Source organism: Ananas comosus, linkage group 22 (assembly GCF_001540865.1).
Source record: "Ananas comosus cultivar F153 linkage group 22, ASM154086v1, whole genome shotgun sequence".
NCBI lineage: Eukaryota > Viridiplantae > Streptophyta > Magnoliopsida > Poales > Bromeliaceae > Ananas > Ananas comosus.
In genome coordinates this window covers 2166690-2288585 of record NC_033642.1, presented here as the reverse complement: position 1 = coordinate 2288585, position 121896 = coordinate 2166690, and the positions used below count along the sequence as shown (strand labels likewise).

The following is a 121896-nucleotide window of genomic DNA, read 5'->3' as shown; positions in this document are numbered from 1 at the left end:
GGCACACGACATGGCCTCGGCCAGCTACAGCATGACACGGTATTGTAGCACCCCCGCCGGGCCCGCCCGAGCCTCTGGGCCGTACTGGGCCGCTCCTCTGTGGCTGACGGTCCGGGCTGAGGAGAGGTGGGTGGCCTGACACGCGCACGACGGGCTGAGGAGAGGTGGTGACCTGACACGGCACGACGGGCTGAGGAGAGGTGGGTGGCCCGGCACGGCAATGCCGCTTGGGCCGTGCCACAGCCACACGGCCCGCCCCCAAGGCATGGGCTTGCCCTCCTGCTCCTCCAAGGTTAGACCTTGAAGACCTTGGGAGAAAGGCGCTCATGCCGCCTCCCGTGGCGCCCCGCCTGCGGCCCGGCGCCGCCCGCGAGACCCCCGCGCGCCCCTGCCTCCTCCGGCACCAAGGTCTTGGCTCCAGCCCCCATCCTGTCGACAGTCCTCTCACCTCCCCGACCTCCTCCCCCGGCACCCACTACTCCTCCTCGGCCTCTCCTCCCCAAAAATCCCACCTCGCTCGGAAACCCTGGGCCCTTTGAAATTCTTTTTTTCAAAAATACAAATTTATTTAATTTTTAAAATTAAATATTTACTTTATTATAATTATTTTTATAAATTTTAATGATTTAATCAAATTTAAATAATTTTTTTAAAAAAATTTTAAAATAAATATTTTAAAAGGCCAGTCTAAAGCACAGTCCGGCCCGGCACGGCCGTGCTTCCAGGCCAAAGGGCCGTGCGGGTCGGAGGCTGGAACTCGGGCCGGCCCGGCAGGCATGGCTCGAAATTGAAGCCGGCCGGGCGGGCGGGCACTATCCGGTTTGGCCTAAAAAATGTGGGCCGTGCTCGCCCGGCACGATCCACTTACATCCTAGTTGTATCTGGCTTTGTATTTTTAATTAATTTAATTTAATTTAATTTTTTTTGTCTATCAAAAAAAAAAAAAAAAAAAAGAAAAAAAAAAAGAAGAAGAATAAGAAACCCCTTCGGATAGAAATCGGACCAAGCGGGCGCATCCAACCACCTATCCCCCCTTTCTTCCTTCCCGCTCTTGCCTTATCCCACCGTTCTCGCCGCCCGCACTCCCCCCTTAACCCCACAGAAAATGTCTCTGTTTCTCTCCTCCGCCTCCGCTCTCCCCGCCATTACCAACTCCCGCCCTGTCTTCCCCTCGAAACCCATCCCCGCTCGCCCCTCCAAGCCCCCGTCTGCGCGTGGCTTCTCCGTGCTCGCCTCCGCCGGCAACGACGCCTCGACCTCCTCCTCCTCCTCCTTTGCTGTCGCCTCTTCCGCTCCTCTGCCCGAGCCGAAGCTTCCAGAAGACGGCAGAAAGGCTTCTTCCATTCTGACATTCCAGCAGGCCATTCAGCGCCTTCAGGTTCCACTCCGCCTCTTCCTTTGATTTCAGCTTTTCTGACAGAATGAAGCTTCACTGGCTGTCGCCACAAAATCCGAAACGAGTTTCTGAGTCTCAAAATTGCCGACGAAAGCTGGAGAAGAAACATTAACATAGTATTCCTAAAAGCACTTACTTGTGACAGCATTAAACTACACCATTACAACCTTGTTTGGATTTGCGCGCTGCCCAAACGAACCTGCTTTGATACTTTAGAAGGTCCAGAAATCTGGAGAGCAATTTAGAGTTTTCCTACCAACGGTATAAGACGGTAGTGGAACCACTTATAATGATTCGACCAGTTAGTGTTTGTCGCTTTTTTGAATGCGTCTTTTTGATTTATTGAAGAAGCTTATAGTATTGGGTATTTGGTAGATGAGTTATATGATCAGATGTCTAGAAGAGCATACCTTATTCAGCCTTTTAAGTCCTTTTTTTTTTTGGAATGAGAGAAACCACCCAGTAGGTGAAATACACTGTTCTACCAAATCATCGATGCCAAGATCTTTGAATGGGTTAAAGTAAAACTCCTAGCTTGCAATCACATGAGAAAATCCTCGTAGTGCATGAATTATCACTGGATAACTTACTCTGACATCTGAATAGGGCCACAAGGCCCTCATACTCCCGCATTGAAGAATGTGGGAGAGTTTGAGCGCTATAACTACTATGCTGGTACTAGTCAGTTGGGCTTAAGCATTTTGGGCTGGTGGTTTGAGTTTGGTTGGTTGTTTTTTCTAGTGGGCTGGTCGGGCCATTACATATGGTGTTAGAGTAGCTAGAAAAGTTGGTAATTATTGTGCATAACTATCTCATATACATGATATACTGTTAAGTTTGACTTCATTATGGTGAATTTTGTGGTTTCTTGTGAAATTCTTGATAAGTCATTCATGTTTAACTTCATAAGCTAGTATCTTTTGCAGCAATATCATCTTTGAATTTTTTTTTTTTTTTTTTCAGTTGCTATTTTTTGACTTATCATGCTTCTTATTTTGATATCCTCTTTAAAATTCCATACTGCAGGAGTATTGGGCTTCTGTGGGTTGTTCTATAATGCAATGTAGCAATACAGAGGTAATGGCTTGTGCTCTGTTAGCTTCTAATATTTTTTTTGTTGCTCTTAAGCTTAGGGCATGTGCAAATGTGGCTTTTTTGAGACAGAAGCCCTAATCATGGTTTGCATAGAAAAAAGAAGAGCATAGGCTTTAGTTACTTTATCGGGCTCGGAAATATTGAAAATGTTTTACATATTTAGAGATATTTACTTTTGAAAATGAATTACTAATGCTGCTTCCTGAAATAAGTCTTGTAAATATGAGGATTTCTTTTGGTTTAGAATTATTGATTCTCGATGGTAATTTTGTTGGTTTTGTTGTATCAACAGGTTGGAGCTGGGACGATGAATCCCTTGACATTCTTGAGAGTATTAGGACCGGAACCTTGGAATGTTGCGTAAGTATGCTTTCGTATGGTGATTTCTAATATTTATGATTGCCATGGAATCATTGTTATTATGCATGAACAGATAAACCATAATAAAGAACGAAGAAATAATTTGTTGCCATGGTTCTTATTAGAATAACTTCCGATGCACACCACCTTACTCTTTACATCCCTCTTCTTTCTTAGAGGGCCAAAACATAGATCTACTGACTAGAAATCTACCAAAAGATGCATCATATTTGGCTAAATCCTAATGCTCAACAATTCTAATTGATTGAATATTATTCAAGCTAATAAGTATGACATGAAAAAAATCATGTGTTCATATGTATAATAATTTTGACTTTAAATTGCAGTTCAATACAAACTATTCTGTGTTTCCTTCCCCACTATTATCGTGCATTTCGCTCTTTATATAAGTTCTATTATTGTAAACTACAGTTCATCTGACTGATATCAACTCTATGATTGGGTTAATTTGATTCTCAGAGATGATGGTTTCAACAAGAAATTTATCAGTGGCACACAAGATGATGTGATAATAGGCTGTTATTTCAGGAGAGATAAAACTATTTCACAATGACGGCTCAAAAAGACATTGTTGGTAAATAACAAGAAAAGACAAAACAAGAAGCTAATGAAAACTAGTAACCACCTTACAAACTCTATCAATAAATAGTGTCACTCTAACCATGCTTCTGGGCTAACATTGTGGCTTCCTGAACTATTGCAACACTTTTTACTTTATAAGAAGAAAAAGGGCGAATGAAGATTCCGATTAAATTTATCCAGATTTTCTAAGGTATTGTTTGGTTCAGGGATAAGCAAAAAGCGGCTATTCCAGGGATAGGTATAAATTGAGAAATAAGCGGGGAGTAGATCAATTTTGCGTTTGGATGAAATTTGGGTTATTCCTGGGAATAAAAAAATAGCGTTTGGTTAGGTAAGATGAAATAAGAATTAAAGTGGGTAGTTATAAATAAAAAATAATGATATTATCCCTTTCTTTATATTAGAATTTGAATTTTTATATTTTATATTTATATTTTAGAATAAAATATAAACTTTTAAAATTTAAAATTTAAAATTTACAATTTTAAAAAATTAAAATTTTAAATTTTAAACTTTAAATTTAAGATGAAATTTTAATTTAAAAATACAAAATATCAAATTCTAAATATAAAAAAATTAAAATATCAAAATTTAAAATTTAAAATTAAATAATTTAAAATTTAAATTTTTAATTTTGTAATTTTAAAAATTATAAAATTTAATTTTTTAACTTACGAAATTTAAATTTATAATAAATTAAAAATTCTCTCTCTCTCTCTCTCTCTCTCTCCACGGGTGGAACAAGCTGGGCCCACCTTGGGGTGGGTACACTAGTTCCCACCCCTTAACGGGCTAGCCCGTTAAGGGGTGGGAACTAGTGTACCCACCAATTTTTTTTTTTGTTTGGGAGATAAGGGTGGAATAAACCCTTTATTCCACCCTTAAACCCCCAAAGCAAAGATGACCTAAGGATGTTATAGGGAGGAGTTGACGCTTGAAGCATGTCATCTTTATTTATCTTATGAATAGCTTCTCCAACACTTTTGTTCATTGATTTAATGCTTAGTCAATCCCATGCCACCGGTTGGATCAAAATTCTAATGTCGTTTGATGTTTGATTCCCAGCTTAAAATCTAATTAAATTAAACCAAGCATTTGTACAGGGAAACATCATTCAGTGTTCTCATAGTTTTTGAACACGTTACTGATATTTCTATGTCTAATGAAACAATTCTAACTAATCCAAGTTGTGAAGTTGTCACACATACATTACATGAACTACTTTAATTTGCAAGATAAATTTTCCAAAAAAAGTTCTGCTTGCAGTTCCACCGAACTAGGAAAGTGGAGAGGGTGTATGTTCATATGGTTTGAATATGATGCTTTTAGAGTGACTTTTTTTATCTATGAATTAGGGACATGGATAAATATCAAGGATTGCGTAGATGTTGTGCTGTTGTTTAATTGCTCTTGCTAATAGTAATGTTCTTTAGATGGGGTAAATATTGATTGATCTTATTATTATAGGTCTTTATATTGAATTGTAAAAAGAGAATTGGATAAAACATTTGTGTTTTGTGTACCATGTGTAGTTAATTATGAAAATTTTCATGGAAGGTATGTGGAGCCAAGTATACGACCTGATGACAGCCGTTATGGAGACAATCCCAATAGGCTTCAACGTCACACTCAATTTCAGGTTTTTTTGATTAATAACATGCTCTATATTCAAGAACTGCATGTTACTTCCCTGCAGTTCAATGTTTTGTAGCTTTTTTGGTTTAAATATATATGTTTTGTCCTACCATACCTGCAGGTCATCTTGAAACCTGATCCTGGAAATTCACAAGATCTCTTCCTCGGTAGCCTTTCAGCATTAGGTATTATCTTTTCAATATTATTTCTATCACTTTCATTTGTTGAAGTTGAATTCAATGAGACATTTCAAGTGAAATAAATGTTTTATAGATCAAGTATCATTGTAAGTTGTTTTCAATAGTCATAGATTTGCAGAATATAATATAGTTTTTTTTCAGTTTTTTTTTGCAGACTACTTAACGGAGTGTTTGGTTCCTCGGAAATGTGTGGAAAACTGTTTTCTGGGAAAAAAGTTTTCCATGGAAAGCTTCCTTTTCACAGTTTTCGTTTTCAGGATAAAAAATTCGGAAAACAAAAAACATTACTTTTCCACGAAATCCGCAAAAAACTTTTCCTAGAAAACTACTCTTCTTGGGAACCAAACAGATGGAAAATACTTTTTCAGCCAGAGAACTATTTTCTGGGATATTTTTCAAGGAACCAAACATCCCCTAGTATCCTTATTATTGCAACTTTGACGAGTACGACTAGAAAATTGGTTTGTTGTCCATGGTTCAAATTGGATGTGGCACTTAGAAAAATGATTCTGGGAGGCTTTTATTTTATGGATTATTGAGATTTCTTGAGCTGAACTTAACAAGCTTGTATGATAACCGTTTGACCTACTACTGATTTAGGTACAGTTTCATTTTTCTCCTCCTTGATTATGGCAAGGCTTATCCCTTGTCTTCATCCATTTCTCCCAAGAAAGAATAAGCCCACAACACACTTTTTGTATATTCTCCTGTACTGTCCAAGAAAGTCTTATGGGCATATATTTTGTTGAGTTGTGAACTCAGCCGCGCTTTAACAAGGCATAAATTCTGTGTATTGGATTTTATTGACATATGGGCTTCTTCGTTCTTATTATTGTTAGTTATCTTCTCATCTTTTTTTTTTTTTTCATAAAAACAAAGAAGCAGAAAGACTACTAAGTTTTTGTTTTTTTGTTGCCAAAACCAAACCCCAGAATGTATAGATTGCAATAATTCCTTCTTCCACCAGCACACTTGCGTTAATAGTAGTAGTAATAACAATAATAATAACAACAGCAACAACAACAACAAGAACAATAATAATAATAAACCCGGAACCCTAATAATGATAATAAACGAAAAAAAGCCTGAAGTGTGACCAAATGATGTCTTATTTGTTAACTCAGTTTAAATGTCGAGGTAAGATGTACTTTATTGAATGTCTGTTTCAATATAATTAATTCAGTTGAAGAATGTCAGTTAACTTGCAGCCTGCAGTGCGCTTTATGTTTAGCAAAAATTGCCAACTTGAATAATGACAAGGACTTTGCTGCATCTTTTTAATAGCGAGATCTTATGATCAACTAACGAATTTATAAATTTTCTTAAATTTCGATATGAAGTCAGTAATCCTTTTATGAGGTTACATGCCTTTTTTTGGTATCTCAGGTATCAATGTCAATGAACACGACATTCGTTTTGTGGAGGATAACTGGGAAAGTCCGGTAAAGAGCTCTTTCCAATTTGATCTGCTTGTCTATTTTTTTCTTGACTAGCATAAATGCTTTGGAGAACAATATCTAACAAGATGTACTCATTTCGTCCTTTTAAGTCGATCATTCTTTGGGTTTATCTAAAGCTTGAACATATTCAAAATTTCACTTGATGAGAAACCATATTTATTTTTTCAATTGTTCATATTTGCTCAGATTATACTGCAAAATGTGGGCAGGTTCTCGGTGCTTGGGGATTGGGCTGGGAGGTATGGATGGATGGGATGGAAATTACACAGTTTACGTATTTTCAGCAGGTAAGCATGTCTATGGAAGCAGGGTATTCTCATTGCTTCTTGTTATATAACTGCCATGGTTAACAATTTTTTGTTCTTCTAGTTTTCTTTCTCTGAGGTTATAAATGGTTAAGACAAAGAAATTATCATCACACTACATTTTCAATGCTTCCATGTGACTAGAATCTGTTGTAGTGCGCTTGGCATTGCCTTAAAATCTAAATACGACCGCATGTAGATGTCATGTATGTGAGTTTTCTTCCTAATGAACTTCACGTTTTGGAATAAAATGTACTGACAGCCTCTGAATTTTCAATGAATTGTAATATGATCCCTATTCTTTCACTTAAACAGATCAGTTGCTAAATGCACCTAACTCTTGCGATGTTATCCAGGGGTCTGATTGTCGTCCAAAATTTTCTCTTTAGTTAGGTTGTATGCATATCATATAGCTGGCATTAAAGAAAGTACGTACAAAGTGGGATTAATCTGTTTAAGTGGAAGATTGGATGTTTAGGGCTAATCTATATTTTATCCATTGCTATAACTTCTAATTTCAGTATTTTTTTTCTTTTTCTTTTTTCCCCCTTTGCTTGAAACATAGTGTGAGATCTTACTGATGTGCAATGTGGCTTGCAAGTCAAGTGGTAACAATTAATTTTTTTTCATATCTTCAGGCTGGAAGTCTTCAATTGCTTCCAATTTCTGTTGAAATAACTTATGGTCTTGAAAGGATTCTAATGTCACTTCAGGTAAGTTGGCCAACTGTACTTTTCTACTTAGGTATTACAAAAATGTTGAAAACAATTGCTTAAGCACTTTACAGCTGTCTGACAAGCTATACGATGATTTTCAATCTGAATCAGATTAAAATTAATATCTACTTAATTTTTCAAATGCATTTAATCTGTTCAACTATTTTGGAACATTATTAGCACTTACTCTACAACCTTGCATGTTTTTATCATTTCTGTGAAGTTTCTGTGAGGAAGATATTGAGCATTCACTTCACTTGTATTCAAACATTGGAATTCATTCTTGTGGAAAATGAATCATGGAGTAAATTTTTCCCCCCAATCCCTATGTTCTCTCTCCTGTCTCTTTCACATTTTATTAGATGTATAATTTTTATTTATACCCTTAAATTTTCAACCAACACAAAAATCTGTTTGTGGGATGAATATTTCTTCTTGCATTTGTGGCTGCTTTGATATATTTGTGACTTGTGAGCAACTTTGACCTCATCAGGTAGATAAAAGTTTGGGTAAACTTCAAATACCACCCCTGTGGTTTCGCACTTTCTCACTTTAATACCCTGTGGTTTAAAGTGTATTAAGTTAGTGTCATGTGGTTTCATTTTTATCTTTTCGTCAGCTTTTTCGTTAATATTTCGTTAAATTATATACAAAAAACTTCAGATACCCCACCTAGGTTTATCGAATATTCACTTTAGTACCCTTTAGTTTTAACTCTGTCACTGATTTAACGAAAAAAATTAGTGGAATTGATAATAAAAAGATAAAAATGAAACCACAGGGCATTAAATTGATACACTTTAAACCACAAGGTACTAAAGTGAGAAATTGTGAAACCACAGGGGTGGTATTTAAAGTTTTCCCTAAAAGTTTTATTGGCTGTTCTGTTCAATGCATTTTCTGCTAAACTTTAATGTGATTGTTGCTTGTTTGATTTATTCAATTTATTTAATTGATTAGACATTCATTATACATATTGGGTGCATTCCAAAAATGTATACATATTGGTTGCATTCCAAAATTGGTTTCCTTATAATGCAACTACCCATTCCAGAGACCTTTCTCACCATAGGTTTGTTAGTTTTTAGTAAGAGCTGACCTTACTTCCATTTAGACATGGTTGGCAGGGGGTAGATCATTTCAAGAAGATACAATATGCTGACGGAATCACATATGGGGAGCTATTTTTGGAGAATGAGTTAGTTGCTTCTCAAATATCTTTAAAAGTGCATTGCTGCTTTTCTCAATCATGGTTGAGATGGATATGTGTGCTATTTATTGCTTTTTTCGTTTGTTTATTTTGGTCTTCTTGCTACAAACTATGTTGAAGTCAGTAACTTTTATAGTTAATATTTTTGTCAATTGAACACAAGTTCTTTTGTGCTGCATGTTATGGTGATATTGCATTTGTATAATATTTTGGAAGGTTTGGTGATTGAATGTGTGAAATCTCAATGTTAGCAACTTATTCTTTGTTTTTTCAATCAATGGACGCATACATTCATCAATACATTTAAAAAATAAATGAGCAATCATAATGAAACTATTGTATCTAGTTCAGGTGGGTAGGTGGTTATTCATTTAGTAGATTGTAAGTCAGATAATTGTTATGGGTAGTTTGCCATACACTCCACTGTCTGGCTGTTAATCGGTTGTAGTCATAAAGAAAAGAAAGCATCGGAAGAAAATAGGGAGCAATGAGAACTTGAGGGTGTAGGTGATGTTAGATGGAATGAAAGTAATAGTTGAATGAACAGTATATGTGATTTCTGGGAGTAGCTTATGTTGCATTTGTCATTTAGTTGGCCACTTGATTTTTTTAGTTCTTAAACAGATAACTGTTATAGGTTTCCTGAAGAATTTCTCTGATGATTGTGCAGTTTTTTCATGTTTTCTAGGCTTTCGTCAACAATTCAACATTATATATGTTGTTGCAGATGTCAATCTGTGTTGAAATACAATGCACTACTTTTTTGAATGCTTTTACTTGTAGCTCTTATGTTATTTTGTAAATTTACAGCCATCTTTAACATTGAAGACATGGTTTAGTTTACTTATGTAAATTGCTATAGATACTATGAACAATTGTCTTCTTCAAGTAAGTGATAGATTGTCATGTTTTTAGACATGCAATCATGCAAATATTTCGGCCTTCTGTTGATTCAGGAAGGAGATGAGCTTTTATTATTTGGAACATGCCAACGTTGAGCATATCCAGAAGCACTTTGAGAATTTTGAAGAAGAAGCTTGTTCATTGCTGTCACTCGGACTCCCCATTCCTGCGTACACTTATAAAACCGAATTTTCTATTTGTAACAATTTACTTGTCCTAAAGCAGTCCAATAGTTGACCTTTATCGTAGTGGACCTTTTCTTTGCAATTTGTTAGGTATGATCAGCTTTTAAAGGCTTCTCATGCTTTCAACATTTTGGACTCTAGAGGATTTGTTGGTGTCACTGAGCGTGCTAGATATTTTGGCCGCATGCGCAGGTGAAATTTTCTATTTCCCTATTGTAAATTCTAAAAGCCAACCATTATGTCATCTTGGGGATGAAATTATTGATAAATGTATCAACTGTCCTTGATTTCAATTGAGTGCATATCATATTTGTTTTGATATGTTTGTTTTGCCTTTGAGTCAATTTATTTACGTCCTAATATGAATTTTCTTCAATCTAGATGCGATTAAATGTGAGAGTTCAATTTCATTTTAGTAGATGTTGTATATGAATATGATGGCTTCTAAAGCATCAAGGTAAGACAGATAGCAGGAAAATTACCTTGCTATTTTCAGATTAAGGTTATAAACCAATTTCAATTGCCCTACTATTGTGGTTTTGTGCTATTAATATGTTGAGGATTTTATGACCAACTAATCTGAAAATAACAGTCAATGCCATCGGATACTAATCATACTGGGTATGTGAACATGATGACACTATTGCCCCTATTGTTGTAGTATTGTGCTTATGCTTATGCATGTGTGCTTGAAAATATGTCTACTCCTTATAACAAGGGTAGCTAAAACTTGTAAGGCTTATGCTAGTGTACATGTTATTATTCATTTTTGAGTCATTCACTTTTTGATTTTTGTGGGCTCCATGTGGCTACAAATATGATAAACGCACTATTGTTTGAATATGCAACTTAAGAATTTTAGAACTAGAATAATTAATAATATTTCCATATGAAGTGATTCTTGTGGTGTTGCAATTCTTTATATGAAGTAATGACAAATATATTCCATATCTTCATAACTGTATCATTTTATTGTGCAGCCTTGCTCGCCAATGTGCTCAGTTATGGGTAAAGACACGTGAGAGTCTTGGTCATCCTTTAGGCATTTCGTATGATGCAAATAGTCTCATCCATCCTAGCATTGTTGAATTTGATTTGAAAAAGGTTTGTTTGTTAGAAGCTTTAAATAGATATAATTTAATCTTGCTTCATTGAAGTTATGACTTATAGCGAAAGTTTTTCTTGCCTAAAAGAGCGATTTGCTCCTTTGCATGCTTTAAAAGATGGAGAATGCATACAACATGTTTGGCTACCAGAGTCGCAATGTTATTATAATTTATGTAGTGTATATAAAGCTACACATTATTGCTAATTGACGTGGAAGTAAGGATTTAAGTGTCATGGTATGGAGGTCGTGCCAAGAAGGTGTGTGCCAGTCACAAATATGCCTGTGCCAACGTATTATGATATGAAACATTTATTTTCTATGGTCCCAATATATTTTAATTGCTTATTATGTATGTTAATCATTTTTTTTGCACTTTACTGAAATAACTTAATTTCAAAGAAAAGATGATGTCGAGTCATGCATCAACAGGGGGGTCGTATCATGCTGATATCTTGTCGGTATGGTATGGTACGGTGGGCACGACCCATGCCAATGGGCACTTAGTATAAGTTTAAACAACCTTAGGAATAATGTTAACTAAATATTTCCCGTTCGTCCAATAATGTGCAGTCCATTGGGCTCCATGTCCATAAAGCTTGGCACCTACTGTGCAAGCATTGGTCAGTACTTAGTATAGTCTAGTATTTCTCAAGATAGTGGTCTTAGCCAAGATGTTAGTTATCAGTTACCATTGCATAAGTTCTCTATGCAGCAAGATACATCATAATTTGGTAAAAATCACTGATTAGATTGATTAGTTTTTTCCATGTTCCTTTCTTACCCAAGAAGTTGTATTTGTTTTTCCTAGAGAAGTTGTTATGTTTTGGAAATGAGAAACTTTCCGCTATGCAAATGTTTACCTTGACTATAAGCTATTTTTCCGTCTGAGTGTTCTAAAGTTGGATTTGTTTTTACATCCTAATATCCTTAGTGAGAAAAGAAAAAGAAAACGCAAAAAAATTGCAATACATCATATTTAGCATACGAAAAAAGATATAGCTTCTGAATGCCTGATTTCAATACTACAATTTAGCCTTTTTGAAATAACTTTCTGAAGAGATTATTGAATTTTATGCAGAAAAGAGCAGCCATCAAGAGTGATTTAGCAACTACAAAATGAGAGGAATTTGCACTTCCAAGCTGTTTTACATTTTTCTTTTTCATTTCCTTTGCAACTAATAGGTAGATAATGATGCAATGGCATTAATGAGGATTCATTTACTTGGGTGATATGTTTGCAGTTGTAGATATGCATTTGAAATTACAGCTCATTATATATTGTAGGATGATTTCTATGCAAGCTCTTAAAATTGAAAGTAGTGGCAAAGTGCAGGGAAGACCATGGAATTAGAGAAATTCACTAAAAATTACTACAATCTCTAGATCTTTCAACTTCATTCCAGTTATAGCAGTACATACCATAAAGAATATATTAGAGGGAAAGTTTGGATAAAATTATTAGATTTGGTGCATATATACCTTGCAGATGGTGTCATTCTCTTGATCTCTTTGATATCTGCTTACATTCACCATTCTTTAATGGATTTAACAGGAAATGGAGCAACCTCGATTATTTGTTCTTGAAATTGGGACGGAAGAGCTGCCACCTCAGGATGTAGTAGAAGCAAGCGGGCAAGTAAGTTTGTTTCGCATTGGCATGATACGATACCTAGTTTCTCACCATTTTCTTGTTCCTCTCTATGATAATGCGCATTGCATGAGAACTTGTCATCTTGTCTCTTCTCTGCTATCCTCAGGGACATTTTTTTTTTAACACTCAGAAAACTTGTATGTGTTGTTCCGATAAAGATACTTATTATCAATTTCCGAAATGCCTTTTTCGGGAAATTGGAAATTTTTTGTTTGCTTCACTATTAAGAAATGCTTTGTATCTGTTGCAGCTCAAAGCATTAGTAGAGCAAACATTAGAGAAACGAAGATTGAGTCGTGGGAAAGTGTTGACTTATGGTACGCCGCGCAGAATAGTGGTATCTACTTCTTATACCTATAAGTATCAACCTTCATATTAGACTTTGCTATAGAAATGTTTTCCTTGAAGTTATGCAAAGCTCATGTTGTTGTACATTTGTTAGGCTGTTGATATTAATATTTGAGCATGCTGTTGTTATTTCTGTCTAGAAGACTTTCTTCGATCAGCTAATCTAAATTTGCATCATTATGTTTCATTTTGTGATTCCTCGAAGTTTGTGTTGCTGATATTAGTATCCTCAGTTGATATGCCAATAGTTTAGTATGGAAATTTAGAATGAATTTTTATGTTTTAAGTGCTGACGATAGTTGTCATATCCAATCGCGTTGAATTTGAGTTCAAAAAAGAAAAAGTTAAGTGGTAACAAATAAGGGTATGTGGTTTTTTTTCCATAGAAAACCTAAAAGAAGGTGGCACTGTGCGGCTAGTATACAAATTTGTTGTGCGGTACATGCTTGGGGCAACAATAAGCAACACTGCCATGCCACAAGGATTATTGAAAATTAAGGATGTCAATGTTTTGGATTCGGGGCAGATTAAAACCCGAACCCAAACCCGACTCCAAACCCGAAACCCAAACCAGAACCCGAACCTGAACCCAAACCGGAACCCGGCCTCGACGGATTTGAAAAATCCATATTCAAACCCGAACCCGACCAAAAACGCAAAACCCGAACCCGAACCCGAAAAACCGAACCCGAAACAATTATTTCTCTTTTCAATATTTCAAAATATATTATATTAAATTTAAAATTTTAAATACAAATAATATCAAATTTTCATATACATATTATATATAATGTAAAATAAATTCGGGTTCGGGTCGGGTTTGGGTTCGGGTCGGGTACAGTCAAAATCCATATCTGTATCCATATCCGTCGGGTTTTTGTTTTTGATAACCATATCCAAAACCATATCCATTTAGCATCGGATAAATTCGCTCCGTTCGGGTTCGGGTTCGGATAAATTTTCGGGTATCCGTACCCATTGACATCCCTACTGAAAATGCTGCCTTCACTTAAAAGAATGCTATGAAGTTAATTTTGTATGCAAAACCCCCTGAAATGTATGAGCTGCTGAGCAGTCCGAGTCATCTTTTCGGAAGGTGAGCAGACTGACATATCAATAAAGTGAAAAAACTTACATGATACTCCATCGCTTTTCTTAAAAAAGTGATTTTGACACTAGACCCGTGGCCTTATTTGATTTTCTTCTAGAATCTGGGCTTGCGATATGAATCTTTGTCTCCTATATTAGTATGAATGCCCTGTTAAGCATAACACGTCAAATCGATAACTTGTCCATTTGCAGATTTGTGTTGAAAATCTTAGTATCAATCAAGAAGAGGAGGAGACTGAACTACGTGGCCCCCCAGTAGCAAAGGCATTTGATCAAGAAGGAAAGCCTACTAAGGTCCTAGTTTCTTACTTATTTAGTTGTTTCCACTGCCATATTTCTTTTTTCCTGTTCTTGCCAAAGCAAGTGTTGTAAAGTGATTTAGCCATACCTTATTTAGTTGCCTGAATCTTATGTTTTAACTGGTCAACAGTAATTTGATTATTAATTTCCAGGTAATGGTTTTCTTTTTTTGTCTTTTTTCTGTTAACTTTCTCTTTCCCTTTGATTCTTTATTCTTAAATCTGTTATTAACTCAAATATAGTATGCACAACGTTTATATTGCACAACGTTTCTTATTAAAAATGTTTTGATGATAGTATAGTAGCATCAATCACTTTCTGATTGTTTTCTAATTTGTACTATGATTAATTTTTTTTTTAGAAAATTAAAATGAAAATCATATGGTAAGTCAACTGAATGCTTGCTGTCGGTACTCATATTCAATGGTACCTGTATATGCACTTAAATAGTTATCTCTTTGCATCAGGCTGCTGAGGGTTTTTGCCGTAAGAATAGTGTATCTGTGGACCAGCTATATAAGAAAATAGAAGGTTAGTAGCAGCATGCTTGGTGTTAACTTATTCTGTTCGTTGTTTGTCTTTTTGCTATTTTATTTCTCTGTTGTTGTATCTTTCATACTTTATTTTCGCTTCTTTTTAAATTATTGGGAGTACTGCCACAGAGTATGTGCTGAACAATTGTGTGAAATGAAAATTGAAATACTTCTTTCATGCCCTTTTTAGATGCTTCTCTTCTGCTTACCTTTATTATGAGTCTAACTTGTAAAGCTGTTCGGTAATTAAATGAAGACCTGATAGGCTAATATGCTATAGGATCATTTAACCATTGAATAAGCCAAGGATGAAATTATGGACTCATATTCGTGAGGTGTTGGGGGTGGTATAGTACCATATAGGATATAGATGTTGAATCAATATCCTTGCGCAGGTCATAAATCTTGCTAATGTTTGACCTATAATAGGGATTCAAGAGAAGTCCATTTTTGAAGAAAATCAAAACAGCCCTGTTAACCAGAAAACTTAAGATCGAGCAGAAGCTTGAAACTAGTAGACATTTGAAATTTGTTAGAATCGTGACAATCGTCTGTCAGATTTGTCTTTGATTTAGTATTATAATTTCTCTTTGATAGTTGACTTTATTGGACCAATTTGGAACGAGTCACCTATCAGAAAATAATATTGTCTTTCATATATGCAACATATGCCTTTCACTTCTTAGGAACTTGTGAAATTGTAACCGAGATATGCCTTGTATGTTAAGTAGTTTTTTATAGTTCTGTAACTGCTCCCATCTAGAACTACGACACTGAGGTGGAGTTGTATGGAATAGTTTTCCTTCTTCAACCTCGTTCAAGATATTCTGCGAGGAACTAGTGATCTTTGGAATCCAACCAGAGTTGCTAATGCTAGCCTCTTTAGAGTGTGGGAGAATAAGTCCTTTTCTCCTATATGTATTTCAGTGTCCTCATTGTTTAATGCAAAAAAACATTCTTATGTTGGAAGCATCAATCATTGTTATGGTGATATAAATATAACACAAGCGCATCTACAAATTTCATATCAATGAAACTGTTAATTATGTCTCGAATTCTAGTACCGCAAGGTTTTCTAACCCTATTCTGTTTTGATTATTCCATTAAGTTAAGTTTAGATTATGCCTAATTTTATTGAGATATTCCTAATCTTAGTGGGTTTGTATTCCTAGTTGTATTAGGATTTAGCCACTATTATAAATATATCCTTTATTCCATTGGTTTAGTGCGGAAGATGAGAGAGAGAATATGGGTGTATTTTTGGGATTAGGGTTTTGTGAGAGAGGCATATTTTGTACACCACTTTGATTATAATGAAGATCTTCACTCCGTCTTTGCCCGTGGATGTAGGCCGATGGCCGAACCACGTAAATATTGTGTGCTTTATTTTTCTTCTCTCGTTCTCGATTCTCTTTCGGTATTTTCGCACCCGACGAACTAGATCTTTTCGGTTTAAGTTCTAACAGAAACCTTTCCTTTTACCATGATATTTGGCTTCTTTTTTGTAATTGGTTGTTCTCTCCCTGTGCATTTTACTGCTATGGTAATATTATTTCTTGCTATTGTGGTATGTCTACAGTACAATTGTAGGTAGTATGATATGCACTTGCATCCCTTATCCAATACCATTTGTGTTCTACGTCTAGATAAGAATAATATCCTTTTATTTTGCTGATGTTCTACCCATTTCTCTAAACTAGAAGAAGAATAAATAATGACAAATTGCAAAAGTGTGATAGCATGCCTATATTAGTAAAACTTTCATATGAAGTGTCCACTTCAGTAAATATTAGGCACTAAACTTTCTTGCCTTGTGGGAACATGAATGTTATAACCAACTAACATTAATTTGTCGCAATATCTTATTCACTAAATCTAATAGTATGTATTACAAAGATTTTCTTACTTTTAACCTTTTCTACTGACTATAGGTGGATCTCTGCTACTAGTAGTATATGAAACTTTTGGTCTACATAAAAGTTAAATTGTGTTGATATGGGACTGTTATTTGATTGTTGCATGTTCATCATACCATCTGCTACTGCTGCTGACAGTATTTTGAAAATTTCTGTTCATCTCAGCAGATTGTCGAATGAATATTTGCTAGTTGAAATGATGTATTACTACTACCCAGTTATTTAACAAGATACATTCTACAATTGATTTTTACTTGGTGTTTTAAGTTTTGACCCTAGGCCTTTGCTCTTTGTCAACTTATTTGAGTCAATTGCTGTCACTTACATCTATACTGTCAGAATTTGTATCTCTGGCATTGTACTGCTTTGATGAGTTTGCTTATTTAATGATTCTTTTGCACGAACATGTGTTTCTAAAATGTTTGATTCTTTGCGGAATCATTTTGTAAATAGTAGATTCATACACTAACTTACCTGTTTCTTATTTAATCATTTCAGGTAAAACAGAATATGTCTTTGTTCGTGTGAAAGAGTCTGCACGGTCTGCTATAGAGGTTCGTATATCGTCTTTTTACTGTTATAGTTGGATATTTTAGAGAATGTTTTGTTGATTTATGGACTAATGTTGGTTAATTTTCTGCTAAAGTAAATGCACTCTATGTCTTGTCAATAATATCTATAGCTTATTTGAATGTAAAGAAGGAATTTAGGTGGCCAAGAATAAGGAAACTCACTAAGATAGCAAGAACTTCTAGAATGGTCAATTTAAGGAAGTATTCAATTTTCCTAATATTTGGTTTCTCATTTTTGTATATTGAGAATGGAAGGCAATTACGTTAATAACGAGAGAAAATATGTAGCTGGCATGGAAGAGCCAGGATTTTCCCTTTGGTTGTTGTGGTGGAGGGGGGCTGTTGGGGTGAAGACGGGCAAGAGGCAACATTGAATGCATGACCTTCTCTATTTTATTATTTCCTATTTTTATTGGCTTTGGACTTAGAGTTGAAGTTCACAAGGAGTCTGTCTGCCGCCATGAACGAACCGGCTCCGCCGCAGGCTTTTCTCCAACGAGTGGTTCATGAGAAGCCCATTTTACTTTATGAAATTGGTTCATGAAAGGCCCATGAAATTATTTGGCTAAATTTGGTTTGGTTTGGAGGCATTTGGATAATATAGGTTTGGTAGTTTTGAGCTTTATGCTCTTAGACTTTGGCGGTTTTATTTATGAAATAGATTGGGTTTTGGGTTTTATTTGCGGACTTTGGGCCTTGGGTTTTATTTGTGGACTTTGGGTTTTGTGAGTTTTATTTGTGGACTTTGGGTTTTGGATTTTATTTGTAGACTCTGGGTTTTGTGGGTTTTGTTTGTGGACTTTGGGCTTCATCGGTTTTATTTGTGGACTTTGGGTCTTGGGTTTTATTTGTGGATTTTGTGTTTTGTGGGTTTTATTTTGTATGTGCACTGAATTTGAAGCCTATATGTGGATTGGGCTTTCATACTACACGCGCTGGATTCAGGGTTCGTCAATGGACTGGGCTGCATTGTGTACGGGTTGGATTCAGGGCCCATGAGTAGACTGGGCCTGCATTGTATACGGGCTGGATTCAGGGTCCACGAGTAGACTGGGCTACATCTGCATATGGGTAGGATTCAGGGCCTGTGAGTAGACTGAGCCTGCATTATATGCGGGCTGGATTTAGGACCCGTATGTAAATTGGGCTGCATCTGCATACGGGCTGGATTCAGGGCCCGTGAGCAGACTTGGGCCTACATTATATATGGGTTGGATTCAGGGCCTGTATGTAAACTAGGCCTGCACTATCATATGGGCTGGAATGGATTTGGCTTTTTTTTTTTTTTTTTTTTTTGTGAACTGCATATGAGATTTCTTCATTGGGTCCATAAATAAATTATAGATCCCACTCTTTTCAATTAAATAACTCCAAACCATTCCCTTTCTTCTTTTTTTTTGTCGGGTTTGATTCGAACCAAATTAATTTGGTCCGATTTTAAAAATCAATCCCAAATTCATGAATCATCAAATTTTTTTTGCACTCATAGGGTGTTGCTAAGACAACCTGTCTCAAACACAAGGTTCGAAAATGGCAATTTGATCAAATATGTGTCTATCACAAAGATGGCGAGTTGATCAAGTCGAATCGTGCCTATCACGAAGATGGCGAATAATTTGAACAATGTGTATCAGGAAGATGGCAAGTCAAAATATGTTCATCATTTTTCTTTATTATTATTTTTTGTCCAAATATGTGGGTTTGATCGTGTTGAGCCTATCACAAAGATCGCCGCTCGATCAACCCTTTGACCGTGTCGAGCCTATCGCGAAGATGGCCGCTCGGTATAGGGATTAGTGATGCATATGGTTCGATCGTGTCGAGCCTATCGCAAAGATGGCCGCTCGATCAACCCAATGAAAAGGGCGTCCATATGAAACGCCGATTTTAACCGTGTCGAACCTACCACGAAGATGGCCGCTCGGAATATGGATTAGTGATATATACGCACGATAAAAGTGGCGATTTAATGTCGAATTTGATTGATTCGAGCCTATCGCGAAGATGGTCGTGTTGATCAAACTGACAAAACAAATCACACTTACACTGTTTGTATGCATGCATTACCCTTTGTTGCCGTGGAAGTCGCCGCGATCGTCGTCATTGCTGTCGTCAGATGAAAGAGCCAAAGCTCCTTTCTTTTTCTTTTCTTTTTTTTTTTAATTGTACGGGCTGAGGAGAGGGAGGTGTGCATGGCACCTCTGCTAGTGCGCAGGAGAAGAAAGNCACCAGAAAGAGAGAGAAAGAGTATATATACAAAAAACTTCTTTTTCCCTTTTTTTTTGAGTTCTTTTTCTTTCTTCTTTTTTTTTTTTTTCTTCTTCTCTTTCAGATTCTCTTTTTTTGTTTTTTCTAACCTTCTCCTTTTTACAAGAATCTAACTTATAAAAAGGCTCCAACAACTTCCCTTCTTTTTGGAAATTATTCAAAATTTTTTAAAAAAGGTAACTTGATCATCTATACAAATTATTGGATTCTTTCCCCTTTTTTTTTGAAATTTTCCTCTCTGTATTTCCTTCCTTCTATATTTCAATTTAAATTTTAAATTCTTTTTTGATCCCAACAGAGTCAAGGACTGAAACTTGGTAAATAAAAGTAGTGCCACTTGTCCTTATGATGCTCCTAGTACAAACTTCTATTTTATTTGTCAAGTGTAGTGTTTCTTGTTCTTTTACTAACTCCTTGTAAGTGTTAATCTTTTCTATTTCCAAATCCGCTTGAACATGGAGAGGGTTTCTAGGTCCTATTTTCGCAGCTTTTTTAGCAAAATAAATTTCAATCCTTCCACTTCGAAATTATATTAATTGTTTATTGCCTTATCCTTAGCACCTTGAAAACCCTAACTCTTTTACTTCCACGGCGTGTTAATTTCTTATTCAGACTACTCAACTGCATAGTGCATAGTGGTTCTTAGCATGTTAGTATTTGGTTTTATTTTTTGTAGATTGTAGTATTATGCATATGCATTGAAGGTTTGTTTTCACCTAGATTTTGATTTTTGTTCAACCATGATGACAGTTGCCTGGATTAAATTTGTTAATTTTTGCAGGTGTTAGCTGAAGATCTGCCGAGCATAATAAGTAATATCACATTTCCCAAGTCAATGCGCTGGAACTCCAATGTAACAACTGGCTTCTTAATCTTTTTTTTCATTCTTAATTATTTTATATTTTTCGTTGTTTAATTCCTGTCAGAGTATCATTGTTATGCTGGACATTCCACAAAAGTTAAAGTGGCTAGATTGAAGTTCTTATATGTGAATTTATGTGTTCAGTACAAGTTCTCTTCTTGCAGCTGCTTGTTTTTCGTTTGGCATTTCTTCTTGTAGCTTGTACAAGTTCTCAAGTTATAGACCTGCAACTGTTTTGATCCAGAACCCAAAATATTTCCATCAAACCAAGAAATGGTCCATGAGGAATAGGTAGGGTGTACAGGGTTTGGTCCCAATCCATAAACCAGATCGAACCAAACCAAATAAGACTATTTGGTTCGGTTTATATAGTTTTCGGTTTGTTACTATTTTCAAATTTAGTTAAATTCGGTTTTCGGTTTTGGTTTGGTTTGAACACATTTCTTAACTGAACCGAACCAAACCGAAAACCGAATAGTAATATTTTTCTTTTTTTTACACTTTTTATCTAAATTACATATTAAAATTTTACATTTATGATCAAATCATTATCATACATCAACATGTTTTTCAAAATTCTATCTTTATAATTAATTCTTTTGTGTGTGATTTCATAATGATTCAATTTTAAATCTTAAATTATAAAATTATTCATAAGAAAAATAAAAAATATAAAATTTAATTGCAAAATTGAACCAAACCTAACCAAACCGAATTAATTCGGTTTGATTTGAATCGGTTCTGAGTATAAATTCTGTTCGGTTGGAAAATTTTTCAAACTGAAAAATTTGATTCGGTTTGAGATTTGCCTAAAAAGTGGACCAAAGCGAACTAATTAACGCCCCATGGAACAGGCATGTTAAGAAAGGCGACCAAACGTTTAACTCTTAGCCTGCTAAAATTAGTGGTTCCAGCTTCCAACGTAGATCACAATTTTCAACCTGTTGCCAATTACAAGTTTCCCTTGCTTTTCCATCTTTCTTGTGCACTTACACAACAATGCTCTTGCGGGATGTATCAATTATCTCTTGAGCAAACTTATTGTACTTGCCAACTGAAATGGTATATTCTGAATCTTCTTACCCCTACAAGTTCGGAGTGCCCTGATACTGCTGTTTGTGTTTTCTGCTACAGTTTACTGTAAATGCTGTTAAAATTGAGCACGTGGTAATCACTCAGCTCACTAAAACACTTAGATAAGGGTCTAATTGCTTGATCTTGTTGGTCTTCCCTATTTACAATAGTTAAATAAGTCGAATGATTACCATTTGTTTAACTTCTAGTCAATGGCAAACCTTAATTATTAGCAACCTCTGGGAAGTAAAAAAAAAAAAAAAAGCTTGTCTGATTCACTGGCTATAGAAGTGAAACAAGGCCATAGAGGTATCTAATTTTGCCCTTTGCCTTTTGATTTAGAAGTGTCTTTAGATTTAGGTGTCTCTATCTTTAAGATGATTTTATCACTGCTAATGTTATGTAGCCTAGAAAATTTTGTTAGAATCAAATTCATTTCCAAAGGAACTTATAAATTTCCTGTTGTCTAATCCGTAACTACCATATATGTTCTTTCTTTTGCTGATCCAGCTTAGTTTTCGTGTTACTAAAGTAACTAAACTGTAATCCATCTGCAGGTCGTGTTTAGTCGACCAATTCGCTGGATATTAGCACTTCATGGAGATCTCGTTGTACCATTTATATTTGCTGAAGTTTCAAGGTTATCTCCTCAATAGCAGTATGAGCAAACTATGGGGCAGTATATCAGATAATTTTTCCTTAGTTTTTCATTTTTCACCTTCGTATAAGCCACTGTAACTATGATCTAGTGCCTAACCTTTCTGGAATATTTATTTCCGTACCTTGATTCTATCCCCAATATGTCGAGAAATTATTGCCTCCACTTGGTGCATTGGTTCATTCGTGCACCATTCTGCAATCCACTCTCCATTTCATCTCATACATCAAATCTAATCATCCAAATTAAAATAGAGAAAAGGCTACAATCCACATATGGTGGAGATAAGCATTAGATAAATTAAGGGCATAATGGTGTCAATACGGTGCACAGGTAGATGGATGGCGCGGGGTTTAAGTGATGATTTTTCGAGATGTTTGGATAGGGGTGAGAAATTAAAATCAGTTAGGTACAGAATTCGGACCTTTTAGGGACTGTTTGGATGTTGGAATTAATGATGGCTTATTGCATGGGAATTTTCTTTTGTGATTGCTACCTAGTAGTTTGATTGTAGTCCATTTCAAGGTCCTTATGATCATGATTTTCTATGTATTCCACCTATGAAGTGATTTATCTTACTTCGATAAAAGAGACTTACAGGAGAGGCAGCATAATTATGCATTGTAGACATACTTTCGTGCTCCTATGAAGCCAATTACTACTTGTTCCTTGACAGTAAATAAAATTGGTATGCTAAAAAAGATGTCCATGCATCTACAGTCCCTTATCATTCAGCTATCTGTTTGGAAACGTGTCATACCCCAATAATCCCATATTGGATAGGAATGGGGATGTGATTGGGTATATATGAGACTTAGACTAGTAATAATAACTGAGTTTAAGCATTTTGGGCTGGTGGTTGGGCCCAACAAATTATTGTTGCTAGTGGGCTGGGTCGTTATATTTGGTATCAGAGCCAATTACCAGCTGAAAATATGTGGCGAGTCTCGGCTGAGTCAGGGTCTGAAAGACAAGGTGATAGGCTATGCCGGAGTCTATATGACAAGGTGATCGGCTATGCCAGGGTCTGGATGACAAGGCTAGCAAGACGAGTCTCACATCGCCCGGTGATCTTGGGCTGTGTGTGTGACTGGACTGACGAGGACGTCAGGGCCTTAACGGGGGGAGTCTGTCACACCCCAATAATCCCACATTGGATAGGAATGGGGATGTGTTGGGTATATATGAGACTTAGACACTAGTAATAATAACTGGGCTTAAGCATTTTGGGTTGGTGGTTGGGCCCAACGAGTTATTGTTGCTAGTGGGCTGGGTCGTTATAAAACGACCAATAGTTTAGCCGTTCAGGCATCTATATGCATTTCTATCTCAAAGTTGGTTTTCTTTTTGTTTCTCTTTAATTGAATAAATATCAAGAGATATTGATATCAAAGGATCTATTTGACCAGTATCTTCAACTTGGAGGAACATATAATATCCTAAAATGATATCTTTGAGTGTTTTCAGAAAATTATTGCCAAATGTGATGATGATTGACTAATGAGAAGTATGCTTTAAGAAAAGCACTCAAAAACTCTTGATATTGATATTAGTCTTTTGATAGTAGTTTAGTACTTTACTAGGCCTGCACACCCCCAAATAGCTTCTGAAGTGAGGTTTATGTAATATTAAAGGCAGTTCTTGGTTTATTTTGCAGTAATCATAGGATGTGCAACTATCTTTAGTTACTGTATCTTTGTGGGCAGTTCTTTGTTATGATTTTTCTAAATATTGCTTATTATCTTGATAGTGGGAGACAATCTTGCGGCCTTCGTAATTCGTCTTCAGCTATTCTCAAGGTACTTGAATGGACTCTCTTGTTTTATATCTTTCGATTCTCTTGTTTCTTGTTACTTTTTATTTTTTACGATTTATCTGTAATATTGCTATTGAGTATTTGTATCATATTTATTTTCTTAAATTTCAAATAAATAGCTGACAGAGTAGGAAATGACGAACCGACCTGTGCTATGATGGCTTCTATATGCTATATGGTTTCTTTGCTTTTGAAAATCAAAGGTTGACTTAACCAATGAAACTTTGTCAAAAATACATGGAACACCAAGTTAAGAATGCTCTGAAGAATGATTATGTAACAACCTGAGTAGAGTGGAAATTAAGTAGATAGCAGTAAAGTAGTTTTGAAGAATAAAGAGACTCAAGGAGGAGACTTAGCCTTCTTCTATGGCGGAGCGAGGGCTTTTGAAGGAAAGGCGCATCTAGACTCAAGGAGGAGACTTAGCCTTCTCCCATGGCAGAGCAAGGGCTTTCAAAGGAAGGACACATCTATGGAGATCACTTCTTTGAGAGCCGAAGACTAGGTAGGAGTAGCGATCTAGGGTGGCATTCGATAGGATCTAGAGCAACAGGGAGCTTAGAAGTATTTAAACCTTTAAGCTAGCGGATCAAGCACTCGAGAGAGAGATCCACTCTGATAAGCCACAAAGAGATTCGGATGCAAAGAACCCAAAATCAGAGCCCATACTCCACCGAACTAGGTCCAGATGGCCCATTTACCTTTTTATTACTTTTTACACTTTAATCTACTATTTTCTGTAATTTGCATTGTAGTACAATATAGAGGAGAATATAAGAAGCAAGATGTAACTATGAAGCCATGAATGAAATGAATTAACCAAGGTTTAAAGTGCCGTGGCACAGGAGCGTGCCGCTGTTTGCCTGACATGATATGGCACCGGCACGCTTTTGTGTCGACACATAATACGCTTGTGTGCCGACGGATACGCATGACCTCCTATCGTGACATGGACTTTTTTCAATTTTTTTGTTCCAATAAGTTCTTATAATGTTCTTTTAAAAGATTTAATCAACTAATTATGAATATTTGCTATGTATAGTTTACTATACTCATCAATTAACATACTTGTAAACTCTATTTGTATATAAAGTATAACTATATCTGATGCAGAATAAAAATTTTTACATGTTAGAATTTTTAAAATGCAAAGATATCTTTCTTTATTTTTTTTGACTATATTATAGTCTTTCTTTTATAAAATACAAAAACATAATTTTTAAAATTATTTTAAAAATTATTTGAAAAAAATTATTTTAAAAAGTATTTGAAAAATTATTTTTTTAATTAATTTTTTTCAAAAAATTATTAGATCTATTAAAAAAATTAAGCAATAAATTATATGACAAATAAATTAAATAAATTTAAGTATTAATTGATTTAATTTAGCTTTTAATTTTATCAGTATTTTCAATCTTCTAGCGAAAAAATAAAATTTTATGTTTGATATGCCTCAATTTATTTATTGAGTTCGATTTTGTTCCCTTAATTCGCCAAAAGTTTCGTGGTGTGGCAAATTTTAATAAAGCAATTTATGAAGAAAAAATGGATATTTTTGGTGGATTATATATGTAAATTAAAAATTTACTTGTATATTGATAAAAAAAAAAATATTAATTTTTTGACTTACCTAACAAGTAGATTTTCGAATTGCAATGTCTTTGGGAGGGGTGTGGGGTACCCAGGATGCTTCGGGTACCCCAAAGAGCAAAACAAAAAGAAAAAAACAAAAAAAAAGCAAAAAAGAAAAAAAAAAGTGCCGAAACGACCGGGGGGGGGGTGTCCGAGACCCTCTCTGTACCGTGCCCGGGCACGATACCTGCTGCCCTGTGCTGTATGGCACGTGGCGGCACTTTATACAGTCCTCTTCTCTCTCTCTCTAATCTTCTTCTTCCTCATTTCTTTCCCCAATTTCCTCTTTTCTCTTCTATCCCCCTACTCTACTCTTTGATCTAACTCTTTTTCCTTACTATATTTACTATACTATCTATAGATACAATGAATCTTGAGTTTTACTGTGGCCTACGTGGCCGCTTCTCAGCGCCCCCCCTCCTGTCGTTTCTTCTCGAGCGGGCGCGGGTGCGGGTGCGGGCGCGAAAGGGGTGCGAGCGAGTGCCGGGAGCTGGTCGCTTGCACGTGGGGGAGAGAGAGAGAGAGAGCCAAGGGGTAAGGAGAAAGAGAGAGAGAGAGGCGAGGGGCCTACTATGTGCGGGCGACCCGCACCCCCTCGCGCACGCGCGCGTGAGAAGGAGAGAGATCTCTCTCTCCCCCCCTCTCCCCCCCTTCCCGGCTCTCTCCCTCTCTCTTCCTCTCTCCCCAGCGCGAGCGGGCGGGGGCGCAGAGGGGGCAAGCGCGGGCACAAGCGTGCAGACGAGAGCAGGCGCGGGCGAGCGTGCGGCGCGTGAGGGCACGAGTCGACACGGACGCAGCCCGCGCGGGCGTGGGCGTGGGCGTGGGCGTGGGCGTGGGCGTAGGCGCGCGCAAGGGGTGCGAGCAGCGTAGGCGGCCCACGCCGCGCGGGTTGGGTCCCGACGCGGGCGCGNGGCCTGCCATGTCCGCGCGACCCGCACCCTGCGCGCGTGCGAGAGAGAGAGAGTCTCTCTCCCCCTCTCTCCCTCTTTTCCTCTTCCTCCCTCCCTGGCTCTCTCCCTCTCCCCCCCACCCTCTTTCTCTTTTCCTCTCCTCTCCCCGGCTCTCTCTTTCTCTCTCTCTCCCCCTCTCCCCAGTGCCAGCGGGCGGTGCGAGCGGGCGTGGGCGCGACGTCGCTGAACATTTATATACACTGCACTTTACTCCCTGATGAAGTGATTTTTAAAATAAAATACAACATTTTATTGTTTGTAAACCAAAGAAAGTGATCCTTTTTATAAGATAAATTATACAATCTCTTTTTATGGCAAGTATTGTATTGCAATATATGTGATTCAGAGACAAAATGTTCGAAGAGGAAAAAGGAGGCACCTTTTGTTCTCACCTGTAATTGGAGACGAAATCGGGAGCATGTGGTGGTCGAAGTAGTCCCTCCAATCGAGAACCCTGTCGTCCTTGGCGAGCATGCAGCTCCCATACCCCTCCGATGCAAAAAAAACTAAACTATGTAAAATAGAATAAATCTAAAGAATAAAAAGTAATAGTCGGAAAAAAAATTAGAAGGCAACATGGAAAAGAAAGTTAGATTCAACATTAATTTACATACTAAAATAGTTCCTACTCTTCTCTTCAAGTGTAAATCAAGCTCTTCCAAAGGATTGGAAGCTACAGTGGTTGCCATGTGGCCATCCATACTGCCCCGCCATCCAAACCTTGTAATATGAATTCGAAAAACACTTAAAAGAGAAGATAGAGACCTTATGAAACTTCATCATCAATGTATGAAACCTATAATCAAGCGTTGAACCTCTGAATACATTCTGATGTTTCAACTCATCATCATCGCCTATTATCAGAATTCTTTTTCAAATAAGAGTTCTTTACTTTTTTTTGATAAAATAAGCAGTAAGAAAGAATATATAAGAATCATACAAAATATAAAATTTCAATTAACCAATAGATTGCAAGAGCAAGCATAGTAAAATCAGAAAAATTTGATAGTGGACAGAGAATCGGATAAAAGACTCTAGTGAGCATTTCATCAAACATATGAGGGGCGCCGCAAAACGAACAATTTTTGGAGCTCCTATTGCTCCACCTGGTAGAGAAGAAGATCCTCGCAGATCTGAAAGAGACAGGGGAAGGAGGCAGGGAGAGGGGCGCGGGAGGCCGAGCATTTCATCAAACATATGAGGGGCACAGCAAAACGAACAATTTTTGGAGCTCCCATTGCTCCACCTGGTAGAGAAGAAGATCCTCGCAGATCGGAAAGAGACAGGGGAAGGAGGCTGGGAAAGGAGCGCGGGAGGCATAGTGCCACAATCGTCCGCACCTTGCAGCCTTTGCGATTCCAGAGAGGGCAAGAATCGGGGGTGAGTGAGAGAGAGAGCCAGGGGGTGGAGAGAGAGGGGGGAGAGAGAGAGAGAGAGAGAGAGAGCCGCCCGGCGCACGTGGCAGGGTGGGCCGCGTGCCCTCGCCTGCCCGTGCTACCATGTGCGCGCGACCCGTGCCTGTGCCCGCCCCGCCTGCCCTGCGCCCGCCCGCGCCGAGGAAAAAAGAAAAAGAGTCGAGAGCGGGGGGGCGAAGGAACCGCGGGAGAGAAGGAGGGAGCGACACGTTGGCCACAGTAGAAATCATTTCGACGATTTCGGTAAACTTCAACCCATCTCGAAAAGCTCGTCCAACCACGGCGAGAAGTCGAAAGGAGAGGAAATTACGCGCTCGTCTGGCCTCCAACGGCGCAACTGCGACGCCCACGCGCTCGAACGACCCTCCGGCGCAACGACGATAAACTCTCGAGCTCGAGTCGTGACCTCCACCTCGAACATGATCAAGAACTAGAGAGAGAGAGAGTAGCAATCCAAAAACCTCCTCTGTCTCTCTACACATACAAAGAGGTAGGGATAAGGTTGATATTAACGATGCCTTAAATGACCAAAAGGCCTTTCACCAACTCAAAATTACAGTTGGAGTACCGGTACCCGATTTGGTTACCGGTACTCAGCCTCTCAGCCTGCAAGCTCGCACACAGGGTATCGGTACCAGTTCGATGCCGTACCGGTACTTAGCATCAAATTGACGCAATTCGAGAGCATGTTGTTCTGGAATTACACTGGGGTATCGGTACCAGCCCGATACCGTACCGGTACTCAACACTGAAATCCTGCACTTTGCGGATTTCAGCGTCAGAACTCCATTCTCGTCTCGCGTCGAGTTCGTTTTGCGTCCATTTCGCACCAAAATGACTCCGACTTGTCCCGACGCTCTCCAGATGTGTCGACAAACCCTAGATGCTGAAATCTCATGGGCAACCAAACACCAGGGATACTACAGCAACACTTTTTATAAGTGTCGATAATTTACCTAGCAGTACTTTTTTTTACCTATATCGACATTTAAAAGTGGCGCTATATACCGTTTTTGTTGTAGTGTAGTCTTACCTTTACGATCTTTGCCATATCAGAGCCCCCATCGTCACCATGGGAGTTGGCAAAGGTGCGGATGAGGTAGAAGAGAGGCGCAGCATTAACTTAGGGTTGGAGATTCAGTTTAATAATTTTTTAATCAAAAAAATGGCCCATTTTTGCAAAAGCGCAAAACTAGTAGATTTTTTATGCAAATTGGCCAAGAAATAAATTCATGGCTTAAACTAAAATATTAATTTTAATTTGAAATTTTAAAATTAAAATTAAAATTATATAATTCAATTTCACCTCTAAATTTTGGATAAATAAAAATTTAAAATAAAAATATATTAAAATTTAAATATGTATTTAAAATTTTAACTTAAATTTGATTATTGATTCCAACCAATAAAAGTTAATATAATAAAACATATTAGTAGATAGAATAGAGATAATCTATAATTATTCACCTTAAAAAGAAAAGATATTAAATGATTAAAATACTTAATAAAAAAATATGAACAGTTAGATAAAAAAGAGAAATTAAAAGTTTATTTCATTACATTATTTAAAAAAAAATATTAAGAGGTAGTGAAAAAAGAGTCTTACGTACAAACAAGAGAAATTTTGAAATAGTTCTATCTATGTCAGATTGAAATTTGAAATACACTTTTTATATATAATATAAATAGTATTATATCTAACTACATATAATATATATATCTATACTATCTATATCTATATCTATACTATTATATTATAATATATCTATTTTTTATATATAAAAGCATGCATTTCAAAACGGTCCGCGTAACGTGGGTTATCGGAAGGGCTACGTGTCGCCTACCCGTGTCTCCCGAACTCTGTCTACCGATCCTCTTTCCGATCCCTCTCTCACGAAGCCAAAACCCTCGCAGATGCCGCAGGCAAGGATAGCAGTGCCAGCCCGTGCGTGCGGCAGGGGCGTGCGTGCGTGCCCCAAGAAGGGCGGCACGGCACAGGGGGGTTCTCGACCCCCCCCATGTGCCTCGGACATGCCCCGTGCGCTCGAGACAGAGCGGCAGGGTGCATGTCCGGCGGCAGTGCCGCCGTGCCAGCTTTTTTTTTATAGTTTTTTTGGCTTTTTTTTTTTGGTTTTGTCTCTTTTTTTTTTGTTCTCTGGATACAGAGCCTCGCGCCGCCATCTATATTGCTTTTGTTCACTTTTCTTTTATTTTTTTGACATTGTGTTGTCTTTTTGTCAACTTTTTTTTTCTTTTTGGCTGATGCCTTTTTTTTTTTTTTTTGCCTTTTGGCTTTTTCTTTTGACTTTTTCTTTTTTCTTTGTTAAATTAAAATTATAATTTAACTTCTTATTTAAACATATAAAAGCAAATTTTTAGTTGATAATCCATTTTTTTCTTCGTCAAATTATTTGTGTCAAAATTTGTCGGCACCGCAAGTTTTCGATGAATCAGGGAACAAAATTTGATTTCTAAAAATTTTGATTAGATACTTTTTTAAAGAATAAAAAAATATGGAATGTAATGCGGTACTATTCTCGTGTTCTATTAGTATATATATATTTCTAATCGAATCAATATATCATGATTTGAGAACGTTTTATTAAGAAAAATAAAATTTTCTATCATTTTATCTGTTATAATTTTTTAAATTACAAAAAAATTAAAAACAAAAGAATTTTCAATTGTTACAGCAAGTATAGTTGTACTTTTCAAATAAAAAAAAATAAAAACAAAAGAATTTTAATTTATATTCTACATCAGGTATAGTTGTACTTTATATACAAAATGCTTACATGCATGTTAATTGATGAGTATAATAAGCTATACATAGCAAAAATTAATAATAACTTGCCTAAATCTTTCAAAATAACATTATAAAAGCTTACTGGAACCAAAAAAACTTAAATAAATTCGTGCCAAAGCGTGCCAGTAGGAGGTCGTGCGTATCTGTCGGCACGCAAGCGTGCCACGTGTCGGCACGCAAGCGTGCCCGTGCCGTACCGTGCCAAGGACGTAGCGGCACGCCCCCGTGCCACGGCACTTTAAACCTTGGCCGCAGGATACGGGGCGTTGTCGCTCTCCCCGTACGTGCAGGCGTACGGCGTGGCAGGAGGCCTAGCTTCGCCGGTGTGCACCGTGCCCCAACTCCTCTCTCTGCGATGGGCATCGTGGCACTTCTCCGCACGTGCGCCGTACCCGCCTTCCCTCTCTTTGCGATGGCCATCGTCGTCCTTCTCCCCACCGCCGCTAGATATGGGCTACCTGATGCCCATAAGGTTTATGGTATGTAATTATTACACCCTACTCTACAATCTAATACCCCTTCCTTCCCCTGCCCGGGCTTCCTCTGAGTCACCGCCGGGTGTGGGTTCCCTCATGCTCGTAGTGTCCCTTCACCTATGATGGGCGCTCTTCCACTCTCTGATCTACTCCGCCGCCCTGCTCTCTCCTCCTCGCTCTCTTAGCACGTGGTGGTACGGTTGGGCCCCCAGGGCAGCCTGCCCCACTCCCCCACATCCCTATCCCCCTCTTGCTCCCTAGTTGCAGCAAGGACCTATAAATATTCATGCATATATGCAGAGATGCCACGGATTGGTTGCCTTTGTTTATAAGGTTTAGGCTTTTGGTTCCCTATACTCTACCTCCGTTTAGAACTCTTGCTTTAGATTCCGTCGGCCTCCTATAATATCCGTCGTCTGTTAGAGAAAGGTGTCGATCCCCTGTGCTTTTGGTTCTCTGTTAGGCCCTCCTATAATACTTGCTGCACTCTGAGGTGGCTGCCTTGATTCCCAAGGTTTGGACAATTGAATTTGTAAAAATTTTTATACGGTGTTTGGGGTGCCTGATATCACTGCATTGCCTTTTCCCTCCTAGGTTGTCTGCTGCTGTGTCCTGTTCCGGACCAAGGTTTGAGAAATCGAATTGATTAAATTTTTTATACAAAACTTGGGATGCCTGATGTCACTGCTTTGGCTTTTTCCTCCTAGGTTGTGTGCTACTCTGTCCTTTTCGACGCCCAGCTCCCCTTACCTGTTACTGAACTTTTGTTCTCTCAGTCCTTTTTGGTGAGTGATGGCTCAGTCTACTCACTCTAAATTATGATAAACATACGAAATTTTTTAAAGGCATGAGATCACTATGATGTTTACTAAGGTCCGTGTGCATTCCTTTATACTTAAGAAATGCTTTTCAAAAACAAAAGGGCCAGTCTATTCCCTATAAATTATGATATACATAATTCATCAATTTCTTAACAAATGTTTTTAGGAAATGAGATCACTTTGGTGTTTTCTGAGGTCCCTGTGCATGCTGATTTTTCCCAATTTATCTCCTCGCACTTCTAAATTGTTTGCTTCGTTCTCCAATTTCCCTTTTAACTACAGTTGTTAGGATGTCGATTGTTCAGCTCTCTTTTATTAAATTACTTGAGGAAATCTATCAGAAGTTGGGTTTCCGGGTCCCTGATTGTGTTGCCACAGCCGGTGCTGAAGGCTGGTTCGTTGCGTATATAGACCTTCCTATTGCGCGCAATGGGGCAATTGTCGAAATTGCCCGCTGCTAGGGTGCTGCGTCCCCTGATTTTCTTCTGGCAAAGGATGATTCAGCCCATGTGGCAATCGAGCGAATGAAGGCTAAGCTCGATCTTCATATAAAAGATATAAATTATGACGACTGCATAATGTATAAAAGTATGTACGATAATGTTACAGCCTAGTTTACTGACCTCCTTGGGCAGTGCAATAAATTGAAGCGTGAACACAGTATTCTTAGGGATTGTTATGCTTCATCTGTTGCCAAAAAAGTGAGGTATATAGATGAGCACCTGAAAATGCGCCGTACAATTGACGAATATCGTGCGACCGTCGATCACCTTCATGCGGACCGTACTACTATGGCGACTAACCCCTCTGAATCAGGGTCGGCTTCTTAGCCCTGTGCTTCTCCCTTGGTCTTCATATTGTTCTGCAAGCTTGCACCTACTTCTTGCTGCTGCTGCCTTCCTCCGTGTCCTTTTGGTTTTTCTTAGGTGTCTAAGGGTTTCTTCAGCTCTTTTTGTACTCCGGGGTTGATACCCATAACTTATAATGCTTTGCTTTTCCCTTATTTGTAAAATAGGCTATGTACTATAAGCTAGACTTTGTAGCAAGGTTTTTAGTGCCCGTCGGCACGGGCCGTATCCACCGTGCCAACAAGATACAGGCACGATACAGACCCCATACCGATAGCACGGCTCAAAACCCTCTATTCTTTAAATTAGTAAGTAATTTCCTCAATAAAGTTCAAAAGATGTGATAAAAAGACATAATAAATAGTTAGAATATTTTGTTGCTAAAGAAAATAAATATTTCATGCTATTATGTGTCGGCACATGAGAATTTTTTTGACCGGCACGCATCGGCACAGCTCGGCACGCACCGTGCCGTACCATGCCGGCAAGTTTGCGGCACGACCCCATGCCACGGCACTTAAATCCTTGCTTTGTAGCTTAAGTTTATGCGTACTTTTGGGCTTAAAATATGACATGTGCTTTGGGATCCCTCTGTTTGGTTTTATGTATTCCTTTGTCCTCTAAAAGTTTCAAGCTCTTTTCAACCTGCATGGAGTTTGCAATAGCTTTAATTTGCTTGCTCCACCTCAACATTTGTAAAGAGTAACCAGGCATGTTCTTTGTATTCTATGTTTACATCATATGGTTTTAAGTGTAAACTATTTCTACCACTGACCTTGAAGTTTCAAAATTTTTTTTCCTGAAATTTATGGGCTAATTTCCTTAAAGGATTTAAATTCATGGCCTTAGTTCCTAATTAGGAATTTAACACTATGCAGGATTCAGCAAAAGTTTTCTAAGTTCTTCTATATCTGTTTATCCACTACAAGTTTGTCCATGAAATAACTTGAATGTTGAATGTTTACGATGAATAACATCGGCCCGGGCCTTTTTGGTTAGTCATTGGGGCATTTTCGCTGACATACTTTGTACACAGCCGGTTGGGATTCATGAATCTGAATTCTAGAAGACTATTGGCGAAATTTAGTTTGTGGAATATTGAATGTCAGTATGCTCCTAGCCGTCATCCGAGAAAAAGAACTGGCAACCTGGTCTTTTCGGTTGATTTTGGTTTCCGCTTTACCCTCTTTAATTTGCTCAAATTTGCAATGTGAAATTAAATAATTTTAGTTTCTGACTTTTATGCTTTGGCTTACTATCATTCACAATAGAACGTCTTACTGCTGGCATTGTTTGGTTGACGGTCTCCAATATAAGCTTGGACACTGTATTGCATGCAGAATACATCAACACAATTCAAAATTACATCGGGAATTCTGGATTCAGCTCAATTTAGCTAGGCAATATGTTGAATTCATCATATTATATTCAGATTTTGGCTGGGTGTTTCAGAATTCAATTTGTTGAATTCTTAATGCGGCATATTTTGATTTAGTCCTACATATGTTGAGTTCAGGTCGGCGTGGTTTTCGATGATGTTTTGTTGCTTTTGGGGTACTTTGCTTTCCTCACTTTTAGTCCAGTCCTTCTATTTTTCAGAGTTTCTCTTTACTCCTTTTTGTCCTATGCTATGATGACCTTCCCCTTGAATGTGAATTATTTGCGATAGTTGAGGACGCGCCGGGCCTTCTTGCTTGATGATAGAATCATTTCGGGTGTCCTACTTCTCCACTGGTCCTGAAGGTGCTTTGTGTGACCTGCTTCATAGCCAACCAATTGATCTGCTTCTTCACTGGTAGAAGGGGGACTTTGGATGGCCTTTCCCCTAGGCAACCAGTTCCTCTTATTTTGGCTAAGAATACTTTCGGTATACATGTCGGTTGAAACTCAATCCCCAGTACTAAGTGCCCAGGATTCGGCGCCAATCTAATGATGTTCGATGATCGGGGGGAGTCTGAGCAAAATATATTTATTTTCGCTATTCGGTTTTCCTTGGTTGTCTTCTATATATATATATATATATATATGAATGGTTTTATCCCATTTCTATTAGGATTCGATTACGTGTGTCAAAATCCCATTTACAGGTGGTTTCAAATTTGCAAAGATTGTGCATCTTCAATATATAAACTGCCATTTAAAGCCAGCAGCTTGTCACGGCCTTAGCAATTCTGTTCACAAAGTCCGTGCGGCGCCCGCCTTCCTGCTCGAAGATGGGCAAGCCTTCGCCCCTGTTGCTAGTCTGGACCTTCGCGTCCTACGACTAAATATGCAAAGGGAATGACAAAGAGAGAGAGGCAGAAGTTCACTCAAAAAACTAAGTACTACACTACTTAGAAAAGAGATTACAACCCACACATACACACACTCTCTCTTGTGTGTTTTGACCTTAACCAAACCCCACTACTTATAGACCTAATGAGCCTTTTCAACTCACCCACTAGCCACATAACTCACCCACTATTGCCTACATAATGAGCCCTCATAATGAGCCCTCATAATTGCCAAAAGCTCNACAAATTAAATCTTAAAAATACAATGACATTAACCCAAGCACGTCGGTCTCGTCTTCCTCACTGAATTCACGTGGAGAAATGATAATTTTTGTGTCATCATCAATTACTAGTTAAGAAACCGAAGCGATGCGCTGAGTAATAATATAGACATTGTTATAGTTTCTCTATATTGTCGTTATCCTCCACAATGTTATCAACAACCAAAATTATAAAATGGTCAAAACCACAAAGAGTGCCAAGAACAACAACAAGGTTTGCATTTAGTTTGACTGCTTAAGATTGTTTAATGTAACCACATTAGTAAAAACATTTCAATTGAAATTAAGTGTTCAACTATTCCACGAAGGGTGCCAAAATATTATAAGCATCTTTTCTGGCTATAAAAAGAGGTATTATTTAGACCTCTCTAGATTCACTATTATGCGACACCTTTACGCCAACCAGGCACCTAGGGGTGTAAAACGGGTCAGGCAACACGTGGGCCACCCGGCCAGGCATGGCTTCGGGCCGAGCTGCAGCACCCGGCCTGGTTCGGCCCGAGCTTTTGGGCCGTGCTAGGCCGCTCCCCCTTGGGCCCGACGGGCTGGCATGGCATGGCCCGAACCATGCCTGGGCCGTGCCGGGCTGAAGAAAGACGGGCAGCCCGACACGGCACGGCCTGTTTGGGCCATGCCAGAAGAGCCAACACGGTCCGAATCCCAAGGCCCAATGGGGTCCGAGCCAAGAGCCAGACCTTGTGAGAGGTGATTCTTAGCCCAATGGACTAAAGACTTTTAGTCTGTTGGACCAAAAGCTTTTTTTTTAAATAATAATAAAAATTCATATATTTTTTAAAAATTTAAAATTATTTTATAGTTATTTCTATAAATTTTAAAATTTTTTAATCAAAATACTAGTTTAAATACAAATAATTTATTATTGTTATTTTTAAATTAAACATATTTTTTTAAAAATAAAAAAATTTAAAGGGCCGGCCCGGAGCACAGCCTGTGACTTCTAGGCCAGAGGGCCGTGCTGGGCCGAGAACTGGTTAGCTTTGGCCTGGTACAGTCCGGCCCGGATTTGACGATGGGCCGGGCCGGGTTGCCCTGCGGCCCGTTTCCAGTCGGCTAATGTGGGCCCTGCCGGCTCGGCACTGCCAACATTACACCCCTACACGCACCTCACCACAACCATAGCCTTTGAAAAAAAAAAAAGACAAACAATAAAGAAATGAGAACAACAGTGAGTTTTCAGTGGGTGCAACTATAAAAAGTAATACTTTACACTCACTCAGTCCAAGAAAAATATTAATAGACAAACAATAATTATAACAAATATCTCTATAATAGAAATGCAATAATAAAAATGCAACTAGAATGTCTGAAGTATACAAGATGTTACTATATCATTGGTTACATATTTACCCAAATTATTGCATGCCTCTAACCATCTCATGCCTTTCAAGCATCCATTTGTTTTAACTAACTTGGTGGTTTAGTTTCTTTATTTGCAACACTTCGTGGAGAGTCGATCACTCGCACATTTCCAATCGGTAGGTAAATGGAGTCTGTTGGTTTCGGACTCTCCAAGTACCTCATAGGGAGTCAATCGCTCCACACCTCCATTTATTTTTTAATACTTTTTGAAGACCGCACATATTTTACCATTACACTCTAAGTTCATGACTTCTAAGGTTTTAACCATGTTCATCCTGGTTCTCTAATTTACACACAGCCTAGAGTTCACATGTCATTACTATATTTCACCTTAAGTTTTGACCTAAATTTAAATACCACTTGTTTAACCGATATGCAAGGTTTCCAAATTTTTTACATGCATCACACATAATGTCATTTACCATACAATGGGTTAGAAAATTCTATTTCCCTAATATGCAACTATCATATTTAGTTTATTTATTACCAATAATACATGCTAATAATACAAAAAAGATTTGGATAACAAAGATATCAAAAAAAAAAATTTTTGATAATAATCCCCACATTTGCTTGATCCTCAACAATAGCTAGACTTGATCTCTTATTAAAATCACTAAGAAAAACTAAATACGGTTCTAGTGAAGTTAGAATTCTAAAAATCTCCATTTGAGAAAACCCTAAAACCAAACCCTAATAAAATACGAACTCTATCTCTTCTTTTTCTGGTAATCTAAACGTGGGAGAGAAGAGCTACTTCTTCCTCCTAAAGCTTCTTCTTGAAGCACTCCACCTTTTCTAAGTTTTGGAGAAGATGGATTCCTAAGCTCCAAGAAGAGGAAGCAACGACACCTCTTCTCTTTTAGAGAAAGAAAAGGGAAGAGAGAGAGAGTGAGGGAGAGTAAACAATGGCTGTGGTTAGGGTTCATAGTGTGAGAACCATTTTATAGGGGTGCTACAATAGCACTAAGCTGCTCAATTCTTTTTATTTACAATCCGGACAAAACAAAATATGTGCACAGGATTTCGGGCGCCCGAATCGATCGTAGTCGCGCCCAGTTCAGGAATCGAGTGCCCAGTGACTCCACCCACTTTACAATCCGGACGTCGCAGGACTTTCAGGCATCCGAATGCTTATTTTATCGCGCTCTCAGGAGAAAGGATCCGAAACTCATTCGGGTGCGCTTCCAATGGGCTATTTGAAAGTTCTTCTGGGTGTCCCCACAGGGGCTATTTGAAAGTTCTTCTGGATTAGAGAGTTTGAATGTTATCTCCGCGCCCGCGGGTGGAGTCCCAATCAACATTCGAACGCCCATAAGTATTCTGGGCATCTGAATTCTAGATTTTCCCAAATCCAACTATCTGGATAAGGTTCAAAAGATCTGGGCGTCGCAAGGGGCCCGAAATCTATTCTGGGTGCCCAAACTCTTGTTGTTCGAATTAGTCTGGAATTCAAATTCAAAGTTTTGAAGTATTGTTTTGATCCGAATTGATTCTAATTCGATCTAAACTTGATATAAACCCCTCAAAACCTATTTTAATTATGTCTAGCATGATTTTTTTTTTTCAAAATTTAAAAAATATATTTTTAAATAATTTAAGTATATTTACACAAAATTATAAAATATGAAAAAAGGCGCCCCATCGTGCTTGCTCGATCGGAAGCAATAGTCACGACGGCCCCTCCCGGGTGGTGCCGTGGCCGGCCGTGAGCTGGGCATGATGTGCGGGCAGTGTCGCATGGGGGCATGGGTCAGGTGACTCGAGGACCGAGCCGGCTAAGCATGGGCTGGCTAGAACCCATCACAATCCTTAGCTACCACCAGGCCTGATTCACCTTGTTCAACTTAAACCCTGGACTGCTAGTCACGCTTATATGACACTTGAGTGATAGGGATAAAATCAATCTTGCAAATATAAATTCTGTAAGGTTATTGAATTTTTTTTTTTTTTGTTGAGGGGCTACAAGCCAAAAAAGCCCAAGGAACAAAGATGAAAAAGAAAAAGAAAAGAACGAAGAATTAAGAGGTACGTAACAATATTTATACATGTATTCCACAATTTATACAAATATTATATTATTTAAGAAGATATTACAATCTCTATACTTTTTTTGCTATATTTAGTTCTTATATTTTCGTGACCTTTACTTTTTTTAGAAAAAAATTCACACAAGAAACAATAAAAACAGCACAAATAAAACTACAGGATTCACATTAGAGATAACAATTTATGCAAATTCTTAAAAAAAGTAGGTTGTCTACCTCTTTTGTTGTTAGTTATTTTGTAACGACATGACCTACTAAAAACTAACCCAAAATACTTAAATCTAATTATTATTATTAGAATGCATAATCTTATATTTTCAATTAGAATTCATTTTTCATCCTATGTAAAACTATTGAAATGTTACAAACTCCCCTCATTTAGATCCCGACGTTCTAGTTATGTCTCCAGATTATAAACAAACATATTAGAATTATTAGGCGGCATTACACATTTTTTCTTGGGATGCTAATATGCGCCGTACAAAAAATATTTGATTTGTATACTGTATACATTTTTTATTTTTTTGGGGTAGAGGGGCAATTTGTTCAAATTTCTAGAAAAACAGATTAAATCTGTAAAATCCAAAAACATAGACCGAATTTGCAAGTTTGCAAATCCGGTGAGATTTTTATGCAAAATGGGCATCTAATAAACATAATAAACAATATATCCAAAACGACTGCGTATAGAAAATTATACTATTTTGAAAATCAACTACTAAAATCCACTTGTCCAGAACATAAAAAAAAACCCAGAGAAACATTATTCCATTCATTAAAAATAAATCTCCAACACTTATTCTGATCTTCAAATCCCTATGGTAGGTTTTTCAACAGTGCTTATAATCTCACATAGCATTGACTGAAGATCCTGGACAAGAATAAACATATCTTATGGAAAAACTGTACTCGTTTTTAATATGTAGAGTGTGCGAAAATATATATAAATTTTCACTACATTTACTGTAACGATCCGGCTCATTAACAATAAAAACTCGTTGAATCCAAACCACCGGCCCAAAATACTTAAGCCCAATTATTATTATTAGGATCCATGGTCTCTTATATGCCCAATTATAATCGCATTTCCATACGATGTGGTAAGAGTATCACATTTATATTGAAAAAGGTCCTCACCATAACCAAAGGAGCACAAAGTAACCGCGAGGGCAAGAGAATAAATAGTATACTCCGATCATACAATTAGCATCTATTGAACATTCTCTCATTACAAATGTCAAAAAAGAAAAAGAAAAAAGGAATGTGTTACGCGTTGGAGTACGCTGTTGGTTGTGTTAAAATCCAGGTAGAACTGAGAGGTCGGCGACGCCTTTCGGTAAGTCCGCAATCTTCTTAAGAAGCGCCAACCGATTATTTCTGATACTTTGGTCCTCCTGAACAGAGTGTTTTTATTTTCAGATCTTAAATGGACAATAATCTCCCTTTTTGTTACTATTGAGGAAAATAAGTACCATTGATTCTAAAACAAGCAGAATAAATTCTCCTCTATGACAACAATAGTAGGTAATATCTAGAGCTTTTCAAGAGCCTGCTTGGCCAGGCTAGAAAGCTTCTCTACAGGTGATGTTTCAGTAGAGCTGTGCAAAAAATTTTCAGCAGCTGTTCATGTTCCTGACTGCTGCAGCTTTCTTGCTGAAAACATAAGTAGATGTTTTGGAGCTTTTGCTTTCTGGGCCTACAAGCTCATTAAGCATTGTGATCCAACCTCAGGATGCAGACTAGCGAATAGTCTTGTCTATGCTTCTGTAGATGCTGATACACTTAATGTAGGATTCTAACATTCACAGCTAGATTACAAAAATAAATTGCTCATAAATCTTAGGAAATCGGAAAATGCAGAAGATTATTAGGTGATATAAGGGCAGATAGATATTATCACAGCATGCCAGTAGAAAAAAAAAAAAGGAGACTTAAGGAACATTCAGATTACAGATGATTACAGTATTATTACTTGTTAGAAATAAACTAAATACTATATATTACAGAGTTACTAGACCCAGAATAACCTACAACTAGACTGAGAATCCATCACTGTGCTATCAGTCAGACCAAGTGCCAGTAACAGTACTTTTTATTGGACTACAATAACTACAAGTATTACCCGACAGTATAAGAAAAAGATTATCATGTGCAGGTAATTAGGCCTTAAAAGTACTACATAACTATGATTACCAACACCAAAGTTCAAGGAGGCGGCCAAATGCACCCGTTTTGATATTTTAGAGAGCCCATATAACTTGAAAATGTTTTGAGTTCCCCAACTCCTATGCTGTGAAATGATGGTGGGAATTGCCACCGAAGAAGCATCAGGCTGGATGCTTCTTCGGTGGTGGTTCCCATCACTATTTTATTTATAGCACCAGAGTTGGGAAGTACCATCAATATTTTATTTTTAGCATCAGAGGATGGAAGTTCCAAGGAGCTTCCGGATCTTTTTGGGCCCTCTAAATAACAATGTGGGTGAGTTCAGTCCTCAGTTTAGTTTTTGTGCTGTTTGTCCTACCGCAACTACCACATGTAAGTTCTTCGTTGTATGGCAAACAGAGAATGTAGGATTATTGTGCTGCATCCCAACCAAATTAGTTAGAGAACAAATTGAAGATTGCTTTCTCCCTTATGTACAACAGTTGTTCCAGTAAGATGCTGTTTGAACGCTCTTTAAAGAATACATGCTTTAGATATTATTGTATTAGGTTAAAATTTCACGTATTAACCTACAACGTGCCATCTTCTACAAGAATTTACTACCTAAAATGTGCTAATTATATAAAAAAACATGTGGAGGTTTTAGTCAAATCACAGCTCAATTGAGTTATCCCCAGATAGGAACACTAGGAGAAGTTATACTGGAACTTACCGCCATAACAAAGACATTGTTGAAAAAATCTTCAAGGGGTTGTAGCAATAGCAAAGATGTTTGCGCAAAAGTTTCAATATCAACACCTATTAAGGCAGAGAACATAAAAGTTAAAAATGATAGATCGAACAATTACATATTCTCAGTTTGCCACACTACGCACTGCATACCTGGATGAATTTTTGTAGAAACTTCCAAGTAAGCACTCCATAGAGCTTGTTCTTCGTCTTTCTCAAATGCTGTCGAAGATACCTAGCCATTGACTACACAGTGAGGCGACTAGACTATATTTAACATTAGATGCACAAGCAATGATGATTCTTATCATGGAACAAACTAACCAGCAATGCACATTGTTGGGTCATCTTATTCAATTACTCATGAGAGAGCAAACACATCACTCATCGAGTTTCTTCATTATTTTTGTTTGTATTTTTTTTCGTCTCTCAATAATAGCTTTTCACGAAGGTAATAACCAAAAAAAAACTTGATCTGAGTCGCATCTATCAGATCCCGAAATTGTTTTACTTACCAATTTATTTTAGTAAAATTAGTAGTCAACTAGTTCCTACAGAGCAGCTTTTTCTTCCAAATAACTCGAAAGAGGCTAGAGGCAAAAGCATTTCACTAATAACAACATTTCATTTTTTGTATCTATTATTGATGCTTTGGCTTGACTTTGTAGATACCTGTTAGGTTAAACAATAATATAAAGGACTGGTATGTCGGACGTTGAATGAATAGATTGTTGTTATGAAACACCAAATGCTTGAAGATGTGTAGAGCAAAGGTGTGTGCGAGAGAGAGAGAGAGAGAGAGAGAGAGAGAGAGAGAGAAGTTGCTGTGCACAGGTAGGGAGAGAGACAGAGAGAAGGCGCTGTGTGCAGCAAGGTTTTAAGTGCCCGACGGCACGGGCCGTATCCACCGTGCCAACAAAATACCGGCACGATACAGGCTCCGTGCCGATGGCACAGCTCAAAACCCTCTATTCTTTAAATTAGTAAGTAATTTCTTCAATAAAGTTCAAAAGATGTGATAAAAAGACATAATAAATAGTTAGAATATTTTGTTGCTGAAGAAAATAAATATTTCATGCTATTATGCGTCGGCACAAAAGAATTTTTTTAATCAGCGCGCATCGGCACGACTTGGCACACACCGTGCGGGCAAGTTTTCGGCACGACCCCGTGCCACGGCACTTAAATCCTTGGTGTGCAGGTAGGGTGCAGGTAAGGTCGTTGGGTATTCATAAATAGATGGAGGGTGGCCAATGAATGGGAGAGAGGGAAATGGCCCCTACAATGATCCTAATGGGGTAAGGAGGGCCGGTTGTTAGCTTGTTAGCTGGCGGCAGTGCTACTATAGAGAAATTTATAAATTTCAAGAATGATTTGGTTCTAATTGCATAACCTCTTAAAAAAATGATTAATAGACGATATTTCATACAGAAATGTACACAAAATATCAATGAATTTAGGTAATACACAACAAATATAAATATATAGATGATATTTCATAGAGAAACATCATCATATAGTTAGTACTCAACAGATAATACTATTGAAAGACAAGCTTTCAGAAATTCCTTTTTTAGAAAAACCAATAATTCATAATAGAGGGTTTGCAAGAATTTTTCAGCAATTATTAACTCTCAGCTATCAATCTATTCAAACCCAGCAGAAAAGTCAAAGAACAAATTATATATCAAAAAGAGCTGGAACTAAAAAAATCAATCCATCATAGTCAATTCTAAAACCACCAGGAATCCAAATGATTTAAACTTGACTACCTAATAGTCTGATTGTCTGAAACCCAAGATAATCCGAACACAGCAGACTGAATTCCAGTGACCTAAAACCCTAGGCAACCTTGAAGTCAAAATGACCTAAACTGAAAGATCAGAAACTGTAATCATCTAATACCTAAAGCTATTGCAATCTGGAATGATGCAACCCAAAAATGTTTTCCAGCCTACATGTTGGCTAGGGTTTGGTTATATATTAGCCAGTGCATGAAGTCTTGATTTCTCTTCTGAATAGAAACTTTGTTAAGATCGTAACCTAAATCCTACCCAGCATGTCTGGAAGGCTGCATCAACTTGGTATCAGAGCCAAGTTTCCTACTCTGATACAACATGAGATTGAAGTGAACTCTTTAGATACTAAAACTTTCATGGTGTCCTTTAATTCACTAATCAAGACATTTGTTGCCTGATATCTGATTTGCCATTGTATCAGAGCCAAGTTTCCTACAGTGATACAACATGTGATTGAAATAAACTTTTTGAATACTTAAATTTTCATAATGTCCTTTAATCCACTAATCGAAATATCTGTCACCTAATATCTGATTTTACATTCTCAGTTTTCTCTGTTGCAACCAGTCCCAAACCCCAAGGAATTAGATGCAAGAAAGCTTTAGAGCAAGTTTAATGTATCGTTATGAGGTACAACCAATGTTCTAAATGGTGCGTGGCATCAGGCAGGCATGTCGCTGTTAGGGGTCTTTATGACAAATAGTGGATAGTGGGCAACATGATGGGCGCTACGTCCCCATGACAAACTTGAATTTTTAATACTATATATTACTAATTAATTTCTAATTTACTAAATCAAGTAGATAAATGTAGAATAAGGAAACACAAGGTCTAAAACAACAATAATAGAAGGTTGTAGGCTCGGTGCAATGTCTTCTTCAGCAAAGAATAAGAGGAGGTGGTAGTTAGCTCAATGCTAGGACTCAGCGCTACGGGTAGGGATGCAAACGGGGCGGATCTGCGGGCACGAGCCCCGCCCCGCCTCCCGCCCCGACTAGTAAAATCCCGCCCCGCCTCCCGACCCGAATTCGTGACGGGTTAAAAATACATCCCATAATCCGCCTCGTAACCCACCTCCCGCCGGCACCTCGAATCCGCCCCCCCAACTAATATTTTTTTATAAAATTATAATATTATTAATATTTTATAAATTATAAATTAATAATTTTTAATAATATTATATATATAATTTAACAATATTAATTATAAAAATAAAAAATATCAATCACAATTCAAAACAAAATTTAAAAATTTCAAATACATTAGAAATGAGAGTACTAATTTATTTGCATTTTGAACTTTTTTTTATAAATACATTATTTTTTAAGAATATATTTTTTAAATATAAATGATTTTCGGGGCGGATTCGGGGCGGATCATGGCGGGGCGGATTCGAGGCGGGTCAAAATTTCTCCCATTTCTTGCCCCGAATCCGTTTATTTCTCCCATTTACTGTCCCCGTCGGGACGGATCGGGGCGGGAGCTCCACCAACCCGGATCCGTTTGCATCCCTAGCTACGGGAATGTTTGTTTCATCGAAACCGAACTTTGGGTTGAAGTGGAGTTCGATGAAAACTACTTCTCCGCTGTTTGTTTTGTAGTTATGGAAATGAAGTTATTAGTTCTGCTGTTTGTTTGGTAGGAAATGTATGATGTAAAATATAATTTATATATAAATAATAAATAATTTAATAAATAAAAATAATATAATTATACTTTTATGTAATTAATTTAATTAAAACAGCTAAATTATTTTTTTATACATAAATTTGTTTGAATAAAAAAAAATGAAATAAAAAAAATAAAAAAAAGGAAAGAGAAAAAAAGAGGAAAAAATGTAAAATTTGAAAAAAATATCCCACTTCAAAAAAAAGAAAGGGAAGAAAAGATACTAAAAAAACAAAAAGAAAAAAATTTCATACCTTAATCAAGGTACCATTCCTTTTCAAAAAAAAATTTGAATAGTTTCTAAAAAAAACACAAGCCATTAGAGGCTTAATATAAGGAGGCCTCTGAATAAAAAAGGGGGAGATCCAAAAAAGAGAACCAAAAGCAGGAAGAAAAAAAAAGAACAGAAGAAAGAAAAAAAAAGGTGAGAAACAAAAAAAAGGAGAGCTTATACTCTCCTCTCTCTCTCTCTCTCTCTCACTCTCTCTCTCTCTCTCTCTCTCTCTCTCTGATAATCCGGAGAAACAAAGAGGAAGCTCCAAAAGGTTGACTATCCATACAGTAAGGATGGTCAATCATACAGAAGAAGATAATGATGATGGTAATCCAACGCTGAGGGAGATAGCTACAAGAGCTGCTCTCCTGCGCAAAGGGAAGAAGGCCCCTGAAACAAGAAGGGGCGGTTCTTCTCAAGGGATAGGAGAACACCCCAACACGGACTTACCCCAACATCCTAATACTGACTTACCTCTTGACCCGTTTAATATAGAGGAGAATGAAGAGGAACCCGCTTTTCTCCCCCGGGATCCTAAAGATCTCCTAATTGATTCAATGAGAAAGAAGCTGGAGGAAAAGGACAAGGACATATCAAATCTACATAGAAAGTTAGACGAAGTCTTGGAAATGTTCAGCAACATGCAAACGCACATGGGAGTGCAATTACGCAATCCTGAAGTTCAAGCTATACCACCGACCTTGAACTTGTCCACACCATCAACCGAAGAAAATCGGACGAATCAGTTGGCTACAACACCTCGCATCCAGAAAGATACTCACAACATGACCAGAGATGAAATATCAGAACTCATTGCTCTTCAATTAAAAAAGTCAATGGCAGGGTCAATACACAAACAGAAAGGAAGGGGGCATCCGTATCCCGTGGAATATGATGATATACTCTTCCCTTTAGGGTATGTTATCCCCAAATTCAAACAGTTTAATGGAGTGGGCAATTCGGACCAACATTTGGCACATTTCAAAGCCACGTGTGGTAACACCGGAGGCAACAGTGCATTATTGTTGCGCCAGTTCCCTCAGAGCTTGACCGGGATAGCTTTTGATTGGTATTATTCTCTCGAAGATGACTCAATCAAAACTTGGAATGAAATGAAGAATGCTTTTCGAACGAAATTCGCTACAGTTAGCGATAGAATTTCAATAGCCGACCTAGCAGCGACTAATACACCAAACCCATGAACCATATCCAAGTTCATGAACCAAATCCATACACCAAATCCATGAACCATATCCAAGTTCATGAACCAAATTCATACACCAAACCCATGAACCATATCAAAGTTCATGAACCAAATCTCATGAGCCAATACTCAAATCTCATGAACCAATACCCAAATCTCATCGTGAACTTTTTTTTTACTCTGGCACATATACCTAGAGTAAAAATTAAATATCGACTACCCCTAATACATATACTTAGGGCTAAGTCAATTGGCTTAGCACATATAACTAAGGCAAAACATCTCCAAATCGACAGAGTTCTAAGTCATATACTTAGAATTCAGTTAAGTGATATCAAGTTTATTCGAACTCTAACATATATACTAGCCCTAGCACATATACCTAAGGTCTAGTCAGCCTTTCGCTCTAGCACATATACCTAGAGTGGAAGTCAAACCATGGTCGACTAACCCTAACCCATATACTTAGGGTCTAGTCAGCCTTTTGTTCTAGCATATATACCTAGAGTCGAAGTCAAGCCATGTTCGACTAACCCTAATACATATACTTAGGGTCTAGTCAGTCTTTTGCTCTAGCACATATACCTAGAGTGGAAGTCAAACCGTGCTCGACTAGTCCTAACCCATATACTTAGGGTCCAAATATACAAATTTGGCCATTCTTCTTCTTGACCGGGACAATACTAGCGATCCAGTTAGCATATTTCTCTTCCCTTATAAAGCCTGCCTCAATGAGCTTTTTGGTTTCCACAATTATTTGCTCTTCCAGATCCACCCTCATCCTTCTAGGAGCTTGTTTGACTGGATGAGCTTGAGTGTCTATAGCTAGCTTGTGAACAGCCACTTCTGGATTAAGGCCTGGCATTTCTTTATAGCTCCACGCGAAGCAATCTTTAAATTCTGTTAGCAATGCCTTTAGCTTCTCTTATTCTTCTTCTGGAAGCAATGCACTTATATAAGTGGGTTTGGGATCTTCTTCCGTTCCCAAATTTATCTCGAGAAGTTCATCTACAGTTGCTTGTGCCCCATCTTCAAGCTCTTGAGGTGCATCTTTTGGTTCAAGAGATTTTTGTTCATCGACCAAATGTTCAGCGATATCCTCATTTGCATTGATCATATTACAGGTATAGATATCTTGATAAGCGGAACTTCTGTAATATCCTAAGCCTCTGGTATTGCTAGATTTGCCATTTGGGAGTATGGATCTTCTTTGCGGTGGATTCTACATTCGTTGGAAGAATTTGTGATTGGCCCAGGACCTCTTTGTGGGGCAACCTAACTTGTGTATCATCCTTTTTAAGCTAGCTGAAAAATAATTTGGAATTTCTATATCCTCGTATATATCATCATCATAATCCTCCGATCTAATAACATCAGTAGATTTTTGATTGTCTGATTTATAAAAAAGAATTCCTCTTTTTACTGTTCTCCTTCCTTCAACATCTTCTATCTTTGGTGGGACAAAGAAGGTTTTTAAATGGTCTACAACAGAAACCTGTCTTGCAGGAATAAGTCTGTGGCATTCTTCAGGAACCTTGAGAATTGTCAATGTATCTTCCACCAGGTCAGAGGCTTTTGCAATTATTCTATCAGCCCTGACATAAGCTGTAAAGTGATGTTCGTCTTCTGACGAGTTTTCAACTTCGAGGGTATTCCAATTGTTTGAAAGAAGCTTCATAGCCCAACATAACTCATCTTCATCGAGATCGAAGCTATCTGAGTCGCTTCCAAAATGCGGCACTGTTGATTCCCTCTTAATTTTATCTGCAAGTTTCTTCTTTTTAGAGGATTGTTCCCTCGATATGCTATGATTTTCTTCCATGTCTTCTGATTCTATAAAATATTTTGCATCTTCATATCGAATTTCGTGAACTCCAAATGGTCGAATATCGCCATCAATTCTATATTCCTCCCCATCTTTTATATATTTCAGGCACTGATGAAGGGTAGACGGAACTATGTGATATTTATGCAACCAAGGCCTTCCTAACAATGCCTTATAGGAAGTATCTGCATTGATAACATAAAATTTTGCCTCAGTTTGCAACTTTCCAAATCTTATCGGGAGGGTAATAGATCCGAGGGCCTTTTGACTGTGTTGGTTGAACCCTTGAATTACGACTTTTTCTGAGTTTAAATAGCCGACATCCATTGCCAGACTCTTTAGGGTTCTTAAAGTCATTAAGTTCACAGAAGATCCAGGGTCAATTAAAATGCGGTTCATCTTTTCTCCGTCACTTGTGCCGGTCACATATAACGGTCGATTATGATGTGTTGTCCCCATTAATAAATCCTTTTCTGTAAAGGTGATATTGGCGGTGTGGACGAGGTATAACGCCTCCTTCATGCTTGTTTCGGTGAAATATGCATGGAAGGGCTCAGGATTTTGGAGAGCATAGATCAACACTTCTCTGAGTTCTTTAGACATCATGAGGGCGTCATAAACACTCAGAAGTGCTGGTACTTTTCGTAAATGAGAGAGTACATTATACTCTATTCTTGTCAGCTTTGCTTGATTTGAAGAAGTTGGAAGTTCTTTGTTGACTAGAGCTTCTCTATTTCTCTCCTTTTGAACTGGCTCTTGCCTTTCTGGTAGCACTTTTCCATATCTTAATTTTATTTGTAGGGCATCTTTTTCATCATTCTCCGAATCAGTATTGATGTCGACTGCCCTACAAGTCTCGTTTCGAGTTTTCTTTGAGCTCTCGCCTACTTGAGAGCGGAGCATATCTATTATCGTCCTTGTCTGGGAGCTCATATTTTTCACTGCAGTAGCAACACAATCTTAATCGAGGGTTTCTTAACACCGAAAGTGTGGGGTAATTAACAACAGATTCTTGAGTCCGTTGGAAGCCATGAACCTATAATCCTGATTTCAAAATAAAACATAAACAAATTCAACCTCTACCATGAATGACCACTCACCTTAGAAACACCCTACGGCGGGGCCGGTTCGTTCGCGGCAGACAAAATTATAGTAACACAACAATAAAATTATAAAGTTAAAAAATATTAATACTTAATTAATCAATTTTTATTATATTTTAATTATACAAACTAAGTAAAAAATATTAAAACTTAACTAATCAAATTTTATCATATTTTATATATGCCAAATGAATAAAAGAATAATTAGTACCATAATTAAATATATTTAAATATAACTATCTTTACCTAGTATATTATTTTATTATTTTTTCTTCACCTCCGTTCACCGTAATTGACTTCGGCCGATGGGCCGTTTCAGGTTAACTGGAGTTTCGACCGTAACTTTTTTACGGTGAACCAAACAACGGAAGTAGTCAGTTTTTATCGAAAATCACTTCCACCCTCCCACTTTCACCCCACTTCCATGCAAACAAACGAGCCCTAGGCGTCATGAACAAAGATACAAGACACGGGACACGACACGACTCGAACATGGCAAGGGACACCGCTAAGAAAAATTAATAAAATTTTTATTGCTAGTTCATATATCTTAAGAAAAAAATTCTCTACCATACATAATTTATTATCCAAAAATAATAATATGCATTTATCAAAAAGCTAAAATATTTATCATCTTTCATTATATATGCATAAAAGAAAGTAAAATAAAAAATATATATTTCTTCTATGAGATGCGCTATGAACCCGCATCGAACGTGCGTCCATGGCGTGTCCACATCGAACACGAGTCGACACGGACACGCACTTGTCCGACACAGACATGCGAGGCTTACAGAAGTGTCTATGATACATAGGTTTAGCGATCTCTTTTCTGAGGTGTTGGAACCCATGTTTTAAAACCCATTTAGAAAACGTTACCGGCTTGGGGTTTTAAAACCCATTTAGAAACGGACTTTCCATCCTTTAGCACAAAGCGACCGTTTATTTATTGCTATATGGCGGCCGCCATGGCTGCCAGCCTCCAATCCACCATGGAGAGCTTTTATCTAGAAAGCGTGGCACCAAGACTGCAAATCTGCCATGGTGGCCTGATGGTGGCTAATGTAGAACATTGGTTACAACAACCATAAAATGATCATTAAAGAATGTATTTTCAACTAGATACTATTTTCTGTAGATTGGAAGTTTTTGCACAGGTTAGAACTAGACGGTACCATACATACCCAAGTTAGCAATTATTGAACAGAATATATTGAACAACAGGTTTTAAAAAAACAAGCACATCTAATTGATTGAAATATATTTAAAAAATAAACATAAAATTTTAAACATGTGCTTTACCTCCAAATTATTATTGATATCCTTGCCACGGATGATTCTTGTTGGCCGTGAATACACTTCAACTACTTTTGGAAACAGTTCGGTTCTGGATAAGGCTTCCATCTGCACTTGACAAAGATGATTACTAAAAGCCATTCTTTCAGTTTCAGGGTAACTAGAATAACGAAACCATACCAGTTTGATAGGCACTTTAAACTTGCACTTCACAGGAATGCTCTAGTATAGATATGATCAATGCTCTAGTATAGATATGATCACACAATCAACGAATACTCTATAATGTCATATTTATATCATTATCATGCTAAACCAACAACTATGTTTTGTCCCTATTATTGAGGAATACAACTCTACGCAAACTTAGTTAAATGCAGCTGCAAGATGTTATCTGCTCTTGGACAAATAATTACCAAGATATCAGCAGTATTGGATTAATTATCCCATACTTAGTTGAAGTTGAAGCATTCCATATTATCTCGTACTTAGTCGAAGTCTCAAGCATTCTACAGACACCAAATATGGATATTCAAATCCTTGGCATACAATTTCATTTCTATAATAGTTAATAATATTACATTTCCTTTTGCATCTACTTTTGACTAACAATTCTCCTCAGGGGATTTTAGCTCTCGCTGCATGTGTGTATTTGGTGTATGACTGTGCTGACATACACATGTACAGACACAGATACATGCACTATATACACATGCAAACATTAAAAAAAATAAATGTTAAACTAGCAATCTTTTATGAACACACCTCTTTCTAAACTATTTTACTTGAATATAATACGTTGCCTCCAGTAGATTATCCAATGGAACCTTTTATATGTCAATCCTCTGAGGTCCAAGGATTTAAATGCCGTAGCACGGGGTCGTGCCGAAAACTTGCCGATACAGTATGGCATGGTGCATGCTGTGCCATGCCGTTGTGTGTCGGTCACAAATAATACATATGTGGCGATATATAATGGCATGAAATATTTATTTTCTTTAGCAATAAAATATTTTAATTGATTATTTTATATCTTTATCAAATCTTTTGAACTTTATTGAAAAAATTACTTGCTAATTTAAAGAAAAAAGAGTTTTGAGTTGTGCCATCGTGCCAATACCTTATTGGCCCAATACGGCACATAAATACGACCAATGCTGATGGGCACTTAAATCCTTACTTAGGTCTACGGTTGTCTTAAATTGTCTATACAAATCACCGCTTGTTCTTATTTTTAAAACTCAAAGAATTGAAATAATGAATTCCTTAGAATATTCTCTCATTCTTCAAAGCAATTAAGTAATTTACAGCGGGATCAAATTTAGGCCTATCTATGGAAGATTATCTGTCAAATAAGATCCTAGCAAAACATCACAAATTTCTTTCTCAGATTGTTTCCATAAAACATCAAGTTTGTTCGCTTGCAGTTCTTCAAGTCAGCACTAACTACCCTTTGCAACTGTTGCACCTTAACATCACAGTCTGTCATCTAAAGCAACATTATACCACCATTCACATTTGCTATTCAGAAATGTATCACAGATTGTTACACAAGAAGCACTAGTGTTCATTGCATTTCCATTTCAGCTAAATTAGGTTTTCTCCACTGTAACATTGAATGCTTTGAAGTGAGTGTAGATGCTGTCCGTCCTTCTGGATGGTTCCCTCTAACTTGTCTATTTTCTAATTCTAATGCCTTGATGATATTCTCCACAACAAAGGTTCATGTCTTGCTTGACATGCCTATGGGGTTCGTGCCTTGGTTCAGTATACATGTCATTCTATTGCTTGTCCTGTGCCAAGTTCACATGCTAGTTCATGCAATGCATTTAAAAGCAGCAAATCACACACCCGAATGCACTAGCATTAGGCAGAATTATGTACCATTCCCATAGTTCGCAAGCACAACACATTAATACGTAACAATACAAGAAAACTTTCTATCCTACAACTTCAAACTTTTAATAACTTACCTTCACCTCCAGACGTCCCTTATTTGCAAATCTTTTTTCCATAACTAATCTCACTAATCTTCTTTTTAATGATCACAACGAAATAGCACATATTTAAGCATCTGTGAGTAAAAAATAGATTCATGCTTGGATTCCCCGTGCCACCCATGCCATACTATGCCAAGGATCTGCCACCATGTGGCACAGGGGCGAGCCACATAATAACGAAAACATTTCCTTTCTTATTTTTTGTATCCTTTTTGAGGATAATTTTTTTTTTTTGAGATGAAAGGGTAATAAAATGGCATGCGGATCTTGTAGATAAACTAACCTTCCGAGCAGATAGTGGGAACCATTGCATAATGAAACTAAACTGTAGCAGAAAAAAAAATAACAAATCTGAAGCTTGTTCTCAGCTTCTTTTATCATTTTGAATTAGTGAATTTATCCACAGGTAGTGTCTTTGCATAAATTTTTATCCAATTACGACTTCAATTTCTTCTTCATGAATGTTCATGAATGTTCATGAATGTACTTTTATACTATGTTAAAATAGCACTCAAGTTATTAAGATGTCTGTGATTTTTTTTTTTTTTTACTAAACTTTGTAGATATTAAAACACCTTAAGAAGATGCTTTGGACACCCAAAAAAAAAAAAAAACCTGATAAAAGAAAGCCGTGCCAATTCAAGAATTGCTGTGATAGTGGCATGGAGGCTATGTCGTGCCCTACCATGCCATTGGCACAGCGGCACGCCCTATGCCACTGCCACAACAATCCTCGGTCATTCACGTAAATCTAGGATCACTTTGTTCCCTAAAGTATGAATATGTTACATGTAAGTTTGCCCTCATAACAAAATTCTATTGGTTAGGAAAAGCAATGGTTATCTGAAAAAGTAAATCAACAAATATAGGACAAAGCAGCTTCAAACAGAAAATGTTAAATGTACATTAAAATCAACATAAAAAAGGAGGAAATATCACATAACACTATTCATTGCAGGTCATTAACAAGTTGCAGTTTTCTCTTGATTCTGAAAATTGTATGATTTTCAAATATTCAACTGTCTCTACCTAAAAGAAGCAACATCTTCTAAATCATGTCCATATATGAGGCAACCAAAATGAATTACTAAAACAGTTGCAACAGGTAACTTACTTCAACAGCTGATTGTGATGCAAGATACGGATAATTTGCACGCTCTAGAAGAACGGAGCGGACTATTTCAGAATTAATACCCTTGTCCACCTAACAACAAGAAAAAGCGTTATAAGAAATAAAAACCCACCAATTATAATAGAATAAACTATGACAGTGAAAAAGGATCATCAACTAGATTGTCAGTACGATAAGAGACATATATTACTGCTAAATTATCTATTTACACAAGGATTTAAAATGCCCATCGCCACAACCCATACCCACCATGCCATACCATCCCGAAAAAATTTCAACACAATACAACCTCTACATCGATACCACAGCTCAAAAACCCTCTTTTTAAAAAAAAAACATTAGCAAGTATTTACATCAATAAAGCACAAAAAATTCGATAAAGATATATAATAAGCAACTAAAATTTATTCGTGTGAAAGTAATATATATCCCATGCCATAGTGTCTCAGCATGCAATCATTTTTGTTAATGGCACACATCAGCACAATATGCCATGCGTTAACACACATCGGCTTGGCACGTCATGGCTTGCTCCATACCGTACCGTGTCGGCAGATGCTCAACACAACCCTATGCCATGACACTTAAATTCTTGTATTTACACGTATATCATTGTAGAATATGAATTTCATATATTTTCCTCCAAAACTGAAATCTCTTACATATGTAACACTAGTGGCTAGTAGTAACAAAAATACCAAGGATTGTCGTGGCACGGGGGCGTGTCGTTGCTTGCCTGGCATGGTACGGCACAGACATGCTTCCGTGCCGACATGTCGCACGCTTGCATACCGATGGATACGTATGGCCTCCTAATAGCACACTTTGGCACGGGCTTATCAAATAATTATGAATATTAACTATGTATAGTTTACTATACTCACCAATTAACATACCGATAAACTTTTTTATATGTACAGCACAACTATACTTTATAGAGAATAAAAATTAAAATATAATAATAAAATTCACTAGTACAATAATTATATAAATTTGCACTTTACAAAGAGATGACTGCTTAATTCCACATAGCTCGTCGCGGTGGATCATAAAAATTTGTTAGATCTATGCATAAAACTCTAACAATAAATTATATGCAAATAAATTAAATAAATTTAAATATCAATTGATTTAATATAGCTTTTAATTTTATCAATATTTTCAATCTTCCAACTCCAAAATTAGAATTTTATGTTAGTTGTGTCCCGAAATTTGATTATCGAGTTTGATTTTGTGCCCTGACGCACTGAAAGCTTCACGGTGCGACAAATTTGGAAGATACCCTCCTTTCAAACTCATCTTCTAATCCCTCTATGAATTGGATAACTTACCAATTTATAAGCGTATTTTAGTAAGAAACTGCATTTTCTATAAAATTCGGACTCACAGAGGTATACACATAAATAGATGACTTTGTAGGGATATGTTTGTAAAACCCCATTATGAAAATGAAAACATCAATGATTAGTACGCACTAGTTAGAGCAACTTCACATGGTAGGACCTATGTGGGAGGAGCTTTTAATGGTTTGGATTCAAGAGTTTCACATGCATGCAAGGTGCATGGCAGCCACCTAAGGTTGAGATTATTCTCTGCGAGAGGTCGAACAGCAAAGAAGCTGCTTCCAGCACCAGATTTCCTAAATTATTTACGCAGTATCCTCCATGCTCCATGATCCATATCTCCTTTAAGCATCATCGTGCATCTAAAGTTCTAAACGGCTAGTTTGCGACCAAGGAAAATTGAATTCCTCAAAGCTGTGATCCCTAAGGTAGATAGCGCCATGCAGCCATCCTTAGTTTGACAAACCAGCAATATACTGTTACAGGCTTCAAAATTCAGTTGATATGTGTCCAATATATAAGTAAACTTCCAATGTTGACCTATCAAGAAATTTAGGATGGGAAAAATAGTTGCGGACTACCCTACATAAGCTCGTTAAGCATCTTCATGAACCCATTAAGTTGCTTTCCCTAAAATCCATTAACTAGGTGTGTATCTGACAAGTTTTGGTATCTGAGCAAATCTTAGAGTACAGGCAATTATCAATATCTTTTGAAACTCCTGTATACATACTAACAATCAATTTTCGGGGAAGGCTATAAGGTGGAATATTCTTTGAAAAAAAATCCAAGTTTATCTTGAATGAATATCTGACTATGATCATAAGTTAAAAAGTATTAAGGTAGACCAAATTTAAGGAGGAGAAAGAGAAAAATGCTTGTGTGTAAGCAATTCATACTAACAAGATGGTACATACCAAAAGTTGTTCTAATCTCCTTGTAACAAATTGTAGTACCTAAGTCAAGGAGAGGGAAAAAAAAAAAAGGCTGTAAACAAACATATCACAAAATATAGAAGTAGAAAATATCAACATGCGCATGCTAAACGAACTCACTTCATTTATGATATTGGCATCAACTTCTATAGGTTGTACATCTACCACTAATGTCAATGCACTTCTTAGGTCCAAATTCTTTTTGTTCTCTGTTAGTATTTGGACCTGAAATACAAGATTAACAAGGCAATTCTAGATCAACAAAAAAGGACTATGATTTAATTGTTAATTGGAACTTACAAGTCCATATGAGATTCTTCGCAGGCCAAAAGGGTCATTTGTCGAGCTTGGTTGACACCCAGCTCCAAATAAACCAACAAGACTATCCAATCTGATGAGCGAGAAATAACACCAAATTGTTATTAAGATGGAAGAATAACTAAAATATAAACGAAGAATAGAATTTCACAATAAGAAGTGTAGAGTGAAACTACTATTTTTTTGATAGAACCACTGGTAACATGCTAGAAGGAGAATTTGAAGAGTGCATATTGGAGATAGAAGTCATAAAATGCATAAGCGGTTAGAGACGAGAGAGTGCACAGTGGAAAACAACTTATGGTTTAGACAGGGGCAATACTCTTCATAGACCATGCTTATGGGTTATTGTCTGGATTAAATGTTGGACATAGCTAAGGAGAAGAGGATGGATTGCGCTTTACATCACTTGAAGAAGTAAATTGTGAACAGTATTTTTGTACCACAATTCAATAAAGCAGGCACATATAAATGCAGGTACGCACTGCAGTAAAGGTTATTTGAAAAAGAAAAAAAACGAAACCTATGTAGAGAAAAGAACTGCATGAAGAATCATCAGAAAATCAGAACCATAAAAAGAAACAAATACTCGACGCCTCAACGGCTAACAAATGTATCTCAGACACAAATACAGAAACTATGAAAAATTTAATGTCTAACTAGATATCGATTAACCAACTAATAAGAACTAAGAAATCAAGTGTGAACTTACCTGTCAGCAACAGCCAAAACTATCCCAGCATCAGATTTTGGAAGGATATCTCCGGAAAATCTTGGGAGCATAATCTCAAATAGGGCCTCTGCAATCTTCAACAGTTCAGCATAGTCAGCAAAAGTGGCACTAGACACAACATACAACTCCTTTTCAACCACTTAGCGAAATTTTAAAAAAATATTTAACCAAATAATATAGAGAAAGTTGTAGACAGCAACATCACAGAGAGCCAGGCATCATAGGCAAAGCAAGGACACCATAGAATCTTTGCGATGTATAACAAATTTAAATATTGAAATTGAAATGAGTTATCTGAACTAACTATATCCAGAAAATTGAAAGCAAGGATTTAAATGCCGTGGCACAAGGTTGTGCTGAAAATTTGTTGGCACGGTACGTATTGTGCGGTACTGATAGATGCCAGTCACAAAAAATACATGTGTGCCGACACACAATGGCAAAAAATATTTATTTTTTTGGCACTAATTTGTTCTAATTGCTTATTATATATTCTTATCAATTTTTTTGCACTTTATTAAGATAACTACTTGCAAATTTCAAAGAAAAGAGCATTTTGAGTCGTGCTATATCAGCACGGGGGTCATATGGTGGCAATATTTTGTTGGCACGGTACAGCATAGTGGGCACGGCCCCTGCCAATGGATACTTAAATCTTGCTAAAAACTATCAGAGAAGAAATATTATTTGCTTCCCAGATGATAAGCCGAGTTCGTCTCAAGTAAATTAATATCTAGGAGTATCTAAGAAACTGCAAGTGCTTTCTGCACGAGTATGTATTAATCAGAAATAAGCATGGTCCTTCTAGACAAGAAAATATTAGATTGTAAGAGATCCTTGCAGAAAATTTATTCGCGAACCTGCTCAGGGTAACCATCCTTTAAAGCATAGTGGCGAGCCATAATTCCAGCAAGGGAAGTAAATTCTGTGACAATAGAAGTCGCAAGATCTGACATAGCAATTGCAGCAGCATCTTTGATAACTGGGATCATCCTTTCATCTATTCCAAGAGCAAGTCCTAGTTTAGCAACTATCTTCTGTACACGTTCCATCTTGTCTAGCATTGTCCCAAGCTTCTCCTGTTTAATTTTGGCCATCAGTTATTTCAAAATCAAGCAGAAGCATTACTCATACACAATTCAGTAGCACTTTGCAACTTACATGAAAAAGAATCCCATTCAGCTGACTTCGAAACTCAGAAAACTTCTTTTGAGTATCCATTTTATAGAAAAATTTTGCATCTTCGTACCGTGCTCTGATGATTAACATGAAAAATAGTATAACGGATACTTAATTTGGAAAAGAATAATCAAAGAAAAAAAAAAGAAAAGCAAGAGTAAAAGCTCTGCAGGATCTAGATATAAATCTTGCAAGAGTTTACAAAATTGGTATCAACAAAGCCTGACCTGAGTACAGCTTCGTTCCCTTTACGAACTACTTCTTCCTTGATCACACCATTGGCAACCTAGAGGAGATCATGCAATAACAGGAGTAAAATGTGTCTTAATTATGGAAGTCAGAAATCTGATTTCTACTAGGTATGGAAACCAATAAGAAATCTCACAGCAATAAAGAAGGGCAGTAGATTGCCAGTAGATGTAGATCTCAGAGGAATGTATCTCTGGTGCTTTTGCATAACCTGCACAAAATAATCATTCATCATTTTCAGATATAAAATCAATGTTCTCGGGAAAACTCTTTCCTGACTGCATTAAGAGAATATAAGATGGAATTACTAATTGCAATTAATAATAACTTGCATGGCACACGACATGCACCTATGCCACGAATAGTCTGATGTAGCGGCTAGTCTGATATAGCAGCATTATAAGGAAAGAGGAAATAACTTAAGTATACCGATACAATCTGTACAAATGAACTTCAATTGTTGAACATAACAAAAACAGTGATGCAAAAAAAAACATCCACGAAAATTTCAAAATCGATACTTCCCTAATGGAGACTTGTATGTTTTTTGATCTTTGCATTGTTCTAGGATTGGCATATTTTCACAAGAGAACTACAAAATGTCACATATAACAGTCGAACCTAGGGTTGTGCATGCTCCATTTGTTCCTCTATTTTACTTGCGTCAGATAGGTGAAATAACTTATACCATACAGGGAACAAAAATCTCAACCATTCAAATGTATTAGTATCATTGATCAAGTGAAAGCACAAAACTGGAATTACTGGAGTTTACAAATTTCAAGCTTCAATAAACAATAAGAAGGAAACATAAACACAGATTTTGTGTAGGGGTTGATTAATTTGTCAAGAAAATCATGGAAAAAGATTGGCCAGAATATACCCATCATTTAAAATCTATCTCATCTTCATTTTAATATTCTTTGCATGTGGAGATATCCTACTTTATACTACATGCGGAATTGCATTAGAAAAAAAGGGGAGACAATTGCAGAACTAGCATAAGACTAAACAAACATACCGTTGTTAATATATCTTCTGGGAGCTCTAAGAAGGAAGCATCAAATTGTCCAAGTATTGGAAGAGGCGCTTCTACAAGATTTACAACCTACAGTTGATGTTTGCACGAATCTTAGATCTTAGTTGATGATACAAATAAATGAAGATGAGGGGTCGAATAGTAAAGAACACTTACCTCCAGCAATAAGCTACCCGGTGAAGTAAGATGACCGCCAACACTTCTAGCCAGTAAATTGGAGTCACGTAATATTTTTGCCTTGCGCTCCTGTAATTAAAAAGCTTAAGAAGCACAAAGTACAGTTTTAAAACTAAGAGTTAAGAATAATATCAGAGTTCAATTTTTGTTCTCTCCTTGAATTATAAGTTTTTATGAGAATATTCTTCACATCAGTGCTTGCAAGTTGTAACTAATAAATCTCAGTTGCGAAAGCCCACATGAGAGATTCTTAGGACACCACAACAATCTTCAGAAGATAGATTCATGAAGCATGCAGATAAGATCATCGAAAATAAATTGAAAATTGCAGATGCCTGCATGAACTTACAAATTACAAGTTCATGACAGCTTAATCAGGAAAATAGTTTTCAATACATACCTGCATGTCAATCAAGATTCCTGCCTTTTTTACGGCGTCCAGATATGATTCTGCAGTTTCCATCTGATGAATGTACCAGTTATTAGTTCTTAATTTAACGAGCTTCCACGACCATAACATTGTCAACGAAAGGAAAAGAAAAGAAGGTGACAAGTTCAGACCTAATGAATAAGGAAAAAGAAAAAGAAAAGGTTCAAAGGCGGGGCGGATACTACGTGCTGACTAAATGTTAGTTCTTAGTCTAAGAAGTTAACTGGAAAATTAGTTAAAGCTGACGTAAGCATTTCCATTAAAATATCAAAACCCGGTGCCAAGTTTTGGTGTGTCATTATCCCCCTAAAATAATTAATACGATGTTACCCACTAAAACTGTGTCAAATAATCTGACAGTAAAAGCAGATAAGGGTGGTTACATGACTTATATGGCTAGAAATAACTCCAAAGAGTCCTACCGACAACTATTAAAAAGATAGTTGCATGATATCTTTTGTTTGAACGGTTTATATTCACCATCTAGTAAAAACAATTACAGCTTCATGTTTTAGTAACTCAACAATTATGTAGGACAATACAAAATGATATGAAAATTTAATTTCTTTGAATATCTACTTAATCAGATAGAAGTGATTGAGCAATGCCTTCGGTAATATGGCTAATGGAACCAGGTTGATCTACATCTCTCTGGAGTAGGAGCATTTAATACAAATTTACCACAATATGGACAACAATTACATGATTTGCTCTTAAAGAAAACAAAAATGTTGCAGATGTAGCCACCGCGCTGCACTGTGCTGCCATTGTGCTGCACTGTGTAATCGTTTCACCGCACCATGCCAGCATGCTTCCAGTCAGAATCAGCATTCTTCAGTCAGCACGCTAGGGTTCCGAATAAGAGAAGAGTCTAAGAAGAAAGGGATGAAGAGAGAGGGTTCTCAGGGTCCAGGTTTTCGGTCTACCAAAACCTGCTTGAAACAAGCTCCATTGAACTTGCGTCAGACGGAGTGGGTTTTGGTCGGATTTTGATTGACCAAGGCCCAAAATCAGAAAGCTTTTTCTTATTCCCCTTTCTCCTTCTAGCTTTCACCCTAAAATAAATTCTAGCACCAACTGACGACACTCAATAGAAGCCATCGGCATTGTGAACGCCACAATCAAATCTGTGGAATCGCCGGCACCATTGGGAAAGTTCATGGCTGTGAATCGAAGACCTAATTCCAGTGGAATAGCATTGTTACACAGTCGATGTTGTTGAATTTCAAGCGCTTGGAGACATCATGCAAGCTTTGGCATGGTATGCACCATACAGCACCAAGGCTGGACCAGCATGGCCCATGCAAGTGGCACACAGTCCTTGCTTTATAAAATTAAATAAATAAATAAGTGGAGCTCCAATAGTTCTACTAGCCAACTTTCTTAGAAACAAGCCGTTGTCCAAGTTTACCATCAATATCTGGATGGTTGGCAGCAAGGATTTAAGTGTCATGGGACGGGACAGTGAAAAACTTGCCGGTACGATTCGGCACAGTGCGTGTCGGGCCGTGCCAATGCGTGCCAGACTGCCGGTCATAAAAATACATTTTCAATGGCAGTTGCACTGAGGCCTGGGTTGTTGAGGGATGGGTCAGTGCGATGGAGAAGTTATTTGAGGACCTGTTCATTCCTGAGTGGGAGCAGGTATCTTTGGGAGTCTATTGCTTAGCTGGTGATGCACACGCCTGGTGGAGGAGAGTGAGGCGAGATCAGGGACTGGTAGCATTGCAGCTGAAATGGGATGAGTTCTGTGGAATGCTGTTTGGAATGTATTTTCCCAACAGTGTGAAACAGAAGTTCGAGAAGGATTTGAAGAGGATTCGGCAGGGGGATTGACCAGTCCAGGAGTACATTCGGGAGTTTACTCGACTCCTGAACTGTGTGCCGTTTGTGGCCAGGGACGAGGCACATAGAGTTTATCTGTTTGAGCAGGGGCTGAGACCCGATATCTTCAGGTTGGCGCGGACGCAGAGGTCGAGGACCCTGGATGCGTCCATAGAGCAGGCCTTATGGGTGGAGAAAGGCGAGGTGTCGCTGCAGGAGAGGACTCAGGCCGTGGGGCAGAGTCAAGACAGGAAGCGCCCCTTTTCAGATGATGCTGGACAGTCGAGCAGCCGGCGTCCGCCGAGACCGCCACGATCACGCTCTCAGGGTCGTGGGTCTTCGGGGCGTCAGCGTTCCAGGGGATCCCGTCAGCAAGGGCAGACCCAGAGGACACCGCAGTGTGTGATTTGCGGGAGACCACACTGGCCCCGACAATGCGAGCAGAGAGAGGGCCGTTGTTACACTTGCGGTCAGCCTGGGCATATGAGGTCAGCTTGTCCTCGTGCAGCATCACCAGCACCATCCATTGCATCAGCGCAGCCGGCATCCCCGCAGTCCTTTGGAGCAGTACCGAGTTTCCGCCAGGAGGACAGATCGTCTGTGCCGCGACAGGCTGAGCGGCGACAGCAGGCTCCGAGTGGCAGAGTTTATGCAGCTCAGGTGGAGAATTCTTCAGCAGCCTACAGATAATGGCATGAAATATTTATTTACCTTAGAAACAAAATATTCTAATAGCTTAATTTGTATCTTTATCAAATCTTTTGAACTTTATTGAGAAAATTACTTACTAATTTTAAGGCAAGAGAGTTTTGAGCTGTGCCATTGTTACGGGAGCTGTATCATGCCGATATCTTGTTGGCATGATACGACACGGTAGATACGGCCTATGCCAATAGGCACTTAAATCCTCGGTTGGCAGCAGGTGGAGAACCTATGATAAAATATAATTGGGGCAATTTCAAACATAACCCTCTAAAACTTCAAAATATCATAGATGCCTCTTCAAAATCTAAAATATCATTCATACTTTGATACTCTCCTTGCGCAATCATTGTATAAATTCTATTCCTGTTTGGAATGTTTTGAATTGTACTGGTTGTGACGCCTTGAGTGAATAGAGGAAACTCTGTCTGTTCGACAGGTCTGCGAACGTGCCTGAACTGACCAAATTGGCAGTCTCGGAGCATGACATATACCCCTCTAAACATACAAATCTATCATTCATTATCCTTCTAAACATATAAATATATCACAAACATCCCTCTAAACCCCAAACCTGAAGCGTAAACCTTAAACCCTTTAATGTATATAAGACACCAATGATATTTTACCATTTGAAGGGGCATTTATGAAATTCCAACCTTTCAAAAGGGCATTGAAGAAATTAACCCAAGTTACCCAATATAATCTGTTATGTCCCGAGCAATCCGCAACCCATCTATGATAGGAATACTTGGAGAGGAGGACGGCGGATAGAATGATCGTAGCTCGGATTCCGGTTATGTAGGTAATTTGGAGCAATTTGGGGTATATTGGAGAGAAGAATAAGATGTAGAGCAGTGTTTGAAAAGGCGGGGGCGCGGAGAGGCGCAAGACTCTCTTGGAGCCTAAGCGCGAGGTGCACTGCGAGGCGCGCGCCTCAAGAAGGCGAGGCGCACATTTACTAAGCCTAGGTTAATTTGATATTCTACATTAAAAAATCTCAAAATAACCATTAAAAAGTAAAGAAAATGCATGCATATAGTTTAATTTGATGTTCTCGCTGATGCTGCTGCTGTTTTCGCTGCTGCGGCTTCTTGTTTTCTTGCTACCACTGCTATTGGTTGCTTGTTCTGGCCACCGCTAGTTTGCTACCACTACTTCTTGCTGCTAGCACAACTATTGTTGGATGCTCAACAGGGAGAGTATGTGGAAGAACAAGAGACAGAGAAGAGGGGGCGGGCGACTAATCTTTTTAGGAATCTTTTTGGGTTTCTTTCAAGATTTTTTAAGTAGCTTATTGGGTTTAAAGTATAAGATGCAAATCCAAAACCCGACAATCCGAAAACTTGACTTTTTTTGGATTTCTTTTAATATTTTTTAAGTATCTTATTGGGTTAAAGTATAATTTGCAAATTCAAAACCCGACAACTAGAAAACTTGAATAAAAAATTTATGAAAAGTTAAATATTGCAAGGCGCACGCCTCAGGTGCGCCTCGCGCCTCGCCTGAGGCACGCGCCTCAGGCTCAAGGCGCGCGCATCAACAATAGCGCTGTGCCTCGCTATTGCTAAGGCGCTGAGGCCCGCGCCTCGCGCCTAGGCCGAGGCGCGCGCCTCAAGCACGTCTTTTCAAACAATGATGTAGAGACATAGGAAGATGGGAGAAGGGAAAAGAAAGGGAATTGAGAGGAATAAGAGGAATTGAGAAAGGGAATTAGAGTTTTGTCCCCTCTCCAACTATCTCTCCATTAGGTAGGATTTTGTTGGCCCAAGCCTTTATTTATACTAGTGAAGGCCCGTGCTTCGCGGCGGTAAATTTACGGAATTTCTAAAATATTTTTAATAGACTATCCAATATTATTTACCAAAGTTGGGATAAAAGTATATAAGAATATATTTCTATGTTTCCGCTGTTATCATTTAAATTTTTAAGTTTAAGTTTAAAATTTTTAAACTGTTAGCATTCATAATTTGAATATAAAGTTTAAAATCTAAAATGTAGGATCTAAAATTTAAAATAGTAAAATTTTAGATATAGTAATTAAGGTAAAAATATACAATTTTAAATTTTAAGTTTTAAATTTTAAATTTCAAAATTCAATATTTTACAATATCAAATATCAAATTTTAATTTTAATTTTTCTTTTTTGCATGTGATCCACAACCCTACAAAAAAAAAGTTAGAAAAGGATAAAAAGAAGAAAAAAGAGTGTGGGTCCCACAGGGAAAAAAGGGGAAAAAAAAACCCGCTCCGTGCCGGCTTGTGCCCGCGCCCACTCCTGCTCGCCAGCAATCCATCCAAATAAGGAGATATTCGATTTAAAATTTAAAATTTAATTTTAAATTTAATTTTAAATTTTAATTTTAATTTTAATTTTTTTTATGTGATCCACAATCATACAAAATAAGAAAAAAGTAAAAAAAGAGGGGAAAAAAAGAATGAAAAAGAGAGATAAGAGTGGGTCGCCCGCCCGCACCCGCTCGCGCCTGCGCCCGCAGAGAGAAAGGGAGAGAGTTTAAATGTAAATTTAAATTTTAAATAATAAAAATTTTTAAATTTTAAATATTTAATTTTAAATTTAGATTTAAAATTTAAAAATTTTAAGCTTAAATTTCAAAATTTTACTTTTTAATTTTAAAATTTTTAGTTTCAAGTGTAAAAAATTGAATGTAAAAATATAAATTTAAATTTAACTTTAAATTTTAATTTTTATGTAATTTTAATTTTAAAAAATTATATTCTAAATCGGGAAGAGTTAAATAAAATTATATATATATATATATATATATAGAATGAGAGGGAGGTCCACCGTGGACCTCCCTCTCATATGGTCCATGAGGCCGAAGGGGCCTTGTGGACCCCGTGAAAACCACGGCTATGAGCCGCGTTTTTTTTCGGCTCCGCGCAGAGCCCTCGCCCGCCCCGCAGTGCCGCGCCCCTCCCCCGTGCCCGCTCCCGCTTACGCTCCGCCACCGCGCCCGCCCCTACGCTCGCGCGCGCCCTAGCCCAGCGTCTCCGACCCTCCGCTGGCATCCGCGCCGACTCCGGAGCCCGCCCCCGCGCCGGCGCCAGCCCGAGTTCTCCTGTAGCCTACATGGCGCCTCCTTGGCACCCCTCTCTCTACCGTTCCATTTCGCGCTCAGTCCGCGTAACGTGGGTTCTTGGAAGGGCTACGTGTCGCCCTACCCGCGTCTCTCAAACCGTCTCTCGAATCCCTCTCTCCCGATCCCTCTTTCGCGAAGCCAAACCCTCGCAAATGCCGCAGGATGCGGGGCGTTGTCGCTCTCCCTGTGCGTGCATGCGCACGGTGTGGCAGGAGGCCTAGCTTCGCCGGTGTGCACCGTGCCCCAACTCCTCTCTGTGATGGGCATCGTGGTACTTCTCCGCACGTGTGCCATACCCGCCTCCCTTCTCTTTGCGATGGCCATCGTCGTCCTTCTCCCCACCGCCGCTAGATATGGGCTACCTGATGCCCATAAGGTTTATGGTATGTAATTATTACACCCTACTCTACAATCTAATACCCCTCCCTTCCCCTGCTCGGGCTTCACCCGCTTTCTCTGAGTCGCCGCCGGGTGTGGGTTCCCTCATGCCCGTAGTGTCCCTTCACCTGTGATGGGCACTCTTCCACTCTCTGATCTACTCCGCCGCCCTTCTCTCTCCTCCTCGCTCTCTCAGCACGTGGTGGTACAGTTGGGCCCCCAGGGCAGCTTGCCCCACTCCCCCGCATCCCCATCCCCCTCACATAATGAGCCCTCATAATGAGCCCTCATAATTGCCAAAAGCTCAAGAGTCATCCATAACTCCCATGAGTTTCATAACCCTTGAGTTTCCCACAACGGGTTGGGTTTGGGTTTCCTTGACAACCCGATTCAACTCGAACTCGCTAAGCAGATTTGGATCACTGTCAAGGAGAAGTCAGCAGGAAACATTTTGTTCGTGACAAGCTGCTGTCTAAAAATCCAAAGCTGAACTTGCATAAAATCCCGTATAGTCGTGTGCGTAGCTTCGATCTTATGTACATTAACATTTTTCCTTGATTTGTTCAGGCTTCAGCGATGTTCTCTTTCGTAGGCTTTTCTTGGGTATTGTTTTTTTGCCATTGGGAGGTTTTGAACTTGCATTGTCCTCATTGATTTAATGTGTTATCATAAGTTTTGCGCAATTTTGCACCCAGAATTTTTTCACTCCCCAGATTTTCGAAACTGTATTCACAGTATTGATTTTCTGTTTTCGTCTATGCAAATTGGTACCCAGTTTTTTTTTGAAGAACTCTTTTGTAGAAAATAATTGTTATTTAGTTAATTACTAAAAGAGTCAACAAAAAATTACTGGTTTTAGCTAAAAAGTTTGAGAAAACATAATTTAATACACAACCAGTTTAAAACTTAAAGATTTTGGGTGCCTAAATCTTCAGTTTTCTTTTACAATTTGTCAAATTATTTCACAATATTTAAGAAAATAAGTATTTAAAACCTTTCAACTCATATATGGAATGCCTAATGCTGAACAAATTATTGTATTGTTACGCATTATTTCAATCGTGGTGTTCTCTTTCTGGATTAAATTCATACTAAGACTCAATGGCTCAGATTTATTATTCTTTCCACAATTAGATATTCTAAATTTAAAATTTAGATATATTCTATGCATTCTCATAAAACTTTGTTGTCCGAATTTATTCTAATCTTAAAATATTGGAAAAACTTCAATTTATCTGTCTGTAGTTTTGCACATTTTTTATTTTGTCACATTGTGGTTCACATAGTTGCATTTATTAATTATCCTGTATTTTTTATTTTTGTTACATTGTAAGGACCCGCTGTTAATTAAACATGATATAAAAATGATATTTTTTTGAAGGTCATACGATGATGCTTTGTTTAACTAAGACAAAAATAAAATCATAAATGCAACTTTTTAAATTACAGGATAACAAATTAAATATATCTTAAATTGAAAATTAAAATTTAAAGTTAAATTTAAATTTATATTTTTACATTCAATTTTTTACACTTGAAACTAAAAATTTTAAAATTAAAAAGTAAAATTTTGAAATTTAAGCTTAAAATTTTTAAATTTTAAATCTAAATTTAAAATTAAATATTTAAAATTTAAAAATTTTTATTATTTAAAATTTAAATTTACATTTAAACTCTCTCCCTCTCTCTCCGCGGGCGCAGGCGCGAGCGGGTGCGGGCGGGCGACCCACTCTTATCTCTCTTTTTCATTCTTTTTTTCCCCTCTTTTTTTACTTTTTTCTTATTTTGTATGATTGTGGATCACATAAAAAAAATTAAAATTAAAATTAAAATTTAAAATTAAATTTAAAATTAAATTTTAAATTTTAAATCGAATATCTCCTTATTTGGATGGATTGCTGGCGAGCAGGAGCGGGCGCGGGCACAAGCCGGCACGGAGCGGGTTTTTTTTTCCCCTTTTTTCCCTGTGGGACCCACACTCTTTTTTCTTCTTTTTATCCTTTTCTAACTTTTTTTTTGTAGGGTTGTGGATCACATGCAAAAAAGAAAAATTAAAATTAAAATTTGATATTTGATATTGTAAAATATTGAATTTTGAAATTTAAAATTTAAAACTTAAAATTTAAAATTGTATATTTTTACCTTAATTACTATATCTAAAATTTTACTGTTTTAAATTTTAAATTTTAGATCCTACATTTTAGATTTTAAACTTTGTATTCAAATTATGAATGCTAACAGTTTAAAATTTTTAAACTTAAACTTAAAAATTTAAATGATAACAGCGGAAACATAGAAATATATTCTTATATACTTTTATCCCAACTTTGGTAAATAATATTGGATAGTCTATTAAAAATATTTTAGAAATTCCGTAAATTTACCGCCGCGAAGCACGGGCCTTCACTAGTATAAATAAAGGCTTGGGCCAACAAAATCCTACCTAATGGAGAGATAGTTGGAGAGGGGACAAAACTCTAATTCCCTTTCTCAATTCCTCTTATTCCTCTCAATTCCCTTTCTTTTCCCTTCTCCCATCTTCCTATGTCTCTACATCATTGTTTGAAAAGACGTGCTTGAGGCGCGCGCCTCGGCCTAGGCGCGAGGCGCGGGCCTCAGCGCCTTAGCAATAGCGAGGCACAGCGCTATTGTTGATGCGCGCGCCTTGAGCCTGAGGCGCGTGCCTCAGGCGAGGCGCGAGGCGCACCTGAGGCGTGCGCCTTGCAATATTTAACTTTTCATAAATTTTTTATTCAAGTTTTCTAGTTGTCGGGTTTTGAATTTGCAAATTATACTTTAACCCAATAAGATACTTAAAAAATATTAAAAGAAATCCAAAAAAAGTCAAGTTTTCGGATTGTCGGGTTTTGGATTTGCATCTTATACTTTAAACCCAATAAGCTACTTAAAAAATCTTGAAAGAAACCCAAAAAGATTCCTAAAAAGATTAGTCGCCCGCCCCCTCTTCTCTGTCTCTTGTTCTTCCACATACTCTCCCTGTTGAGCATCCAACAATAGTTGTGCTAGCAGCAAGAAGTAGTGGTAGCAAACTAGCGGTGGCCAGAACAAGCAACCAATAGCAGTGGTAGCAAGAAAACAAGAAGCCGCAGCAGCGAAAACAGCAGCAGCATCAGCGAGAACATCAAATTAAACTATATGCATGCATTTTCTTTACTTTTTAATGGTTATTTTGAGATTTTTTAATGTAGAATATCAAATTAACCTAGGCTTAGTAAATGTGCGCCTCGCCTTCTTGAGGCGCGCGCCTCGCAGTGCACCTCGCGCTTAGGCTCCAAGAGAGTCTTGCGCCTCTCCGCGCCCCCGCCTTTTCAAACACTGCTCTACATCTTATTCTTCTCTCCAATATACCCCAAATTGCTCCAAATTACCTACATAACCGGAATCCGAGCTACGATCATTCTATCCGCCGTCCTCCTCTCCAAGTATTCCTATCATAGATGGGTTGCGGATTGCTCGGGACATAACAGATTATATTGGGTAACTTGGGTTAATTTCTTCAATGCCCTTTTGAAAGGTTGGAATTTCATAAATGCCCCTTCAAATGGTAAAATATCATTGGTGTCTTATATACATTAAAGGGTTTAAGGTTTACGCTTCAGGTTTGGGGTTTAGAGGGATGTTTGTGATATATTTATATGTTTAGAAGGATAATGAATGATAGATTTGTATGTTTAGAGGGGTATATGTCATGCTCCGAGACTGCCAATTTGGTCAGTTCAGGCACGTTCGCAGACCTGTCGAACAGACAGAGTTTCCTCTATTCACTCAAGGCGTCACAACCAGTACAATTCAAAACATTCCAAACAGGAATAGAATTTATACAATGATTGCGCAAGGAGAGTATCAAAGTATGAATGATATTTTAGATTTTGAAGAGGCATCTATGATATTTTGAAGTTTTAGAGGGTTATGTTTGAAATTGCCCCAATTATATTTTATCATAGGTTCTCCACCTGCTGCCAACCGAGGATTTAAGTGCCTATTGGCATAGGCCGTATCTACCGTGTCGTATCATGCCAACAAGATATCGGCATGATACAGCTCCCGTAACAATGGCACAGCTCAAAACTCTCTTGCCTTAAAATTAGTAAGTAATTTTCTCAATAAAGTTCAAAAGATTTGATAAAGATACAAATTAAGCTATTAGAATATTTTGTTTCTAAGGTAAATAAATATTTCATGCCATTATCTGTAGGCTGCTGAAGAATTCTCCACCTGAGCTGCATAAACTCTGCCACTCGGAGCCTGCTGTCGCCGCTCAGCCTGTCGCGGCACAGACGATCTGTCCTCCTGGCGGAAACTCGGTACTGCTCCAAAGGACTGCGGGGATGCCGGCTGCGCTGATGCAATGGATGGTGCTGGTGATGCTGCACGAGGACAAGCTGACCTCATATGCCCAGGCTGACCGCAAGTGTAACAACGGCCCTCTCTCTGCTCGCATTGTCGGGGCCAGTGTGGTCTCCCGCAAATCACACACTGCGGTGTCCTCTGGGTCTGCCCTTGCTGACGGGATCCCCTGGAACGCTGACGCCCCGAAGACCCACGACCCTGAGAGCGTGATCGTGGCGGTCTCGGCGGACGCCGGCTGCTCGACTGTCCAGCATCATCTGAAAAGGGGCGCTTCCTGTCTTGACTCTGCCCCACGGCCTGAGTCCTCTCCTGCAGCGACACCTCACCTTTCTCCACCCATAGGGCCTGCTCTATGGACGCATCCAGGGTCCTCGACCTCTGCGTCCGCGCCAACCTGAAGATATCGGGTCTCAGCCCCTGCTCAAACAGATAAACTCTATGTGCCTCGTCCCTGGCCACAAACGGCACACAGTTCAGGAGTCGAGTAAACTCCCGAATGTACTCCTGGACTGGTCAATCCCCCTGCCGAATCCTCTTCAAATCCTTCTCGAACTTCTGTTTCACACTGTTGGGAAAATACATTCCAAACAGCATTCCACAGAACTCATCCCATTTCAGCTGCAATGCTACCAGTCCCTGATCTCGCCTCACTCTCCTCCACCAGGCGTGTGCATCACCAGCTAAGCAATAGACTCCCAAAGATACCTGCTCCCACTCAGGAATGAACAGGTCCTCAAATAACTTCTCCATCGCACTGACCCATCCCTCAACAACCCAGGCCTCAGTGCAACTGCCATTGAAAATGTATTTTTATGACCGGCAGTCTGGCACGCATTGGCACGGCCCGACACGCACTGTGCCGAATCGTACCGGCAAGTTTTTCACTGTCCCGTCCCATGACACTTAAATCCTTGCTGCCAACCATCCAGATATTGATGGTAAACTTGGACAACGGCTTGTTTCTAAGAAAGTTGGCTAGTAGAACTATTGGAGCTCCACTTATTTATTTATTTAATTTTATAAAGCAAGGACTGTGTGCCACTTGCATGGGCCATGCTGGTCCAGCCTTGGTGCTGTATGGTGCATACCATGCCAAAGCTTGCATGATGTCTCCAAGCGCTTGAAATTCAACAACATCGACTGTGTAACAATGCTATTCCACTGGAATTAGGTCTTCGATTCACAGCCATGAACTTTCCCAATGGTGCCGGCGATTCCACAGATTTGATTGTGGCGTTCACAATGCCGATGGCTTCTATTGAGTGTCGTCAGTTGGTGCTAGAATTTATTTTAGGGTGAAAGCTAGAAGGAGAAAGGGGAATAAGAAAAAGCTTTCTGATTTTGGGCCTTGGTCAATCAAAATCCGACCAAAACCCACTCCGTCTGACGCAAGTTCAATGGAGCTTGTTTCAAGCAGGTTTTGGTAGACCGAAAACCTGGACCCTGAGAACCCTCTCTCTTCATCCCTTTCTTCTTAGACTCTTCTCTTATTCGGAACCCTAGCGTGCTGACTGAAGAATGCTGATTCTGACTGGAAGCATGCTGGCATGGTGCGGTGAAACGATTACACAGTGCAGCACAATGGCAGCACAGTGCAGCGCGGTGGCTACATCTGCAACATTTTTGTTTTCTTTAAGAGCAAATCATGTAATTGTTGTCCATATTGTGGTAAATTTGTATTAAATGCTCCTACTCCAGAGAGATGTAGATCAACCTGGTTCCATTAGCCATATTACCGAAGGCATTGCTCAATCACTTCTATCTGATTAAGTAGATATTCAAAGAAATTAAATTTTCATATCATTTTGTATTGTCCTACATAATTGTTGAGTTACTAAAACATGAAGCTGTAATTGTTTTTACTAGATGGTGAATATAAACCGTTCAAACAAAAGATATCATGCAACTATCTTTTTAATAGTTGTCGGTAGGACTCTTTGGAGTTATTTCTAGCCATATAAGTCATGTAACCACCCTTATCTGCTTTTACTGTCAGATTATTTGACACAGTTTTAGTGGGTAACATCGTATTAATTATTTTAGGGGGATAATGACACACCAAAACTTGGCACCGGGTTTTGATATTTTAATGGAAATGCTTACGTCAGCTTTAACTAATTTTCCAGTTAACTTCTTAGACTAAGAACTAACATTTAGTCAGCACGTAGTATCCGCCCCGCCTTTGAACCTTTTCTTTTTCTTTTTCCTTATTCATTAGGTCTGAACTTGTCACCTTCTTTTCTTTTCCTTTCGTTGACAATGTTATGGTCGTGGAAGCTCGTTAAATTAAGAACTAATAACTGGTACATTCATCAGATGGAAACTGCAGAATCATATCTGGACGCCGTAAAAAAGGCAGGAATCTTGATTGACATGCAGGTATGTATTGAAAACTATTTTCCTGATTAAGCTGTCATGAACTTGTAATTTGTAAGTTCATGCAGGCATCTGCAATTTTCAATTTATTTTCGATGATCTTATCTGCATGCTTCATGAATCTATCTTCTGAAGATTGTTGTGGTGTCCTAAGAATCTCTCATGTGGGCTTTCGCAACTGAGATTTATTAGTTACAACTTGCAAGCACTGATGTGAAGAATATTCTCATAAAAACTTATAATTCAAGGAGAGAACAAAAATTGAACTCTGATATTATTCTTAACTCTTAGTTTTAAAACTGTACTTTGTGCTTCTTAAGCTTTTTAATTACAGGAGCGCAAGGCAAAAATATTACGTGACTCCAATTTACTGGCTAGAAGTGTTGGCGGTCATCTTACTTCACCGGGTAGCTTATTGCTGGAGGTAAGTGTTCTTTACTATTCGACCCCTCATCTTCATTTATTTGTATCATCAACTAAGATCTAAGATTCGTGCAAACATCAACTGTAGGTTGTAAATCTTGTAGAAGCGCCTCTTCCAATACTTGGACAATTTGATGCTTCCTTCTTAGAGCTCCCAGAAGATATATTAACAACGGTATGTTTGTTTAGTCTTATGCTAGTTCTGCAATTGTCTCCCCTTTTTTTCTAATGCAATTCCGCATGTAGTATAAAGTAGGATATCTCCACATGCAAAGAATATTAAAATGAAGATGAGATAGATTTTAAATGATGGGTATATTCTGGCCAATCTTTTTCCATGATTTTCTTGACAAATTAATCAACCCCTACACAAAATCTGTGTTTATGTTTCCTTCTTATTGTTTATTGAAGCTTGAAATTTGTAAACTCCAGTAATTCCAGTTTTGTGCTTTCACTTGATCAATGATACTAATACATTTGAATGGTTGAGATTTTTGTTCCCTGTATGGTATAAGTTATTTCACCTATCTGACGCAAGTAAAATAGAGGAACAAATGGAGCATGCACAACCCTAGGTTCGACTGTTATATGTGACATTTTGTAGTTCTCTTGTGAAAATATGCCAATCCTAGAACAATGCAAAGATCAAAAAACATACAAGTCTCCATTAGGGAAGTATCGATTTTGAAATTTTCGTGGATGTTTTTTTTTGCATCACTGTTTTTGTTATGTTCAACAATTGAAGTTCATTTGTACAGATTGTATCGGTATACTTAAGTTATTTCCTCTTTCCTTATAATGCTGCTATATCAGACTAGCCGCTACATCAGACTATTCGTGGCATAGGTGCATGTCGTGTGCCATGCAAGTTATTATTAATTGCAATTAGTAATTCCATCTTATATTCTCTTAATGCAGTCAGGAAAGAGTTTTCCCGAGAACATTGATTTTATATCTGAAAATGATGAATGATTATTTTGTGCAGGTTATGCAAAAGCACCAGAGATACATTCCTCTGAGATCTACATCTACTGGCAATCTACTGCCCTTCTTTATTGCTGTGAGATTTCTTATTGGTTTCCATACCTAGTAGAAATCAGATTTCTGACTTCCATAATTAAGACACATTTTACTCCTGTTATTGCATGATCTCCTCTAGGTTGCCAATGGTGTGATCAAGGAAGAAGTAGTTCGTAAAGGGAACGAAGCTGTACTCAGGTCAGGCTTTGTTGATACCAATTTTGTAAACTCTTGCAAGATTTATATCTAGATCCTGCAGAGCTTTTACTCTTGCTTTTCTTTTTTTTTTCTTTGATTATTCTTTTCCAAATTAAGTATCCGTTATACTATTTTTCATGTTAATCATCAGAGCACGGTACGAAGATGCAAAATTTTTCTATAAAATGGATACTCAAAAGAAGTTTTCTGAGTTTCGAAGTCAGCTGAATGGGATTCTTTTTCATGTAAGTTGCAAAGTGCTACTGAATTGTGTATGAGTAATGCTTCTGCTTGATTTTGAAATAACTGATGGCCAAAATTAAACAGGAGAAGCTTGGGACAATGCTAGACAAGATGGAACGTGTACAGAAGATAGTTGCTAAACTAGGACTTGCTCTTGGAATAGATGAAAGGATGATCCCAGTTATCAAAGATGCTGCTGCAATTGCTATGTCAGATCTTGCGACTTCTATTGTCACAGAATTTACTTCCCTTGCTGGAATTATGGCTCGCCACTATGCTTTAAAGGATGGTTACCCTGAGCAGGTTCGCGAATAAATTTTCTGCAAGGATCTCTTACAATCTAATATTTTCTTGTCTAGAAGGACCATGCTTATTTCTGATTAATACATACTCGTGCAGAAAGCACTTGCAGTTTCTTAGATACTCCTAGATATTAATTTACTTGAGACGAACTCGGCTTATCATCTGGGAAGCAAATAATATTTCTTCTCTGATAGTTTTTAGCAAGATTTAAGTATCCATTGGCAGGGGCCGTGCCCACTATGCTGTACCGTGCCAACAAAATATTGCCACCATATGACCCCCGTGCTGATATAGCACGACTCAAAATGCTCTTTTCTTTGAAATTTGCAAGTAGTTATCTTAATAAAGTGCAAAAAAATTGATAAGAATATATAATAAGCAATTAGAACAAATTAGTGCCAAAAAAATAAATATTTTTTGCCATTGTGTGTCGGCACACATGTATTTTTTGTGACTGGCATCTATCAGTACCGCACAATACGTACCGTGCCAACAAATTTTCAGCACAACCTTGTGCCACGGCATTTAAATCCTTGCTTTCAATTTTCTGGATATAGTTAGTTCAGATAACTCATTTCAATTTCAATATTTAAATTTGTTATACATCGCAAAGATTCTATGGTGTCCTTGCTTTGCCTATGATGCCTGGCTCTCTGTGATGTTGCTGTCTACAACTTTCTCTATATTATTTGGTTAAATATTTTTTTAAAATTTCGCTAAGTGGTTGAAAAGGAGTTGTATGTTGTGTCTAGTGCCACTTTTGCTGACTATGCTGAACTGTTGAAGATTGCAGAGGCCCTATTTGAGATTATGCTCCCAAGATTTTCCGGAGATATCCTTCCAAAATCTGATGCTGGGATAGTTTTGGCTGTTGCTGACAGGTAAGTTCACACTTGATTTCTTAGTTCTTATTAGTTGGTTAATCGATATCTAGTTAGACATTAAATTTTTCATAGTTTCTGTATTTGTGTCTGAGATACATTTGTTAGCCGTTGAGGCGTCGAGTATTTGTTTCTTTTTATGGTTCTGATTTTCTGATGATTCTTCATGCAGTTCTTTTCTCTACATAGGTTTCGTTTTTTTTCTTTTTCAAATAACCTTTACTGCAGTGCGTACCTGCATTTATATGTGCCTGCTTTATTGAATTGTGGTACAAAAATACTGTTCACAATTTACTTCTTCAAGTGATGTAAAGCGCAATCCATCCTCTTCTCCTTAGCTATGTCCAACATTTAATCCAGACAATAACCCATAAGCATGGTCTATGAAGAGTATTGCCCCTGTCTAAACCATAAGTTGTTTTCCACTGTGCACTCTCTCGTCTCTAACCGCTTATGCATTTTATGACTTCTATCTCCAATATGCACTCTTCAAATTCTCCTTCTAGCATGTTACCAGTGGTTCTATCAAAAAAATAGTAGTTTCACTCTACACTTCTTATTGTGAAATTCTATTCTTCGTTTATATTTTAGTTATTCTTCCATCTTAATAACAATTTGGTGTTATTTCTCGCTCATCAGATTGGATAGTCTTGTTGGTTTATTTGGAGCTGGGTGTCAACCAAGCTCGACAAATGACCCTTTTGGCCTGCGAAGAATCTCATATGGACTTGTAAGTTCCAATTAACAATTAAATCATAGTCCTTTTTTGTTGATCTAGAATTGCCTTGTTAATCTTGTATTTCAGGTCCAAATACTAACAGAGAACAAAAAGAATTTGGACCTAAGAAGTGCATTGACATTAGTGGTAGATGTACAACCTATAGAAGTTGATGCCAATATCATAAATGAAGTGAGTTCGTTTAGCATGCGCATGTTGATATTTTCTACTTCTATATTTTGTGATATGTTTGTTTACAGCCTTTTTTTTTTTTCCCTCTCCTTGACTTAGGTACTACAATTTGTTACAAGGAGATTAGAACAACTTTTGGTATGTACCATCTTGTTAGTATGAATTGCTTACACACAAGCATTTTTCTCTTTCTCCTCCTTAAATTTGGTCTACCTTAATACTTTTTAACTTATGATCATAGTCAGATATTCATTCAAGATAAACTTGGATTTTTTTTCAAAGAATATTCCACCTTATAGCCTTCCCCGAAAATTGATTGTTAGTATGTATACAGGAGTTTCAAAAGATATTGATAATTGCCTGTACTCTAAGATTTGCTCAGATACCAAAACTTGTCAGATACACACCTAGTTAATGGATTTTAGGGAAAGCAACTTAATGGGTTCATGAAGATGCTTAACGAGCTTATGTAGGGTAGTCCGCAACTATTTTTCCCATCCTAAATTTCTTGATAGGTCAACATTGGAAGTTTACTTATATATTGGACACATATCAACTGAATTTTGAAGCCTGTAACAGTATATTGCTGGTTTGTCAAACTAAGGATGGCTGCATGGCGCTATCTACCTTAGGGATCACAGCTTTGAGGAATTCAATTTTCCTTGGTCGCAAACTAGCCGTTTAGAACTTTAGATGCACGATGATGCTTAAAGGAGATATGGATCATGGAGCATGGAGGATACTGCGTAAATAATTTAGGAAATCTGGTGCTGGAAGCAGCTTCTTTGCTGTTCGACCTCTCGCAGAGAATAATCTCAACCTTAGGTGGCTGCCATGCACCTTGCATGCATGTGAAACTCTTGAATCCAAACCATTAAAAGCTCCTCCCACATAGGTCCTACCATGTGAAGTTGCTCTAACTAGTGCGTACTAATCATTGATGTTTTCATTTTCATAATGGGGTTTTACAAACATATCCCTACAAAGTCATCTATTTATGTGTATACCTCTGTGAGTCCGAATTTTATAGAAAATGCAGTTTCTTACTAAAATACGCTTATAAATTGGTAAGTTATCCAATTCATAGAGGGATTAGAAGATGAGTTTGAAAGGAGGGTATCTTCCAAATTTGTCGCACCGTGAAGCTTTCAGTGCGTCAGGGCACAAAATCAAACTCGATAATCAAATTTCGGGACACAACTAACATAAAATTCTAATTTTGGAGTTGGAAGATTGAAAATATTGATAAAATTAAAAGCTATATTAAATCAATTGATATTTAAATTTATTTAATTTATTTGCATATAATTTATTGTTAGAGTTTTATGCATAGATCTAACAAATTTTTATGATCCACCGCGACGAGCTATGTGGAATTAAGCAGTCATCTCTTTGTAAAGTGCAAATTTATATAATTATTGTACTAGTGAATTTTATTATTATATTTTAATTTTTATTCTCTATAAAGTATAGTTGTGCTGTACATATAAAAAAGTTTATCGGTATGTTAATTGGTGAGTATAGTAAACTATACATAGTTAATATTCATAATTATTTGATAAGCCCGTGCCAAAGTGTGCTATTAGGAGGCCATACGTATCCATCGGTATGCAAGCGTGCGACATGTCGGCACGGAAGCATGTCTGTGCCGTACCATGCCAGGCAAGCAACGACACGCCCCCGTGCCACGACAATCCTTGGTATTTTTGTTACTACTAGCCACTAGTGTTACATATGTAAGAGATTTCAGTTTTGGAGGAAAATATATGAAATTCATATTCTACAATGATATACGTGTAAATACAAGAATTTAAGTGTCATGGCATAGGGTTGTGTTGAGCATCTGCCGACACGGTACGGTATGGAGCAAGCCATGACGTGCCAAGCCGATGTGTGTTAACGCATGGCATATTGTGCTGATGTGTGCCATTAACAAAAATGATTGCATGCTGAGACACTATGGCATGGGATATATATTACTTTCACACGAATAAATTTTAGTTGCTTATTATATATCTTTATCGAATTTTTTGTGCTTTATTGATGTAAATACTTGCTAATGTTTTTTTTTTAAAAAGAGGGTTTTTGAGCTGTGGTATCGATGTAGAGGTTGTATTGTGTTGAAATTTTTTCGGGATGGTATGGCATGGTGGGTATGGGTTGTGGCGATGGGCATTTTAAATCCTTGTGTAAATAGATAATTTAGCAGTAATATATGTCTCTTATCGTACTGACAATCTAGTTGATGATCCTTTTTCACTGTCATAGTTTATTCTATTATAATTGGTGGGTTTTTATTTCTTATAACGCTTTTTCTTGTTGTTAGGTGGACAAGGGTATTAATTCTGAAATAGTCCGCTCCGTTCTTCTAGAGCGTGCAAATTATCCGTATCTTGCATCACAATCAGCTGTTGAAGTAAGTTACCTGTTGCAACTGTTTTAGTAATTCATTTTGGTTGCCTCATATATGGACATGATTTAGAAGATGTTGCTTCTTTTAGGTAGAGACAGTTGAATATTTGAAAATCATACAATTTTCAGAATCAAGAGAAAACTGCAACTTGTTAATGACCTGCAATGAATAGTGTTATGTGATATTTCCTCCTTTTTTATGTTGATTTTAATGTACATTTAACATTTTCTGTTTGAAGCTGCTTTGTCCTATATTTGTTGATTTACTTTTTCAGATAACCATTGCTTTTCCTAACCAATAGAATTTTGTTATGAGGGCAAACTTACATGTAACATATTCATACTTTAGGGAACAAAGTGATCCTAGATTTACGTGAATGACCGAGGATTGTTGTGGCAGTGGCATAGGGCGTGCCGCTGTGCCAATGGCATGGTAGGGCACGACATAGCCTCCATGCCACTATCACAGCAATTCTTGAATTGGCACGGCTTTCTTTTATCAGGTTTTTTTTTTTTTTTGGGTGTCCAAAGCATCTTCTTAAGGTGTTTTAATATCTACAAAGTTTAGTAAAAAAAAAAAAAAATCACAGACATCTTAATAACTTGAGTGCTATTTTAACATAGTATAAAAGTACATTCATGAACATTCATGAACATTCATGAAGAAGAAATTGAAGTCGTAATTGGATAAAAATTTATGCAAAGACACTACCTGTGGATAAATTCACTAATTCAAAATGATAAAAGAAGCTGAGAACAAGCTTCAGATTTGTTATTTTTTTTTCTGCTACAGTTTAGTTTCATTATGCAATGGTTCCCACTATCTGCTCGGAAGGTTAGTTTATCTACAAGATCCGCATGCCATTTTATTACCCTTTCATCTCAAAAAAAAAAAATTATCCTCAAAAAGGATACAAAAAATAAGAAAGGAAATGTTTTCGTTATTATGTGGCTCGCCCCTGTGCCACATGGTGGCAGATCCTTGGCATAGTATGGCATGGGTGGCACGGGGAATCCAAGCATGAATCTATTTTTTACTCACAGATGCTTAAATATGTGCTATTTCGTTGTGATCATTAAAAAGAAGATTAGTGAGATTAGTTATGGAAAAAAGATTTGCAAATAAGGGACGTCTGGAGGTGAAGGTAAGTTATTAAAAGTTTGAAGTTGTAGGATAGAAAGTTTTCTTGTATTGTTACGTATTAATGTGTTGTGCTTGCGAACTATGGGAATGGTACATAATTCTGCCTAATGCTAGTGCATTCGGGTGTGTGATTTGCTGCTTTTAAATGCATTGCATGAACTAGCATGTGAACTTGGCACAGGACAAGCAATAGAATGACATGTATACTGAACCAAGGCACGAACCCCATAGGCATGTCAAGCAAGACATGAACCTTTGTTGTGGAGAATATCATCAAGGCATTAGAATTAGAAAATAGACAAGTTAGAGGGAACCATCCAGAAGGACGGACAGCATCTACACTCACTTCAAAGCATTCAATGTTACAGTGGAGAAAACCTAATTTAGCTGAAATGGAAATGCAATGAACACTAGTGCTTCTTGTGTAACAATCTGTGATACATTTCTGAATAGCAAATGTGAATGGTGGTATAATGTTGCTTTAGATGACAGACTGTGATGTTAAGGTGCAACAGTTGCAAAGGGTAGTTAGTGCTGACTTGAAGAACTGCAAGCGAACAAACTTGATGTTTTATGGAAACAATCTGAGAAAGAAATTTGTGATGTTTTGCTAGGATCTTATTTGACAGATAATCTTCCATAGATAGGCCTAAATTTGATCCCGCTGTAAATTACTTAATTGCTTTGAAGAATGAGAGAATATTCTAAGGAATTCATTATTTCAATTCTTTGAGTTTTAAAAATAAGAACAAGCGGTGATTTGTATAGACAATTTAAGACAACCGTAGACCTAAGTAAGGATTTAAGTGCCCATCAGCATTGGTCGTATTTATGTGCCGTATTGGGCCAATAAGGTATTGGCACGATGGCACAACTCAAAACTCTTTTTTCTTTAAATTAGCAAGTAATTTTTTCAATAAAGTTCAAAAGATTTGATAAAGATATAAAATAATCAATTAAAATATTTTATTGCTAAAGAAAATAAATATTTCATGCCATTATATATCGCCACATATGTATTATTTGTGACCGACACACAACGGCATGGCACAGCATGCACCATGCCATACTGTATCGGCAAGTTTTCGGCACGACCCCGTGCTACGGCATTTAAATCCTTGGACCTCAGAGGATTGACATATAAAAGGTTCCATTGGATAATCTACTGGAGGCAACGTATTATATTCAAGTAAAATAGTTTAGAAAGAGGTGTGTTCATAAAAGATTGCTAGTTTAACATTTATTTTTTTTAATGTTTGCATGTGTATATAGTGCATGTATCTGTGTCTGTACATGTGTATGTCAGCACAGTCATACACCAAATACACACATGCAGCGAGAGCTAAAATCCCCTGAGGAGAATTGTTAGTCAAAAGTAGATGCAAAAGGAAATGTAATATTATTAACTATTATAGAAATGAAATTGTATGCCAAGGATTTGAATATCCATATTTGGTGTCTGTAGAATGCTTGAGACTTCGACTAAGTACGAGATAATATGGAATGCTTCAACTTCAACTAAGTATGGGATAATTAATCCAATACTGCTGATATCTTGGTAATTATTTGTCCAAGAGCAGATAACATCTTGCAGCTGCATTTAACTAAGTTTGCGTAGAGTTGTATTCCTCAATAATAGGGACAAAACATAGTTGTTGGTTTAGCATGATAATGATATAAATATGACATTATAGAGTATTCGTTGATTGTGTGATCATATCTATACTAGAGCATTGATCATATCTATACTAGAGCATTCCTGTGAAGTGCAAGTTTAAAGTGCCTATCAAACTGGTATGGTTTCGTTATTCTAGTTACCCTGAAACTGAAAGAATGGCTTTTAGTAATCATCTTTGTCAAGTGCAGATGGAAGCCTTATCCAGAACCGAACTGTTTCCAAAAGTAGTTGAAGTGTATTCACGGCCAACAAGAATCATCCGTGGCAAGGATATCAATAATAATTTGGAGGTAAAGCACATGTTTAAAATTTTATGTTTATTTTTTAAATATATTTCAATCAATTAGATGTGCTTGTTTTTTTAAAACCTGTTGTTCAATATATTCTGTTCAATAATTGCTAACTTGGGTATGTATGGTACCGTCTAGTTCTAACCTGTGCAAAAACTTCCAATCTACAGAAAATAGTATCTAGTTGAAAATACATTCTTTAATGATCATTTTATGGTTGTTGTAACCAATGTTCTACATTAGCCACCATCAGGCCACCATGGCAGATTTGCAGTCTTGGTGCCACGCTTTCTAGATAAAAGCTCTCCATGGTGGATTGGAGGCTGGCAGCCATGGCGGCCGCCATATAGCAATAAATAAACGGTCGCTTTGTGCTAAAGGATGGAAAGTCCGTTTCTAAATGGGTTTTAAAACCCCAAGCCGGTAACGTTTTCTAAATGGGTTTTAAAACATGGGTTCCAACACCTCAGAAAAGAGATCGCTAAACCTATGTATCATAGACACTTCTGTAAGCCTCGCATGTCTGTGTCGGACAAGTGCGTGTCCGTGTCGACTCGTGTTCGATGTGGACACGCCATGGACGCACGTTCGATGCGGGTTCATAGCGCATCTCATAGAAGAAATATATATTTTTTATTTTACTTTCTTTTATGCATATATAATGAAAGATGATAAATATTTTAGCTTTTTGATAAATGCATATTATTATTTTTGGATAATAAATTATGTATGGTAGAGAATTTTTTTCTTAAGATATATGAACTAGCAATAAAAATTTTATTAATTTTTCTTAGCGGTGTCCCTTGCCATGTTCGAGTCGTGTCGTGTCCCGTGTCTTGTATCTTTGTTCATGACGCCTAGGGCTCGTTTGTTTGCATGGAAGTGGGGTGAAAGTGGGAGGGTGGAAGTGATTTTCGATAAAAACTGACTACTTCCGTTGTTTGGTTCACCGTAAAAAAGTTACGGTCGAAACTCCAGTTAACCTGAAACGGCCCATCGGCCGAAGTCAATTACGGTGAACGGAGGTGAAGAAAAAATAATAAAATAATATACTAGGTAAAGATAGTTATATTTAAATATATTTAATTATGGTACTAATTATTCTTTTATTCATTTGGCATATATAAAATATGATAAAATTTGATTAGTTAAGTTTTAATATTTTTTACTTAGTTTGTATAATTAAAATATAATAAAAATTGATTAATTAAGTATTAATATTTTTTAACTTTATAATTTTATTGTTGTGTTACTATAATTTTGTCTGCCGCGAACGAACCGGCCCCGCCGTAGGGTGTTTCTAAGGTGAGTGGTCATTCATGGTAGAGGTTGAATTTGTTTATGTTTTATTTTGAAATCAGGATTATAGGTTCATGGCTTCCAACGGACTCAAGAATCTGTTGTTAATTACCCCACACTTTCGGTGTTAAGAAACCCTCGATTAAGATTGTGTTGCTACTGCAGTGAAAAATATGAGCTCCCAGACAAGGACGATAATAGATATGCTCCGCTCTCAAGTAGGCGAGAGCTCAAAGAAAACTCGAAACGAGACTTGTAGGGCAGTCGACATCAATACTGATTCGGAGAATGATGAAAAAGATGCCCTACAAATAAAATTAAGATATGGAAAAGTGCTACCAGAAAGGCAAGAGCCAGTTCAAAAGGAGAGAGATAGAGAAGCTCTAGTCAACAAAGAACTTCCAACTTCTTCAAATCAAGCAAAGCTGACAAGAATAGAGTATAATGTACTCTCTCATTTACGAAAAGTACCAGCACTTCTGAGTGTTTATGACGCCCTCATGATGTCTAAAGAACTCAGAGAAGTGTTGATCTATGCTCTCCAAAATCCTGAGCCCTTCCATGCATATTTCACCGAAACAAGCATGAAGGAGGCGTTATACCTCGTCCACACCGCCAATATCACCTTTACAGAAAAGGATTTATTAATGGGGACAACACATCATAATCGACCGTTATATGTGACCGGCACAAGTGACGGAGAAAAGATGAACCGCATTTTAATTGACCCTGGATCTTCTGTGAACTTAATGACTTTAAGAACCCTAAAGAGTCTGGCAATGGATGTCGGCTATTTAAACTCAGAAAAAGTCGTAATTCAAGGGTTCAACCAACACAGTCAAAAGGCCCTCGGATCTATTACCCTCCCGATAAGATTTGGAAAGTTGCAAACTGAGGCAAAATTTTATGTTATCAATGCAGATACTTCCTATAAGGCATTGTTAGGAAGGCCTTGGTTGCATAAATATCACATAGTTCCGTCTACCCTTCATCAGTGCCTGAAATATATAAAAGATGGGGAGGAATATAGAATTGATGGCGATATTCGACCATTTGGAGTTCACGAAATTCGATATGAAGATGCAAAATATTTTATAGAATCAGAAGACATGGAAGAAAATCATAGCATATCGAGGGAACAATCCTCTAAAAAGAAGAAACTTGCAGATAAAATTAAGAGGGAATCAACAGTGCCGCATTTTGGAAGCGACTCAGATAGCTTCGATCTCGATGAAGATGAGTTATGTTGGGCTATGAAGCTTCTTTCAAACAATTGGAATACCCTCGAAGTTGAAAACTCGTCAGAAGACGAACATCACTTTACAGCTTATGTCAGGGCTGATAGAATAATTGCAAAAGCCTCTGACCTGGTGGAAGATACATTGACAATTCTCAAGGTTCCTGAAGAATGCCACAGACTTATTCCTGCAAGACAGGTTTCTGTTGTAGACCATTTAAAAACCTTCTTTGTCCCACCAAAGATAGAAGATGTTGAAGGAAGGAGAACAGTAAAAAGAGGAATTCTTTTTTATAAATCAGACAATCAAAAATCTACTGATGTTATTAGATCGGAGGATTATGATGATGATATATACGAGGATATAGAAATTCCAAATTATTTTTCAGCTAGCTTAAAAAGGATGATACACAAGTTAGGTTGCCCCACAAAGAGGTCCTGGGCCAATCACAAATTCTTCCAACGAATGTAGAATCCACCGCAAAGAAGATCCATACTCCCAAATGGCAAATCTAGCAATACCAGAGGCTTAGGATATTACAGAAGTTCCGCTTATCAAGATATCTATACCTGTAATATGATCAATGCAAATGAGGATATCGCTGAACATTTGGTCGATGAACAAAAATCTCTTGAACCAAAAGATGCACCTCAAGAGCTTGAAGATGGGGCACAAGCAACTGTAGATGAACTTCTCGAGATAAATTTGGGAACGGAAGAAGATCCCAAACCCACTTATATAAGTGCATTGCTTCCAGAAGAAGAATAAGAGAAGCTAAAGGCATTGCTAACAGAATTTAAAGATTGCTTCGCGTGGAGCTATAAAGAAATGCCAGGCCTTAATCCAGAAGTGGCTGTTCACAAGCTAGCTATAGACACTCAAGCTCATCCAGTCAAACAAGCTCCTAGAAGGATGAGGGTGGATCTGGAAGAGCAAATAATTGTGGAAACCAAAAAGCTCATTGAGGCAGGCTTTATAAGGGAAGAGAAATATGCTAACTGGATCGCTAGTATTGTCCCGGTCAAGAAGAAGAATGGCCAAATTTGTATATTTGGACCCTAAGTATATGGGTTAGGACTAGTCGAGCACGGTTTGACTTCCACTCTAGGTATATGTGCTAGAGCAAAAGACTGACTAGACCCTAAGTATATGTGTTAGGGTTAGTCGAGCATGGTTTGACTTCCACTCTAGGTATATGTGCTAGAGCAAAAGACTGACTAGACCCTAAGTATATGTATTAGGGTTAGTCGAACATGGCTTGACTTCGACTCTAGGTATATATGCTAGAACAAAAGGCTGACTAGACCCTAAGTATATGGGTTAGGGTTAGTCGACCATGGTTTGACTTCCACTCTAGGTATATGTGCTAGAGCGAAAGGCTGACTAGACCTTAGGTATATGTGCTAGGGCTAGTATATATGTTAGAGTTCGAATAAACTTGATATCACTTAACTGAATTCTAAGTATATGACTTAGAACTCTGTCGATTTGGAGATGTTTTGCCTTAGTTATATGTGCTAAGCCAATTGACTTAGCCCTAAGTATATGTATTAGGGGTAGTCGATATTTAATTTTTACTCTAGGTATATGTGCCAGAGTAAAAAAAAAGTTCACGATGAGATTTGGGTATTGGTTCATGAGATTTGAGTATTGGCTCATGAGATTTGGTTCATGAACTTTGATATGGTTCATGGGTTTGGTGTATGAATTTGGTTCATGAACTTGGATATGGTTCATGGATTTGGTGTATGGATTTGGTTCATGAACTTGGATATGGTTCATGGGTTTGGTGTATTAGTCGCTGCTAGGTCGGCTATTGAAATTCTATCGCTAACTGTAGCGAATTTCGTTCGAAAAGCATTCTTCATTTCATTCCAAGTTTTGATTGAGTCATCTTCGAGAGAATAATACCAATCAAAAGCTATCCCGGTCAAGCTCTGAGGGAACTGGCGCAACAATAATGCACTGTTGCCTCCGGTGTTACCACACGTGGCTTTGAAATGTGCCAAATGTTGGTCCGAATTGCCCACTCCATTAAACTGTTTGAATTTGGGGATAACATACCCTAAAGGGAAGAGTATATCATCATATTCCACGGGATACGGATGCCCCCTTCCTTTCTGTTTGTGTATTGACCCTGCCATTGACTTTTTTAATTGAAGAGCAATGAGTTCTGATATTTCATCTCTGGTCATGTTGTGAGTATCTTTCTGGATGCGAGGTGTTGTAGCCAACTGATTCGTCCGATTTTCTTCGGTTGATGGTGTGGACAAGTTCAAGGTCGGTGGTATAGCTTGAACTTCAGGATTGCGTAATTGCACTCCCATGTGCGTTTGCATGTTGCTGAACATTTCCAAGACTTCGTCTAACTTTCTATGTAGATTTGATATGTCCTTGTCCTTTTCCTCCAGCTTCTTTCTCATTGAATCAATTAGGAGATCTTTAGGATCCCGGGGGAGAAAAGCGGGTTCCTCTTCATTCTCCTCTATATTAAACGGGTCAAGAGGTAAGTCAGTATTAGGATGTTGGGGTAAGTCCGTGTTGGGGTGTTCTCCTATCCCTTGAGAAGAACCGCCCCTTCTTGTTTCAGGGGCCTTCTTCCCTTTGCGCAGGAGAGCAGCTCTTGTAGCTATCTCCCTCAGCGTTGGATTACCATCATCATTATCTTCTTCTGTATGATTGACCATCCTTACTGTATGGATAGTCAACCTTTTGGAGCTTCCTCTTTGTTTCTCCGGATTATCAGAGAGAGAGAGAGAGAGAGAGAGAGAGAGTGAGAGAGAGAGAGAGAGAGAGGAGAGTATAAGCTCTCCTTTTTTTTGTTTCTCACCTTTTTTTTTCTTTCTTCTGTTCTTTTTTTTTCTTCCTGCTTTTGGTTCTCTTTTTTGGATCTCCCCCTTTTTTATTCAGAGGCCTCCTTATATTAAGCCTCTAATGGCTTGTGTTTTTTTTAGAAACTATTCAAATTTTTTTTTGAAAAGGAATGGTACCTTGATTAAGGTATGAAATTTTTTTCTTTTTGTTTTTTTAGTATCTTTTCTTCCCTTTCTTTTTTTTGAAGTGGGATATTTTTTTCAAATTTTACATTTTTTCCTCTTTTTTTCTCTTTCCTTTTTTTTATTTTTTTTATTTCATTTTTTTTTATTCAAACAAATTTATGTATAAAAAAATAATTTAGCTGTTTTAATTAAATTAATTACATAAAAGTATAATTATATTATTTTTATTTATTAAATTATTTATTATTTATATATAAATTATATTTTACATCATACATTTCCTACCAAACAAACAGCAGAACTAATAACTTCATTTCCATAACTACAAAACAAACAGCGGAGAAGTAGTTTTCATCGAACTCCACTTCAACCCAAAGTTCGGTTTCGATGAAACAAACATTCCCGTAGCTAGGGATGCAAACGGATCCGGGTTGGTGGAGCTCCCGCCCCGATCCGTCCCGACGGGATAGTAAATGGGAGAAAATAAACGGATTCGGGACAGGAAGCGGGGTAAATTTTATGATCCGAGACGGATTCGGGGCAGGAAACGGGAGAAATTTTGACCCGCCTCGAATCCGCCCCGCCATGATCCGCCCCGAATCCGCCCCGAAAATCATTTATATTTAAAAAATATATTCTTAAAAAATAATGTATTTATAAAAAAAAGTTCAAAATGCAAATAAATTAGTACTCTCATTTCTAATGTATTTGAAATTTTTAAATTTTGTTTTGAATTGTGATTGATATTTTTTATTTTTATAATTAATATTGTTAAATTATATATATAATATTATTAAAAATTATTAATTTATATTTTACAAAATATTAATAATATTATAATTTTATAAAAAATATTAGTTGGCGGGGCGGANGAATCCCTCCCCCCCCCCCCCCCCCCAATTTCTAATCTATTAAGAATAGGTAAATTTTATTTTAAAAGTTTAAAAAATAAATTTATTGATGATTTCGTCAAATTTAGCATCTTTAATATATTTCTTTAATAAACAAAATTAGTTCATTTAATAATTACTAACTAATATAGTCAATAAATTTGACAAAATTTTTAACTTTAACAAGCAAAAGTTTGAGATAATTTCAATCAAAAAAGTAAAAATTGAGGCGACTATTTCAAAATGGCCTATAATTGAGGAAGTTTCTACTGCAATACTACTCATACACTCTAATCGATCGGGATGTATATCTTACATCCAATCCATCTAATAGATGGCGTATTTTCACCGGTCACTAGATGTGACTAGTGAATAATTTTTACCCGTTAGATGGGTGAGGAGTAATTTGTGGATTCTGATTGGAGACTTGGAGTGTACAATTAGCATTTTTATATTATTATGGGTAAACTTCAAATACCACCCCGTGGTTTCGTACTCTTTCACTTTAGTACTCTGTGGTTTAAAATATATTAATTTAGTATCTATGATTTCATTTTTCTCTTTTCGTCAGCCCATTTGTTAACCTTTCGTTAAATCATATATAAAATACTTCAGATACCCCATTTATAATTTATCGAATATTCACGTTAGTATTATTTAGTTTTAACTTTGTCACCGATTTAACGAAAAAATTTAGTGAAAGAGAATAACAAAAAAAGAAAAATAAAATCACAAGGTACGAAAGTAATACATTTTAAACCACATGGTACTAAAGTGAGAAACTGCAAAACCACAAAGGTGGTATTGGATGGGTGAGATGTACCTCTAGCATTACTCATAATAATAATAGTAATTCCAATTTGAGTCTAGAGATGTCAACGGATCGGATTCAGGGCAAATTTTCAAAATCACGAACCCAAACTCGACTCCAAACCTGAAATCCGAATCCGAACCCGAATCCGACGAATTTTAAAAATCCATATCCAAATCTGAAACCGACCAAAAATTCGAAACCCGAATCCGAACCCGAAAATCTGAAGCCGAAATAATTATTTCTCTTTCAATATTTCAAAATATATTATATTAAATTTAAAATTTGAAAATATAAATTTAAATATAATATTAAATTTTTATATACATATTAGAATTGAGCTACTATACTTTTAAAAGAATCAAGACTTTGGTACTTGTATGTTTTTAGCCTTTTGATTAAAAAATATGTGGTTAAGATGATGTGAGCCCCCTAGGGTTGAGTGGGTGGTTGGTTGAATAGTATAATCTAACGAATGTAAATGATAAACAATGCTGATTTAATGGTTAAAATTTAATATTATATTTAAATTTAATATTATATTTAAATTTATAGTGGCCAGACGTCGTCCTTCGACAGAATACAGCTGTAACCTTAAAATCGCGTGAAGCTACGTGGAGCAATTACTGCCTCCAAAAGTTGTACAAGGACATTTTGACCCACTGCTCTTAATTTAAATGAAAAAAATAATAATAATTAGTATTTAAAATTTTAAATTTAAAATCTAATTATTTTATATTTTTAAATAATATTTTCTTGATGCATACTATTTTTCTCTAAAAAATGAACATTGTGTACGACGTCTATAGAAATCTACAATAAAAATTTCAAATTTAAAATCCAATTTTTTGTTAACTAATATTACAAAATTAAAATCTAACCAATATATGTTTAATCAGTAACATCTAAAGAGTTTATGAATAAAAAATTACATATATTGAAAATCTATGGCCTTAAATAATAAAATAAATTAAATAAATTTTTAAAAAATAAAATAATAGTTTTACATTCAAAGTAGGAGAGAGGGAAACGACCAGTTACCCCTCTGCGTACACGCACCGATGGCCGCCACGTGGGTAGGACGATCCGCAGCGAACGGTGGATCCTGCGTTCCGCATAGGAACTCGTATGCGCGCTGCGCCGAAAGGGGCGGTCACCATCATTTCCATGGCACCGCGTACGACGCGGCCCACGCGCCCACCCGGAGAAAACCGCGTGTTCGGTCGACCCAACCCGGGCCGGTTTTCTCCGCTCCGGTCCGGTTCGGTCTACAAAAGTGCCCCGGCCCAGAGTCTAAACCAAAGATTGCGTGGCATTCTATGATTCGATCTCCATTTGGTTTCCAATTTTCTCCTACTCTGTAGAATACTCTTGGAAACACAAAAAAGAGAGTGTTTGTGTTTGGTTGGGGAATAATTAAGTGGGAGAATAAGCTTCTAGACCTAGTTTGGTATTAAAATTTATTTAACATTATTAGATAAAATGGAGTTGGAGTAAAAGTATATAGAAATATGTTTCTCCGTTTTCCGACAGGACCGTAGAAAATATATTATTACCGATCCATTGCGATATGCGAAACGCAATATTACATATGAAAACAAAAGAAATATTTTTTTTAACCTTACTTTTTCACCGCAATCCCAAACGAAACCTTATCCGCTCACTTGTATCCAAATACCATTTTAGGTATAAGTATGAAAGCGGAAAAAATTATAAGATTTGGTTTCTAGATACTTTCAATAGTGTAGATCATATATATATAACGAAACTGATTGTCCATTCAGATGTTCTATCATCGAATACAACTTAGAAGCTGGACGCCACTGTGCTTCTAAGGGCGCGTTTGGTTCAAGTTATATAATATTACAGAGTATTTCGATATATCCAGGTATCTTGGATTTCTAAAAGATATTACTACTTATGCTGCATTAGCGCATTTGGTTTAATACAGTAATATAATACTGGATTGCAGTGATTATAGCATTAATATGTTTGGTTCTATCTATAAAATTCAGTAATCTAGACAATAAAGTATAGTCTATTCCAAAATTGCCTTTAACCATATTTTGTAAACTTTTTTTTTTTTATTGTTTACAAATAATATTTTTTTACTAAATTTTATTTTAAATAATTTAATTTTTTAAAATTTAAATTTTAAATTTTAAATTTGAACAAAAATATAAATTTAACATTTTAATTTAAAATATAAATATGAAATTTATAAATTTAAAATCCAAAATATAAATATAAATATAAATATAAAATTAAAAATTAAAAATCTAAATTTAAAATTCAGAAATTAAAATTTAGAATTTGAAATTTAAAATCTAAATTTTTAAACTTCAAATTTAAAATTTTTTAAATTTTAAATTTTAAATTTTAGATTTTAAATTTGAAATTTGAAATTTGAAATTTTAGATTTTAAATTTCAAATTCTAAATTTAAAATTTAAAACTTAAAATTTAAATTTGAAATTTAAAATTCAGAATTTGAAATTTAAAATCTAAAATTTAAATTCAAATTTAAAATTTAAAATTTAAATTTGAAGTTTAAAAATTTAAATTTAAAATTTAAAATTTAAAAGTTGACAATTCAAAATTTTAAATTAAATTTTTTAAAATGACATATTAAAAGGGTTTCGAGAGTTAGAGGAGTAAAATTATAATTTTACATAATATGTAGTATTATCGGTTTTCAGTAATGCAAGATACACGACCCCCTCCCGTTAATATTTTCGGTGTAATCCTGCTCGATTTGTAATGCTACATTAACGACTAGATTGCATAACAGATGAATCAAACACAGTAATCCTGGCAGGATTGCCTGTAATCCTGCCAGGATAACTCAAACTAAACGCACCCTAAGAGTATTCTAGTCGGACTGAAAGCTATATTTCATTTTGAGATAAACCAAGAGCAAATAAATTTATCTCCATTATTTCACTGAAGGTTGTAAATGTCTATATAAGAAAAAAAAAATCAGAATAGCTAACTCTTCTGATTATACAAAATTATTTAAAATGGTTTTAGAATAACTTAGAAATAACTATATATTCTACATTCCCAGAAAATAGAGCTATTCTCGTATTTATCTTATCTTAGCTTATTAAAGAAGTTTAACTATACCATATTTACATATTTAAATATATTGAAATATCTTATAATGTAATATAAGATAACATGTGATAATATAATAATAATAATAATAATAATAATAATAATAATAATAACAAGAACAATAATAATAATAATATTATTATTATTAAAGTGGTTCGTGGTTACAATGTACGATAAGTTTAGAAACAGAAATATTATGGTTTATTGCATATATTCCGGTAAACATATCGAATAGTAATAGATATATTCCTATAAAGTTTAACTTTTTATATTTATTTCTACAGATGTCCTAACATTTTCAAATATATTCTGCTATTAGGATCTGTTAAAAAAATATAGTTAACCATAGCTAAAATACTTGACTCTGGTTAATGATTAAGATAAATTGATCTTTTTATGCCTCTTATATTATTTATGATGGTAGGAAGGAAGATGCCCGTTGGGGATTTTGGGGAGGACATTTCTGTATAATTTTAACAGGTAAGGCTTTTGAAAGGACATATTTGTGATGACAAAAATATCATTTCATTTATCTTCTGTTAAAAAATAAACAGTACTATAATGGTAACAAAAACTAGAGGAATAAATATGAATATTATTAGACTTTTGTGGGGATAAATATGAAAAATTGAACTTAATTTGTAAGAATACTTGCTATTCGATATGTTTATGGGGAGCTGTATGAAATTAACCCAAAATATTAATAGGGTGAAGGTTGGAAAATAATAGTGTTATTCTATTAATGACTTTATTTAGACAATATTTTATCAAACAATACTACAAATAAGCTCTTAGTTGAATATGTGTGGAAATTAAATAGAAATCCAAGGTGACTTTAAAATTTAGTTAAGGATAAGATTTATTATAGTTAGAATTTTATAATATTTGAATCCTCATAATTAGAGTAGAATTTGTCATTATCTATACTTTATGTACTCATCTATATACGTAGGCTGTAGAAGAGAGTTAATGAAGCCAACCATAGTAGATGATCAATGTAGTGGAGCAGTGTATTAGATATTTTCACTAATAAAATAGGGATAATTTTGTTTATGCCCCCTTTTAAGTACTGTAATATTACTAATATCTTCTTAAATTTAATAATATCATGCATTTTTTGGCTAATAAAATAGGGATAATTTTATTTATTGCCCCTTTAAGTACTGTAATAATATCATTAATATTTTCTTAAATTTAATAATATTACACATGCTTTCTTAAATAATCACTAATATCACGAATACCTCTAATAATTAGTCTACATCCAAAATAACCGTTATAATTATAAAATGAGATAATTTCATACATCTCCTTGTAAATATATCGAATAGCAAATACATTTATAAAAAAATCAAGTTTCAGATTTATCCCTTCAAATATCTAGTGATATTTATATTTGCCCATTTGTTTGTTCTCGTTAGCTCATTATTTATTTTTTAACAGAAGAGTAGTAAAATGTTAATTTTGTCATAGAAAATATATGCCTCCAAAAGCCCCATATGCTAGAATAGTAAAGAAATCCCCTCCCAAAAAGATTTCCAATGGTCACCTTCCTTTTCTATAAAAACTAACACATTCACCGTTATTGCAATCTTTTCTCTAACTCTTCTCTCACTCTTTTTCTCTTTTATCTATCTAATACTGATTTTCCGGAGCAATATGTGTCATAGATGAACGAGGACAGAGAAACCCTAGTTACGAGTTCGAAACTAGTTGAAGGGAAAGAGAGAAAGAGGAAGAGGAAGAAAAGTGTCTAGCCCGAGGCCCTTTTTGGAAAGGATTTTCGAACAATCCTTCCATTTTGAAAATAGAGTCTTGTGGAAAAGTGTCTTTTTTTAATCTTGCCCGAGACGTGCACAGACCCACCACATACACAGATTTTGGTCAATCCACGCGGACAGAGTCTTCTCTATACATGCACGGTATAGGAGCACAGACAAACAACCACAAGCAACCAAAATAGAAAAAAACACCATACAACTACTAGTAATCCAAAACTATAATCCAAAATCCACTAAACCACTACGATAGGAAAAATCCAATGACAATATCTAACTCAAACCACAATAACCGAGTCACAAAATCTTCATATGAAACAAATATAATGAATAGGAGTAGATTCGGGACTAACAATAAGATCCACAACATGAGCTATTTAGGCGCTAACTAATCACGTTCTCACGCTGCGCCCTGACCTGCACTGTTAGTAGCACCTATAAAAATAGTGGAGTGAGAAAGATATAAACATGTTTTCTAGTTGAGGCAACAAGCTGTCAAAGGTAAGCCACACTCACTGATAAATAAAGGGGTACGATAAGCGAATTACTCTATACTTGGAATAATCATCCACGGTAGCATAAAAGTAAACAGATAAGTATTATGAAGTAGAATACAAAGTAACGCTGCTATTGTATATATGAATCATAAATATTAATGTCACGCATCGGATTACCACGTTTCACCGGGCACGCCAACAGACCTGCCATATACATAGGAATTTTTCGTGTATACGAAACGATAGCTGTACCTACAAACGAATAGAAATTACAACAAAAGTACAGAGCTGCTAAAACTAAACATATATAAAACTTAAAGGGTTCACTGTACATACAAAAGTCCACCATAACACCTCGCTCCAGCGAATACACAAAACGCAGAGTATGTACATGAAAACCATCCACTACCTCTGACGGGTACTCTGCTAGCACGGCGACCACGGGTGACAAGGATATAGTTCGCGACTCCCTTTCCACGGTCGAAATCAGCAACAGCAGCAGCCGTAGACGAAGGCTCTGCAAAAAGGTGTCAACAACTGGATGTGAGAACTACTACAAAATAAAGTAGTCCTCAGTGGGTACTGCCACCGACCTCAACGGCCCACCCACTAAGTCTACAGAAATATGTGTAAAGAATAGTAAGAAAAGCTGGAAAGAACTCTACAACTAAATGCCACTATACTATCGCTAACAAACACAGGCTATCTATAGATATAAACATGCATCACTAGCTATCACTGACCCAATCTCACACGGGCTGCCCAAACGAACCCACCTTGCCTGTAATCAAGCTACACCGTACACCACCCACGGGGATGGCCGGTCCAAGAAAACGGACCAAACAGGACTGCTGCGACATCAACGCAAGTTAAAGCCTCACTCTGGAGTGGCACTCGTGGGCGCGACCCAACCGAGTATGCAAGCGTGTCTCTGCCGAGCTCAATCAGGCTCTCACGGGCTATAGTCAATGCAAATGGATCAACTGGTTTAACAACCAAAGTTCACGTGCCCTTGGCACAATCTGATGCAAATCTGGGTCCACCGTCAACCACGACGGCACCCGACAGTACGGAACAGTCTACACACTACTGTAAAACGAGCTCAGCCCCTCAGCACGAGTGTAAACTCACCCTACACTAATCTGAGTATCCAGTACGCACTAACAGCGGGGATACAAAAGAACCACAACTCCGAAGCTAAATCTGGTAACTTTTCAGAAAATGACAGTGTAGGTTTAATGAGTTTTCTCCTAAGTCAAATCCCAGTTCAACATGTATAATTTCATCTACAATCACTAAAGTATACTCCAAATTCAGATTTTATAAAACATGCAATTTCAATGAATTTGAGCTACCAACATAATGAATAAAGCCAATAATACATGCTGACAATTCTATGACTTAGAAATTCGACGATTTCGGTAAACATTAACCCACCTCGAGTGCTCGTCCAACGTCGGCAAGAAGTCGAGATGAGAAACTCTACGCGCTCGCTCGACCTCCAATGGGCTCAATCGGACTCAACCACGACACGCGCGCAACCTTCCTAGGAAGCGAAGAAAACACACGAGCTCGAGCTTCAATCTTCTAAATAAACGAAGCAACAAGCTAGAGAGAGAGAGGGAGAGGAGAAACATACGGTTTCTCCAAGCTTATCAGGCTACTATATAAGCTGGGGTAGGTGGCGATACAATCCACCGCCAAAAAGACCAAAATACCCCTCACCAACTCATTTTTCACCTGGAGTACCAGTACTCAGCTTAAATACCGGTACTCGGCCCCTCAATCTGCACTCTCGCACGCTGGGTACCAGTACCAGCTCGATGCAGTACCGGTATCCGAGCTTGATACCGGTACTCAACAACAGGTACTGGTACTCAATATCAGACATGCGCAAACCCGAGAGTATCCAGTTCTGTAATCTCACTAGGGCATCGGTACTCCTCCCTAGGTACCGGTACTCAACACTGAAATTTTGCACTTTGCAAATTTCAGTGTTAGAACTCCACTCTCGCATCGCGCTGAATCCGTTTTGCATCCATTTCGCGCCAAAACGACTTTGACTTGTCTCAACACCCACCAGACGTGTCAACAAGCCACAGATGCTGAAGTCTCTCAGACCGCTAAACACCAGGGACACTACAATTAATGCGATGAATAAAACCAATCACAGTAACAAAATAGTGAATGATTAAATGTCCTGAACAAGCAATCCAAAATATACCGCTATCGTAAACAAAAGTCATATATAAATGAAAGAGAAACACCAACTACAATAGCAAGATAGTACATGCGGAATATCATGAATTGTTATATAGAGAATGTCGTTGCTATAAACTAAACACCTACCAGGATGCCATGCCTGCACAACTTAAATAGAGATATTACGCATCAATTGAACATATATATGAATAGTTCTAAGTATACCTAATCACCATAATCTGTCATCAAAACCCAGCCTAAACTTGCTTACTAGGTCACAAAGATCAAAAATTAAGTACCACTTCGGAGGGATACAACCATCTGCACCCAAAGTCACTAGCTCTGTTTAACAAGGTGTACATCAAATCTGATAGTGAAACACTCAGGGTGGCGAACCTTGTTTAAGAAACAACACCTCCCACTAGCTGGCAACTGACAAACCTAGGGTTGTGAATCCTGATTAAGATCTACGATGTCGTCACAAGTTATAGTTACATGTGTATACTCAAAGCTCCAATGATCCGGGATGATCAAACCATCCGAATAAGTCTCAATCGTTGCGGATAAGGGGGAGGTCGTTCCAACTACTTCGGTTAGGATAAGGCGGAGACGGTTCCAACTAATTCGGTTAAGATATGGATTCAAGAGGATTCCAACTAATTCGGTTAGGATATGAATCAAACTAATTCGGTTAAGATATGAATTGAGACGGTTCTAACTAATTCGGTTAGGATAAGATCGAGGTGGTTTCAACTACTTCGGTTAGAACAAGAATAAAATTGTTATTTTGTTTTTATCTTCTTGTAAACCGGAAGGCTATAAATAGGGGCCCTACTGGCTCTTGTAAATCATTCTAGTTTTAGAGAGAATTAATATACAGACTCTTCTACATATAAATATTGTGTTCTTTTTTTTTTCTTTCTCTTTAATCTGGTTTCAGATATCCATCGGGAAGGCGCTACGATATTGCTTCCTCCACTGACGGATCAAGTGGTATCAGAGCATCAGACCCTGGTGTATGGTGCGAACCAGAAGCGTCTACAAAGCTACCAGCGAACAACTCTCCGTCCTCGACATCTTTCACAAGCCACAAACGAGGAAAACGAAGAGCGCATCTACCATGTCTGTAGACGAGCAGATAGCGATGTCATCCGACCTTGCCGCCTAGGTTGCCGTGCTGTCTGACGACATAAATACCATTTTAGATTAGATTAAGACCCAATCTGCAGCACCATCGGCAATGCCGGTGGAGAAGAGCGGTCGGCTCACAGGAACTCCTCCTCCAAAGGCGCGTGTGACGCCGATGAAGGGCGCTACCGAGGATACCTCGGGTGTGCGAGACGACGACGACTCTGACGATGACGGAAGCATAGCTCCGTCGATTGCAGAAGGAAGGTCGAAACCATTTAAGGTTGAGGCCAAGATCGAGATCCCCAACTACGACAGTGTTGTCGACGCTGAAAAGCTAGATGCCTGGCTTGACCAACTGGAGACGTACTTCGACCTCTACAACTATAGCAACGCGGAAAAAGTAACTTTCGCAAAACTAAAACTTGTAGGTCATGCTTTGACTTGGTGGAAGGCCACTCCAAACTACCGTCAACGAAGAGTTCACCTGGAGTCAGTTTAAACGACTGATTCGCAGGGAGTTCTACCCTATGGGATATGAAGAAAAGCGATGGAAGCGTTGGCATGTCCTGTGCCAAAGACGTGACCAGACAGTGCAGAACTACACTACCAACTTTCGGCGCCAAGCCTTGGCGCTTGGCATCTCTCTCGACGATCCACAGATTTTTCATAAATACACCGTGGGCCTACATGAGTGCATCAATGATGAACTTCGTCTCTTCGGTGTTCGTTATATCGCCTCGACCAACCAAACAGCCATGGCGATTGAGTGGAAGGACAAACTATCTCGCGGGGAGAAGCTGTCTAGAGAGTCTGCTGAGGGCTTGAAAAAGTTCAAAAAGAAGGGTTGTAAAAAGAAAGGGTCCTCTGATCCTGATTTGTACTGTGATCATTGTAAAGTCACAGGACATGTCAAGAATCGATGCTGGAAGCTCCATCCAGAGATCAGACCAAAGAAGAAGGACGATCGTGGTAAACGCACAACGACAACGGTAGGATCGGCAAGTGATGCTCCAAACTTAATCGGACGGATTGATCAAGCGGACACTAGCTTGTCTCTGATGGCTATGCCGAAGGAGACAATCTTGTGCCTGTCAAATCCGACTGATAAGAGAGAAGAGTTATTCACTTTTCGAGTTCAAGTAAAAAATGAGGTGATCGATGCTATCATCGATCCCGGCAGCCAAAAAAACTTAATCTCGGAGAGCCTAGTTCGAAGATTGGGTTTGTCGACCACACCACATCCACACCCATATCCATTAGGGTAGATTAACAGCAACATCGAGATGAAGATCAATCGCCAGTGCAAGGTGAAGTTTGTGGTGACCGGCGTCTACATCGATGAAATGCTGTGCGAAGTTGTGCCGCTGAATATTTGCAACCTCATTTTCGGCAGTCCCTACCTATAGGACCGTGACGCTACCTTCTTCCGTCGTCCTCGGCAATACCAATTTATTAAGGATGGGCAGAAATTTTTGTTCACCACAGAGCCATTATCAACAACTGTAGACCTGGTAACCGCTTGCCAGACCAAGAGAATGATCAATGCATGTCAGAAGTTTGCCTTACTGGTCATTCGGCCAATTATATCTGAGAAGGCAAACAACAAGGTATTGAGCCTAGCATATAAGGAAAGAACTGATAATTTAGCTAAATTGATTGGCGAGCATCAGGATCTGTTCCAAGAAATCCAAGGACTGCCACCAAAGCGAGCCATAGAAGGTGAGATCCAATTGATCAGCGATGCTTCGTTATCGAATCTCGGCATGTACTGATACTCGGTGGTGGAGAATGAGGAGATAAAGCGACTTGTGACTAAGTTACTCGAGAGTGGTGCTATCGAACCGAGTAGCTCCCCCTGTGGCTCCCCGATCATGTTGGTGCCAAAGAAAGACGGCGGGTGGCGAATGTGTATCGACTACCGCGCCCTCAACAAAATCACAATCAAGAATCGGTACCCCTTACCGCGGATCGATGATCTCTTGGACCAACTGAAGCACGCTCACTACTTCACCAAACTGGACCTGAAGTCCGGCTATCATCAGGTCCGGATTCGAGAGGACCGCGTTCAAGAGTCGATAAGGCTTATTTGAATGGCTCGTCATGCCATTCGGCCTTTGCAATGCACCAGCCACTTTTATGCGACTGATGAATGATGTTCTACGCCTCTTCCTCGATGACTTCGTGATCGTCTACCTCGACGATATCCTCATCTACAGTCGATCGTGGGAGGAGCATCTGACGCATGTCAAGAAGGTCTTCATGCTGCTCGAGGAACACCAACTTTGCTTAAACCCTAAAAAATGTGAGTATGACAAGCAAAGCCTGGTGTATCTCGGGTTCGTGGTGGGCGGCGGTGAACTTCAGATCAACACGGACAAGGTCAGGGCCATCAAGGAATGGCCTAGGCCCAAAAATGTGACGGTGGTGCTGGAGCTTCATGGGCGCTTGTCAATCTGTCCGAAAATTTATTCGACACTTTTCTGTCCTTGCTGCCCCTCTACATGCACTAACGAAGGCCAACTAAAAGTTCGAATGGAGTTCAAAACATGAGGATACGTTCCGACTTTTGCAACGAAAGATATGCGAGGCGCCTATTCTTGCGCTACCAAATCTGCAACGACCCTTCGAGTTGGAGGCGGATACGTCGGGATACGCCATGGGGGCTGTCTTGATGCAAAATGGTCGGCCTATTGCATATTACTCCGAGATGTTCCAGGGAGCTCAAAAGAACTATCCGACCTATGACAAGGAACTTTTGGCACTACACCAGACAGTGAAGCATTAGTGGGTCTATCTGCTAGGAAAAGAGACAGTGGTGCATACAGACCACCGTTCACTTCAGTACCTTCAAACGAAATCAAAATTGCAAAAGGCGCGTCACATGAAATGGATGGCGTACTTGTAGTAGTTCAACCTGGTGATCAAGTACAAGAAAAGCGCTCACAATAAACTCGCTGATATGCTATCACGACCACCAGTGGCAGCACTTTGCTTGTCGATATTTATGCAAGTTCAGTCAAATTTTTAAGAGTATGCAAGCTTATATGCAGAAGACTCAGATTTTCAAGGAGCATTGGCTGACATCGAGGCAAGACGACCTACTGAGTTTGTCTTGTAAGGCGGTCTACTGTACAAGGGTGCACTGCTATTTGTACCAAAAGATTACAATCGAGTACAATGGATCTGAGAAGCCCATACCTCGAAGGTGGCGGGTCACTTCGGGGTGAACAAAACCTTGCAGAATCTCCAGCGCTACGTATATTGGCCTCACATGCAAAACGATGTGGCGCGATTTGTGAAGGGATATGTCCTGTGCTGTACATCTAAGCCTGCAAATCGAAAGGTGGGCCTCTATACCCCTCTTCCAGTGCCAACTCGTCCTTTGGTGAGTATCTCCATGAACTTCTTAGGAGGCCTCCCGAGGACCCGACGAGGACACGACTATCTTTATGTGGTGGTCGATCGATTCTCCAAGATGATAGTGCTTGTACCGTGCAAGAAGACAATCACTAGCGAGGAAACTGCACGGCTATTCTTCCAACATGTTTGGACACATTTTGGACTATCAACCTCGATTGTATCTGACCGTGACAGCCGTTTTCTAAGCAACTTTTGGCGGTCTTTGTGGTCCATGATGGATACAAAGCTACAACGGAGCACCGCTTTCCATCCTCAAACAGATGGTGAAACAGAAGTGGTCAATCGGACAGCTGTACATCTGCTGCGAGGATATAATGCTCAACATCCCAAGTCTTGGGACGAGGGGCTTCCATACTTGCAGTTCGCGTTCAATCGAGCTGTACACAGTTCTACTGGCAAGACTCCTTTTGAGGTGTGCTTGAGTTATTTACCACCAAGCCCATTCGACTCGGCATTCACGGTCGAGCAAGTGCAGACCACCAAGAAGGAAAATGAAATGGCAAAGGCACAACATTTCTTGGAGAGCATTCAGAAAGTGCATAGCGAGGTGGAGTGAAAACTACAAAAATCTCAGCAAAAGTATAAAGAACGACATGATCGACATCGAGTGAAAGACGGCTTCCAAGAGAGTAATCTGGTCTGGCTCCATCTCAACAAAGAGCGCTTGAAAGGCGAGAGTAAGAAACTTAAACCTATTCATTATGGACCTTTCAAGATTCTAAGCAGAATTGGTGAGAATGCTTGTCAATTGGAGTTGCCCGCATACATGAAGATGTATTCGATCGTCAATGTCGAAAACTTAAAGTCTTTCGAGCCATCAATGCTGGATGATGAGCCCGAAGAAGTACTGCTATCCGTGGAAGATCTCGTGGTAGAATGCGAAAAGTGACTAACTAAGGATACTATCGTAGAACGCAAGGTCACAACGACACGCAAATGTGAACGTGAATCCTTCCATGTTGGACGGAAAGGTCAAAAGCCAAGTGCCGCTAAGTGGTTCATTAGGGAAGCTAGGGAAACTCAGTTCCCTCACTTGCAGTTCTAGATCCATCAGGTACTGGTTCCTCTCAAAATTGGAGAGCCATAATCCGGGACGATCAAACCATCCGAAAAAGTCTCAATCGTTGCGGATAAGGCAGAGGTCGTTCCAACTATTTCGGTTAGGATAAGGCAGAGACGGTTCCAACTAATTCGGTTAAGATATGGATCCGAGAGGATTCCAACTAATTCGGTTAGGATATGAATCGAAATAATTCGGTTAAGATATGAATCGAAACGGTTCCAACTAATTCGGTTAGGATAAGATCGAGGTGGTTTCAACTACTTCGGTTAGAACAAAAATAAAGTTGTTATTTTGTTCTTATCTTTTTGTAAGCCGGAAGGCTATAAATAGGGGTCGTACTGGCTCTTGTAAATCATTCCAGTTTTAGAGAGAATTAATATACAGACTCTTCCACGTACAAATATTGTGTTCTTTTCTTTTCTTTCTCTTTAATCTGGTTTCAGATATCCATCGAAGAGGCACTGCGACATTGCTTCCTCCACTGACGGATCATCCAACAATCTAAATTCAACAGTCAAATTACTGCTCGTAGGAAACAAGAGGTGACAAGATAAAATCTCAAGTCAACTAGCATGCTACACGACAAAGGCATCAAATAAGATGATGAAAAATATAAGGGAACTAAGGAGTAGCATGCTGAAGTCCAAATCATGAATACAGTAGGTCTACAAACCTCTACAATAAACCTCATAAAGGAAGTACCAACATGATCAAATCACATAGGGATGAATCAACCGACCTATAAGGTCAAAACCCAACAGGTAAGTAATTACTGATCTACTAGATCATATTATTATCAAATACATCAAGATGAATCCTACTCTACGTGTCACTAATATTTATAGATAGAATATAATCATGATAACTCACATCAGCACTATAATGAGTAGGTAGATTGGGCAACTGACACAGAGTAACGAGGAAGTAATAATAGGATGTCTAGATAAGTTGTATCTTACTCGATTTTTCTATATATTTCTATTGTTCCATTACACTTGTGAGTAGTACAATTTAGGACTATTTATATGTCCAGTTGAAATATAGTATCTCTATTTGAATTGTACATGACATTCCGGTAGGTATTTGGTTTGCAGTAGCGGCATCCCTTGTATAGCGATTCATGATATTCCATATGTACTATCTTGCTACTATAGTTGGTGTTCCTCTTTCATTTGGGCGGTGGCTAGGCTCAAAAGATTAAGAGAGTTAAACATGCTGCGATTACAGTAGTCCTAGGATAGGTGAAACCCCCTGGGAAGTGGAGCATTACTATTGGTATCAGAGCCAATCATTAGTTGAAAATGTGAGATAAGTCCCAACCAAGTCAAGATTATACAGCGGATAGAGTGCAGCTCCCTGGTTGATGATCGTTGTGAGTTAATTACGGCTCCCTACAAGGTAAAGGCTAGCGAGACGAGTCCCACATAGCTTGGTGCTTATGAGTGTACTTGAGCCTAACGAAAACGTCAAAGCTTACACGAGGGGAGAATATGATACCCAGGATTTGGAATAGCCTTATATATAAAATAGGGCTAAAACTCTTAACCCGGCTATAGCATTTGAATGATAGCTAGAGTAGTCCTAGGATGGGTAACCACCTCAAAAGTGGGATGTCACAAAAAGTTTCTATTGTTAGGGTTTTGATAGAAATAGGATTTTAATTGAGAGACTAAGGTATAATATCAGAGGATAAAAATGTCAATTTACCACACTCACTAACCAATGTTAAGCACTTTATTTATGGTTAACTATATTTTTCTAACGGACACTAATAGTAAGAGTATATTTGAAACCGTTAGGACTTTTTGAGGGATAAATCTAAAAACTTAAACTTTGTTGGGATATATCTGCTATTCGATATTTTTATAGAGAGACGTATAAAATCATTCCTTATAAAATATCTGTTTTATCCTTACGCTATTATATTATTGATGCCTCTTAAATTTTCTATTATTAAAAAGTGCACTTGTAAATTTTTTACTGACAATTTTTATCGTAATGCCTACATCACTGTAGTGTCCCTGGTGTTTAGCAGTCTGTGTATTTTCAGCATCTGTGGCTTGTCAACACGTCTAGTGCGTGTCGGGATAAGTCGGAGTCGTTTTGGCACAAAATGGACGCAAATCGGACTCAATGCGATGCGAGAGTGGAGTTATAACATTGAAATCTACAAAGTGCAGGATTTCAATGTTGAGTACCGGTACCTGGGGAGAAGTACCGATACCCCTGTGAGATTGCAGAACTGGATGCTCTCGGGTTTGCGTTTATCTGATGCTGAGTACCGGTACCTATTGATGAGTACCGGTATTGAGCTCGGGTACCGGTACTGCATCGGGCTGGTACCGGTACCCAATGCGCGAGACTGCGAGCTGAGGGCCGGAGTACCGGTATTCAAGCTGGGTACCGGCACTCCAGCTAAAAGTTAGTTGGTGAGGGGCAGTTTGGTCCTTTTAATGTGTCGTTCAACCCTATGTTTACCCAGCCTATATGTATGTGTAGAGAGCTTCAGAGAGTAGGGTTTTTCTCCTTTCCCTCTCTCTCTCTCTAGCTGGTGTGCGCCTTTCGTCGGGGAGTCGCGGATCGAGCTCGTTCTGCTTCGACGTTACTCGGGTGGACCGTTTGAGCGCGTGGGCGTCGTGGTTGCGCCGTTGGAGGCCTGGTGAGCGCGTGGTTTCCCTCCTTTCGACTTCTCGCTGTGGTTGGACGAGTTTTTCGAGGTGGGTTAATGTTTACCGAAATCGTCGGATTTTCTCCTAAGTCGGAATTTTCGTTAGCATGTATGTTTCCGTTTAGTATTATGTTTAGAAGCTCAATTCATCGATTTGCATAGTTTTATGGAATCTGAGTTTGGAGCCTTAAATTCTAACATCATTTTACATGTTGGACTTGAAATTGACTTAGGAGAAAACCAATAAACCCTACACTGTCATTCTGAAAAGTTACCAGATTTAGCTTTAAGAGCTGTTATTATTTTGTATCGCCGCTGTTCGTGCGAGGTGGATACCCAGATTAGTGTAGGTGGAGTTTACGCTCGTGCTGGGAGGCCGAGCTCGTTTTACAGTTATGTGTAGACTGTTTCGTACTGTCGGGTATCGTCGCAATTGACGATGGAACCAGATTTCTGTATCTTGCATGAGATTGTGCCAAGAGCACGTGAGCTTTGGTTGTTAGACCAGTTAGACCCTTTTGCATTGATTACAGCCTGTGAGAGCCTGATTGAGCTCGGCAGAGACACGCTTGCATACTCAGTTGGGTCGCGCCCACGAGTGCCGCTCCAGAGTTGGGCTATCTTGTTTTGCGTTGATGTCGTAGTAGTCCGGTTTGGACCTTGCTCTCCACCGGCCGCCCTCGCGGTAGTGTACGGTGTAGCTTAGACAGGCGGGACGGGTATATCACAGTCCCTAATGAGATTGGGTCAATGAGATATATATTTATATCTACAGATAGCCGGCAGTGGTTAGCGATAGTAGAGTGGCATGTAGCTGTAAATTTCTTTCCAGCTTTCCTTACTATCCTTTACACACATTTATGTAGACTTAGTGGGTGGACCGTTGAGGTCGGTGGCGGTACCTACTGAGGACTACTTGTTTTATAGTAGTTCTCACACCCAGTTGTTCACACCTTTTACAGAGTCTTCGTCTGCGACTGCTGCTGTTGCTGATTTGGACCGTGGGAAGGGAGTCGCGAGCTAGATCCCTACCAGTCTTGTTGTCGTGTTAGAGAAGTATCTTCCACAGGTAGATATAGAATTTTCTTGTACATATGGTTATGTTATCGGGGTACTCGATGGAGCGAGTTGTGTTGTGGACATTTTGTATGTACAGGAACCCCTCGAGATTTTATATATATTTTTTTATTTTAATTTAGCAGTTCTATACTACTGGTTGTAGTTATGTTGTGATTACAGGTACAACTATCGCTTCGTATACACGAAAAATTTATAGATATACAGCTAGTCTGTTGGCGTGCCCGAAAAAATATGGTAATCCGGGGCGTGACAAACACACTAATAATTCGAATTGAAAATTAAAATTTAGAATTTGACTTTAAAATCAAATTCATTATCTGAATTTAAATTTTAAATACAAACTCATATTCTGAATTTAAAATTCTAAGTCAATTTCAAATCTAAATTTGAATTTAAAATTTAAATTCACATTTTGAATTTGAATTTCAAAATAAAAATTTGGAATTAAATCTAAAACTAATTTAAAATCTAAATTTGAAAGTAAAATTAAGTAAAAAAATAACAATTTGAATTCGAAATTGAATATGAATATAAAATTCAATTCTAATTAGAATTTAAATTTGAGCGAATCTACAATTAGAACTTAAATTAAAAATTGAATTAAAAAAAAAAATCTAACTATAAAGTTTGAAACTATTTAGGGCTAAACTAGTATTAAAATAACCTCGAACAAAGATTAGATTACTGCTCCGTAAGGTAAGATAACAAGAAGACTATTTACCGACCGTCCCTAGCGCAAGTGGCAAAAGGCTTGGTGATTGGTACCCGAGGTCTCAAATTCGAACCTTAGTTGATTCACATTTTCAACTAAATTTATTTCTAAATAAAATAAACGAAGCGGGTAGCATGGTACCTATATCTCAAAAACAAAGAAGAATATTTATGATATATCTAATTATACAGGAAGGGCACACGTGATATTTTGATATTTCAGAGAAATTTGCAATATTTTTAAGATTTTGAAGAATAATTATGAAATTGTCCAAATAAAATATTAGTTTAATTTATCTTCCTCATTGATATCTTTGTTTTTTCGTATTATTCTATTATAATATTTTTAAGAGTTAATTTTATACAAGTCCCTACAAACATAATAAATTACAAATATATTTCTATAAAGTTTAATTTTTATATGTTGTTCCTACAAAAGTCCTAATATTTTCAAATATGTCCCTCTAGTTTGTTACCGTTAAAATAATATTTATTTTATAAGTGAAATGATCTTTTTGCCATTACAAATATGCCTTCCAAAAATCTCAACTATTAATTAAATACGGGTAAAAAGATTAATTCACCTCATTAACTAACTAGGGTTAAGTATTTTAGTATGGTTAACTAATTTTTTTTTAATGGATCCGAACGGTAGGAACATATTTGAAAATATCAGAATTTTTGCAGAAATAATATATGAAAGTTGAATTTTGTAGAGATATATTTATAATTCACTATATTTGTAGGGACCTATAGAAAATTAATTTTATTTTTAAATTCTGAATTATACTATTATTAGTATCAACAAGAATAGGAAAAGTATCGATTTCAATAATTAATATCAGATTAAATAACACTTTCAATAGTACCAATGTGGAGAGGGTTGAATGATTCAAAAACCCTTATTATTCTTTTTGGTGGTTCAAAATTAAACCGGTCTGGACGGTTCAGGTGACCCGGCTGTGAACCGGGCGGTGAAGAGTAATCCAATTACCCAAAATGAACAAATTTAATTGAGCTATTTTGGGCAATAATAAAATGTTAAAAATGACAAGAAAGATTAGAACTTAAAAAATTGAGTAATGAAGCATGGAGCTTGACCCTCCAAAAATGTACCAGAGAATTTCCCTTTCCATTTATATTGAATTTCTATACTTTGAATAAAAACATATATATATATATATATTAAAGTTTAATAATCATATTAGTAGTTAATCATTAACCGGTCCAATTATTTAACTATCATCACTAATTTCTAAAAAATTAGAAACTGAATAGATCTCAGTTTATAAAAGAAAAAAAAAAGTTGAGAGGCTCATTCCAAAATGACCTATAGGGATCTCTTATTACAATTTCACCAAAATAAATTACTAGTAAAATATATGGAACTTATGTTAACTATAAACTATAAAAAAAATTTAAATTTACCATCCAATCTCTTAAACATTTAATTTTACTATCCAATTTTAAAATTTATTTGATTTGAATCAATCAACATCTAACGTAGGCCTAAACCACATGACTAAAATAAAAAAGCACGATAATAAGAAAGGGAGACACGAAGAACACAGCTCTTCAACAAAGGAGAAATATTATTGATTAATTATAAAATCTAATTACGTTAATCAGACGTTACGTGTACATAGGGATGATACACGAATCCTGCTGTGATAGAACATAACAAAGTCTAACTTTAAATCTAAACTGACTAGAAATAACTAAATAACAGGCCTCAAAATAAAGAAATATAAAACTTTTTCAGAATAATATAAAGTGCAAATTTGAAAGCCTAAACAGTTGAATTTGGGTCAAACTCAGTCAGAACAATTTGGCTGTTTCACGCCTAGATCTTAAAAAATTATGACCATCCAAAATTTTTTCGCGTCTATTGTGTAAATTATCAAACTCCATAGAATTTTTGGCCCAGCTTCATTAAATCATGTTTTTTTTTTCTTCATGAATTTTAACGCTATATTGGCCGCATCGATGGCATTTTGACTTTAAAATTTAATCTAATTTTTTACTTTAATTTATCTAATGCTGCGAGAATTATATGAAATATACTAACGATATCTATAAAGATAAATAGCACATTCAAATGTGAAAGTCAAAGTTTCGTAGCATGACTCAAATCAAGCAGATTGAAAGATTTGATTATAAAATCAAAATGTTGAAAGATTGAGCAAATCGATTCAAACAAGTACATAGTACAGATAAGTTGGTAAATTTACGGTTTCACACTTTCTCCCTTTAGTATCCTATGATTTAAAGTGTATTAAGTTAGCCCCTGTGGTTTCACACTTTCTCACTTTAGTACCTTGTGATTTAAAGTGTATCAAGTTAGTACTCTATGATTTTATTTTTCTCTTTTCATTATCCATTTCACTAAATTTTTTCGTTAAATCAGTAACAAAGTTAAAATTAAAGGGTACTAAAGTGAATATTCAATAAATTTAGGTAGGGTATATGAAGTTTTTTGTATATAATTTAACGAAACATTCACAGAGGAAAAAAAAATCAGTGACAAAGTTAAAACTAAAAGGTACTAAAGTAAATATTCGATAAATCTAAATAGGGTATATGAAGGTTTTTTGTATATAACTTAACGAAATATTAACAAAAGAACCGACAAAAAGAGAAAAATAAAATCATATGGTACTAAATTGATGCACTTTAAATTACAGAATACTAAAATAAAAAAATATAAAATTATAAGGTATTAAATTGATACACTTTAAATTATAGGGAAAACTTCAAAAACCCCCCCTGTGGTTTCGTGCATTCTCACTTTGCTACCCTGTGGTTTAAAACGTATCAATTTGCCCCCCTGTGGTTTCGTTTTTATCTTTTTGTTATCAATTTTATTATTATTTTTTTTTAAAATCAGTGACAAAGTTAAAATTAAAGGATACTAAAGTGACTATTCGATAAATATAGATGGTTATCTGAAGTTTTTTGTATATAATTTAACGAAATATTAACGAAAAAGCTTCCGAAAAGATAAAAATGAAACCACAGGGGGTAAATTGATACGTTTTAAACCACAGGGTAGCAAAGTGAGAATGCACGAAACCACAGGGAGGGTTTTCGAAGTTTTCTCTAAATTATAAAATATTAAAGTGAAAAAATATGTGAAATCACATGTATGTGGTATTTTGAAGTTTTCACTTTTCTGAATCATACGGGATACATAATTGCCGCGTGGCAACCAAGTCAGCCAAGAATCAGTCTTCTCTCCCTCTTCCTGCTCTTATATATATTTTGTCGGATTCTTTTATTTTTCTTTACCACCGTCACATCTCATACTTTTGGTCTTTCGCAATCCGACCCCAACAATGGCGACGGACTCGCAAGCAGGGAGCTCCGGGGGATTCCTGGGCCGGTCGCTCCTCCTCCTCAGCTTCCGCCGCAACCAGGTGGCGTCCATGGACACGATCGACCCACCTCCCAATAATATTTCTAATTCCCACCACGAGCACCACGACAGCGAGCTCGGAGACCGATTCCAATCCCACGTCGCCCGCCGCCTTCGCTCCCTCCTCCCCTCCCACTCCGACTCCGACTCCGACTCCGCCGCCGGCGCCCCCCTCCTCTCTCTCCGCTTCCTCTCGAAGCTTCTGGACGTCCTCGTCTCCTGCGACCGCGAATTCTGCCACCTCCTGCTGCTGCTGCTGAACCCTTCTTCTGCTTCGTCGCTTTCTTCGAAGCCCGCCGCCGAATTCCTCGACCGCAGCGTCAGAGCGCTCGACCTCTGCAACGCCGCCTCCGCCGCCCTCCTCTCCCTCCGCCACTGGCGCCGCCAGGCCGACGTCGCCGCCTCCGCCGCCGCCCTCCGCCGCCGCCGCGCCCTTCGCCGCGCCCTCGGCAAGCTCTTCGCCGCCGCCGCCGACTCCCCCGGCAGCGGCGGCCGCAGCGCCAGCGCCCGCTTCCTGTCCAAGAATTGGTCCGGCGGCGCCGCCGCCGCCGCCGCCGCCCCCGGAGGGGTGGCCGCTGCGGCGGGCACGATGAGCTGCCTGCTGGCGTTCGCCGCGTGGGCGCTGGCGGCGGCGGTGCCGTTCCTGGATCGACCGGCGGCGCCGCCGCCACTGCCGCCGCGGCAGACGCAGTGGGCGGCGGCGATGGCGGCGCTGCAGGAGCGGATCGCGGAGGAGTCCTCGCAGCGCAGGAGAGCAGGGTTCGGAGTGCTGGCCGAGGTGCGGGCGGTGGAGACGCGCGCAAGGTGTTTGACAGAATTACTGGATAAAGAGGGCGCACCGGCGGCGGAGGAGGATGAATTGTCGGCGAAGGCTGCGGAGCTGGCGGAGGCGTGCCGGGCGCTGGAGGAAGGGACGGAGCCGCTGGAGCGGCAGGTGCGGGCGGTGTTCCACCGCGTGGCCGCCACCCGTGCGGAGGTCATTCGCTGCTTGGATCGGAGCTCTCGTTGCTCTGCTCCCACGGCCACCGCATCGGCGGCGGCTGCTTCTTCTTCTTCTTCTTCGCCGTCTCCTTCTTCGTCGTATTCATTCTGAGATGATAGAGTAAAAATTGGAGGTAAATTTCTATTCTTTTTTTGTTGTAGATGTTATGTATAGATTGACTGCGTAAAAGCAACAACATAGGTTGCGAGGTGGATTTGGAAATTTGGCCACTTCCATTTTTCTTTATCTGTTTCTTAATTTTTTTAATTTAATTCGTTATTGTTTAGATCTTTCTTTTTTTTTATTATTATTATACAATTTTTGTTATAAGGATATTGTTTTGTGTTTAACTAAAAAAAGATTGTACTCGTGTAGAATCGTCTATCAAATTTTCGATTATTGAATGAAAAGATTTACAGTTAGAATAATAATAATTTTTTTAAGATTAAATAAATAATTAATTGAATAGTATAATCTAAAAATGATCCAAGAATATATTTGTGGGTAGAAAGGATTTGCTATTTTATTGACTGGATGAAGCATATTTTTATTGGTCGGTGGATGGGATGAAATCTTGTCTAGTCTTAGCTTAGATTAATACACTCTCTCCCTCTCTCTCTTTCGTGATTGGCTAGCATAGTAGCATTGCAATGATAAAGATGTAGCCCCATTTAATGTGTAGTCATGGTTGTTGGGAAAGCCATAGAATTCCTCCAGTTCCAAATTTACTTTCCAATGTAAGAAAAATGCTACACCCACAACACTCGGAGCTTATCTTTTAACTATACTATTTGACACATTCTGCAAGACCCACGTGGCATACCTCTCCGTTCTCCGTTCCACGTGGCGACAGGCCTCTTACCCAACTCTACAACTGTCTCTCTCTCTCTCTTTTCCCTACTCTTCTAAGGCAGTCTCTCTCTTCAACTACCACACTTTCTCTCTCTCTCTCTTCCCTCCCCGATCAGGCGGTGCTCCTCTCCCTCTCTCCTACCCTCTCTTTCTCCTCTCCCTCTCTCCTACCCTCTCTTTCTCTCTTCCCCTCTCTCTCTTTCTCTGTCTTTCTCTCTTTCTCTCTCTTTCTCTGTCTTTCTCTCTCTTTCTCTCTCTATTTTTTTTTCTCTCTCTACAAAATTCATGCCATCCCACTAATACCCCCTCCAAAGCTCTATAAATAGCTCGGAATAGACGATCGGATGGGGGGCGGTGCGAGAGCGGATCGTTCACACTCAGTTGCACATTACATTAAAAAAAAAATAATTAAAAATTAAAAAAAAAGTGAAGAAGAAGGAGATGAGAGCTATATATATATATATATATATATAGTTAGTTAGTTAGTTAGTTAGTTAACAGAGGCGAGCTGCCGCCGCCGTCGTGGCGTCCCCACGTCCGCCGTCGCCGCCGCCGTGTCCCCCACGTCCGCCGCTGCTGCTGCCACGTACCCTGCCGCCGCCACCCAAGCCGCTATCAGCCATCGCCGCTGCCGCATCCCCCGCCGTTTCCGCTCAGGCCGCTAAGCCCAAGCCGAACGCAGCCCGAGCCGCTCGACCCGCTGCCGCCGCTGTGTCCATCGTCAACGACCCAAGCCTCCACCCGCTCGACCCGCTGCCACCCGAGCCTCCATCACTGTGAAAGACTTCAAGCCCCTTCTCCTTAATTTCGTGCGCTCTCTCTCTCTCTCTCTCTCTCTTGCCGCAACGCGGCCCGAGGGGGTGCGGGGGAAGCTTCTGGCGCGAGACAAAAAAATATCTTCTCCTCGGGGGGATCTCGGCCGTCCGTTTGATCCTGCGGCGGAGACTTGCTTTCCAAGCATAGTCACGCGCGGTGAGATCACCGCGTCGCGTTCTAGGTCGGACTAGGGGTCGAGACTCGAGACCGGGTCGGAAACGTGCTCCGCCGTTTTAATTAGAACGTCACCAGGATACGAATTAGCTTAATTTGGACCGCGACTTAACTCGAGCTTCTTAGAATGGTCCGATTGCGATGCCCCTAAATCTTGAAACTTCTAAATAATAATAATGGCAAAAATATTAAAAAAGAATTTATAAATATCCACTGACTTTTAAAATTTTATATTTTATTTTTTAAAAATTTTAAAAATATTTTTAAAAATTATGCTGCTAATTGGAAAAAAGAATAGTCGAATTATTCTTATACTTGCTCTAGAAAATAAATAAATAAATATATATATATATATTATATATATAATGTTTTAATATATTTTTATTGTTTTAAAAGAATTTTTTGGTATAAATTATATGAAATAGATGAAACCATAAAAAAAAAGTCTGGCAGAAGAGGGTTAAGTGCATTAACTTGAAACTTTGAGAGATAAAATATAAATTTTTGAAAAATCAAAATGCATGTTTATATGTTCGGAAATCTTGGGCTTTCACACTTTTCTACAACCGGCTCTCTCTCTCTTCCCTATTCTTCTAGAGTTGTCTCTCTCTCTCTCCAACTACCGCACTCTCTCTCTCTCTCTCTTCCCTCTCCCATCTGGCGCTGCTCCTCTCCCTCTCTCTACCCTCTCTTTCTCTCTCTTCCCCTCTCTCTCTCTTTCTCTCTTTCTTTCTCTCTTTCTCTCTCTATTTCTCTCTTTCTCTCTCTTATCTAATCATTAATTTGAAATCAGTTCTTCAACTTTAGTTTTTTAATTAAAAAAATTTATTTACAGAATGACCATATATAAATTTTAGTAAAATTTTAAATAAAAATATTAAAATAATTCAACCCTATAAATATTAAAAGTTAAAAAAATATTAATTAACAAATTATTTTTTTAATGTATATAAGACTATTTGAATTGGTTGAAACATTATATGCCCGTCGCGAAGCACGGATCCTATACTAGTTTGGAGATTATTTGGTGTCAAGGCTGCTTAATATTATCAGACAAAATAGTTATGTAAAAACATATATGTTATGCTTTTCCATTTATCGACGAGAGTGCCGTTGAAATTACATCATAACTGAATAACTACAATACATATTATCAAATCGTTGGCGCTAACTATTAATCTAAAAAGCTCTAATTGTTAGAAATACGCAATTAATTCTCTTATAACGTATAAATATATCACCCACGGGTTTCGATTGTGACTCGGTCCAACTAGCCCTCATGCCACTTCGAGCATGACTCAATCCATCCAAATTCACGTCATTTCGAACATGACTCGGCCTAATATAGTCTTCCGCCACAGGACAGGATACTGGCCCATTTAAATTAACATGTACAACATTATACTTTTTTTACAAGAATAAATAAAATACTTTTTTTTTTACACTTTCTGATTGTACTTACATAACACATTGGTTCCGTAATCTCAAACGAATTGGTCTAAGTTTCACTTTTAATTCTAGAACTAGTAAGTTAAATACTTTTTTAATGCTCCAAAATTTTAAAAATACCTTCTTTACATTTGGCTTTTAACCTTTTCGAGAAAAAGATCTTCCGACACATGTTGCATTTATATACTCCTGCGCTACGAATACATCAGCTTTTTATCTAATATTTTTAATTCAAACTTTTCAATATTTAAATTGCATTATGTTTGCAATATTACAAAAAGACATTAAGGGCGAAAAAAATGAAATGAGATGGAAGTGAATGGCCGAAAATATTTAAACCTAATTATTATTACTAGTGCGTAGGTTTCATATATTCCAATCAGAATTATTTTTTTATTTGATGTGAAACTATTGAGGCGGTACACAATAAACAAGGATAATGGCTAAAATTGAATACTTTTGAAAGTATAGAATGCTAAACCTTGAACTTAAGTGCAAGGACTACAGCAGTGCAATCTACCTAGTTAAAAATTCCACAGTATATTTCTTATATAAATGGTGTATATTATAACTCTCTCATTGTCCTTTTATACTCTATATATAGTTCAATAGGTTGAATTTATTATTATTTTTTTGAGAGAAAGATAGCAAGCTACCTGCTTTATTCATTGAAAACATAAACTAGGTATAAGGGTGGGGCAACGGGGACACCGGACGGCACGGTGAAAAAAAAAAAACAAACAAACAAACAAACACTAACTAGGGAAAAGAAGGTCCCACACTTGCACTACCAGGTTGAATTTATTGATTTTGCCCTTTTCACACTATAAAACCAAAAAAAAAAAAAAGAAAGAAAGAAAAAAGTCTTTCACGCGTCATATGCCACGCCTCTGTCCCAATCATCTAATCTTATTTGCTCGATACATGTAGTTGTCTCGAAATAAAATTTATTGATTCAGATAATTATTGTTTATTTTACAGAAATAAAATTTTAATTTTTCATTTCATTGTAAAATAGAAATGACTTTTTCCATTTATAGCCCAATTCAGCTTTGGATTTTGAATTGATTCATTTCAAAATAAACCACTCAAAATCCTCTTTCACAAACACTTTGCATCTTCTCTCTTCATCACTCTCTTTTTTATTAACCGAAATCCTCTCTCGAAATTCTAGATTTTATTCTGATTTCGATAGTTATTGTTTATTTTATAAAAATCAAATTTCGATTTTCTTTCCACTCTAAACTAGAAACGACTTATCCCATTTATAACATAATCCAGCTTTGAATTCTGAATTGGTTCATTCCAAAATAAACCATTCAAAACCTTCTCTCACAAACACTTTGCTTCCTCTCTCTTCATCATCATAGTTAGTTAATTCGGATTCGGCAAAAATTCGGTACGGGAATAATTCGGATAAAATTCGTCTTTTAATTTTTAAATTCGTTGAAAAATACGGCTAAAAAACGGATTCGATAATTATTCGGATACATGATTTATACGGATATTATACGTTCACCAATTAAAAATTCGGAATAAAAAATTCGGCTATATAATAAATATATAATAATTAATATACTATATATATTATTATTATAATTTTTATATATAGATTAAATATATTCAAAATTATAATAAACATATATTAATAATATATAAAAGTTATATATTTAGAAATATTAATAAATAATTACAATTTATAATAAAATATTATATATAATAAATAATTATATTTTATAAAATAAATTATATATTTATATAATTTTATATTATAATATATATTTATTTATATAATAATATTTATTTATAAATTAGGTATATATATATATATATATATATATATATATATATATATATGTGTGTGTGTGTGTGTGTGTGTGTGTGTAATTGTGTATGTAATGAGAGGGAGGTCCATAGTGGACCTCCCTGTCAAGCGGCCCACGAGGCAGAAGAGGCCTCGTGGACCGCGTATGATTTATGAATCCAAAAGCCCCGATTTTTGCACTGTTCCTCTTCTTTTTTCCGCGGACGGCCTCGGGCGGATCTGTCACCGCCACTCTTGCTCCCGGCGCCGGCCATGGCGATGGAGGAGGAGGACGACGAGGCCGGATCTGCAGCCGCAGCTCTTGCTCCCGGCGCCGGCCAGGGCGGTGGAGGAGGACGACGACGACCCGGATGAGCTCGGCGACGAGAGCGGCGATGATGCGAACCTCGGCTGAACCGCAACAGCCGTTTTTTTGGGCGAATAATTCCCGAATCGCGAATAATTCGCGAATAATTATTTTTGTGGATGAAGACGCGTTTTTGTTCGAACTTTTCGAAAAAATACGGAACGGTCCGTTTAATTCGTGTATTCAAAAGTTCGCGAATAATTCGCGTATTAAATGCGAATTAACTAACTATGTTCATCATTCTCTTTTCCGTTAACCAGAATCCTCTCTCAAAATCCTAGATATTCATTCTGTTTTTTATTTCAATAATAAACTAAATATTTTTGAATGATTCGCTGTTCTATTTTCCATTCCAATGCAGTCCGATTTTATTTTATATTTCTATTACAATCATGAATCGAATATGCCCTAATAGTTAGTATTGTTCACTTCTCTCTCCTACTACAAATTATTGGATGCTCCCAATCAAGGATTTAAGTGCCTTGGCATGGAGTTGTGCCGGAAACTTGCCGGCACGGTGCGTGCCGAGCCATGCGGATGCGTGTTGGTCACAAAAAATATATGTGTACTGACATGTAATGGCATAAAATATTTATTTTCTTTAACAACAAATTATGCCAATTATTTTTTATATATTTTTATCAAATTTTTTGAATTTTGTTGAGAAAATTACTTACTAATTTTAAGAATAGAGGGTTTTGAATTGTGCCATCGGTACTGGGGCTGTATCGTGCCGATATCTTGCTGATACAATACGGTACGATGGATACGGCACGTACCGATTGGCACTTTAATCCTTGCTCCCAATGCACTGTAAACTGCAATTAACCCCTGGACTTTGTATCAGGGTCACAAATTTTATTTTAATTTATTTTACATAAAATTCAAGAGTCCTTTGTTTAAATATGATAATATCATTTTAAATCATTTCTCTGTTTTGTGTAACATAAATAAATGGCAATTACAACTACTACCATGGCCAATTTGACAAACGGTATCGAGTGAAAGTCCAACTGACTTTTTCTGTAACTGATAAGTAATTTTACAAAATTGTATTGATAAAAATTATATTTTATATGATATAAATATGAATGGAACTAATAAAAATAAAATATTAGATAGCAAAAAATGACTTTTTCTGGCTGAATACGTACGTTTAAAGTTGCATATAATAATGAAAAAAAAAATTGAAACAACAGTTTAAAAATAAAAAAAATAAATTTTTGACTTTTGTCTTTCACTTTTCGAGTGAAAGTCAAACTATAAGTGACAACCTATATTTTAACCACGAAATTAAGAAAAAAAAATTGAACAAATTTATTTAACATAATACAAATCACAATAAAAATCATAAATGTCTGGGTATTTATAAATTTATAAATGCTTATTATATTATGGTTTCATATATACACTCATTTGAAATTTTTAGTATTTTACCAACTTTTCAATTTTTTTTTCTTAATTTCGTGGTTCAAAGTATTATTTTATTTAACATAATACAAATCACAATAAAAATCATAAATGTCTGGGTATTTATAAATTTATAAATGCTTATTATATTATGGTTTCATATATACACTCATTTGAAATTTTTAGTATTTTACCAACTTTTCAATTTTCTATTCGACCTCAACCGCTAAATAAAAAAAAAAAAAAAGTTTGAACAAATTTACTTAATTAATATAATAAAAAATTACAATAAAAGAAACATTTAGCAGATAATTTTATTTCTTTTGAAACCTTTAGTTAGTTGAAAATGAAAAAACCATTATGCCTTTTATTTTCCCTTCAAGTGGAAGTCAAAATAAAAGTGATAATATATATCTTAACCATGAAATTGAAAGAAAAGATGAACACTTTGGTTAAATATAATAAATAATGATAATAAAGATTACATCTATAAAATTTTTGCTAGAGATCTTTAGTTATAATATAAAAATATTAAAATACTAATTAAGATATTAAATGAAGCTATTAATTCACGTAGCCACATTGTAATATTATTGGTATTAACCATTAATCCTTTTAATGTTTAGCGTCAACGATTCGACAAGCGGTATCGAAGTCAGAAGCTACGAGTTTAGTTTTCAAATACTATAAATTTATGCAGGTGCTGAGTAGAGGGTTTGTTGGCTTAAAGAAGCAAACATTTGCCTTGTGGTGGGAGGTCAGGTTGGCCGAATCATTTTCGAAATAGTGGGAGATCGAATTGGGTCAAATCATGCTCAAAGTGGCGTGAGGCTGACTAGGTCGAATCACAATCGAGACCCGTAGGCACTTTGTCTATTTGTTTAAGTGAATTGGTTGCGTATTTCTAACAGCTCAAATTTTTGAGATTCTGACCGAGTCATTTTCGAAATAGTGGGAGACTAGATTGGGTCAAATCATGCTCAAAGTGGCGTGAGGCTGACTAGGTCGAATTACAATCGAGACCCGTAGGCACTTTGTCTATTTGTTTAAGTGAATTGGTTGCGTATTTCTAATAGCTCAAGTTTTTGAGATTAATGATTTGCGTCATCGATCCGACAAACAGGACGCGTTGTTATGCAATTTGAAAGCTTGCTTCCTACATTGATAATTGAACAGAATGTTGTATGCAGAAATAATTTTAATGTTGTTGATATATGATATTTCAAGTAATTGTCAACCACACTGAAGAGTGCTTAGAAGTCCAGGGTTGACTTTATTGAAGAGGGTAAAGGTCAACTATCTAGTCCACCCACCCCAACTGTACCATGGTTGTAAATAAATTTATTAGGTCAAACATAGCATTCTACTATGTTCATTTATTTTATTAAGAAATAAATTTATTAAGGCTGTTTAGTTCCTCTGAAAAGTATAGAAAAAGATTTCCAAGAAAAAGATATTCTATGAAAAACTCTTTTTTAGTTCTTTATCCGTTCATCTGTAGAAAAAATTAGTTTTTTTTTAAAGCTTCTTTTTAAATTTCATGAAAAACTAACCTTTTTATTTTTTCTTAAAAAAATCTGAAAATGAAAACTCTAATTTTCCTTGAAATTTGAAAAATTCCATGCTGTGAGAAAATAGTATAACTTTTTTCTTACAGTGAATATTCTCTCTCATACTTGGCTTGGACAAAGTTGATTAATCAAGACTTAAATCAAATAAAAAATATATATAAGAACAAAATTAAGGCTAATGAGATTTGACCCCGTAACGTCCTACTCTAATGTCATATTAAATAATGAGAAACAACTATTTGACTTTAAGAGCTGAAGATTAATGGTGGATTGTTTCTTACTAAATCGTTCTAATCTTTTGGGTGACATACAGTCTCCTGCATAATCTTTTCAATCGATACAAATCACCGTGCATGTAAGTAAAGGTGTTCCTATTTAAATCGATCTTTCAATAACATACCCTTTAGGGTGCGTTTGGTTCGCACTATCAAAGATTATTAGGAATAAAAAAATGTCCGAGAATTTTATTCTTATTCATCCTATTACTAAGAATATGACGTTTCTGTGTTTGGTTCGCACGGTCATGTTATTTAGCCATGCTATTTAAGTTTATAAAAATTATACAATTAATTTATATATTTGTTCAATTAATTATAGGTAATGCTACCAAAAATCTCAACATCTTTTTATAAAAAAAGGGAGAGAGAACATAGGTTAGAGAGAGAGAGCATAATTAAAGAAATAGGAAGAGAAATAGAATCGAGATTAGAGGGAGTGAGAGAGTTGAGATTCTAGGAAAAGAGGGGGAGAGAGAGCTTAGTTTAGAGAGAGAAAATGAGTTGAAGTTTAGAGAGAAAAAGATTAGTTTAGAGAGAGATATGAGGTTAGAGTGTAAAGGAAAATAATACCAACTAGCCGGCGGGTAGGGAGAAAGAAAGAGATTAGACATTATAATTACACCAATCTATTAATATGAGGATACCTATTCTCCCTCAAAGGAAAGAGAATAGTACTTTGGGATGAATCTCATTCCTAAATAAATTCAATATTACCAATTAGATTACTTAATGCGTTTATCCAAACATCGTTATTTTTTTTATTTCTATTGGATTACTATGAATCTTAAAAATAGCGCGAACCAAA

At 37.4% G+C, this 121896-nt stretch overlaps 3 protein-coding genes across 12 annotated transcripts; 2 read left to right on the top strand and 1 right to left on the bottom strand.

Moving 5' to 3' along the window:
- On the top strand, positions 1016-83142 carry LOC109727422 (glycine--tRNA ligase, chloroplastic/mitochondrial 2-like). 5 transcript variants are annotated; one of them, XM_020257545.1, is made up of 34 exons: positions 1016-1378; positions 2423-2473; positions 2784-2851; positions 5012-5093; positions 5211-5274; positions 6676-6731; positions 6959-7036; positions 7693-7767; positions 8898-8968; positions 9937-10053; positions 10159-10260; positions 11049-11172; positions 12729-12812; positions 13078-13164; positions 14478-14579; positions 15053-15116; positions 17533-17588; positions 20656-20727; positions 22368-22450; positions 24219-24267; positions 73509-73571; positions 73903-73992; positions 74080-74166; positions 74977-75051; positions 75151-75209; positions 75361-75454; positions 75537-75755; positions 76542-76636; positions 77276-77366; positions 77442-77546; positions 77646-77684; positions 79873-79962; positions 82855-82896; positions 82969-83142. In XM_020257545.1, exons 1-34 carry the CDS (start codon positions 1106-1108, stop codon positions 83125-83127), a joined length of 3066 nt encoding a protein of 1021 aa, XP_020113134.1. In that variant the 5' UTR covers positions 1016-1105; the 3' UTR covers positions 83128-83142. The 5 variants fall into 5 exon arrangements, 4 of the variants coding, with proteins under 4 accessions (XP_020113134.1, XP_020113135.1, XP_020113136.1 ...); XM_020257546.1 differs by lacking the exon at positions 82855-82896; XM_020257547.1 differs by lacking the exons at positions 77442-77546; positions 77646-77684.
- LOC109727423 (glycine--tRNA ligase, chloroplastic/mitochondrial 2-like) lies at positions 40213-61237 on the bottom strand. Of its 6 annotated transcripts, none has more exons than XM_020257550.1 (17): positions 60784-61168; positions 60363-60452; positions 60189-60275; positions 59304-59378; positions 59146-59204; positions 58901-58994; positions 58600-58818; positions 57719-57813; positions 56989-57079; positions 56809-56913; positions 56671-56709; positions 54393-54482; positions 51459-51500; positions 51285-51386; positions 42263-42344; positions 42093-42178; positions 40213-40608 (listed from the first exon to the last, which is right to left on the bottom strand). In XM_020257550.1, the coding sequence occupies exons 1-17, from the start codon at positions 60901-60903 to the stop codon at positions 40510-40512; spliced, it is 1575 nt and encodes a 524-aa protein (XP_020113139.1). In that variant the 5' UTR covers positions 60904-61168; the 3' UTR covers positions 40213-40509. The 6 variants fall into 6 exon arrangements, with proteins under 6 accessions (XP_020113139.1, XP_020113144.1, XP_020113140.1 ...); XM_020257555.1 differs by having other exon boundaries at positions 60363-60466; positions 60784-61145; XM_020257551.1 differs by lacking the exon at positions 51459-51500 and having other exon boundaries at positions 60784-61110.
- Positions 111277-112744, top strand: LOC109726970. Its single transcript, XM_020256799.1, has one exon. The coding sequence runs from the start codon at positions 111309-111311 to the stop codon at positions 112479-112481; it is 1173 nt and encodes a 390-aa protein (XP_020112388.1). The 5' UTR covers positions 111277-111308; the 3' UTR covers positions 112482-112744.

Coding starts and splice junctions, on each gene's coding strand:
- LOC109727422 (XM_020257545.1), top strand. CDS start 1,106: ATGTCTCTGTTTCTCTCCTCCGCCTCCGCTCTCCCCGCCATTACCAAC. Junction 10,054..10,158: donor CTCGGACTCCCCATTCCTGC/GTACACTTATAA, acceptor GCAATTTGTTAG/GTATGATCAGCTTTTAAAGG. Junction 73,993..74,079: donor CGGGTAGCTTATTGCTGGAG/GTAAGTGTTCTT, acceptor CATCAACTGTAG/GTTGTAAATCTTGTAGAAGC.
- LOC109727423 (XM_020257550.1), bottom strand. CDS start 60,903: ATGTTATGGTCGTGGAAGCTCGTTAAATTAAGAACTAATAACTGGTAC. Junction 59,379..60,188: donor CAGAAGATATATTAACAACG/GTATGTTTGTTT, acceptor TATTTTGTGCAG/GTTATGCAAAAGCACCAGAG. Junction 56,710..56,808: donor ATGCCAATATCATAAATGAA/GTGAGTTCGTTT, acceptor TCCTTGACTTAG/GTACTACAATTTGTTACAAG.
- LOC109726970 (XM_020256799.1), top strand. CDS start 111,309: ATGGCGACGGACTCGCAAGCAGGGAGCTCCGGGGGATTCCTGGGCCGG.